At 47.7% G+C, this 104,178-nt stretch overlaps 2 protein-coding genes and 1 pseudogene across 2 annotated transcripts; all 3 read left to right on the forward strand.

Moving 5' to 3' along the window:
- The first annotated feature begins 2,747 nt into the window (after positions 1 to 2,747).
- Rab39 (RAS oncogene family member Rab39) lies at positions 2,748 to 22,711 on the forward strand. The gene is made up of 3 exons (XM_077683553.1): positions 2,748 to 3,125; positions 3,613 to 3,754; positions 22,418 to 22,711. Exons 1-3 carry the CDS (start codon positions 2,908 to 2,910, stop codon positions 22,709 to 22,711), a joined length of 654 nt encoding a protein of 217 aa, XP_077539679.1. The 5' UTR covers positions 2,748 to 2,907.
- Positions 22,712 to 24,178: 1,467 nt separating this feature from the next.
- LOC144152305 (MOB kinase activator-like 1 pseudogene) lies at positions 24,179 to 29,689 on the forward strand (annotated as a pseudogene).
- Positions 29,690 to 36,071: 6,382 nt separating this feature from the next.
- On the forward strand, positions 36,072 to 78,122 carry LOC144152937 (stimulator of interferon genes protein-like). The gene is made up of 9 exons (XM_077684517.1): positions 36,072 to 36,267; positions 56,168 to 56,328; positions 57,971 to 58,164; positions 61,017 to 61,112; positions 66,714 to 66,770; positions 67,150 to 67,294; positions 72,133 to 72,368; positions 75,215 to 75,392; positions 77,292 to 78,122. Exons 2-9 carry the CDS (start codon positions 56,175 to 56,177, stop codon positions 77,369 to 77,371), a joined length of 1,140 nt encoding a protein of 379 aa, XP_077540643.1. The 5' UTR covers positions 36,072 to 36,267; positions 56,168 to 56,174; the 3' UTR covers positions 77,372 to 78,122.
- Positions 78,123 to 104,178: the final 26,056 nt, after the last annotated feature.

The following is a 104,178-nucleotide window of genomic DNA, read 5'->3' on the forward strand; positions in this document are numbered from 1 at the left end:
GCAGCGCAGGTTTTGCACGGAATGATTTTTAGAGGCGAAGCCCCTGAGGGGCTGGGGCTATTGATGTCTCCTGTCGCTGTCGTTGTAATCGTCGTTCGTCTCATGTAGGTCACGGTACTAAAACACTGGGAAACTCGTTTACACCTTGCGCTAAAAGGTAACGCGTACCCGTTACTTTCCCGTTTTACGTCTCGTGCTAGAGTGTTTTGTAACGCGTATTAAAAAACACTGGGACACTGATTTATGCCTTGTACTAGAGAGCTTCGTGCTTCAAAGACAAGAGACCTTTAGAACAAAGTTCTGCCCCACAGCGGTTTCATCTACGCTGGCACAAACGCCAAGGCGCCAAGAATACACTTATACACTGCATGCTTCGCCACTCCCCAGGTTTCAGGAGATGGCCCGGGATTTTCTCTGGGACACAGCAGGTAAGGTATGATTTCATACAATGTGCTAGCCTGCTTCGGTGCTGCTTTTGTGTGTGTGTGTGTGTGTGTGTGTGTGTGTGTGTGTGTGTGTGTGTGTGTGTGTGCATTTAACTTCACAAATGAAATCCACAGCCACCTTTTTCTGTCAAAAGGCTCTCCAGCGAGCTAAATACCGTGCGTGTGCCTACACATTGCCTACAGGGAGAGGTTTTTTTGCACCTGATCTCACCCCCACTGAGCATGCGCTGCGTTGCTATAGCAACGTGGGAGCAGAGAGCAATGCTATAGCAATGTGGGAGCAGAGAGCGGCTGTGGGAGCATCGTCGGCGTCATCTGCTGGGCCAAATTGGCCACACGATGGCGGGCCCAACAAGCCAAACTTAATTGCCGAAAACGCTTGCTGAGCGCATCATTGGTTGAGCATTAGCACGGATAGTACGCATTACAGTGAACTGGTATTGTAGTTCAGTGTAGTACGCGTACAGTGCATAGAGTTTCGTTGGCTTTGTCCTCCATTTTTAGCGCTTTCAGTCTAGGCAATGTTGCGGTGTCACTAAAGGAGGTCGACTAGAAGCACCTGTGTGGGGCAATAGCTTGGGTAATAATGAATTGGTTCCATCTTTTTCAATATTGCGGATCTCATGTTAGATTTCATTTGTTGTGTGGGTCTGGATGCACAAACAAAACTTAATCCTTAGTAGGGTGAGGTATTTTGCAGGGTTTCTTGTTGGCTGTGTGCACAATTAGTCATGTGGATATTGTGAACGTTGGTTGTGCTTCTGTAGAGGTCATGTATACGTTGTAGGTGTGTCTGCGTTGTACTTGTGTGAATGCATGAACTTTTTTTTTCAATAAGTATGCCAGCTAGACGCCTTAATTCTTTCTTTGTCCTGATTTTCCCGATGAGTACAAGTTGATGAACTGGCTTGGAATATTGTTTTTCAAGTTGTTTTAGTAAATAACTGCACCGCAACAAATGAAAACCAAAAAAGAAGTTGTCTATTCTGGTGAAATCGCCTCCGCTGGACATCAATTAAATTGAATGGGCAGTGTTATTTTTCTGCATTTTTTTTCTTGTTTAATATTTTAGGAAACATCAAATAGTCCATCAACTGCAGTCTATGCCGTGTTTTATTTTAGGATACCCTGCACTGTACGTATATATCAAATGAAAAATGAAAGTTTGTAATCACCAATTACTTCATCTCGTATCATTGGAATGCACTAGTCATATACACCGTATTACTAGGTTTGTGCAAATATATACATTTTAAAATAAGTGAATAGTTCATGAACCCTGTGCTAGCCTTCATTCCTTTGTTATAGAAACATATATGGTGTATATTGATTAGCTTAATCAGCTCAGCCAATTGTGAGCGCCTGAACCAGAAAGCAATGATTGTAAGACCCCTCGCTGTTTTGTTTACAGTAACGCCACATGTATATTATCTTCTATGATTGCGGCGATTTTGGCAACTTCACATTCATGAGGTAAACGCGCGTTGTGCAGCGTACGAACACGTATGCACGTAGAACGTTCGCGCTACTGCTGCTGTGCGCTCCTTGGGGGGGAGGGGGGGGGTCATAAATGAGGCGAAAAACAACCCCGTGTAGCATATTAACGACAATCAATTTCTTTCGCTTCCCACAAGCACCTTTACCGGCCCAAAGGAAAAATAATAAGTGCATGGCGAGAAGCGCGCGGAAAGCCTTCAACTTTGCAGTTGCGCGTATAGGCCTTTGCCGCTTTCCATTCGCGTTAATTTTGTTTTTCTACTGCCTGCAGCGGACCCTTGAGTCAGTTTCTGAAACACGTACCTACTGGGATAGGGTTCACAGCCATTGGCGCTGAAAATATCAAGCGACCATCGCGATAAAAGCCAACGCTAGATCTGCTAGTGCTTATTAGCTCAGCCACAGAAATTCGACAAGAATCGTTCGTCACTGATCTGACGATTACTTGGCGCCGAATACCTGGTGCTCCACTTTCGCATTTTTTTGTTCATCGTGATCATATATGTGGCGGCGGCGCGTTTCGACTTGCGGCCTGCTAACCAACATTTATGCTAACCGACCATGTAACCGACGGCCCCACCGCGCCCTTCCGTTTGAATTTGGGGCCGCGGCGGCATGAAAGCAGACGACGCGCCTCTGTTTCTATAGCAACGCAGCGCATGCGCAGAGAGCATTGGGGGGGGGAGAGGGGGAGAGATAAAGAAGAACTCCGCTGCTGGTATCAACGCTTACGTAGAAATAAAAACCGCTTACTAGCGCCCTTGAGCGGGAACCCCGCCAAGCAAAAGTACGCGCGTGCATGTTTGGCCTAGTTTGTTCGGGGCTATCATGTGACTCGACGCAGGCTTTGTTTATGGCGGCTGCGTTGCGTGTTTTCCGCGCCTTTCGGCGTTGTCGTGCGTGGTCGCCGTGTCGCGCCTCCGTGCTTTGAAGGAGCGACGGGCGACGATTCGATGGAGCCAAAATGGTCGAGCCCATCTTCGACTACCAGTTCCGGCTAATTCTCATCGGCGACAGCACGGTGGGCAAGAGCACGCTTCTCAAGTCGTTCACCGACGGAAAGTTTCACGACGTCTGCGACCCGACCGTCGGCGTCGACTTCTTCGCCAGACTCATCGAGGTGAAGAAGGATGTCCGAGTCAAGCTTCAGCTCTGGGACACTGCCGGCCAAGAACGATTTCGGTAATGGTCAGCTGCTACGAGTGCATTTCCATTTAGTGGATTAAGCGGTTTGCACGCAATAAACGATTGATTTGCTCGCGATTGCACGCCTTTTGTCGTCAATGTATGCTGTAAGCTTCGTTAAGCACCGCTCAACACGTTACAAAGTAGTTTCTTCACTTACCTCACAGATGTTAAAATCGCGCAATCACTCTGCTTCATTCTGTGTTGCATGAACGCGCTAGCTAAGCCGACTGCCCCTCAGTGATAGCAACAAACGCATGTGATGTACATTTTGGACGTGTTTCAATTAGGGCGAAAAAAGAATAAAAAAGCTCGCAGCAGGAATTCCTGTCAGCCCTGAGTCGTGCGTATGCGGCGCATGACGTCTATTGCGCAACTTGATCTTTGTAGAACAACAACCCACCTGTGTAGGAGTGTTTGTGTGCGCGGACCGCGTTTCCCCGAGGTGTGGGCCCGCGTGACTGATGATCGCCTGTTGTTCCAGTTCCATCACGCGTTCCTACTACCGCAACTCGGTGGGCGCGCTCCTGTTGTACGACATTACCAAAAGAGCCAGCTTCGAGCACCTGGTCGACTGGCTGTTCGAAGTCAAGCGGCACATCGAGCCGCAAAGGGTCATATACCAGGTTGGTGGAGCGTGGCGTTTCTTGATTGATTGCGCAAGCGTCTTTTTGTTTCCCTTTTTTTGTTGTGACGGGGTTTAAACACCCGTTGCAGGTTGAGGGCGGTGACTAGCCATTGCATCAAAACGTCTGTGGGAGCAATGTCGACATTAAACCGTTGAATAAAAAAAAAAAAAACGAACAAAATTGCCCTGTAATAATCTGCCACATTGGGAATGTGACTGCGCCATTTGCAGCGTGCAAAGCCACCGACAATTTGACAGGCAGTCGGAACAGCATGTATTGTCAGTAATGTTTGCTTCATCATTTGGTACGTAGAGGCCATATAAAGCGTCAAAAGTATTGAGCAGGACGCATTCGGAAAGCATTCTCTATCGATGAATAGTTGCCACCTGAGTCAGAAAAACTAACGGTATGCAATTAGTGTGTACTATCGTGATAAATTGAAATACAAACAGTGGAGTGCGTGGCTTTCAGTACATGCCACGCATCCTGGTTACGGGCCGCGCACACAGTACGAGAGTTTGTGTCCAACCTTCGTAATAAAAGACCATTGTTTGGCATGTGAGCATTTTAATTTGCCTTCCGCCACGTTCGGCGCTTGCTCGTGCGACCGTTATCTTACTTCGTCACCGCACCGTGTGAAAATGGTGGGCGCAGCTGTATTCTTGTTTTTTATTTCGTGCCAAGCGCTCAACAGACGATGCAAGGACTTTCCTTTTGAAAATGGTGCACACAGCTGTATTATTGTTTTTTATTTCGTGCCAAGCGCTCAACAGACGATGCAAGGACTTTCCTTATCAAGGTTGGTCACGAACTCTCATAACTTGTTGTAACATGCACTGAAAGCCACGCGCTCCTCCATTGTTGGTATTTCAATGCGTCATGATAGTACTGTAACACTTGGTTCAGCTCAACATGCCATGTGCAGAAGGATGGTAGGAGTACAGGGATGGGGAGATGATCACAGCTGAAATGGAAGAAGTGGAGTTGGGCTGGGCATGCGATGTGGAGGACCAACTAAGAGTGACAGAGTTGCTATCGGGAAACTGAAGAAGTACTAGGGAAAAACAGGCAACTTGGTGAAAGGATCAGATACAAAAGCTAGGAAGGGGGGGGTAACAAATTCATCGTTTCAAAGGTTTATTCAATTCACACACAAAAAAAATACATTCATGCGTATATACAGACGAGGGTCCCAAAGCCATAAGGCTGAAACTGGACCCTCGGTAGTTCATTACTAAGCTAGCATGTAATGGTGCACTTGAAAGTCTCTGGGACAGTACCTTGCTGTGGATAAGGCATCAGCTAGTGAGTAATAGGCAAGAACGACCATCAAAATGCTGTAATAACTGTGAACAGTTAGTTCAGTCAAAAAAAAAAAAAATCACAGATTTTTTTTGTGGGACGACTTTGGATAACTGAATAGGCTGTAAACTTTTTCCAACAAAGCCCTAAAGATGGTCTGTTTTGGATATGTGGGAAAAAAAGGGTTGTTTGAGCACCATAGCACCTTAATGCTAGTGGCATTACATAGGAATTTTTCAAAGAAATTACTTTTCTTTTTCTTTGGTCTGAAAAGGAGTGATGTTTCATCCAGTCCTTACTTATAGGGAGCTTAATGTGAACTTTTGAATTGGCTTTAAATCCAAACACGATCATTTATTTATAATTATAATTTATTTCATGAACATTTCATTCATGATCAGTTATTTGCATCATAATGCCACTCGTCATGGAGACGGAAGCATTTTGGTTCAGTATGCGCGAAAGGAGGAGGAGCAGAGCTAGTGAATCAAATTTTTTACTAGTGTTACATTCAAGCCTAAGCTGGTTGTCGTGGCTGACGTTGGCAGTTCGGTGAGAGGGACATGCGAGGGAAACTGCACTTTTTGCAACCAATTCTGCACTTTATTCTGGTGAAGTTTTTAGCTAACGTTTGTGACTCGTTAATGATAGATAGCACAGGCTGGCTGGCCTTGGTGGGTTAGGATCATTGCTACCCTTACTTGGTAAGGCTAGTGCTGAATGTATTTGCTTTTTCTCCTGGTGGTAACTTTTGGCAGCTTTCATGGATATCACTCAATTTGAAGGCTGAATACACCTTCAACCTTTGATGTGGCTCGGCTTGGCTTCGGGATTGCTTTGATACATGTTCATCTAATGTTGGTGCGAAAAAAGTTTGGATGAACTAGGTGTCTTGCAGCTGGACAGCAGTTGTCATGGTAGGTGGTGTGATCTGCTTTTGGAAAGGTTCTTTAGCTGGAACATGCCCATATAAACTTGCTGCCTCCACCGGTTATACAGAGCTTAGAAGCAATTAGGTAATCTTGGGAGTGGTTTGGTTTTTGCAGAAATACTTACCGTGAGCTTATTTGCAAGTGTACTGGTACAAATCTCTACACTGGTAGTTATGTATCCGCTGCACACGCACCATGTGCAGGATTTTCTATCTAAATTTTCCGACGCACACAGAACAGAAGCTAATTTTAGTGGCCGCTTTGTGGAGAAAAGGGAACACGCAGTAAAATCGTCTCATTCGGTATCATTCGTGCGCATGGTTCTTCATTTGGGGGAGCCAAGTTTCATTGCAGCACCTCCTCCTAAGTTTATATACAGTCTAGTCCACTTATAACAATATCCAAGTGCCAAGGAATTCCCATCGTTAAAACCGATAATTGTTATAAGCGGGTTGCGAAATTAAATGACAGAACAGAGCTCAAAACATTTTATTCGCATTCCAGCAAGCTCGTACTACTATTATTTGCGGAAAAGAAGCCACAGTCAGTCACCTTTGTTTGCTGCGTGTGAAGCTAGCGCAAATCTTTTCCAAGAGCATCTACAGGTGCTTCACCTAGGTGAGGTAAATGTCCTTGGCGGAAACAAAGTCCCCGAGAGACTGTGTCACACATTGGGCCTCCTACGAAGACACTACCTGAGTAGGCTGCGCAACCGCGTCATTAGAGTCGTCACTGTTGCACTTTTGGTGCACTATATCACCAGGTTCAATTGTTACATCCGATATCGTGGCACTGGAGCATTGTAATAAGCGGTTTATTTTACCATAGAAAGGATGCAAAAGTTGACGGGGCCATGGCTGTGAATATCGTTATATCCGATATATTGTTATAAACGGTATCGTTATAAGTGGACTCGACTGTATTACGAAATAACTGAACATATGAATGTATTATTCAGTAATTATTTCTTTTGTTATTTCTAAAGATTCTTTAATTGTCACAATTTCTTTGGTTGTGTGAGTCAAAAACAGGAAATGGCATGTTTTATCATGAGCAAGTTTCCGTTAATAGGGATCACTAATTCAATGATATTCGCCACATTTCTGGATGCCTCTGATTGGAATACAGTGCTTTTCACATTCCCCATCCTTAGCAGATATGCGGCTGCAAAATGGCCTTTGTATTAGGCATTCTTTAAGTTTGAGTTTGAAAATAAGTTTTGTCAATTTTCTAGTGGAAAACTGCAAATGGAGCGATGATGTGCTTCTGACAACAGCCTGCCTTCCAGGGGAAATTGGTGAAAGCGAACCTCTAAAAGTTCTGCAAGCCACCCTTTAATTGCTCACTCTGCCACGAGTCTGTGACATTCAGCTAGATGCAGAGCTCTTGTGCGTTGTATTACGGGTGTATCACAACTGAAAGCAGCCCAGTTATAGGCTGATAAGTTCCTGCACTGGAAAGTAGTGCAGGCTGATTAGTTCCTTTCACGAGCTGAGTGACCCAGCTGCATTGTTCTCTTATCTGGATGCAGATATGCACTGTGCGTAATGCTGCATCTCGCACAGCTGTTGCTCTCTTTTAAGGCAGGGACTTTCCACTTTGCATTCTGCAAACTTGGGCCCACAGAAATTTAAGTCCCAATGGCTGCGATCGTCGTAATCAAAAGCACAATGTATTCAGGGTTGTGGGGTGGTGCTAGTAGAATGTGCGCAGTTTCAGGGGATGCATTGAACTAGGATGTTATAATTTCAAGTCCACCCTTGTTGACCTCTTCTATAAGATATACCTAGCTTTTCACTGTTGGCCAAAAATTGTTTAAGGTTAGAGTATGTCACAAACTGCAGGCCAGGCCCTCCATTTTTTACATTCGGGCGGCCGACATGACGGCCTCCCGGATGAGGGTCGGCCATTTTGCGTCGCGCTGCGGGATCCGGGCACCCCCCCTTCGGCTTTGTGCTCGATTCCTTTCTTTCGCGGGACCTGCTGCGAGGAACAAAAGCGGGCTGCGACATTCCAGCGGACGTGTGCAGGTGCGAGGGGTGACGTCACGATGGCTAGCTCGGACGCGCGCGTGCGATTGTGGTGAGTGGCCGGTGGCCCATGAGGGGGGAACAGAGGAACAATGGGGAAGACGTTGGAGAAGGTCTACGGGATGGCCGACGGAGGTTATTTAAGCGAGCGGTCGCTGGGAGCAGTCGGCTTGAGATTTCACCAGGTGCAAGATGCTGGGAAGGGTCCGGGGGTGACGCGCTTTTTAGCTGAAGTACGGAGGCGGCTCACGACGTAGCGACCAATGCCTCGGCTTCGCGCTCGAGTTCGCCCGTCGCCGACCAGCTTCCGCACCCGGGAGCCCCGAAACACGTATGCGGCTGCCCGGCGAGGCCGGCTCAACCTCGCCGTGACTTTCCGTCGTTGAACCTGCGGGTTCTCCTTGTCTCGTAGAGACTTTCTTTTGCCACGCCCCTCCCGTCGTAATTTGTTTGTTTCCTCGGGTTAAGTTATCTGCCTCCTCCTGGTTTTTCTGGCGTCACTTGTAGCTAACGAGTTGAGAGTTTTTTTATTTTGTTTTGTTTTGTGTGTTGTAATTGTCGTTGTCGAGGGTAACGATGCTTGAGGGCATTTCACGTGTAGCGTACAGCTTGCAGAGCTGCTAGAGTTTTATAGTAGTTGCTGTTGTCGGGGGTAACGATGTTTGTCCCCTAGAGTGTTTTGCGTGTTGCGTAGTTGTATTATTATTTTTTGTAGTTGCTATGTTTTTGTGGTCGAAGGTCAAGGCATAGGCCACGGCGGATAGTGTCTCCGTATGGGCCACAATGTGTATTTGGGTTTGTTTTTTTTTTTTGGTCGTTACGTATTTAGTTAGCGCCGTGCATTAGCCGCCCAGCGCGCGTGCGCTTATTGTACGGCAGATTAGTGCCTGCGCGCACAAGGCCGATGTCAGTGTGAAGGTTTCTTATTCTTTTTCTTGTGTCGGGCGTTGCCTTGTAATCTCTTGTTCCTGTAGTAAACATGTATAGTTAAAAACGTAGTCTGGCATCTCCGCTATGATTTCATTCACTCCAGCAATCTCGGCACACGTGAAAACTCATGGGCCGGCCACCGTGCTAAAATATAAATAACTGTTGTCTCGCGCCCTTCTTCATTGGTTTGTGCTAGCGGACATCATTCTCGAGGGAGGGGGGGGTTTGTGACAGAGTGCTTGCAATGTGCGTGACTTATTTCCAATTCTTTTCCTCCCTAGGCCAATTTTCCGGACACTGTTCCACCAACACTTTGGAATGACGTTGCCTTCTTCCTTTTATGCCAGCTATCAAATTGCTTCCTAACATGGTACATTTATTCATCACCTCAGACTCATCTGTGGCCCAGCCAATGTGGCATCGATCTTCCATTCACGACACCCGGGCTTGATTCCCACTGTTTGCTATTAACCTTTTTGAGGGTTCTTGTTTTTCCTGTTGCACTGTCCTGTCTGCCTTCTTCCAAGCACAGTGAACGCAACTGGCACGCTTTGTCTAGTTGGGGAAATATCCTCCTGTCATGTGAGGGTTCCGGGTTTTATTTCCACTACTCGCTGGAGTTTTATTTTTGTGTGGGTTTACTTTGGCCAATTGATTTCTTTGTATTTCTGGACTCGACCAAAAGATCGACACTCAGGTGCCCCCCCCCCCCGTTTAGAGCACATGTGTCAGTCATGTAAGAGAGTAGTGTTCAGTTCTCACTGCTGATGGTATTGCTTTTTTTTCTTCTGCAAAATTTGAAAGCAGCCGTAGGGGCCAATGCGCCAGTGACGAAAAACAAACTGCCGAAGTACGCACAAATGCTTTGCATTTAAAGGGCTGAAATATTTGAAGCAGGCATAGGGGACCACATGCCCCAACGATGAAAGCCATTCTTGAAATGCACCTACAAATGTTGTACATTTGTTGGGTACCGGGCATTTGGGTGTCAGAATTGTTAGATTTTGTAAAATCCTTACAATCCATAAGTGAGTTTGTCATTTATTTATTTATTTATTTATTGTTTATTTTCCCTTCAGGGCTTGCAGGAAGTATTATAAATGGGGGGGGGGGGCTATATTCATAATGTAACGCAAAGTATAGAACAAAGATTGTTGAAATCAAAAACGAAAGGAAGAAAATTACACATGCAATGTTGATAAAACTTTGGTATATGGCACTAAGGTAAGGCAAGGCTACAAGACTGTGTGAAACTGGTAACACAAGCAACCACAAGCGCATAGAATGGTAAACATGGTACAGTAGAACCCCGCTGCTACGTTCCTCACTGTTGCGTTTTCCTGGCTGTTACGTTGTGTGCCATCAGTCGCGGCATAGCTCCCCTAGGATATAATGTATTGCTAACCCCGCTGTAACGCTGCAACTGTGGGCCCGTTCCCGTATAATGTGTCTCTACCTGACACTCCGAAGGGGCTTGGGCACTGCCATTGTGGCTTTTGATGAGTCTTGGCCAGGTTTTGTTACAAGAAGCCGCAAGCAAGTTGGGGAGGCCGTTACTAGATGGCCATCCATCGAAAGTGCTATCATGATCATCACTGATCTTACAAACAGAAGTTTCACTTCGGAACGCCGGAAGTGCGTGTGATGTTAGCGCCGCCGCACTGTTGTAATGGTGCCATGTAGCGTTTTTAGATTAGGTCAGTTGGAAAAGAGTGCGGCCTTCCAGTACAGCAGCGCGGGCCGGTGCTGCCGCCAACCAGGCGGTGGCGCTGCGGTAGCGTTGAGATCGGTCTCGGCACGTCGTCTGGTGCTCCTTCCTTGCTACTTTTGGTGCTTTCTACACCACCTATACCGTCACTTGCACCAGTCCTTCTACACTGCCCTTCTACACACTGTGCTTTCTCACCACCCACACAAACGTTCGGAATGGCGAGCGAGTGCTACGGTGATTTCACGACGACGACTAACATGACTTGACGCCCGTCCTAATTGCTCTTGGTAACACTAAATGTGCACATAAAAAAATGCAAGAAAGACCGCTACATTTCGCAGAATGGGCAGAAACCAAGTGGGCAACAATGGAGCTCTAGATAGGGGGGTGATTTAACGACGCCACTTAGACGCCGGCCCATTTTCGTGGCTTTCCTCAATCTTACGTTTTCCCGGCTGTTACGTTTTCTTTTCCTGTCCGGTAAAAAATGTATTAACGGGGTTTCACTATACTATATTGGACACAGGGCAGGCTTTGCCTTGGTAAGATCAGGGGGGAAAAAAGTCGGCTGATTGTTAATTGGTGTTGATAATGGTTGTAAGTGCAACATGAGAATTACGGCTGTCTGCGATACTGACAAACAAGGCAGGCAGGTGGTTCCAGTCATTGCATGCCTTGAGAAGAAATGGGTTACTCCGTGTCATGTACTGAAGCAATCGCCTTTATGATGGGGGTCTAAAAGTTTCTAAAAAAAAAAACGCGAACGTTGCGGATGGTTATGATAACACATTTCACGAAAAAGACTGATCTGAGGACATATTTCTGCGACAGGTGGTGGGTTTGTGGTGACAGTTCTGTTAGTTATGCTTGCCATGCAATCAGTGTTAGAATTAATGGGATGGACTGAGCTGTCCAAGTTATCCTTAATACTGGTGTCACCAGGCTCTTGTATAAAGAAGGACCCGCCGCGGTGGCTCAGTGGCTAAGGCGTTGCGCTGCTGAGCACGAGGTCACGGGTTCGATTCCCGGCCGCGGCGGCCGCTTTTCTGATAGAGGCGAAAAGCAAAAACGCCCTTGTGTGCGAGATTTCGGCGCACGTTAAAGATCCCCAGGTGGTCGATATTAACCCGGAGCCCTCCACTACGACGCGCCTCATCGCCTGCATTGCGTCGGCGCGTTAAACCCTACAATCAATCAATCAATTGTATAAAGAAGGCATATTTCAAGTGAGACTGAACTACGGTTCTTTTTGTATTGAATGTGAGGCAAGGTGAAAAAAAAGTTCCTTGGTATGATGCGCAATGAAAACCGCGGAGGGCGAACCCAAACTAGACAGGACAGGTGCTGTCCTGTCCTATCTACGTTGTGCTCACTGTCCGTGTTCTTAGTTGCATATCACACCATGGGAGCAGGAAGTTCTACTTGCAAAGTTTTGCGTTTTTTATATCTATGCATCAGTCTTGGGCAGTAACTAGTTACTAGTAACGCGTTACCGGTAACTAGTTACTTTTTTCAGTAACTTGTAACTGTAACTAGTTACATTTAAGTTAGAGGAACTTGTAACTGTAACACTGTTACTTTTTTGTGGAGTAACTGTAACTATAAATATCATTACAGTTACTTTATTTCTATAAAAAAAATTTGCAACAGCTACACTCATTAACGACCGTTGTACAGTTTGCGCGTTTCACTTTTTCGGCCTTTCCTCCGCAGAACCTTTGTCTACTTCATCTATGCCAGCTCACTCCCTTTGCATGGGTGAAAAAGATCTGGACTAGAAATTTTTAGGCGTGCACGTGTGCATGGTGTTCCACGCGGTCCACTAAGGGCTCGAAGTTTCTAAGCTGCAGTATTTTCCTCAGCAGCGCGACATCGCTCTCACCCATACCCTGTGACACGCGCCTAAGCGCACGTGGATGCATGTTGACGCGCCAGAACCTATAGTCCGATGCGCGGCTGCACTATTTTCGCCACATCTGGAGTGCAGTGAACAGGAAAAGAAAGGCGGAACAGGAAAACAAACACCCACAAATGCCGCACAACGCACTGAAACCTCTGCACTTTCGCGGAAGCCTGGAAAACTCCTGTCAGGGCGTCTCTTTCTCATTAGCGACGTGCAGCCCCGTTTACAGGGTCATAAAACGCCGCGGGGAGTCTCTCGGCGGCCTCGCGCTCGTCCAGCCCTAAGTGCACTCTAGAGTGTTTGATTCACAAGTCGCAGTTGCTTGCGACTATTGTGCGAGACCCCTGGCCGTATTTGGGACCACGCGTTTGGGACTCCTGGTCTAGAGGCTTCATAGAGCTGTCAACAGAGCTCGAACGAGGTCGAGGAAGTAATAAATTTCACGCCCCTCCACACATACGACGACCTCAACAATGGTGGCGCCCGGCTGCCCTCACACCAGCCAGCATCTTGGCCAGCAGACGTCTGACCACACTGCCACTGCACGAAGAAATGTTCTTGGAAAGCCTCGGGACTTCGTTTTGAGGCCTGTGGCCGAAACGAAAACAGTAGCTACATCTGCTCCTGAAGGTTGGGTGCAAGGAATACTTGGGCGAGCTTTGTTCGGCCTACGCCTCAAAGCAAACGAAGGGAGGGGTTCCTGGGATTGACGACGTGATTGCTGAGGAAGGCTGGGATTGTGAAAGCAGTGTTTTCCGGTCGAGACGGCAAAATCCGCCTTTGTGAGGATAGGGGTGAGCAGGAGGAGGGGGAAAACAGGCGTTCATTTCAGTTTCTATTCCCTTTGGAAATATCTTGTCTCATTCCGGGGATGGGGGTGGCTGGGGGTTGGGGCGGGAGAACGACTCCGAGGGCCCACGGACAAACGTCGCTTCGGCAAAGGCTCAAATTGGTCCCCGTCTCCGACCAAAAGTACGAAATAAAAAGTTAACGAAGCGCTTTCAAAAACACCTCGACAACCGATGTACTTCCACGTCCGTTTCTCCTTTCCTCCAAGGGCCTTCCGTCGATCCGCCACCTCCGCCTCCTTTTTCCCATTCTCTCTCACTACGTGGGGTGGTCAAGTGATGGCATTGTAGGCGAAAATAAATTAAGTTGACATTGGAAGATTGTTTCGGCTGGGTCGTCCTCCAGCTCTGTATAGTATAAGTTCGGCCTCTCTGATTCCACCTTTAAAAAACAACTACTTATGCTACAATGATGTTTGCAAAGTAATTTTTTTGCAGCGAGAGTGTAGCAACAAAAAAAAATGAAGTCCCTTATGATGGATGGCATAACTTCCGTAATAAAAATAATGAGGCGTACACGACGATTGTTGGTTTGGGCATGAGAGTGCATAACTTTAGGTTCCCCTCGTGTAGGCTTTACTAGGTGTAATTTTTACTACCTTCATGCCTTCGCACGTTTTTATTAAATAAGCCAAATCTTGTTAGCTATTACTTAGTTTTATACAGTAACGGAAAAGTAACGACATTACTTTTTTGCAGTAACTGTAACTAGTTACTGTTGGAAAAATCGTAACTGTAACTGTAACACTGTTACTTTTTTTCGGTAACGTGCCCATGACTGCTATGCATATGATGTGCTTTTAATACTGCATACAGTAAAATCTCGTTACTACGAACATCAAATTAACGAATTTTTCAGATTTACGAATTTTTTGAAAATCCCCGCCAAAACGTCTATGCTCTATATGTAAAAAAATTTCAGTACTACGAATTTCAGAATACCGAATATTTCAGAATAACGTAGGTAATTTTTACTCGCGATCGTTATTACGCTTCGTTATTACGAACTTCCACTGAACTTTCGGTGTCAAATCTTTGAAGCTTTCACCTATTATCATCAGCAGCAGAAGGTAAGAGCTGGGGAAACCCGTTTCAACGGATACAGTCCAAGCAGCATCGGCATCATCGCGAGCGGCGTCACTACCGGCCTGATGAGTGCGTACACTACGTCGTACGCCTAGTGTGAGCACGTTTGTAGATGTCAGCTGGAGCTGCAAAGTATCTGCGTCGTGATTGTGTTGTGCATTCTGTTGGCTGACAATGAGTTCTTCTGGACCCCGTGTTAAACAGAAGTGGCGCCAGTTTTCGCTCAAAGAAAAAGTGGACATTCTGACAGAGCTGAGCAATGGAAAAAAGCAAGTCAACTTGTGCAGGGAGCGTGATATCACGCCGTCAACAGTCGCGACAAGATCATGAAGCTGCATCGAGAGTCTCAGCTGGCGCCTTCAAGAGTCTCAGCTGGCGCCTGCGGCTGGGCGACTTCCAGGAGGTTGACGACGCCGTCCTCACGTGGTTTAAGGACGCTAGGCAACACGATGTGCCTTTGTCAGGCCCTATAATTCAGGAGAAGGCCTGACAGTTTGCATTCGCCTTGGACATCTCCGGCTTTGATGCAAGTGCCGGATGGCTTTATCGCTTCCGTCAGAGGAATGGCATTGCGTGGCAAGTTGCTTGTGGCGAAGAGAAGGCAGCAGACACCGAGAGTGCAGTAACCTGGCGGAACGACAACTTCCAAGAAATTGTCGAGGCTTTCTCTCCAGACGACGTCTTTAACGCCGACGAAACGGCGTGCTTTTATCAGCTATTGCCTGATAAAACTATGAACTTTAAAGGGGAGAAGTGCAAGGGCGGAAAAAAATCGCGTCTCCGCGTATCAGTTCTGTTTTCTGCAATTCCACGGGCACAGAAAAGCTCAAGCCGCTAGTGATTGGCAAGTCCGCTAAGCCACGCTGCTTGAAAAACGTCTCGTTGCCTTGCGACTACAGAGCCAACAAGAAAGCGTGGATGGCGCGGGAATTGTTCACCCAGTGGCTGCTGCAACTCGACGACGCAATGAAGAAGAAAGGGAGAAAAATCATTCTCATCGTTGATAATTGTTTGGCGCATGTGGTGAACGTGCGATTGAGCAATGTGAAACTTGAATTTCTGCCTCCCAATTGCACTTCTTTGCTCCAACCTTTGGACCAGGGTATCATCAGATGTGTCAAAGCCGAATTTCGGAAGCGTCTTGTGCAGCGCCTCCTGATTAACATTCGACTCTAGCTGCCCACAGAGGTCAACATTCGTCAAGCGGCAGAAATGCTCACGGGGTCGTGGTGGAGCGTGAAAGCAAGCAGCATCAGCAACTGCTGGCGAAGGGCTGGCCTTTTCAAGACTTCACCTGTGCCACCAGAGAGCGAGGACAGAGAGGAGCTCAACCCAGAACTTCAGAACTTTGGGATGAGCTTACGGAGAAGCTCCCCTTTGACACCGCGGTGACCTTCGACGATTACGTTGACTGCGACAGCGCGGCGGCTACATCCGCGGAGCTCACCACCGAAGATATCGTCAACCAAGTGCGTGGGCAAGAACAGTGCGATGATGAAGATGATGCGGAAGATGCCGACACCGTATCAACACACGAAGAGGAAGCGACTGTTTCTAGCTCTGATGCTCTTGTTTCGATCGAGAAGATCCGTTTATTCCTCGGGCACTGCGAAGATGTTCCCGATGACGTTCACAAGAAGGTCGAGGATGTGGAGTCGTTCGTCCTTCAGCGTCTGTCGTCTACTCGCCAGAAGAAGATAACAGATTTCTTTAAGCAATCAATGGTAATCAGACTGTGCCCAGCGCTTTTGCTTGTTATTTGCGTATCAACACTCGCACCTGCAGCAAAGGTACATAATTTTTGTTGTTGTGTTAGATTGCCGACATGGAAATAATGGTTTTTCAGTACTGCGATATTTCAAAATAACGAATTAAATCCTGCGGTCCCGCGAAGTTCGTTGTAACGAGATTCTACTGTACTTCATTTGCCATTTCCGTGAAAGGTTATTAGTCACATGTGCACCAAGATATTAATATGAAGCTGCTGAGTCGAGGGAAGCATTGTTGGAGCTGTAGTTCACACAGGATAATTGGTTGCGTAAAATTCTTGCTGATTTGCATTTAGGAATGTGAAGATCTTTATGTCAGTGTTCGCCAATGCTCAGTATGCAATGCTGCAACATCAGATTTAGTGGTTATTTAACTGTAGTAGCAGTGTGTTTTACCAATAGGATTTGCCAATTCTATTTCGTACTTTCTGGCACCACAATTAGCAAAATGTTTGATTGGGAGAGACGGATTGATATGTGCATTTGTTCTCTTTTTTTAATTTTTTTTTCTCATTGCTTGAGTTCTTCGAAGAGATATAGCTGTGTATTGTATTTATGAACTGCGAATGGGAAATATAAGATACAAGTGTGGATTCCGGTTACTCAAGTGGACGATCTCTGAACTTTGTTGGATGATCAGCTGATACAGGGGTGGATTTTTATTACCCCAGCGGGTGTTTTATGAACTAGGCACAATTATATCTGTGTGCATTACGATTGATTGGGTAAGACTGCTGCGTGAGGTGATTTTGAGCCCTGTTCTGATTGTTACGAGGATAAGATGGCCTTCGCAATGTTGCAAGGTGCCTTGTTGTCGACCTTAGAAATGCCAATTATGTGTTATGTGGTTCAGCGAACAAATGACAGTGTTTCTACTGACAACCTCTCCTTCACCTTACAAAAAAAAAAAGGAAATGATTTTGGTTACTTTTGGTCAATAGTGCCGCCTAGTTTATTTGTCTTTTGCAAAACTTAGGCACGCACTGACGACGTGTAGGCCAGGGAGCTTTCGGCGGCCTTGTACCAACTCTCGGTGCATTGTCATCTCTCTAGGCTGCTTGCCAACCTCTCTACAAAGCTGTCTGCAACTTTAATTCGCCGTAACTTGTATATTAAAAGTGGCATCTCTGTAGTGCTTTTGTCGCTTATTGGTAAACAATACAAAGTCATAGCAGGAATCTTAAAGGAGTACTGGCACGAAATTTCAGAGCTGAGATAGCTATGTCAAAAGCTTCCTTTGTATATGGAGATATCTCTCAGGAAGTTTCAAAAGTTACCATTCAGCATAACATCTTTTAAATGAATTTTAATCTTTAAATGCACCAGAAAGCTCAGAACAGATAGGAAGTAGGAATACGAAATAGGAATTGCCTGCATGGTTGGGGGATGAAGTTTCTTGCAAAAAAAGAAAGTATGTGCCATATGCTAACAGCTTTCTCTGCTATACTTGTCATCATTATATGGATCCGTTAAAAAACGCGAAGTTGTCCGCTCTACGCTTCCTGGAGAAGTGACTGTTATACCAGGCACCACGGCGCTCACTGCATTTGCCATGACACATCTGGATGTCTTAAAGGCTGGACTAAGGAAGGGATGTCTAGAGAAAAGTGTACCTTTTGGTGTTTCGTTTATTTGATGGCTAAACGCAGCACAAAAGAGCATAAATTATTCGTGTTGGAATTCAGTGTGGAATAATTTAAGAATCACGAGATGGGCCCGTGGAAACACACTTGTCAGATAATATTGGCATGTTTAATCTCGCAAGGTACTCGAGTTCTACGAGGCACGCACCGTATGCATTGAAGGCTGGCAGAGCAATTTAGACCATCTGGGGATATTTACATGTGTCGAAATCACCACACGTGGAAGCTGTTTTTTTTATTTAGATCAGAAAAACAGCAGCTGGGTGCAGTGATAAGCCCGCATCCTCGTAGTCAGCAGCAAATGGCTCACCCAACGTGCGGCAGCTTTTGAGGGCCACATTTCTCATATATTTAGACTCTCCGCATGTGCGACCTTGTTTTTCTCATACTTTTTAAAGAAAAGTATGCTGTGCAGTTGTGCTGTGCAACAGCCTTGTGGTCTGATTGTCATTGCGAAGTTGCAGAGAGGGAAGGGCAAAGTATACGTTTCATATCGCCTGCAGGCTGCTGGCATTGTGACATTTTTTTTGTTTAGCCTTGCTCTCTGCTCGCGCTACCAGCAGTAGCGTACATTTGCAACATAGGTGCACACACTTTTCCTCGTGTTGTGACGACGAAGAGAGCATCGATAGTGTTGTGATTGACTTGAAGGGGAACGTGCGCGAGAAGTCGCGAAGTTGGTGGTGCGTGGAAGACACAAGCCCCGAATGACGTTTATCGCGAATTGCCAACTGTGGATTGCTGAACCGTTTCATCGTGAACCAGTAACCGTTATTTATGTTTTCAGTTCAGTTCCAGTTCTGGTTTTAGCGTGCTCAAAAAATAAAGGTTCAGGTTCAGGTTCAGTTCCGGCAAAAATACTGGTTCGGTTCCGGTTTTCGGTTCGGTTCAGTTCCAGTTCGACACCCTGGAAAAAAAAAGAATATAGACCTTCTTTTTTTCGTTTTTGAGAAATAAAAATGTTGCCCCTCCTTAATTTTAGCTGAGAGGGTAAGCATGGAATGGAGAGTCATAAGTATTGCTGTCCAACATTGTGAAGGAAAACAAGTGCGCCAAAAGCTGCTGCTTAGGCTAAAGGGGCTTGCAGACTTTAGGGAGCATGCCTGCTCGCTCAAACCAAACCTAGAGAGAACCCTTGTTGCTCATGTTCCTGCCTGCAGAATGAAAGGCGGGTGTGCAACAAAGACAGTGTGCGATTTCCAATGCCTGTCGGTTGTACAGGGGAGGATCCCATGGCGCGAAGTGCTGCTTTCGGTGCACTGTTGGGCAGAGGCGTAGCGTGCATGTTTGGGCAATGCACTGTTGCTTGTTGTTTTGTGAGTTTGTACTCTGCACCCCAGCAGGCCCCTTTCAGCTTATCATATCTTCCCCTCCCTGTTTATCTATCCTACATAGGGTCCTGGGCACAATAAAACTCCTGGCAATAAAGATTGACAATCGCAATCGCTGATCAGCCTTAGCCTATGTGCTCCTTGCTTCACCCTGTCTTTGGTGCTGTTTGCTATATTAGATGTGGTCGCTGTATAGTGCCATTACTTCTAAGGCTCGCAGAGAATGGTCGACTGCATTTTTTTTTTTTGTACCACTAAGGTATTTTATTTACGTAATACCAAGTGAATGCAGACCAAGACCAAGTGAATGGTCCAAGTGGGACGGGCAGAACATAAAAAAAATGTGCATGCACATACAATGCAATAAAGACGGTGGAGAAACATCAACGTAAAACTCGCTTGGAGGCATACAAAATAAACATGCCACGGTGAAATTTAAATTTCAGCACATGCATAACAGGGTTTCCAGTCCAAAAAATAAAAAGCGTGGTTGTTCACAGCTTTTGAAGCTTCCGAACCTTCGAGAAAAAAAAGTTAAAATTCATCTTTTGGTGAATGTGAATTACAGCTCCAGCACGCCAAGAAAGGCATTGGGAAAAAAATTGGGGAACAAGGAAAGGTGTTAAGGGGAGAGCCTAGTCTTCAGAGTATGTAGTATAAAAAATTTAAAAAGACCAGTTTTTGTGTCTTACTTTTATTCATTATCTACAAGTTGTAAACCAGGCCCTTGCCAAATATGGCAGTCCTATTGTGAATAATTATTAATTGCAAACTTTTTACACTCCCAAGGCACTTAAATTACCACTGTTTTGCCTGCATTTTTGTCTTGCTTACCTACGGTTGCACATGATATATATGGGGTGGTATTCCGTTCCAAGATAGTTACAAGCCACACTATTCCGGTGCAATGCAGAATGTTAATTAAACATTAATTAAGCGCTCCACCCCAAAACCAATGTGAAAGATGCCGACCCACCCTTATTTGCGAAAAGAATGTGTAGAATTGAGCCAAGAGAGATTCTTCTGTGAAAAAATTCCCGCGCCTTCCCGCGAGGGGAACACGAGTAAATGCAGATCATTGGGGCCTCAGTACTGATTGAAGGCAGTGTTGCTTCCATAGCTTCTTCCGTGATGCTGGAGTAGCAGACACGAGTAAACGTGGGCACGAGCGTCAACCAAGGAAGGAAGGAGCAACGCAGTGACTGAAACACGAGCGACCGCTAGCCGCTATATTTGCAGCGCGCGCAGTAGAGGGAGAGCAGTACAGGGGGAGAGCGCGCATGCGCAAGCAGCGCGCGAACGGGCTGCTGCTGTTTAGAGAGAGGAGGGAAGGAGAGGCGCACCTGCTGCGGGCGCGGAACTGTTGACACCGTCCGACGCAGGAACAGGCGAGGCTAAGAAATGCTCTGCATTTAAAAAATCACGGGTATTTGCAAGAATTTCGGCACACTTTTGGGTCTCGAACACAGGTGAGGCCAAGCAGCAGGATTCCTATAGCAGTGGCTCAGAGCAATAGACAGAGTGCTCAAAGCGAATGATTAGATGTTGCTGGGTGTGTATTGGTAGTGTTGAGCTTGTACCCCCTGGGAAATGCAATCTCGCTGACTAGGTATGTACAGTATGGGTCACGTTTGCATAATTTATGCTGCATCTGAACGCTTATGAATCGGATAGTGCACGAGGAGTCAATGGTAGTCGCAGAGTTCAAAGTTGGTCCTCAAAACTTGGCGAGCCAGCTTTGCAACAAACACTGCACACATTGTTATGTCTGTCGTGTTGCCTCACAAGCTACAGGTTAGAGCTTTTAACGAATACAGATGGGACATCCGGAGCACTTTGTAAGACAAGTTCTGACTACTATTAAAGATCCCTGAATGCATTTTAGCATAACATACAGTAAAAGCTCATTCATTTGACTCTTGGTAATTTAAGAATGGAAATAGTCCATGCTTCCAACTTGGTCCGGGGCAACATGTGTTATCCTGTCGTGCCAAGTGTTTGTTATAATAGGTTCAGATGTGTTTGAAGTGCACTGGTTGATTGATTTGACGAAATCTCCAACTGACTTACTGTAATTTCTAGCTTCTCAGCTACAGAATTATTTTGTACATTGTAACTGCTGCTAGCACCATAAGATGTGGAAGAAAGGAGTCCGAATCCGCCGTAAAGAAATAATAGCTGTATTTACATTAGACTGAATCGCTTTATACCTGCATGGCGCCCGAAGGTTCCTCGTCTTCCTTCTCGTTCTTCGGTCGGCTCATAGCTTCCCCGTAATTCGTCCTTTTCTTCATAAAAATGCAGCATCCTAGCCTTTGAGCTTGTCTGGAAGTCTGCCTGCATTCCTCTGGAACAGTTTGGAAGCTTTTACGGTTCTGGAGGGCTTTTGTGCCATCTCTTCCATCAGGAAGCGTGTACTTCACCGTGTTACGAACATGAGAAGTACTTTGTCCGCACAGACAACGGCCAAGAAACAAACGAAAATTGCCTAGAATAAATGATGCGGGGGAACATTTCTTTGTTATTTGCATTGTCCACTCTACAATACAGAATATGCCTGATTCGGTCATATTTGGTGGTTTTATGCGATCCCAATTAGGCTTTTACTGTGAGCAGTACTTGTGATGCCAATTTCAAGTGAATCTTAATAGGTAAGCTCTAATGCGACCTTTTTATTATTTTGGTTCATTTAAGCAGCCTTATAGATGAACTCTAATCCAGTTCTGGTAATTATTTTTGTTCATTTGGGTCACGGCATAGGCCACTTTAAGCGTTTTTGTTTAAAGGTTGCCAGTTTAATCCAGATTGGATGGCTGGTTACGGGTAGTGCTTCCTGGCTTCTCTTTATGTGCTTCTTAAGGAGCAAGGGAAGTTGTTGTACTTAATGAAAACACATTGTACATTGCAGCGGTAGCCGGTTCATAAACCATAAGGCTGTCTCGCTGCTGACTTCTCTGTATCCCCAGAGCTCAGCTGAACAGTCACTCCCTTCTTGTATGACGGGAGAAAGAGATAGCTCGGTTTTGAGAGAATGACATCTGTTGGCAGTATGTGTTTTTGATCCTGCTGTGGTCTGTTGGAGTATCCGTGGACAGATTGCAGATTTTTTTTGTCTCTCTGTGTGACTGCTGGCGTGGTGATGTTCTTGGCGTCTCTCCCCCTCCTTTCTGCTCAGGTGGTAGCGTGCAAGGCGGACATGGAGGTGTCGCGGGAAGTGAGCACGGAGGAGGGCCAGGCCTTTGCCGAGTTCTACGGGGTCAAGTTTGTCGAGACGTCGGCCAAGACGGGCCTCAACGTGGAGCTGGCCTTCGAGACCATCGCGCGCGACATCTACGCCAAGGTCGAGTCGGGAGAGTTCCAGCTCGAGGACGGCTGGGACGGAGTCAAGACCGGCTTCCTGCGGCCGGGACTGCCTGGCTGCTACGTCGACCTCCTCGAGGCCAAGCCTGAGTCTGCTGGATGCTGCTAGGGGTGAACACGTCGGAAGGTCCCGGCTGGGAGTCTGTGCGAAGTCGCTCACTGCCGATGACTGCACGTTGCTTGCCTCGGTTGGCTGGCTGTGGTTCGGTGAGCAGAAGGTTTGGTAAGAAGCAGGCCTGCATTTAGCCTCGGACGGAAGTTCTGTGGAGTCGGTGGGAAGTCTACCGAGGTCCTTCTGGCAGCTGATCGAAGCAGTTGCAGCCGCTTCCTGCTGCTGTTCAAGGCCACCAACACCGTTGCATTGATTGGTAGACCGGAGTGGCTGTGATTGCTTGAAGTGTTATGTTTTGTGCGCGTATGCTTGGTACGGAGCCATTGTTCGGCAGCGGGTACCTAGCTGTGCTGAGATGAGAAGGCAGCTGAAGTGTGAGCTTGGTGTCGACATTGGGACCATAAGACAGAATGGAAAGGTCATGGGCCACTAATTGGCGGTGCTAAGCATATGGGTCAGGGAAGTTGGACGGACCCAGTGTGGTGACGACCTACGTCTGTGCAAAGAAAAACAAATTGCCTATTTGTTTTCTAGTTTAGTGCTGATCATTGTTTAGTTGTTTTGATGAAGTACAACCATTGAGCTCTCTCACGTTTACATCTGCCTGCTGTGCGATCCAGACCTATGTATTTGCAAGGACATTTTGTGAGTTGCTCGCTGGCTTTGTGTTATTGTTCGGATGCGTCGACTAAGTCGTACTGTGGTGTCTCTTCAACGAAGGCGTAACTTATGTTATTCTGCGTGAGGCAGGCTTGTGAATGGTTTACAGGAATGTAAGCAATGGTAAATTATTCGCAAGGTTAAGTGATGTTTGTCTGAGTGCGTAAAAGGAAACTGGGTGGTTTAGGGTCAGAATTTATGTGGAAGGCAGGAACAGGCAAACTAGTCCATGTATTTGTCATTTTGAAAAAAAAATGTACAGTGCTGCTTTGGCATTGCCAGGTGAAATGTTTGCGGCAACTTTTTTTTACGAATGATGTAGCCTCTTCATTTCTGTAGCATACCGAGCAAGTTCTGATTACAAGTTCTAATAGTGTACACCTACAGTAGCTGTATAGGCTTTGACACCTCTATATAAGCTTGGAGCACCTGTATAGTGGCTGGAAGTGTAATTTTCTGGCCCAGTGCATGATCTATATTTGCGATTTCATCGAAGATTTGTGCACCTTGTTTCGCTTGCTGTTACTTTAGTGATTTGATAGGCTTGTTGGAGACGCATTCTGAAAGACTCAATTGGACATGTAGAGTGTCCACTAACTTACCAGCCTGCTTCGGTGTTCAGTGTCCTTTGATGCTTGTTCTTGTATGCGCTTATATGTTTCGCTGATTTCGTGCTTTTATGCTTGAGGCAGTTCGCGTAGGGCACCAATTTGCTTAGCCAAAGTGTGCGTCCTACGCACGGTATATCTACCTGCGAGACTGAATGCAGCTCTTACTTATCGCTCGGTGTTAGCCAGTGTCGCAATGAGTTTCTCAAGGAAGCTGAAGCCGCGGAGGCTGAACAGCCCTCGCCGAGGCGCGCACTGCGACAACCTCTCGGAGCAGCAGGCCGTGTCTTGCACCCTGGGCAGCGGCAGCCTGCGGCACGCCGTCGCGCTGCCGGAGGGTGAAGACCTCAACGAGTGGCTGGCCATCAACACGGTGGACTTCTTCAACCAGGTCAGCATGCTCTACGGCACGGTCACCGACTTCTGCACGGAGCACAGCTGCGCCGTCATGTCGGCGGGGCCCCGGTACGAGTACCGCTGGGCCGACGGCCGGGCGGTCACGACGCCGGTGCAGTGCTCGGCGCCCCGGTACATCGACTACCTCATGACCTGGGTGCAGGACCAGCTGGACGACGAGCGGCTGTTCCCGTCGCGCGTCGGCGTCCCCTTCCCCGAGAACTTTGAGTCGGTGGCCAAGACGATCGTGCGGCGCCTGTTTCGGGTGTATGCGCACATCTACCACCACCACTTTCCGGAGGTCTTGCGCTTGGGGGAGGAGGCGCACATCAACACCAGCTTCAAGCACTTCATGTTCTTCGTGCAGGAGTTTCAGCTCATCAAGCGCCGGGAGCTGGAGCCCCTGCAGGAGGTCATCGACAGGCTCACCGGCGGAGCGGATGCCCGCACTGTCGAAATGTCCGCTCACCGCTCGCGGTTCGGGGCGCACTCGAGCGTCCCCTCGCGAAATATTGGGTTTCCCGATGCCGACTGAGCTTGCATTTTGATATATTTTTTTCCCCTTCGTTTTTCCTATCGACGTACGTTGACGAAAGGGTGCTGCGTCTCACGCATGACTTCTATGAAAGGGAACGGGTCCCGAGCTTGTTGCGGGCTTGCGTATCCTATAGTGGCTGCCGGAAGGGAGAGAAAAGTGCCGTCTTCAGTCACTCCTTGTGCAGCCAGCTTAGAACCCTGTCCTGCCCATTTAGCCGCTGACTAGCGATTGTGGCCGATATACCATGACCTTTCCTATTGCGTAACTTGTGCGAGACCCAGACGTCATCAAGAACGTTGCTGGGGGAAAAAAATAAGTAAACAAATAAATAAATTCTGCATTGGCACTCTGCGAAGAAGTCTAGAGTTGCTGGGAGTTGAGGAATTTGGCGATCTCTTTAGAGCACTCAGGTGGAAGGTGCAGCTGTCACCCTTGTCGCTGCTGGCTCAAACGACATGGCCTCTTTTGTGTGCAGCTCTTGGGTGATGCTTGTAGCGGCTTTGCTTGCAACGCAGTCCAGCTCATGATGATAGGATTCATGGGAGGGGATAGCCATGGCTGGAGAACATCGCACGGCCAAGAAACGGCACCATTTCATCACTGCCTTTGGGCACCAGGACCAGTGCAGCACTTGCTGGCATTCCCATGTTCCTCTTTGATCAGTTGAGGTCATTTCGGTAAAAAAAAATGTTCTGGAAGGATAGAAGCACGCTGAGTTGTCTCCACCACTGTCAAATAAGCTGCGTGGTGTGCTTTTATTCGAGCTCTGCGCTATATTATCGAGAAATGTTAGCTCTAAACAGAGCTTGTGCACAGTTGGCACTGCTGCAGAATTATGCGGCAAATGTACAGACAAGCGCTCTATATTTTTAGTGCGACGTAGCGTTGCTCAGGACAAGTCTTGTGGGAGAGCGAGCGGCTTAGTCATAGATGTTGTATTTAATGCTTTTTTCTTTTGCGTGCGTGTTTGTGTGCCTTGTGGTTGCCAAAGGGACTGCAACCAGTCTGCTGGTCTTCATCCTCATGAAACCGGCGGACCTCTCTCTCTCTCTCTCTCAGATCTGTGCATACCTGCGGATCTCTGTATTAGAGCCATGCTTTCACATTTATGCCCGTCCAGATAAAACAACTAAAAAAATGAATTTCTGTTGGTGTTTAAGCTCTTGTAAGGTTCGTCACGACATCCTGAAAAACAGATGCCTCTATAAAATACCTGTGCTTTATTTAGCCAAGAATACAGGGGTTGTTGTTTGTCACTATAGTGCACTTGCATAACTTGTGACTGCCTTAGTTACTGTTTGAAGTTGGCTTTGTTCTTGCTCTATACAAAAAAAAAACTTTCCAGTAGTCGTTTGATCATGGCTTTGGCAAACTCCCACCCCGTCTACTGCCTGGTAGCTGGTGTGGCTATTTTTAAACTATTAGTTTGATAGCGAGCAAAAAATTTGATTTTTAATACGCATTAATATGTTCTAAAACTGGGCGTCGGATGTAATACCGCATCTGACATTGCTCAACTAAAATGGATCTTTGCACCGTATTAGGGGGGGGGGGGGGAATAATTGGAAAGAATAGACAAAAACTTTCAGTCTCAAGTACTAATGTCTCTGGAACTTTCTTCAGTTTTAATATTTCACATCTACTCAGCAAGGACTGAGTTTAACATGCATCAGTGCTGGGGACGTCATAGCTGAGTTCTTGTCCCAGTCTGTGTTTTTTTCCTCGCTGCCTCGAAATGTGTTTCAGGAGAAAAAATAACATTCCACAATGGAGGCGTGTTTAATGACGAGATCTTCAGGCCCTGCATTTAGAGATGTGAACATGTGGTGTACATCACTCGTCTTGTGTCACGTAGTGATGTTTTATTTTGTTGCTCAGTGATTTTGTTGTTGACTGTTTGGCAGTGACAAAGGCAGTTTCTTGTCTGCTTTTAGCCATCGACGTTGTGACCGTATAATTAACTGTCGTTGACTGTACTTTGAGTGCAACAGGCCATTTACAAATCGTTGTTAGGCTGGCAAGCAGTTTGATTGTATGGTTTCGTGCAGCGCAACATTAAGTTCTGAAGTAGGAGTGACTAGACTGTTGGCTGACATGTCCTCATGTTGTGCTGCACGAAACATGATTCAGCACACCATGTAATCGTCTGCCTGCTTTTTCTTTTGTGAGTGCTTGTAACCTGTGTTTTCCTTGTCATGAATTTGTACCATGCATCATTCTGCATCTTTCTTGTGCAGTTTCTCTTAGATGTGCTTTTTTAAACTCCTCAATTGCCGATCTTCTAGTTGCTTGCTGAATACGCATTGCCGAATAAATTTTGGCATACCCAGCAAGGTTGGCTTGGTTGATGAAGGGTCATTAAAAAAAAAAAGACGTAAAATTACCCCTTAATATGAAAGCATTAGTAAGCAGATGTTGTTTTGTAGTGTGCAGGCAAATGCCCTTTGTTTACTGTGAGGAAGACTAAAGGTACATTTCTTGTCTTCTGACTGTCCAGAGCTTATATCATCCTGATCTTGCCATGGTTTTAGACGATTTTCACATTTTAAGAACACTTATTGCAGTGAAATTTAGTTGATTCACAGCCGCAGCTTTGCACAACGGTGTTTGTGCAAAATGTTCCTTTTGTCTACTCTGCAGTGTGTTGCAAAATGGTGTCACCAAATGAATCTGGCAGGCTTTGGTGGGCAAGTGCATGGTACTTTGAAGGGAGGGCATTGTTTTCTAATCTCAAAGCTATTATTTATTTGATTGCAAGATCTTCGTATAGTGTTGATGACTGCAGACTTCTGTGGCAAACTTTCTTTTTTTTTTTTTTTTTTTGGAGGTGTAGGCGGTTGCAGCCTGTCCAGACGTAGTTTGTACAAGTACAATGTTATGCATTTTATTTTTGTTTTTAAATGGCGTCTTGTGTAGCTGTTGTCAAATTTTTGTCACTTTGAGGTCTCAAAAATATATTTTAGTGGTCGGGGGCTAAATTAAGACTACCCTGAGGTTTTTTGTTGTAGCATGGTTGGTAGCATTGGGTAGAAAGCATCATAGGATTCACCAGTTTTCGCTGTGTGTGCATATAGCCAGCAACCTGAAACAGAACATTATAAAGGCACCTTTTATAGTCCTTCTTGCATTTGTTAAAACAAAGGGTGCCTTCAATTCAGAAATTACAGAAATAAAGCAGCAGTTTGCCTCGCATTTCTTTCTTACCCTTTGTAAAGTAGCACAAGGCAGGAAAAATTGTGATGCAAAAGGGTGGCTCAGGGCTTTGGCACTTGCGTTGAATTTCTTGTGATATTGCAAGCCTATACAAAGGCCGTGTTTTGTGTACGTTTACTAAGTGCATAACTTAATTGATGGAGACTTAGGGTGTGCAGATATTGAAATCTAGAAGTACTCGTACCCAAGATCGCCGAGTTCAAATATTTTGAACGCTTAATGGTGTGCTTTTTTTTTTTTTAAGGGCAACAACAAACAGCTAAGGGGGAATTGGGAGTCATCCTGTTTACTTTGTACATGCAACAACCAATGAAAGGTTTCCCTAGTTCTGTTTCCTTTCAGTGTTTGTTGCACATTACTTCCCGTTCGGGCACATATTTGTCTGCGGGGACATCTACAATGCATTGAAATTGAACCCACTTGGCTATAAGGCATGCTGCAGAGGAGAGTTTGGGGTTAATTGAGATCTCCCGGGTATCTTTGACATGTGCTGCAATGCTGGCACGCAGGCATTTTCATTTGCTGCCTCTGTCAGAAAAGCCACCATTGCAACTGTCAGTCAAGCATGCAATTTCGTGTTTGACTCCTTCAGAGCTTCGGGAACTTAGAGGTGCTAATCCCTCTGTGCTAGATTACTGGTGCCACATTTTGCCATTGCCCGTTCACAAGGCCATTTCAAATAGGCACCAAAAAGTGTTGAGAGAGCTGTGCTCCAACACTTGGTCCTGGAGGAAAACACTGTGGTGTCCCACATAGGTAGCTTTTTCGAGCACAACTCCAGATGAAGGTGAATGGAAGATTTTTTCAGAGTTGCTGCAAGTCCTTGAAAAATCTTAGCTTGTGAGACAGCTTTTAGTGGAGAACTCCATTATATCTGGCTACTAGAGATCAAATTCATGCTTAACCACAAAATTGCATAACAACGATCTTCGTCGTCATCATCATGTTTTATGTTCTTGCAGGATGAAGTCCTCTTTCATTGACTTAACTGCCCTTTTCTTGCACTGTCCGTATCTGTTATTTGCCCCTTGATTTCCTTATCTCGCAACTCTTATCAGGTTGTCAATCTTCCCCTACAACTGGTTTTATCTTCTATTAGCCTTATTGTCATCCTAGTTATCAGTTATCCACATATTACATGCCTTGACCAGTTCTTCTTTGTGAAGCTGGGATAGCTGTTTGCTTGGAAAGTGAAGTATCAAATATTCACACACTCTTCAGCGATGCTAATGCATGCATGGCGGGCCTGTTGGGCATTCCTTTTGTTTAAAAAGATTGTAGAAATGTGTGGCATCCCTATTCTTTATTTAGCACGCATATCTAAATGCCCTCCCAACCCGCTTCCTCGGGCGTAATTTTTTTGCCCCCATGAAAAGGAAAGTTCTACTGACTCCCACGGCCCGAATCGCTGTCGCCACCTTCGTTCCTTTTTTCCTTGCTGCCTGTTACTACCTTTGTCTCGCAGGAGTGTTTGAGAGAGCAGCTGTAGTTTGCACGCCTCTCTGGTGCTGCATCATGAAATGTGTATTTTTTTGCCAATAAAGCTTGTACAAAAAGTACTGAGCCGATGATTTTGTTCGCAAAGTTTCATTCCCCGTGGTGTTCTTTCCTTCACAGATTCGAGGGTTTCTGACCTGGACGTGCAGGCTGTTTTGTTTTTTAAGAAGGTACTCCTGGTGTGATCTGTGCAAGAAGAAAAGATGCGCCTAATTTAATAAGAAGTCTCGTGTTGTCTGGAGATTTCCTGCTTCAGTTCCATCAAAATGAGTAGTGGGTGTTAGCTAGGGTAATTGAAAGAGTGAAGAAAAAGAGTAGTGAGTAGTGCACTTGTGAGAGTTTTGAACTGGAGTAGAGCTTTTCCTAACCGTGTGCGCAAGGGTAGCCCCCCCACGTAGATAACGTGTTGCAAGGGGCTGACAAAAGTACAGGCCACCTGCCCTTGTTTTGGGACTGACCACGGTGGGAGGTGTCTATGTTTTACTAGAAAAAGGTCTTAATTCTTAATCAGTAAAGTTGCTAGATTCCGTGATGGCCTTTAAGTGGTCGGATGAGAAATTGCAGGCCAGGCAAATGACCACGTCACCCGCAAAGCTTCGCATTAGGGGTGTGCGAATATTCGAAACTTCGAATATTCGATTCGAATTTTTTGGTATTCGATTCGATTCGAACGACACTTTTATGGTTCGAAATATTCGAACCACCCAAAACTAAAAAAAATAATAAATTCAGAGACTGTATCGGTGTTTATTCGTAGTTACAGTGGACTCTCGATGATACGATTCTGGGGTTGCGAATTTCGGGATGATACGAATTTCCGAAAAGTCCCGGCGAAATTGCATTGTTTGCAATGGGAAAAATTTCGGCTGTTACGAACGGATCTGGGCGGCCCGGCGGGAGATAAGAACGAGCCGGCGGAGCACCCGACTGACTGCCGAACGAGCAAGTGACGGCTCTCGCTCCCCTGTTTGTCACTTTTTCTCCAGAAACGGCCGGGATGTTGTTTTCTGCTCGCGAAAACGCTCGCACGCCAAAGGCGCGCTGACACCGCCGGGAAACCACCCCCACGCTGCGCGCGGCGCGGCCGGCGGCATCAACATGGCGTCAGCTCCAGCCGCGAAGTGGGGCGGGCGCTCGAGCGACCGTTTCTAACCGCTCTTTAAAATGCGGCTCAAGGGGGACACGAAGTTGCTTGTGCGGTAAAGGAGCTGATAATGCATGCGAAAACGGTACTATAAAACATCATCCGCGCCGCTAGAAAGCGCCTGTAAAATATTTGCCGGGGTGCTAAGCCTAACCATTTCCGGCGGAGCCAAGCCGGCTGTCTCGATCTCATCGCAAGTAGTCAGGCTCCTCCATTCTGCAGCGCGCGTCGTGCGTCATTTTCTGACCGAGGTAGGCGCTACCGCGGGCGCGAAATCGTCGATGCGGGCGTGAAAATACAGCGCTCGCAGAGCCGAGACGAGCGAATCGCGTGCAAAAACGCACCGTGCGGTTCACGCTTGACTGTTGCGGCGTGTAGCGAGCTTGGGCACAGCGGGTGAGGAGACGAGCGCGAAGCTTTACGTGCTCCAGAAAGGACTGCTTTGCGACATGGGGGTTAAAAAAAGCAGAAAAAATCACGAATTTCTTCACGCGAAAGTAAGAGAAGAAATAAACGAAAACTTTTTTTAGAGCTCAATTTTTTGGTCTGTGTTGGTTCATACGAATTTCGAATGATATGAATATTTTTCGCGGTCCCGCGAGATTAGTATCATCGAAATTTTACTGTATCAGTGCGCGGCAATGTGCACGGGCTCGGGCATGCCAGCCACTAGTGTCTCAAGTGAGGGGCTTCTTTCGGTATCTGGTGGAGTCTTGACGAGCAGGAGGTTGTCACTGCTCCCCGAACATGTCGAGCAGTTAACCTTTCTGCAGTGCAGACCTTAACCTGCTGAGTGCAATGGTATTGTGTAATTTCTAATTTTACTTTGTATGATTTGTTGTGCAATAAAGTGGCAGTTTTTGTGTCTCTAGATGGTGAAAACTTCGATTTTACAAAAAACAATAAGTATTCGTATTCGAAAAATATTCGATTCGATTCGAACTTTGTTTTTATTATTCGAATTCGCTTCGAAATTACAAAATTGATATTCGCACACCCCTACTTCGCATACATGGAGGTTATGTTTGACAGCTCTCGACTGCTCATTCTGTACACTGGGGGCTGATGGTTTTAGTGGTAGCAGCCCTTGTACCATACCAAGCCAATAATCACTAACTCTGGGTAGAAAAAGGTAAAGCTCTGTGGACGCCTGAGCATTTACGAGTTGTGAATGCGAGGGAATGCCCAGTGGAACAGATGATTGATTGTACGGTTCAACGCGCCGACGCAACGCAATGAGGCGTGCCGTAGTGGAGGGCTCCGGATTAATTTTGACCACCTGGGGATCTTCATGGTGCGCCGAAATCTCGTACACGGGCATTTTTGCTTTTTGCCTCTATCAGAAAAGCAGCCTCAGCAACCGGGGATCGAACCCGCGACCTCGTGCTCAGCAGTGCAACGCCTTAGCCACTGAGCCACCGCGGTGGGTCGCCCGGTGGAATAGAACTGAGTGCTCCTAGAGTTTTGCGCTGCGGGTAGTTTTCCATAGCTTTGCGATGAAGTTTGCACTATGGCTTTGGCGTGATAACTGCTAGGCCGCTGGGCGACAACGCTTTCCGTTTTCCCCTCCTCTCCCCCTCCCGTTTCGCTCAGCAGGCCCCTTAGCAGCAGCGACCCGTTCAGGTGGTGTTCCATTTCCTTGGTTGCCTTCTGGATTTAAACTTTGACTAGTTGAGCATTGAATCTGACCAGCACGCAGTTTGGTCTTTTTATCGCAGGGTCTTTGACTTTGACCATTTCCCATTTGATTTTGCACGAAGAAAGCTTTGCGTTCAACCATCGCAATCGTTAGGCGGAGGGCTAGATGATTTTGCTGTTTAATTTTGAACTTGCATGCACCCCTCTCCGAATACAAAACGCTTCCAGCGTGTCGGAAATGTGTCTGTGCTGGAGGGCTCGGGCTGATGCTGTGAAATAACGCGAGAAGGAGACAAGGGCCGGGTGTTCTCTAATAGCGCCACACCTACTTCTTCCTCTTTATTCTCTACTGATCGGAAGCCGTTACTCAGTGACCTCTTCTTTCTCAACATCCTCCCCCGGGAACGTTAACTGCTCCGAGCAAGGAATTGTTGAGCGTTCGGTTTTGTCGTCCACGTAAAGTTCTTTCACTTGCTTATCTGTTAGGCTAAGGTTGATGCACTAACCACTACGGTCCGTAATTGCGTATCTGGTCAGCGCATAGAGTTCTCATTTTCGTCGATGGTTGTCTCTGATTGCACCTGGTTTGACGTAAGTGTTCTCTGTCTCTTCTCCCGTGACCATAAATTAACTCTTGCTTGTGAACTGTCCGAGTAACGATACCTTCAGGTCGCTTCGTGCTGACAGGAATCGGCCGCTGTTGAGCTGATGTGTGCGGGAGAAAAGTGACTTGACGGCCTCGGGAAACATTCCGCATGAAGGCGTCAGGTTGAGACAATTTGTACTCGTTAGGAAACTTTAGACGCAATATTTCCGGTTGACGAGGAAATCTATACCGGTTTCCTTTCAGTGGACAAGCCAGCGTACACTTTTGTGAAACGCTAACGTGGTACTGTTCGTCGTGCCTGGGCAAGTTATTTTCGAAGTCTTGAAACACTGTACGGCCAATGTTTTTGGCCCCATGAGTTCGTTCTATTGCCATGCTTTCCATTTCAGAGTACTTGAATCGCTTCTGTTTAATGTGGAAATCTCTTTGAGGGGCCATCACAGAGGGAAAAACACAGACCATACATTTAGAACTCACGTTATCTGATTTTGTCATTGTGGCTCCTTGAAAGGTCCATCCAAATATCGTTTTTATCGCTGCCAGGCTCGAGCAGGTGCTTCGGCAGACTTCTGGGGCCATGACCAGCCACATTTGGTCAGCTCCTATCAACACACTGATGCCAGGTGTCTCGTTGCCCTGCCCGAACTTGTTCAGATCTGCGATCTCTCTTCCCAAGATGTGAAATAACGCGAGAAGGAGACAAGGGCCGGGTGTTCTCTAATAGCGCCACACCTACTTCTTCCTCTTTATTCTCTACTGATCGGAAGCCGTTACTCAGTGACCTCTTCTTTCTCAACAGATGCATCCATATTTGAGGCAACTAATCGCACATTTTTGGTGTCTTCACAAGGTAATACACGATTTTTTTTGGTATTCTCTAAAGAGTACCTTAAACATTAAAAAACCCGGGCTGACGTTAACACTGCCACATTTTTTAACTATCGGTGCTAGCTTTTATTCCACGCAAATGGTAAAATGGGAAGGGGAGGAGGGATAGTTTGTAGCTTGGGTGGTTGAATAACTTTGGCTCCTGATAAAATGACCACTACAAACGTGGGAGTTCCACTTAGGCTCCCATGCTGTCAGTGTCGTTCACCAAGTCCGAAGGCACAAAGCTCGCGCGGTTACAGAAAGTGTAAACTCCGCGACATTTCCACGGCTGTACGGTAATCAATCTCGTACGCAAGGGCCCTTCTCTTCAAAGCACACGTCTCGAAGTATCCCAGCGTTAAGGCTGGCATGGAAACCGCAGTAATTGAAACCAGTGAAGAAAATTTAAAGTGGTAGAAATGTCTACTAATAATAGTTTCATGCAGAGCCATGCGCAGAGCGCTCGAAAAAGCGCCATTCCCAAACTTAGAAGCGGCAAATAAGTTTACGTAGCCGTTAGTGCATTTAAGAAGAAATGAATACTTATAAGTGTAGTTTTATTCATACTCAGAATGAGTGGAGCCAAGCATAGATCGCTGCAAAAAGCACTCGTGTCTAAAAAGAAATCAATACTAATAATTGTAGTATTATTCATACTCAGAATGGGTGTAGCCAAGCGTAGATCGCTGCAAAAAGCACTCATGTCATTGTGGCGGATACCCAACTTTAGAAGCGTCCGACAAGTTTACGTAGCCGTTACTGCATCTAAGAACCCAACGCATCTCTCTAGACTTCGTTTCACCGCACATACCCGCTCACAACACCACCAAAACATTCAAAGCACCGAAGCAAACACGGCAAAAACAACTGGAGGCGTAGTCCAATGCACCGGATCATTCCATTACAGTGGCTATTCTAGCCACTGTAATTCCATTAACGAGTGGAGTGCCGAGTGGTGGCGCCACCCGTCCGGTCCCTATGGCTACAACTTGCATCTAAGCACAGGGTGAAGTCACTGGCTTTTACAGGTGCCCCAGACTTAAAAAACGAGTTTCCTTGGTGTCGTAATTTTAATATTTTGCAAGAATCTTTTCGTTAGGTTTAGTCGTGTGTTCATAGGGTGTTGCGACGGTAATTGGAACACGTTAAAAATTCCCCGCATTTCCCCGAGGGGAAGAATGTGAAAGTGCGAATGCACGAGTTGAATTTGCGCGGTTCGGTAATGTTCGCGAAAGAGAGATCACACACACACACACAACTACAAAGAAAGAAAGATGCATTTATTCACAGACACCTATTTGTGTTGTCGTTGTACTTGATTGCTAGAGCGGATCTCAGCTTTGAAATTTCGTGTCAGTACTCCTTTAAGCAGGTGCATTAGCCCTTCTCACGCCCGATTCTTGGCCAATCCCCCACGTGGGTATGTGCCATGTCAGCGGCCAGGCAGCGCGCGCCCATCTCCCCCTGCTGCCAAGGAAGACGAGGAGATTCCTGGCCAATCCCCCACGTGGGTATGCTATGCGGACATTGCCGGTGGACGCAGGTTCAGGGTCGCTTAAGAAGTGCATTCGCACTTAAAAATTTTCCTGCGCAAACCGCCGCTCTTTTTGCACTCAAACTTGCCAGGAAGGTCGCATTTGTGGTCTATTTTGTTAGATACCGGGAACAACGACGGTACTTACCTGTGTACTCTGAAAATACATAAAAACGATTTTCGCGTATGGGAAAATGGCGGCTGATTTGGACGTGCGAGCCAGCGCAAGTTGATGTTGGAATGACAGAACCACCTGGGGTATGCAGAGCGAAACGCTCGTTTGGGATTCACGATAGGAAGGAGCCAAATGGTGCAGCAGACGATCAGAAAATGCACCGAGGAATGAACTAGCAGCCGATTAGAAAACCCAGTTTTGGGGTTCGCACGTCGAAATCAGCCGCCATTTTCCCATAGGCAAAAATCGTTTTTATTTATTTTCAGGATAAACAGGTACGCAACGTCGTTGTTCCCGGTGTTAAACAAAATAGACCACAAAATACGACCTTCGTGTGAAGTTTGAGTGCGAACAGAGCGCCGGTTCGCTCAGGAAAATTTTGGAAGTGTTCCAATTATCGTCAACTTATGCAGGTTTGGCTGGTGGCGCCGCGGCGTGGCAAATGGTTTAACCAACCAAACGCTCGAATGAGGCACATCTGCCAAGGTCTACGGGTATACCGCAGGCGCCTGATCGAAACGAAAGCAACGGAAGCAGCGTGTCCGCGTCCCGGCGTCCATGAAAACAAACGCAAAGCAAGGAAGAGGCAGCCAAGCGCGGGCAAGCAAAACCTGTTCGAGGATGGCGCTCACCAGTGCTTTGACGTGATCGCACCATCTCTACCGCAAAGTACGTGAGTTTCGAAACTTTTCTGCTGATTACGGAACGCGTGCGTAAGTTGGTCTAGTGCGCAAACTTCCGCATTACTAAATTATGAGAACAGTATCGCTCTCATTTAAATACGTGCAAGAACTGAACGTAGAACGCGGGCGCAAATTTTAGAAAGCGGCATGACAAACTTTTTTGTTATCTCTTTAAGGACGCAATGCTCTACGCCCGCTTCGTTAGCCCGTGCCGTCTAACCGGGCTGTACCCATGGAGGAAAGAAAAGTTGCTGTACCTGGCTGTACTGCGATCGATGTTGGTTGTGAACTATCAGTCAAGGTTCAAACAGACCCCGTAGCCACGGACCGTCTGCATGCTGCCCGGGCCGCGATCCTGCGCACGATTGGGCAGTTCGTGTAGAGTGAACTAGAACACAGAATGGTCGAAACTATGGTTTCTACCACAATAATATTAAACTGTATGGTCAAACGAGCTGCCAAAAAAATGAAGCAAGAACGGGGTAACGAAAGTGGAATCCCCGAAGTCTCGCGAATCGCCTCGCCGCCACGCGGAGCTGCTGCCAAAAAAAAAAAAAAAAGAAGCAAAAAGGGCATAACGAAAGGGGAATCCCCTGAAGTCTTGCGAATCGCATCGCCGCCACGCGGTGATAGGTGGCAACTTGAGCTTCTACCGTGGATAATTTTAAAACATAATTAAAAAAATATAAATTATGAACACAAAAATAGTTCTTTGAGCAAATGGGCGCACTTCATTGCTATCGCTGAGAACCCGAGGGGAATGCCCTGAACTCTTGAGCTCTGCACTTGAGGAGGCGGCGGCGCCGATCTGCGGCAGCAAAACCTCTCTCGCGTCGTCTGCTACATGAACTTCCGCAGCGCGGTGCCCTTGCATGCATGCATGTAAGATAACGGACCCCATTGCCAAATGTGCATCGGTAAGCAGCATGCAGTTCGCCAACTATTTGTTTCTTCCCCTAATCTGCACGCGATTTTTCACGTTTTTGGAAAGCGCTGGCAAGTTTTGGATTCGCCGAACCTTGCTGCATGAACACGCGCTTATGAGGCTGCGATTCAGTCAATGTGACGTTGTCGCGTAGCACAGAAGCATGTACAAGTATGTGTTTCTGTGTATATGGCGTATTCGGTGCTGCGAATATTACTGTTTTTTTGTGTGTGATCGTAAACTACAAATTTACTCGTTATTGGCTGTTCCATAGAAGCATGTATATTGAGTTTACTGTCCGTGAGAGTATGAGTACTGCACGTAGTGCAAAAAATGAATACCAAAAGTCAACATAGTAACTATTAAGCGCGGTAACCAAAGTTTTCGCGGACATTATAAAAGGAAAACTAAAAAAGAAGATGTAACAGTACCGGACTGGTAGGATTCGAACGTCGTTCTTTTTTCTTTTTTTCTTTTTTTGAGCTTGAAGCGGATATTCTACCGCTGCCCCACATTCTGAAGTCTTGCGATCGCAGCGCCGCCAACAAATTTCACCCGTTTTTTTTTTTTTCCTTCAGTTTTGATGTATCAAAATCATAGGCGCTTCGACCATTCTGTGTTCTTGTTACTTTGGGGATCCCATGGTAGAAAGGTTAAATTTGAAAAAGCTCAGAAAGGAGTTCAGAAATGTAAGCAAAATTCGTCCTGTAGAGGAATTTGTGGTAGCAACTAGAATTTTCTTCATAACTTGTAGTTTACAATTATAAATAGTATGACTGATTTTTTTTTGTCTCCGTATCGCTGCACCTCTCTATTATCGAGACCTGCAAAAAATACCAATACACATGTACTTAAACATTCTGTGCTTACCATCGCCATGCACATAAATACCAAGTACGGTACGTGTTTGTGCCGTTCCTTTTTAGATCGGTTGCTGCTGCACGGTTTTTCAAAATCACGCATCCCTTTTCGACTTCATTGCGCTTTGAAGGAGCGCGTTTTACGTTCCTTATCTTTGAGGAGGGCGGATGCCAGAGCGGCAGAAGGCCGTCCGATACAACCGCAAGACTCCGTTGCAAAATGAGAACACAAGACTCTTTTACAAGATAAGAACGCAAGGCTCGCTGCAAGATGAGAACGCAAGACTTCGTTAGATGCTCAGGCACTTCCGTGTAGATTCAGCAAGAAAATCCGTCTGCCCGTCTTTTACGCTTCATTTCTGCCACACTTTCGTTGAATACGAATATGCTACAAACAAAATGCACCATATTTTCACGGAAGACGTTATTTTGTATTACAGTGGGACCTCGTTATGACGAAGTAGTATATCGGGGCAGTAATTTAGTTCGTTATACCCGGTATTCGTTGCAATAGTAGGGTTAAAAATCGGCTCAAACCATTCGGCAGTCGGGTTCCCGCAAATATCGTGGATACAAACGCGAACTATTTTCAGCTTCGAACCCACTGTAACAAGGTAGCCATTATTTCAAGCTCAGTACACCAGAGCATGAAACGACCTGCCACGGTGGCTCAGTGGCTAAGGCGTTGTGCTGTGAAAAGCAAAAAAATCCCGCGTGTACGAGATTTCGGCGCTCGTTAATTACGACGCCCATGGGGTCAATATTATTCCGGAGCTCTCCACTACGGCGCGCCTCATCGCCTGCGCTGCGTCGGTGCGTTAAAAACGACAATCAATGATCAAATCAGAACATGAAACGGGAAATTACAACAGAACAGAATTCATTGAACAAAACAGGCCTGCGTTATTATTTATTATTATTACTGTTATTATTATTATTATTATTATTATTATTATTATTATTATTATTATTATTATTATTATTATTATTATTATTTTATTTTATTTTTTTTGCTCACTGAGTGTTTATTGATGTACTACAGTGCTGCATTTTCCCCTCTGAGTGCTCCAGCACGAAGGCCTCCGCTGTTCCTGGGCACTATAATAAACATTGATTGATTGATTGATTGATTGATTATTATTATTATTGGCAGTATTTTTGTACCTGTTCTAACTTATATATTCAATAATTGTCTAAAAACAAACGTCTTCCCTCGCACGTGGAAGATCTCTCGAGTGCGTCCAATTTTAAAGACAGACCCGACGTCTGACGCAACAAATTATAGGGCTGTCTCTCTCCTTTGTGCCTGCTCCAAGCTGTTTGAGACAGCGCTTCACAAAGTCTTATCAAGTTCTGTACAAAACGTCCTTATACCTAACCAGCATGGTTTTATATCGGGAAAGTCCACAACAACAAACCTCGCCTGCTTCATGGAGCAGGCCTCCGCAGCAGTTTCAGAGAGGGGCCAGTTGGACGTTGTATACTGCGACCTGAGCAAGGCAGTCGATGTTGTCTGCCACTCGTTGTTACTTAATAAGCTTTTACTGTCTGGCATTGATGCACCACTCGTGGCATTGTTGTGGAGTTATCTACACAATCGGTTTTGTTATGTGAGTGTTCACGGCAAGAAGTCCGCTATGTACAGGACAACAAGTGGTGTGCCCCAAGGCTCTGTGTTGGGCCCTCTGTTGTTTTCTATTTTTATAAACGATGTGTCAGCTGCAATCAAGAAGTCTTCGTTCCTAATCTATGCGGACGACATCAAAATATTCAAACGTATTGAGTCTGCTGAGGACTGTGTTTCCCTAAACAAAGATGTGTCCTCGTTCTCTAAATGGTGTTCAGAGAATAGATTAAATCTTAATCCAAAGAAAACAAAGGTCATCTCTTATAGCCGAAAAACAAACACCCTTTACTTTCCTTACACCATTGACGGCGGCCCCCTGTCTAGAGTTGATGGTATCAGAGACCTTGGAGTGCTCTTTGACAGCGCCTTAACTTTCTCGCCCCATGTCGATCAACTTACTCGGCGGGCTCTTCGCTCTCTTGGTGCTGTATGCAGATTTTCACGGAACTTTCGGTCTCCTAATTCATTCCTGAAACTATTCAAAACACTTTGTATTCCTCAACTAGAATATGCCTCTGTCGTGTGGAATGGGACCTGTCATTCTAACAGCAAACGTATAGAGCGTGTTCAGACCAAATTTCTATCAATATACAGGCATCGTTTTTCCTCTGGGCCTCCCGAGACTGCCTTAGCGGTATCCAGATTCCCATTACCTGTCTCTCTGAGTTGTCGGCGAACCCGCCTAGATCTTCTTTTAGGGGCGAAGCTCCTAAAGCCATGGGTCTGTCCATCCCTTGTGTCTCGTGGTACGTGACCGCCGCATGCTTTCGGAGATGTCGCAAAGTGGGCCGCGTTGCACGCGCAAGAACCGGCTGCAACCGGCAGCGCAAACTCGGCACCGGGAGCGCGAGCTTGTCTGTGTTCGCCAACGGAGGCGCGAGCGCACGTGCACTGCGAGGGGGAGATCGCGCAAGAGATCACGCCACGAATGCAGGCGCAGTCAGTCGTTCTCGGAGATCGAACGAGACGCAAGGACCTTTGCTCGTTTCCTCTCGTCTTGTTCGGGCACAGGTTCGCCCTAAATAAAAGTTTTTTTCTTTACCGTTGTGTCCCATCCTACGTGACAAATTGTGGTGGAGGTGCGGGGTAGTCCTCGATGGCGCGGGGTCTTTCACCAGGTCTGGGCCTGGGAGCATTGACTCCGAAAATTTGTACAATGTACGCACACAGTCTTACGTCTTTCTTAATGATGTAATGGGCGAACTTTCACGGGAGAGTTGGTTACCGATGATCTCCCCCTCTCGAGCTTCGCCCCACTTATCATCATTCATTCCGTGGATATGGCGCGATTTTTTTTTTCTATATAAACTGCTTCATGGTATTATCACATGCCAGGAACTACTTGCACAAGTCAGCCTTCGTGTTTCGCAAAAAAAAATTGGGCCCATCTCCCCACGAGGGGGGACTCGAGTAAATGCGTCGCGTAGGGGGTGGGTGTATTGCGTTAACGTTAGTGTTTTGGGGGTGGTGGTGGGCTGGTAGTGAATGTGTTAACTATTATTGCTTATTACTATTAATTATTATTATTTCTTTCATATATTAATTATTACTTTCGTGATTTTGCGACTCGAGTCCCCCCTCGTGGAGAGATGGGCCCAATTTTTCTTTTTTTTTTGTGACGCAAGGAGTGTAGGCAAGGAGTAGGTTGTTGTAAGTCGTTATTTATTTATTTGTTGCTGTTGTCGTTGTATTGGACGCTGAGAACGACGGCTTCGTGGTCCCTAAGTGTACTGTTAAGGGGTCTTTAAGCAGTGGTCGTGCGTTGCAGCAACTGGTGAAGACGAGATCGATGCAACTGCTGCCGTGTATCAGCAGCTTCTTGACGTAGTTTGAATGAGTCAAGGATATAAGGCGCGTTCGTACCCTTTGATTCTGTGTCGTTTTTGTGGCGCAGTGGGAAGAGCACCATGTACCTCGCGTTCCGCCCACAGGGTCGTGGGATCGAAACCAGGCGCCGATAACTATTATTTTTTTTATATAGTGTAGGGGGAGGGGTGCGGACCTGTGGTTGGGAGCGAGGAGGGTAGCGTGATGCGGGAGAGAAGGAGTGGGGGAGAGGGCGCACCTGCGCGCTGAGCTGTTGCGGACGGACGGCGGACGCTACATGTGAGTTAAAGAAATGATCTGCATTTAAAACAACAAGGTTTACCCCCCCCCCCCTTTCCATAATGCTACAGCACTCAACACCCATTCGCCCCTCCAAAGAGTGCAGCGTCTCTATAACTGTCACTCAGGGAAACTTGATATATTTCAACGTTCCCTTCGGGAGTTTTAAAGACGATAGTCTTTCTTGGGCTACTTAAACCCAGAAATTTTGGTCTGTCTGTATGTCTGTCTGTCCGTCTGTCAGTCTGTAACTCGATTCAGCCACCTGGCCAAAATTAACTGCTTACCGCGCAATAGTCTTATATACTCACAACCAAATGTAAACGTCTAAGCCTGGTTTATATGTTCATACTTGTCAACTTTGTTGAACAAGAACAAGACATTACACAAATATAAGACAGGAAATTAGTACACAAGGGATATTTACAGTGTTCCTTTATTTAAAAATTCATCGATGCTTAGATTTTCGATAAAAAATGATATTCTACATCTACTGAAGAAAACCGCCGCCTCCTGCCGGCATATTAAAAATCACGCGGCAACAGCAACGAAAGGGTCCACAAGCTAGGTTCCACGTTCTGCTTGGAACGCACGTGGAGCACGGCCACACGGTTCTATAAACCTTCTAGTCGGCCGCCTCCATTCACGCACGTCTCTACCGTACTGCAGCTGTGGCATCGATTAACCCGGCCTGTAGCAGTGGAACGCGGTAAATTCAAATCGCCTTGCGCAAACCTTTAGTGTGTTTACCTTGTAATGAGCGCGACGGTGCAGAAACAGCATGAAAGGTGAGCGGGAAAGCAAGGGGGGGGGGACATTTCCTTGGCAAATGTCTACAAAGACTATCGTCTTTTGACGACATTTGCAACGAAAGGAGCAGATACGCGGCCAATTTTTTTGACTGGGTTGTTAGCTGTGATACAATAATTACTCTTCTTTTCGGCACAATTTTTTTTTAGTTTTTTTTAGTTTTTTTTATGTCGTTTTTATGTGTCCAATGTCTTCATAGTTCTTGTTTCTTGTTTGTAAGTCCTATATATTCGTGACTTTGTGGCTGTAATTGCTTCATTGACTTGTCATACATTACGATATGCTACTCGCCTTCCATCGCACCCGATTTATTGTGCCGCGAGGAGCCACAGTGATGTGTCTGGTACTTTCCATCTTCTGTTGCTGTAATTTCATAAATCAGTTCCTGTATTTTGTTTCATACATTCATGTTTAATTGAAGCTTTGTGTTTTCGCCTATATCTGCGAATATGTTTTTATGTCTGCTTGCTTCACCCAACTGCTGTGACCATTGTTCCACATACTTTTGCCATTGATCCACCATTAGAGTTTCTTAATCGTCTAATTTTGGTTGGAATACCTTTTTATTATCCTTAGGGTTTTATTGCTCTTTTTTTTTTTCGCTCGTTCTTCTCGTTGACTGTTTATATTGTGAGTTTCTACTGTATATTAGTGCCGCATTTGGTCTTCCTCAGTGCGCCAGAACCAAGGCCTCGGCTGTTCCTGGACGCTCTAATAAACATTGATTGATTGATTGATTGATTATAATTATTATTATTATTATTTGAAAAAGGATGTGATCTTCGTCTGTTGGCTATTCACAGCCATGAGCAGAATGAAACTTTTCTGTGTCCACAATCAAAATTTCCATTTCCACTTCTGCAGTTTCGGACGCCGGGAATTTCCCAAGTAGCTTCTCAGTACTGGCCAATATTTCTTCCTTATATCTGATATCGCGTGCGGATCTCACGGTTTCAGTTTCGTTATAAAATGATAAGTGTCATTGGAATAAAGCATGACCAATCAAAGTCCGTATTTAGTTCGCTATAGCCAGTAATTCGCGATATCAGTGTTTATTGTAGCAATGTTCAGCTGTACTCTAAAAATCTCTTCTCAGCAATGTATTTCTGTGTCATAGGGAACTTAATTCTGTAGAAGTGCCTGGCTCAGTTTTGTTTTGTTCATTTTGAACGAGCAACTTTCTTCAGTTTGAACGAACTATTCTAGCCACGAAAGACTTTTTTAAACAAAAAAAAAATGCAAGAAATATCGAAAAACTCAAATATCGCGCTCCCGTGATGTACTACGGGCCGGAGTGACGTCATATGGAGCCACCAGCGAACTAGCTCCATTCGAGCCACGAAAGAAATTTTACAGCAAAGCTGTATGCCTATACCCCCAACGGATCCATCTCCGTGGGCAGAAACGCGTACTAAAACGCCGGGACACTCGCTTTCCAACGTTTCGCGCTAGAACGTTTCGTCTCCGCGGGCAAGAATGCGTACTGAAAGAACACACCGGGACACTAGTTTTCCGCCTAGCGCAAGAACGCTTCGGGCTACAGATACGATACTCTTACAGAAAAGCTGTATACCTCTATCCCCCAGCGGTTTCATCTCCGTGGGCAAGAACGCTAAGGCCTTAGACGCCGAGCGCGTGCGTCGGGCTAATCAGGCATACAGCGTACAGCTAAGAATTCGTTTAAGGAAACCACAAAACGAGCATCGAAACCGCATTATCGATAGGGTGACCAGACTTCCCGTTTAGGGAGGGACAGTCCCGTTTTTTAAGGTCCGCTTCTGTCGTCCCGTCTTTTCGTACAAATAACCACGCCCCGTTTTCGCAGGACTGCAAAGTTTCGAAATTGGCGCCAAGCAAGTTGATCACCTCCAAAATGTGCCGACTCGCTACAAGTAAATTTTACAAGTATGACCTTAACTACTTTAAAATATTTGCAAAGACAGTGCAATCCATATCTATTCTTATAGAGGAACACTTTGGAGTTTCTTGCCGGAGACGGCTTCGAAGGGGCATTATTTCACCAGTGGACCATCGTCAAGCAAAACATTGAAAAGGAACTAGAAGATTGGAAATGTTCAGGTATTTCGGTCTCCGAGAGATGGGTGCAAGCGATGAAAAGAGGGGTGCACGCTGCTCTGAGAGAGAGAGAGAGAGAGAGAGAGAGAGAGAGAGAGAGAGAGAGAGAGAGAGAGAGAGAAAACTTTATTCTTTAAACAGCCCTAGTCCGGGCCGTCGTGCCACAGGATATCTCGCGTCGCCGAAATGGCCCTGTGTTTTCCTGGACCCGCGGCTCTAGTCGAGCGCGTCTTTTTTTTTTTTTTTTTTTTTCATTGGGAACTCAACGTGGACATCAACTTGCTGTCAACACTGCGTGTAATTTTACTTGTGCGGCTGAACTCTCCGTATACGCGCGCAGAATTTTACAACCGAGTGTTGCGGGATAACGTCTCGCATAAAAAATTCGATCGTCGTCATTATACACCAGCGAAGGACCCGAATGGGGACCTTCGAAGGGAATGCACGTAATGGAACTGTGAGTGGGATGGTTCCCTCGGCCTGAGTAATGCAAAATGCACTTTCCAGCTGCTATTTCCTGCAACGAGCCTCCTCTATACAGAAGTGAATTGGTGGGACGACATTTTACCGAGAGTAATGCAAGCGGTTTTATACGGCAGTGTGAAAGCACCATGTACCCCTTTCTATCCCCAGGAATTTCCAAATGCGACAAGTAGGCACTTTTACGCTATGGGTCGCTGTTTCGCGGTCCGCAGCAGTCTGGTGGCTTTTTTTTTTAATTACGTGGGATTTTTTGTCAACTGGGGTGTGGGGGACTTCACCCTCGGATCGGCCAGGAAACTCATGAAAACGTGCCATCATATAGTTATGCTCTACCGCCTAGACACATATAAACAGTGCTCGCGCGCCCTGCCTAAAAGTGCGCCAGCGGGAGTTCTGTCCTTTTTGTGCTTGCTCTAATTTCGTATGCTGGAGCTGTTTTGCGTCATTTCGAACGCATAATTTTTTTCTTGCGCGGCTGGAGCCTTTCTGCGTCATTTTGAACGCGTCATTTTTTTCTTGCGCGGCTGGAGCCTATCTGCGTCATTTCGAACGCATAATTATTTTCTTGCGTGGCTGGAGCCTTTCTGCGTCATTTCAAATTCATAATTTTTTTCTTGCGTGGCTGGAGCCCTTCTGCGTCATTTCGAACGCGCCATTTTTTTCTTGCGCGGCTGGAGCATATCTGCGTCATTTCGAACGCATAATTATTTTCTTGCGTGGCTGGAGCCTTTCTGCGTCATTTCAAATTCATAATTTTTTTCTTGCGTGGCTGGAGCCCTTCTGCGTCATTTCGAACGCTCCATTTTTTTCTTGCGCGGCTGGAGCCTATCTGCGTCATTTTGAACGCATAATTATTTTCTTGCGTGGCTGGAGCCTTTCTGCGTCATTTCAAATTCATAATTTTTTTCTTGCGTGGCTGGAGCCCTTCTGCGTCATTTCGAACGCGCCATTTTTTTCTTGCGCGGCTGGAGCCTCCCTGCGTCATTTCGAACAAATAATTATTTTCTTGCGTGGCTGGAGCCTTTCTGCGTCATTTCAAATTCATAATTTTTTTCTTGCGTGGCTGGAGCCCTTCTGCGTCATTTCGAACGCGCCATTTTTTTCTTGCGCGGCTGGAGCCTATCTGCGTCATTTCGAACGCATAATTATTTTCTTGCGTGGCTGGAGCCTTTCTGCGTCATTTCAAATTCATAATTTTTTTCTTGCGTGGCTGGAGCCCTTCTGCGTCATTTCGAACGCGCCATTTTTTTCTTGTGCGGCCGCTTTTTTCGCTTACTGTCGTAAAAACCAACCCAACGAGCATTCCTAACTAATGAACGCGGGGGCTCACGGTTATATGCACATATTTTGCCTGAAACGTAACGGCAGTTTTCTTATGGGCTAAATAACGGGGAAATGTATTGCAAGCGCCAGCGGTTCGCGAGCTTTGAACGGTTATGAATATTTAAACGGCGTGGTTTTCAAAGCCTCAGCGTGACCCCCTGACGACGGTACATCAGGCTCTTCTTGGGAGGAGTTTGGCCTCTGTCGTCGTGGGTTGCGGACGTGCGCGACTCATCGCAGCGCAGGCCTCGCCTCTACGCTTCACCGCTCCCGTCGAGAACTTCTCCCGGACGCAGCATGACGCCAGGACTTCTTTTTCTGACAGCCTCGCCTCTACGCTTCACCGCTCCCGCCGAGAACTTCTGCCGGGCGCAGCATGACGCCAGGACCTGTGTTTGTGGTGTGTTCTGTGCTCGGTGGCCTGAGTGACTGTGGCAACTCTTCTCTTTCCTTCGCGGCGCTCTAACTTTTTTCTCTTTTCTCTCTTTACCTATCTCCTTTTTCTCTACCCTATTCTATTCACCCCCCTTCTACATTCCCTACCCCCCGAACTGGGTTGTATGCCGGTGAGCCCCCAGATGGGCTCAAAATTATCCCCAGTCCATTTATTTTCCTTTTCAAACCGAACCACGCCTACCTACCTCTTCTTGGGTCCGTTGTCTGGCTGCGCCTCCTGATTCTGGCAGTCGCATAGACCGTTAGCGAGCTACGACGACAAGGCGAGCCCATAAAGTTTTCTGCACTTAATATCCTCCCCCTCATAAATCCCTAAGCAATATTCAGCAAGCCACTACCTGGAGGCAGCTATAAATTAATATAGTCTATGCCACATGCAAATTGCCATTGATTTACCCCGGAGCTTACCGGCCCTGATGCTCTCTATGTAAAGCCGAAAGACGAGATTTAGTTCACCCCCTTCCTGACGATCTGCAATTGGCTAATTCAAAGAAGTTGGAGGGCGCTATGCTAAGAAAAGGAAAAAGTTTATGGAAAATTGGATCTTAAAATTTCCGTTTCATTGTGTTATGCATAAAAGTAAAATATTAAGCAAGATAATAGTTAAAGCCCTATTCTTTCGTCGTTGTAGCGTTCTTTCCATGTTGATGTACAATGCTTGTATAGTCTCAGGGAGACGTGTTCCTAAAAGTGGAAAGAATATGCTTTATATTCTTTCCGCTTATATATGTTTTGCACCGTATATGTTTTACACAACACGCGCTCTTCTTTTTCTTTATTTTTTTTCTTTTTTCTACAGCTTAACACTTTGTGACCACCTGCATTTTTGTACTGTATAATGTCCTTATACGGACGAGATAAAACTCTGTTATCGCCCTTTACAATCCCGAGTTTTCAAAACAGGAACAACTTGCTTTCTGCGCTTTGTTGAAGATAATTTTTGGCTACGTGTGCACAAGATATTTTCTACTAAGTTGTACTGCGCATGTCTGTATTTCTTCCCACCAGCAATGTTCCCATGTGCAACTTCTAATGCCCTTTTTTTGTACGTTCTCGTCTTTTTCTCTTTACTGACATATAACCAGAGTCCTTCAATGCTTTTCCGGTCATGAAACTCGAGGCCATGTTTCGTACGGGGACAAAGGCTACCGCGTGTGGCGCTACCGCAGATCGGAGGGCATCGGGCAGCCGCCGCTGCTCTGTAGCCAGACCGGCAGGCAGGAACGCAGTAGCAAAACGGGGCGGCCTCTCTAGCATCCACCGTGGTCCCGCGTAATTCGCGCCAACAGCGCCAAATCCTCCCCTAGTGGTACGTGGTGTCTGAAAAAAGTTTTTGAGCATAATGAGACGGTGGAGGTAACGCGCGTGTAAGGCTAAGAAAGAAAAAAAAGACATCCCCCTCGCGAGGGGCACGATCAAATGCACAGCATTTCCGAGGGGGTGCGCCGGCAAGTCGTATCTCTTGATCGCGGGACCCGTGTCGCCATCTTTTGGAAGCGCGGGACAACTTGTGGCGCTTTCGAAACAAACGAGAAATGAGTGAAGGATATAAGGCGCGTTCGGTGCATCGAAATCTGTGTCGGTTTCGTGGCTCGGTCGGTTGTGCGCCGGGCACCTTGCGTTCCGCCCGCGGCGTCATGGGTTCGAAACCGGGCGCCGGAAACTGTTATTTCTTCCTGGCTGCGGACGCGGACTACGACAAGGCGCGCATGCGGACTACGACAGCGCACGCCAACGCCGCGTGACATTGTGAGTTACTAAAATGCTATGCATTTAAAACGTTGCATTTATCGTCATGGCAACGAGTGGCGAGGGGGAAAGGAGGTTGGTGACGTCGCGGACGCTGATGACGTCATTTTTTCCGCGGCAGCCGGTCCGGGCCGCCGCGCGCCGGCCGCAGCAACCGACGCTCGCCCAACTTCCGCGCCTGCCGCCGGTCGCTGCTCATGGGCCGCTCGGCAATGGCACCAGGCGCGAAAGTTGGACGAGCGGTGGCGATGCCTCGGAATGGCCGCCGCCCGTCGTTTGGTATGTGTGTGCAGTAACGTGTTTAACAATTGAACGAAGAAAACATTTTCGTAATAGTATGTTTTCTGGTGTCGAATTGTTGTCTTTGTGGCGATATTAATTGGAGCGTTACACAACCATTCTTTTCGCTTTTCTTTTATTCACAATTCATATGAAGACATCTTCGATTCGAAGTCATGAAAAACATGCACTACACAAAATATAATGCACATACATTTTATGTACACTCTGTTGGACTCTAAGCAAAAATATGACATGCAAATTTGGGCATGCAACATTGCAGAATAGGAAAAAAAAAACGTGCAAGATGCACATTTAGGTACACAATAATTGATTACGCAAGAATAACTTCGAAAGTTCTAATCACCATACATATTTTTTTCGCGCACACCTCGGCGGTAGAAGGAAAGAACTTGAAAGTTCCACTCAATTTATACTTATTTCTTGGGCTCGCCTCGAGACGGGAATGTTCTTTAGACATTCAAAAAATTCGTTTCAGTTCAGAGACACAGTAAACGGGAACCTATAATTTAAAAGAAAACACGCACAGGTATGCTTCAACGCCTGCCTTTTGGGCCAGTTAACGCAAACTCTGAAAGGAAGCGTTGACCCGACCATACACTTCCGAGAAATCTTGTTCACACCAACAAAATGCAGCGAGAAAAAAACTGTTGCAACACAATAACCGCACTATTGACCACTCATTGCTATATTATATCTGCGTACAAAAATAATGCGCAACCACGTCGTATAATACAGAACACAATCGCAACACAAATCGAGCGCACCCGTCTTTTCTTTTAATGGCGCGTGAACAGTCTGATTATGAAAAGGGGGGGGGGACGCGCAGAAAAAAAGTTTTCCTGTATTGTAAGCCGCATGTACCGAGCTCATTACTTGCAGATATCGGCTAGGTTGTCACACGCTACTGCCTAGCTCGTGTCTGGGCAGCGCCTCTTATCTCATCCTGTCCGATATCGATTCTATCTTTAGAACTATGGAACAGCAAACCCACTCGCGATAAGATGACCCGGCGTGGGCGCGCAGGTTAGATTGAACAGCAAAGCCGGCAATGCTACCCTTTTTTTTTTTTTTTATGAGCGAAACGCTTGCAATGGCAGCTGCAGACAACGCATGTATTTCGGCTTGGCCTTCCACTGCTCCCTGTGCAAATTGACTGGCATTGAACACCGCGGTTTTACGTCAGATTTTTCGGAGCACTGAAGCAACGTTTGGCAGCAGTTTTGCCGCAAATATCCGTTTTGGAGCAAGATGGCACCGGAAAAATTGGTTAGGGCACGCCACCCCGCGCCAACAATCGCCGTGGTAATAGGCACGCAGTCAATGACAAGAAGCGCGTACAGTTGAGCTTGCCTTCTTTGTGAGCAGGTGCAGCGTGATAGCTTTGGAGGGGTTGAGGTGATTCACCACAGGAAACGTCCAATGAAGTCTCGAAGCGTCCTCGACTTGGGACCCCACCCAAGACTCAAACCCACTGCACGAAACAACAACAAAAAATACATCGATAAGAATCCTGAATCGACGTTCAAGCAGTTACTAAGGCAATCGCAAAACGGCAATGCCGCCTCAAATTCACCTTACGAGCAAGAGTCTGCGCGCCGAATGCGCGTTTACTTCTATTAAAACTTTGTGTACCTGCAAGGCTGGGATATATTTGCACATTAGTTTCCACTCCAAGACGACTGACATGTCTCATTAACTTCACGTTACATGTGCGAAGTGAAAATAGAAGAGTGCAATCGGTCGGCTTCTAAGGAATTCACTATAACTCGTACAAAGCTAATTTGCTTACCTGTCATTTTTGGAGAAGACGAGAAACTTGGCCGAACTGTTTCGCCCTGTGTTGCTGCACCACAGAGCTGCGCAGGACTGGTGACGCTCCTTCCCCTACGGTCCCATATTTAGAACACATCCGTATATATTTTATAATGCAGCGAAACTTTCAGCCCGTGGAGGCGTTTAGGCAACCCGCGCAGCCCTTCGCACGCCGGCTCGCTTACGCACGCACCGAACTGGCCCGCCGTGCGCGCCCAGAGAAAGAAAGAAAAAAAAAATATTGGCGCCGGTGAGCTGTTGCGCATGCGTGAGGAGGCGCGGAAGCATGCGTAGTGTGGAAAGAAAGAAACGATGAGGGAAAGAGAAGGGCCACGCCGCAGCACCCTGCCGCTAGGATCGCCCCAATTTTGAAACCGAAACTAGCCAGAGTCGCCGACCAGTGGTAGCAGCATGCCCGTTCGCACCAAATTTTTTCGCCACTCACAAAATGATAAGTCCATTTGAGCGGCCCTCGACACGTAAAGCGAAAGCGCACTGCTGATAAGGCAGCGAGCGTCCGTTCCCTGCCAAACGCGCTCTGACCACGCCCCCGGCTGCCCTCCAATCAACACCAGCCCCGCGGCGCGGCAGCGTACGAAGCTCTCCCATAGCGTGATGGCGAAGTTTCATGACCAGAAAGGCATTGAAGGACTCTGATATAACGTATTATTTGTTGTTCCGCTTTTTGTTTATTCGAAGTTTGATGTTCCCTTACAATTCTGTCGCTACACTCACTCTTTGTTACCCCCCTTACACAATGCCCTGCAATAAGGGCCTGTAAGGTATTTTTAAATAAATATCGCCTGCATGCAGCCAATAGTGAGATATTGTGCGGGCGGCCAGCAGCAACATACGGACGATTTCAATATTGGTGCGCATTTCTTTTCCCAGAATTGCGACCACGAATAGGGAGGGCGTTGATAATGTTGTAATTGATCTGAGGGGTGAAATCCCGTGTATGATCACTAAGATGATGGCGCGTAAAGAAGAAAAATCCCCGAATATGACACTGACCACGCTACATCAATAACGGATGGTCGAACCGTTTTGTCGTGAACCGGTAACCGTTTATTTCTTTCCGTTCAGTTCCGGTTCGAGTTCAGCGTGCTAAAAAAAATAACGGTTCAGTTCCGGTTCGACACCCTGGGAAAGCGGAAATAAATAGTGTTAGGGGCAAATACAGTTGAACCTAGATATTACGAATTTGGCGAAAATTCGGAATTTTTCGTTACATGCACGTTTCGAGTTAAGGCGCACGTGAATAAAGGAAACACGAAACCAAAATGCTAGACATCAGTGAAGGTGAAGTCACTCTTCAAGGATTTATTCTACAGTGAAAAAAAAACTGCGTGATTTGTGCCTGCTGCTTTCACACGAGCTTAGTCACTACACGGCAATCCGAACAAGCAAGGTCACTGACCCCCGTTTTTACAAACGCAGATGAAGTATCACATTTGCCGTTTGACACTTTTCGGTACCTTCACGCTATCAAGGACCAAACTTCCGCTGAAAGAAAGTCTTTTCGTGAACTTCATGTTCTTTTACGCACTCACAATTGGGGAGAGGGTGCTATATGGGGTACTCTGCCGGGTGGCGTCGACGTTGTTCTTTCTCGCCTGCAGAAGCGGCATTTAAAATTGCGAGCTTGTCTTGGGGTAGCAGAACTTATCACCGACGAACCGACACCACAGATGCCAGTAGAGACACGCGACTACCCGCCGACAGGCAGGCCTAGCCCGTAACGGACACCACACTCACACGTAGAAACGCACGGTAGTTTGCGGTGCGGAATTAATTAGCTAAATTAGTGCGTATCTCTAGCCGATTTTTCAGAAAAAGTGCAAAAAACGACGGCTCATCAGCGTAGAGAATTCGTTATATCAAAGTTAACCACCGTAGCGCCTTCGTTACATAGCGGTCGCAAACACATGGGTTTCAATGGGGCTTCCAATGGGGAATTGAAAAACTTCGTTAAATACAGGAATTCGTTACATAGAGGTTCGTTACATCCAGATTTAACTGTAGAGTAGTGATTGGGAGGCGAATTGGCAGTGGTTTGGATCGGAGGAAAGGTAGATATGATGAGAAGGATTGGAAGGAAGGGAAGGCAGAAGAGGCTGGGAGGAAAAGGAGGAGTGGAAACAAAAACAATACGTTGAGGGAAATATGGGGGAGGAGGAGCGGAGCACACGGGGAAGGGAAGAAAAGGGAAAGGGTGCAAGGAAAAGGAAAGGTGGATGGGATAGAGGGTAGGCGGAGGAACGGGGGAGGGAAAGGTAGAAGTGAGATATGGTTAGTGAAAGGAAAAGGTACAGAGAGTAGGCAGTGCAAATTAGAAAGAGAGAGGATCGAAGGGGAGTAGGCCGCGTGGGGAGAAATATTGAAGGGGGAGTGTGTGAGGGTACGGTGAGAGGGAAGAAGAGCGGACGGGAATGGTTGGACACAACGAAAATAAATTTAGGCTTCCTACAGGACCTTAGAAATCTAGCCTTCCGAGTTATAGGGAATGTTCAACTCAGTGACTCAATGAGGACATTACACCGTACCCCACCAAATGTAGAATTCTAAATAGAAAAACAAAGAAACAGACGTATAAATTATTCCTCCAATTTTTGCGGCAATATAATACGGACAGAAACTTAAGGCAGAAACTTGGAGGCCCACTAAGAGGATTCAACTTAAATTGAGAACGACTCAGCGGGCAATGGAGCGGAAGATGATAGGTGTAACATTAAGGGACAAGAAGAGAGCGGAGTGGGTCAGGGAACAAACGCGTGTTAAGGACATACTAGTAGAAATTAAGAAGAAGAAATTGACGTGGGCAGGGCATGTATTGCGAAGGCAAGATAACCGTTGGTCGTTAAGGGTAACAGAGTGGATCCCTAGAGAAGGCAAGCGTGGCAGGGGGTGGCAGAAAGTTAGATGGGCAGATGAGATCAAGAAGTTTGCGGGGATAAATTGGTCGCAGTTAGCACAGGACCGGGGTAATTGGAGAATAATGGGAGAGGCCTTTGCCCTGCAGTGGGCGTAGATACGCTGGTGATGATGATGATGATGATGTCAATACGGACAGCTTATTTCTGTTTAAATACCAAACAGAGGGAGCCTCTATGAGTTACCAACAAATTATTAACCAAGCCAAAATTCCCGAACGAGTTATGGCGAGCAAAAATTGTCTTCAAACATATCTGATGTCTTGAACGAACACCCCGTGGAATTGGAAATATTTATTTTAGGAACAACGCAGTCAAAATTCAAAAAATCTATTAAATATCTCCTTTTTTCTATCGGCCTGACGTAAAACTTTTGTTGAAACTACACGCACGAAGTCGTTATTTCGTTGTAATGGAACAGTCTGTTAAAGGGTTGTATGTGAATTTCCTTTTGTACTTTCGCAGTTTTTTTCTCCATGGTGTCTTATGATTGTAAACAGCTTTCTAAAAAAATGTACTTATGACCAGTCGCAGGAATGCGTCCTAATGCGTATGCCTTTTTTCCTTGTTCTTTTTTTATCGTACTTTCACTGCTTTGCTGAAACCGTCTGCTGCTAAGGGTGCATAGCCTTCGTAAGAAAACTGGTTTGCTTTAGCCGTGCCCCCAAAGCAATGTTTGTAACGGACTGGAATTATTATTATAATTCTTTATTCGGAAGGGGGGACTCAAGGTCTAGTCAGGGATGGTGAAGGCGGTAAAGGAGGTGAGAGCGTCTCATTCTCTTGTGTATCCCCGTGGTATACAAGCGAAAGTCCACAGGGACATAATAGTCTCTTTTGGGTGAGCCCAGCCCAGAGGAGGCGATGCCCACTCCTGGAGGTTCTTGATGTACGGCAGAAGATGGGCTCTTCTCTCCGCCGCGATACCTGAGAACTCCCACAGCATGTGCTGCATTGTGGGCCTTGTTGGCGCGTGACACGAGGAGTAGGTCACGACCCTGGAGTTCTCAGGGGGTTCTGTCAGGTGTCTTGAGCGTCGGGGAACGTATGCCCACCACTTTGCGAGCACGTCCTCCGTAAGAGCAGCCCCTGCTCTTATTTTGTGTACCAGGACTTGGGCCCCCCTGGGAAGTCCTCCTGGCAGTGGTCGTGGGTCATGGGGTGTAGCGGCAGGGAGCTTCGCCCTGCTTTCTTGCTTGGCAGCGGCTCTGTGGTCCGCAGGGTCTGGGTAGTTCCGTTGTGGGGGAACAGGGTGTGATGGGTCGGAGCGGATACTTGCTTCGTCGCTCGCCCACGCGTGGGCGGCCTCGTTCCAGGCGCCACCCACGTGTCCCGGCAGCCAGTCCACCCGCACGGTAATGGATTTTGTTGTGCGAAGTCTCTTCGCAATCGTCTTGATGAAATGGCTTGTGGATCCGATGACTAGGGTGCCACCGAGTCTTGCCACCGCCTCTGTACTGTCAGTGTATATGGTAAACGTCCGCCCCCGGTGCTCCTCCGCATGGTAGCGCTCTTCGATGTGGTTCACCGCCAGCAGTACCGCCTCCAGCTCGCATGGCACTGTGCTGGGCGTGGTGTCAAACTGAAACGTCCTCCTCGCCCCCGCTGGCCCATTTGCACAAGCAACGATAACGCCGTTGGTGGTTTCATCGACGGCGGCGTCCACGAACATGGCACCTTCGTGCAGGTCGGCTCGCGCCGCCGCGGCGGCGCGCTCCTCTACGTGGTGGTCCTTCATGCAGACCCTCGACATGGGTTTGGGGGTGCGGATAAGCTCGTATTCCCGAGGGGGGATTGGATTCGGCGTTACCAAATCGGCGACTCGAGCTACCACCAATGCCGGGGCATACATCCAGCGTCTCATCAACGACACTGTCTGGAATAAACGTGGAGGAAGGGGAAGAACAAGAAGGAGGTGGTTGATTAGAAGAAGTAGTAGAAGAAGAAGGAGAAGGAGGAGGAGGAGGAGGAGGAGGAGGAGGAGGAGGAGGAGGAGGAGGAGGAATATAACGGGGAGACACGGTAGCAAGGGCAAATGAGAGGGACCAAAGCGGAGGGGATTTGGGGAGGAGAGGGATATATTAGGTGCAGGAGGGGGAGAGAACGAACTAATGCGTTGTAGAAGTGACGGAAATGCCATCGTCATTCGGCGCCATTTGCCGTGGGGCAAATATATTGTTTTGTGGCGGCAGAACAGAAGAAACGAACCATTGTTGGTGGTGAAGTGATTTATTTCATAAAGAGATGCTGCCGACGTATTACCGTATGTGCATGGCTGCCATGACTGAGACCTCGGAAGCTGCGCGGCTGCCACTCCCTTGTCTTCGGTGGCAGGTCATGGCACGTACGCCTCGTGACAATATACGTGGCCCATTCCTTTCACAAGGCCTCAGATATCGAACTGACTTCTCGCTTTTTACCTTACAGTGTGGACATGGCTGTGGGAGTGGATGCAAGGCTCGTTCACTGCCATGACCTTGGAATTGTTCCTGCTCGGCGGAATAGCCGCTGGCCGCTGTGGCTCTTCACTGCGTTATCCATTGGTTTTGTAGTGATGCTACTTTTGTGCAAGCCAGCCAAAGAGATCGGTAAGTGTTGGTGGATTCATGCGTGCTAGTGGTTCCCTTGGTGCTCTGCAGGCGTGGCATGCCGTAGGAAACTTGCCCGATGAAGGGCTACTTCAGTTAGTACTTTAGTCGTAAGTTGTATTACATACTACACCCCACCAGAGACAATTGTACCGCTGTAAGTTTGTCTGCTGAAACCTAGAACGCAAGGAAAGTTTTCCGTCATGTTTCGCATTGCACAGACAGGCCATAAAGCTATGTTAAGCCCTTCTACATGGTGCGAATTTCGTGCAGCTGCGCCGCCGCTCGTGCGGCAGAACAGTTTTTTTTCCCTATTTCCACTGTTGCGAAAAATTGCCAAATGCCAAGAGGCGTTCACAGGAGAAGTTCGATCGCTCCAAACATTTGGCAGTTTGCCAGAAAAACGAGAATAGACCGTTTTTTTTTTTGCTCGTGCGGCGACGCAGCTGCGAATTCGCCGGCGAAATTCGCACCATGTGGAAAGGGCTTCCTACGCAGGAATGACCGAATTTGATCCTTCCGGTGCTGCTCTGCAGGTAAATGCGAGATAGTTGAAAGCGTTGTCCATGATCTTTCCTCCTTTTCAGCCAGTAATCTTTTCGTATCTTTATCACCACATTTTTATTTTGGTGGTTCGTGTATGTAGCACGCCAGGTTATAAAAGTGTACCTTTGGATCCTGCTGCAGATATCAGACCTGTATTCGCTGTAATCTGTTTTGCGTGCAGTAGTGTTGGCTGTTGAAACGTATATGCGCAAATGTGGCGCAAAATCGCGCAAAGGCAGAGGAAGAAAGACAGTGATGAGTGCACTGGTATTTTTTTTTGTTTTGGTGTAACTGTGTGCTATATGCAGCTATTTTGCTTGGTAAACGATATCTTGTCTAGGCGCTAAAATTGACGTCACATGAACGTTTCCCGTAGACTGGTTGCCCTGTGGATAATGAAGGCGGACCTGAGATAATGTCTACGTGTCTAACTCTTTAATTACTAACCCTTTATGCGGTACGCATGAGTGTGGTCCGTCGAGGGCATTCATGCAAAAGTTGTAACAGAGGGATCTGACCCTTCCGGGGATGCCAGTCTAATGGCTGCCATTTTTATGAGCGCAGTTGTCTCTCTGGGTCGCAGTGGTGCAGTACGTCCTTATACAATAGCATGATTCGTGCTGGAAACGTTTAGGTGGGAAATCAAAAGTGCAACTAGGTGCCAAACAAAATCGTGCAGTAGCGGAGCTCTTGGTAAATGAAGCGCTTGCATCACGAGCCCATCGCTACGCGCGTTGTTATCACGTACCGTTTTGTTTTAAAAAGAAATTTTGAAATAAATATCAACAATAAATAAAATGAGTGCTCATCCCTACTGAAGCTATAATTAAGCGGCTAAAGCTATGCAAGCCTTGAAGTAAAAAAAATAATTTTGTTAAATCACGCGCATAAACTCAAACACGATGCCAACATCACAGAACAAAAGAATTTTCTCTCATTGACCAAATTAACCTAATTTTGGGGGAGATTATTGTTTTTTCTCTTGTAAAAAGTTAAGACAATGTGTACTAATGAGTTGGAGGCTTGTTTGACACCTCTGCAAACAGGCACCCTTTTCTTTTCTAAGTTGTTGCCGCACGCCGTTTTTTTCCCGCAGGAGTCCAAGTAGCAGTGGGTGCGTTGAGCGTTGCAGTTGTAGTCGTAGTCCGGCAGGGCTGCTACCTGGCATGCGAGCTGTACTGGCTGCCGGTAAAGTCTGCCAAAAACTTGTCGAAGATGCTGGGGCAGTGCTCGAAGCTCCCTTATAGCACGATCATTGTGTTTGGCGCCTGTGTCATCATGTCCTTTCTGGTAAGTACTTGTCAAGTACAGTGCATACCGTAGTGGTGTCGACAGGACGAGGCGGTGATGACGCATTACTCGGTTCATGGCTGAGGGAACAAGAACCAACCTCCTTTATTGCAGTGTGCTCCTCCTTTCGATAACCTCTGTATTAGTGCCACCCTCAGTGAAAAGCGGAGCAAACCCTGTCATGGTCTGTGCTGCCACCTGGAGTGATGGTATGCACTGACGACTTAGCGTGCAAAATAGGAACTAGTACTATAATACCTATAAAACCACCCAACGCTATGCATACAACCCCTCTTAGTTGTACCATTGCTTGGAAACAGAAGTTGGAAGCAAATTCTTCGATGATGCGAGTACTGGTCTATAGTTCTGTGTTCGCGTTGTATTTGTCCATGACTGGGCATGTTTTCAGAAGGTCTGCTTCATTCTTCGGCGAACATGCTTCTTTTTCATTTCTTTCCCTGTCATATCGCAGGCCTAGTGCGTGGCTGCCAAGTACATGTCTTTTCTGCACATCACAATCCATGAGTCGGTCTTTTTTATGAAGTGCTTAGGATTTGCGAAAAAGCCGAGTACCTCAAAAGGAACACCCCCCTCTCCGCGACCCGTCGCGTCCGCGAACACCTATGTGCTATTATCTAACACGTGACTTATCCGATCATTGTGTAAGGAATGTAAAATATGGGAGGTTGGATGTCCTCATTGAGTTGGGAGTGAGCTCAACAGGATGTCTATGTCGTTTGACCGGGTCCGTCACTCGGCGATACTCGAGCAAGTGTCCCGCCTGAACATGGGACGACGAACGTTCGCCTACATCAAGGACTTTCTCACGGACCGCACGACGACGATCGTAGCCGGTGACATGGAGCTCCCTAGCAAGACGCTGGGTAGCGTCGGCACGCCGCAGGGGTCGGTGATCTCACCCATACTCTTCAGCATGGTGATGATCGGTGTGGCCGACCGGCTAGCCGGCCTCCCGGACGTCAAGCACACCATTTGCGCGGACGACATAACGCTCTGGACAACGGGTGGCAGCGACGGCCACATCGAGGCGGTGTTGCAGCAAGCGATTGACGAAATCGAGAGTCAGCTGCAGGGGACGGGGCTGGTGTGCTCGCCGGCGAAGTCGGAGCTCCTGATCATCCCGCCGCGCGGGCGGAGCAGGAGCGACGCGACCTAACCGAACATTAACTTGAGGACGAGGGACGGGACCGCCATCCCGCACGTCAAGACGTTGCGAGTGCTGGGCTGGCACATCGATGCGCTCAGGCACAATGGATTTACGATCAACAAACTGGACGCGAAGGTGGCGACGGCCATCCGGCTCATCAGGAAGGTGTCCACCAGAAAAGCGGGGATGAAGGAGGCGAGCCTCCTCCCGCTCGTACAGTCGTTTGCAGTCAGCCACGTGGCGTACGTTGCGGCGTTCCACGAGTGGAAGGTGGCGGAGCGTCAAAAGCTGAACGCCATCATACGCAAAGAGTACAAGGCGGCGCTAGGGCTCTATACGCACACCAGTACGGAGAAGCTTTTGGAGCTAGGGGTGCACAACACGCTCGATGAGATAGCCGAGGCACAGCATACGGCGCAGATGGCGAGGCTAGCGCAGACGAGGACAGGGCGCTCGATTTTGCAGAGGTTAGGATACCGCGAAAGGGGGTTGCACGGGGACGGGGGCCGGGCGTCGCTGCCGCGTAGGCTGCTCTGCCAGTTGCAGGTGCCGCCGATCCCGAAGCACATGCATCCCGAAGTCAACCAAGAGCGGAGGATCGCGAGGGCGAAGGCTCTCACGGCAACACACGCATCGGACAACGGTGCTTACTACGTCGATGTGGCCAAGTACCCGGACAGGCCGGGCACGTATGCGGCGGCCGTAGTTGCGGCTACCTCTGGGGAGCTGTACACGGCCGGCAGCGTCCGGGCGCGGAGTTCGGAAGAGGCCGAGGAGCTAGCCATAGCGTTGGCGCTCACGAACCCGAGGTGTTCAACGGTGATCAGCGACTCGCGGTCGGCGATCATGAACTACGCTACGGACAGTGTCCCCGTGCGCAGTAAGGGTGTGCGGGGCCCTACAACCACGACAGACGCCGGCGACGCTGAAATGGTTCCCGGCACACGTCGGCCCGGTCAGCACGGGCGAGAAACGCAACGAAGGGGCAGACCGAGCTGCGCGCGCGCTCACCAGTCGCGGCGCGAGCCCGGACCCCCCGCCGATGGAAACGGGAGGCGACGAGGCGACGCCGCTCACCTCGTATAAGGACACTCTGGAGTGGTACAGGGGCAACAAACAGGTGTTCCCGCCGCCCCACCACAAGCTTACGAGGAGGGAAGCGGTGACGCTGCGACAACTACAAACGTGCGCGATGTGAACTCCGGTGATAGCCAAGCACGTGTGCCCGGACGTGTATCCGAGCGATGTGTGCGCGGTGTGTAGGAAGGACAGGGCCACGATGGCTCATATCCTGTGGAACTGTAAAGTGAACGACGGTGCTACAGAGACGTTACCGCCGCACCTAGCGGATGCGGTGGCAAGCAAGGACTACGACGTGCAATACAGGGCGTCCAGCAAGTGTTGGAGGCTCTCGAGCGCCAGCGGCCGAAAGCACTGTCCCCTCGGGGGCTGGGTGCGTGTAGGTAGCCGATGCCGAGGGACCGACTGACACGACGTTAGGCAGCGTCAATTTTGCCGGACAATAAAGATGTTTTATCTCTCTCTCTCTCTATGTCATAAAAAGGAGTTTGTGGCTGCGAAGCCTTTAATTTTTGTGCTGGCTTCCGTGAGCCGCTGCGCACAGTTGTCTACTGGAGGCGTTGACAAAAGATGACCCAATGTGTATTGTTCTGCCACCTTACAGAGCGTCATTGAAAACCTGAGTCTTCTGTGGGACGTCATTTCTACGGCCTGGCATGTTCATTTTGTGGTGGCCGTTATCAACATGCTGTGCGTGTGGGTGAGTTGCCCCTCTCAAATTACAGACACCCTATGTGCTTTTTCCATTATTTGCTTCCAGTGCCATGCGCCTCTTGAGAATCCTGTCGCTGTTTCACGGTAGCAGTGCAGGATGTCGATTGTACTGTCACAGTCGGATTATTTCTATCGAAAGGTACTAGGATCAAGTGCTATAATGGCTGCTATGAGGGCTTTGTTTGAGTAGTTAACAGCATGACAAAGAACACGACCAAGAAAGACGGCAGGGCAAGCGCTGTGCCATCGTTTTTTTCTTGTCCTTGTTCCTTGTACCGCTGTTAATTAATTGAACATGAACATAATTAATTGAACATAATGAACATGAACATGATTTACAAACTGTGCCTATAGCGCACCTTGTTAAGTTCGACTTCTGTTGCTTCAGAAGTTATGCAAGCTTGAAGTTCATAGTAGAAAATCCGGGAGGACGATCCTTGGGCAGTAACCCAGCGAATGTGCGCGTAAAACCTGGGACTGCATTCCTAGGACCTCTAAAACTGCTTCCTTCGTTCGGTAAGGCACTGGAAAGAAATTAAATTCTGCATTATGTGTTGGCATCCTTTGTGGAAATTTACTTGAGAAAGCATTATGAAAGTCTGCCGCAATATATGGAGGGTATCTCGTTTTCAAATAAACTTTATATCTGCAGCCTCAATGGTGCTTTAACAAAAAACGGTTAAGCCTGAGCTCTTTCTAAAAGTTTGTCCCCGAAAAAATATGTGCATCCAGAAATGTAAATTTTCTTACGGAGCCAAAAAATACGCTGAACACAATCGTGAGAATGCCAAAAATTTGAACATATTTTATGGTTTACTTAAAAAATCAGACATTTGACATTATTGGCACGCTATGCAGGTCAAGAGCCCTATTTAAATACACTGCAAGACGAAGGCCTCTCCCACTGGCCTCCTACCACTCCTGTCCTGCGGTGCTCAAATCCATTATTTGCCTCCGAAGTTCATTTCATCCCTTCATCAAATTAACTTTTTTCCCTTACTTCTAGTTCCGTCACTTGTTAGTCACTCGGATATCTTGGTGGTCAACTGGTTGTCAATTATCTGCATTCAATATTCTCCGCCTACAAAAATTTGCTTTAAATTGGGTTCTGCATGTTCACGCTGAAGAATTGCCAGAAGTAGATCTCAGAGTAAATCCGTGGGTGCCTTCATGCCTAACAGCAAATGCACCACTCTCATTGTTTTCATTACCCATACTGTTCCAAACTTTGAATTGCGGTTTTAAAGGAGCCATGAAGACAAAATACAAGTTCGGTTCATTAGAAAGGTTGCTTTGTCCTGATAAAAATGATACCGATTTTATCGCAAACTTCCAAAAAATAACAGAGATATTATTATAACGGGGATAAAATAACGCAGATAAAATAACGGAGATAAAATAACGGAGATATAAAGAAAACGTGTGGAGCTGTGGCGACTCGCTAGCCAGTTTTCGGCATCTTTTCTATGACGTCACAAAATCGTGTTTGGGCGGTTGACGGCGGTCGAACTAATCAATCGCCAGGACACATGACTGGACGATTGTAGTGGGGCTGCTAGTTCTGTTTGATCGAGTCACTTGAATGCTAACGTGCACCTAACCCACTGAAAATTATGCTTTTAGTGCTGGTCCATATGACGTCACTCGCACCGATAACACGTCACTGTGGCGCCAAATTTTAAAGTCCTTAAGTATTTCTTGCGTTTTCATCGGTTAAAAAATGTCTTTCGTGGACGGAATGAAGGTGAGTGAGGTACTAAAGTCTGACTCTTTAAAGTTAAACAAAGTTGTATTTTCTCTTCATGGTCCCTTTAAGCACCAAAAAACTACACGTGGGATACCAGGCATTCCGTAGTGAATACTCGGGAGGTGCGGCTGCATTTTCAGCCCCTGGTTGTTTTCAACATGTGCTGGGTGTTGTCGGGACTGTGCCCGCAACCGGTCGGTGCTTACGGCAACACCACGACGAGAACTCGCTAGCGCGCCAGTATCAGTACGCACGCGGCCTGCCAAGCCGCTGCTGGAGCAAAGAAGGTTGCGTCGCGAAATGGTGAATTCAGTACAAACAACATTACCTAAGTACAAGAACTCATCAGAAAAACAAAACAAAACAAAAAAAAATCCCTGGTCATCTCCACTTACGTGAAACCTGGTGAGGGACTAAGCCTGCAGTGTATAAGTATATTCTTGGCGATTTAAAGACGATAGTCTTTCTTAAGCTTGTTATATTAAGAAATTTTGTGTCTGCATGTATATCTGTATGTCTGTGACTCGATTCAGCCACCCGGCCAAAGTGAAACAAATTCTGCGCAATAGTCTTATATACTCACAGCCGAATCTACGTTTTTATCGGCAAGACTCCAGCGTGAAGTTTGTAAAAGAAATTCTTTACCCATGGTAGCACCTTCGTCTCGCACGCTTTAAGACATCCTGTCCTGGCCCTGCCCGGTACATTACTCTGTACAATGAAATGGGTAGTACTGTATCAACCAGATCATTATACAATCTCTCCCGCACTCGGTCATCGTCCCAGCGCTGTCGAGGGTGGTGATATGAAGTACATATCGTATATCATGTTTTTTTTAGTTTCACCCTTACCAGCAGCTTAGATGACTATTTCCTGAACAACGTTCGTGCAGTAAGCGTCCCCTGAATTCCCACGAATATCTTACCTCTAGCGACTGCATTCCATAGGCAATAAAGCGATCACAAATACGTGGTCGTGCTGCTGACCACTGTGCTAGTTCACCCAGTGCAAAATGTGCTTCCTGCACCTTGTTTTTACGCTTTACAATAAATGTTTCGGTAGATATTATTCCTTGTTACCGTTACTCACTTCCCTGACTCTTCTCCCGCCTTTAATTGGCGTTAGACGTTCTACTAGCGTACCTGTCAGCGAAGTGTCGCCTGTGCGCCTGTGTGGATCTACTGTGACTTTATAGACTTTACTAAGCTTTATAGAATCTACAAAATAACAAACTACAGGCGCATTCTTACAGCCACAGATCGTGTCGTGGCTTAGTTTCAACGGAACGAACGAATAGCAATGACCCGCCGGAAGCCGGCCGCCCTGTCGGAGGGTCGGCGAACTGCGCAGTAGCGCAGTCAAACCAAGCGTTCTCGAGTAAGTGTCATACGAAATGTCATAGGAAATCGGCAACGGCGATGTAAAGAGGAGGGTAGCGGTTAAACGCACGGAGATAAGTCGAAACATGGCTTAGGTACTCCAGTCTACAATTTCGCAAGTAATCCCATAATACTTACAACTCACTTCAGTGTCCGTTTAAAGCAATGTAGGGATGAAAATGTGTTCACAACCATCGAAAACCTAAATATGTTAAAGTGGGTTGTTTGTGTCTTGACTGAAAAATCCTTATTTTTTTGTGAAGCAGTGGCACCACCTGGGGACCAGACAAAACTTAATGCTACACGTGGCTTGTTTTTGGATTTTTTTAAGGCTTACTACGAAACCATCTTGGTGGAAAGGACCATGGACTCTCCTATTAGCAAGATTTTTTAAGTTCCGACAGCAGCTGGTCTTCAGATGGGAAAAAATTTTACATGTCAAAGCTACGCCTGTGCTATAAGGGGCACCGCAGCAGAGGGCTACGAGATAATTTTGACCACCTAGTGTATTGGTCGTGTGCCAAAATCTCGGCACATGGGCGTTTTCGCCTTGGACTGCCATCAGTAAAACATTCACCATGGCTGGGATTGAAGTTGCATTCTTTAGCTCAGCAGCGCAATGCCTTAGCCTCTGAGATAGCACGGCATGTGGTCCTGAGATTACAGGGTGGTTTTTGATTATTTCATGTAGTCTGCAATGCTCCATTCGTGATCACTCGCGTGTGAAGCATTTGGTTTGTTAATTTCATATTTTCTACTGGTGGCTCTCCTTCAGGTCTCCCTGTCAATGGTGATGATTTTATAGTTAATACAGCGCATACGTAGCACCCGAAGCAAAATGGTAAATTATGACAAAGCAATGTATTGAAAAACGGGAAACAGCAGAAGAAGCAACTTTCACAGCTTGTTTATTGTACCAGCCAGCCACTTAGCAGTAGGTCTTTATGCCAGGTGCAAGGGACCTTGCATTGAGTCAAGCGCGAAATGTGTTCCAGCGAGCTTTTTTCTAGCTTTTGGCTTTTACGCGTCTGCAGCTGCTTTGTTGGCTGATATTTTTTTTGATAGGTAGCATTCTTTGCCGGTACTCCCACAGCCTGGCCCGTGTAACGCCCACAATTTCCACAAAAAAAGCATAAGGGGGAAAGTAACACATGTAATGATTACAAGAGGGTATTTGGAAACAATTGGTTGAAAAGAATTTCAAGTGCCAAAAAAATATACAGAAAATACAAAAAATAACAAGTTCACAGAGAGGAACTGAAGAAATCAAGAATTTGCATGTTATGCATCTCCCAAAAACAGACTAAACTAGTTAGGCGCGGAAAATAACGGTACAATACGAATAAACGTAGCAAACATCGACCAATCCTGCATTACGGCTCGCATACATATGCGGAATACATGTTATAAGTGGCGAAGTAAATGCACTTAATTGCTTTAAGGGCACAAATTTGCATCATTGTATTGTCAAAAGGAAACAAAATAAAACCTAAAAAGAAACAGAAACTATGCGGCACATAGTGTTAGAATGTGAGGGTATCCATCCAAATCTACATGAAGGGAATATTGGGCTTCCAGAAGCCCTAGGATTTAAGGGTATCAGAGAGGAAGTTAACTTCAAGGCTGTCGAGGGGACGAAAAGAAGATTAGAATGCTGGTGGACGAAAAGCAGAGAGGGGAATATTGCCTAAGACAGTTACCACCTGTAACAGGGAAAAGAAAGTATTTCGGGCCTAATAAGCTTTAGTGCCTCCCCTAAGCAGCGCTAGTATTAAACCAAGAGTGTAAAACATGATTATATTAGTCCTTTTTGGTAAGATGACATGTCATCACCCCGCTTCAAAGGGGAAACCAATAGGAATCATCATCATCATCATCAACCAAACGTCTTTGCTACTTATAAAAAATATGGCTATAAATAACTCACAAGACAGACAAGGGGCATAACAAAGTGTATTGTTGGGCGAGTTAGTAGTTCATAATAAAAATAGGTACAGCACGAATCGAAACAAGGACACAAAGACTACGGGACGAGCGCTCGTCCCGTCGTATTTTTGTGTCCTTGTTTCGATTCGCGCTGTAGCAATTTTTACAAGGGGCATAAGAATGGTGCACATTAGCAGACAATTCTCTGAAGTTCTGTAGACTTTTCTAAGTGTATTTGGGCTGTTTTTTAAATACAATAACTTTGTCAGGCCAGCATTTGTACTGCTACGTTTGTTACAAAAGTGGCACTTCAATGGTGTTGCTATGCGAGCTTTAGCATGTTTTTTGGCCATGTTTCTGGGCGCCTCAACTAAACGAAATGGGGCAAACTTATCATGCTAGTATAAGTTTTTCAAAAACAATACGCGTTCAGCTCTACATTTTAGATGAAATTAATGCGTCAGTTACCAGGAAGCATCGTTTCGTCATCCGGTGTGATCATACCAAATGAACAGTCATGCTCACATTGACACAGTACTGCACGCAGCGTGGGAATAGTGGCTGGAAGTCTCTTCCATTGGACGTCGTACTGGTGAGTAATGATATTAAAAGCTAAATGTAAAGCATTCTGCTATCCGAGTGGGCTATATCGAATCTCTACTGGCCTTTAGCACACAAAAACTTGCGCCCGAAATGGTTTGCTACTGTCCGCATACAAGGTTAAGGATATTTCCTGTGAAGTGTACCTTATGTTAAATCTGAGAAGCCGGAGATGCGGGAAGGTGCTCAAGTTTATTGAATTGACCCGATTCATCCCATTTTGTTTTAAAGTGCACTACATACCTATATCTGTCTGTGGGCGATTGCCTGCAGCGCTACCACCAGTGTTTGAGTGCGACTGTTCACTGGGTACGGTGCGAAGCTGGTTGGGGACGGAAGTTGCCCTAGGTTTTTTTTTCTGGGCCGTCTAGGAACCGTCAGAAATGGAAGTCCGATACCACCGCCACTCCTGGGGTCTGATCCACACCGGAGTCAATCTCGCCCTGACCTATGGGCAGAACTACCTCTATGTGCTTGTGGACCCTTCCAGCCGCCTGCACAGACGCAAACTATGGTGTGAGTGCCGACACGGAAGAGGCCTCGTTCCTCGGTGTTGCTGCCCTCATTATGCCGATGTAACAGCCACTCTAGACGTCTGCTGTGGGTAATGTGCCCTCTGAAACTGGTTAATGAATTCCTGGCTGTTGAGTGCTCGATTTTACATGCTACATGATTCCCAGGCTGTGAGAGGCGCTGGTAGGGCTACTCCAGGCTATTTCAGTAAGATCTGTATGAGATACACTTGGCAGGGTTTATGGTGCGCTTTGTACGGTTGGAGTCTAGTCGTAGAAAGCATCTGCAACTTTGCATGTAGCTGAAGTAATCAAGTACACTTGCTGCCTAAAAAACTGTGGCAGTGTCACGTCTTTCTGATTAATCACCTCGCTAAGGCTGTCGAAGCGTTAGTCAGCAGTGCGTCGAAGAGTAGCACAGCCAGTGTGCTGGTGGCCCACTTCTGCCCGCGCCTGTACGACTTGTCTATTTCCGGAAACCTTGCTGCTTGTGCCTGACTCGCTCATCCTCGACTGCCTCTCACTCGGTGCCTACTGGACAGCTCCACTGGTCTACCACTTTTATCTGCTCTTGGGCGTTATTCCATAGGTCGAAAAATTCTAGCGGGGAAAACTCTGATTGGTGTGGCGTGGTGCTCTACGGTGCTTTTTTGACGCTTTTCTTCCTCTTGTTTGCTGCTCACCTTTCATTTATGGGCTCCATATTGACTTCGTCTTCTTCCTATTCTTCGGTGACGCACACCTATTCTGGAGGGGGGGGGGGGGGCTTGCGTTCTCTTGCATTACGTACATTCTTTGTGCACGTAAAAATTTGTAAGCCCCATTGGTCTCTTTGCATACAAGAAGGAGGGGTAGCAAGCAGTTGTCACCTGTTGCAATTTTCACTGTACAGACTGCGCTGCGAAGTGTCGTGTTAAAGCACTATTAGCGAACAATAATGCGCACGACGTGTGCGTGTTGTTCTCACATTGGTCACCTTTCAGTAAGAGCACAATAAATGTGGCGCATAACAACCAGTCTACCGCAATGGTTCCAACGTTCCCCGCTTCCTGGCTTGTGTGCGCAGAATCGAGCCCAGCACGGCTGGACCACGATAGCCAGGAATGAGTCGGTGTCCGGAGAAGGCATGGCGCTTTATCTCTTCCACAGTTACCACAAGCACATGAGCCTCAGTGAGTCGCTCTGAACTTCGGCTTATTATGCTCAGCTCAGCTGTGCTTCAAAGCCAAACCTTCCTGTTAGTTTCCTGCAGCTCCGGGTGTAGCTAGCCAGCGCGCCTCCATGTCTCAGCACTTTAGATCTGCCGTTGCATATGCATTTAGTATGCAGCTTTGAGCACTGCTGTGTTTGTTGTATTTATGGTAGAATCCGCAATAGTGACCTCGTTCAGCAGGCAATGGTAAGCGCTAGATGCAAGCAAAAAGCGAAATGCAGGGGTTAGTTGCACTGTAAGATGATTTACACCTTTGCACTCTTGAGAGGAATTTTCCCTGTCTTTAACCAACACGCATACACCCAAGCAAAACACGAACACAAAACCCTTTTAATGAGCGTATCGTTTACCCAACACCCTTACACCCTATCAAAAACACGAGAAAAAAACCTTTTACAGGGTGTTTTGGCGTTTATAAACTCTTTTATAAGGGTGTGTTCGTGTATTTTTGTTAAGTGTGCCAGTTGTTCACAAAAAGAGGTAAATCATCAAGTTACAGTGTAGAATGCCTTGACTTCAGTGCCTCTCATGGCCTGGGCTGCTTCTAAAAGTGATGTGCTAGGCGTTGTGGCTTTTTGATTGAAGGTTTCGGCCTGAGCAAAGGTGGTATACAAATGCAGGCCAGATAGGGCCGAAAATGGTGGCGCGCAAGTTGGAAGTTTGGGTGGTTGCTTTATTAATTTGTCCCTTTATTTATTGCGCTCTGTTTTGCAAGTCGAACAGGACTGGGGCGCAATCCAGTGTTTTATTAGCAGGGGATTTACCGGTTGAGCCCCGCTTAATTTTGATGCGTAGCATGCTTTTCCGAGTACACCCACGGCAAGGATCTTGTAGCGGTCGGCGTTTGCACAAAAACGCATGAGTGGCGGAAGTAACGCATTTAGGGTAACGTAAACGAAGATAAATGGTCAAAAAGAATTTCGATAAAACAAAAAGGAGTAAAACTAAGAAAAATAAAAATTTCACGAAAATGAACTCACGAAATGAAAAAAAATATGCATCGTACACATGGCCTGCTAAAGACGAAGATTAAACTTGAACAGCACGGGAAAAAACGTTGAAAACGCAAATAACAAATAGCGAAAACGGATCTGCGCCTGAGAAAAATATATATAACTGGCTAAGTAAAGGCACTGAATCGTTAGTGTGGTGTAAATTTACATTATCGGCGAAAATAAAAGAAAACTAAAAGTAATAGAACCACCCAACGTATTTGGCTACGCATACCCAAATATGGCTACAAAAAATTCATAATGTAATCAAGTGATATAATAATGCTACGGATTAGCAGACAAATCTATGAATTACCGCTGATTTTTTTTCTTGTAATTTTTTTATAAAAGAGAACCACGAAACCCTCAATTGATGGTTACACTGTAGAAGCTTGTTACTTTAATGCTTATTATATGGTTAGACTGTAGAAGCTTGTTACTTTAATGCTTATTATAAAAAAATTCGGATAATTGAAACTACTGCTGTGTTCAACACAAACTTGACATGCTGTTGGTCAGCTCGAGGTACAGGCAATTCACATATTCTTTGTCAGTCCTGTCTTGCCAAACCTAAAAGCTTTTAGGGAGGAACACCTAAACATGTTTTATAGTATATGATATAGCCACTGTGGTATATTTCAAATATTCATTGTATATAAAAATAAAGTTTATAAAGTTAACTTAAAAAACTTTTCACTAAGCCTTGTGAAGTGGTGACTTCAGGTGAAAGAAATCTTTACCGAGTAAAGTGCAGGGTAATAATTATGGAGTGCAGTCACAAATCAGAGCGTGACAGATTTATTTTAGTGCCTCTTTAAACCTATGCTTGTATTTGTGCTGGCAGACAGGAGCGTCTGTTGGCGCTTACATTGTGAGGTGAGAAGGAATGGCTTTCGCGAGTTACGTATTTTCTGGTCTATAAGTTGCACCATTGTACGGGGTGTATCTTTTAAAACATCCGTTTGCATAAAATAAGGGAAAGTTTTCGCACCTGTGTGGAAGCAGTGCACATTTTCTGTGACAATTAACGCAGCAAATTAAACTTAATAGTCTTTAGGCATATTTGTCCTCATGGTGTATATGCACCGGAGAAAGTCAAAGCCCGTTTAGTATTTCGCACCAATGAAGTGAGCAAGCACTGCCATATGTGTTTAATTTAAACGGGGTGGGTAAACAAGCGGCTTGCTCTGAGTGCAGTATAACTCATCAATACACATATGAAGGAAGAGGTCGTTGAGAAGGTCACAGGAATTCAGTTCGGAGCTCTGTTGGCACTGAGCTTCAGGGGAGCATTGTAAATAATGTTTCACTGAAGTTTCATATTCAACCTAGAGCAGTAGCACTCGCAGGGTCGGCGAAACCTTTGTGATGTACCTAACCGTGTGCACCCCGGCACACGCCATCCCGAAAAAATGGGGAATCACAGCAGCCTGATGTCAATTCACGCAGCAATGAAGAAAGCCATGGCGGTTCCGATGACTGTGTCTGTAAGCAAGTTCCTGGATATGGGCCTACATAAAAAAGGTGTTGAGGTTATTGAGTGTTACCTCGCTGTTCATTAGTGAAAACATGGTCAGGCAAAAATGGGCGGACGCACCCTTGACATATTCGTTTGGAAAGCAGTAAATCAGCGTACAGAGACCAACAGGGGGATTGGATGAATGCCCAGAAGTCATCACTACCAATGCAGTACCAAAGAGCATGGACACAGTGCACCAATGCAACAAATGTGAGGCTGGAGCACGGTCCCTCAGTGGCAGATGGCGAAAAAGGGAGGGGTCATTTTCACGGACACCTTCCCAAAAAAAGGAATGACCCAGACGACCGTAACGGTGACAGCCACGCAGAAGCTGTAGTGACGTGTGCACCGGCAGATGTCGATGGTGTTGAGGAGGCACAGAAGCTGGTGATTGCCTTCGTCCTCATTCTAGCGGGCAAGACCAAAGTGGTCACAAATATTCATCAAACATACAGGGTTTTACAGTCTAGCTGAGTGTCCTAGTTTGTGCTCCGGGTGCTAAATGACGAAGCGCTGCTAAAGGAACAAATTAAATAGTGTGGATCCTGGCCCATTCTGTGGTGGAAGACAACAAGCTTGCTTGCCTGCAAGTCTAAGCACTGACCTATCCAGCTAGGTAAAAAGTCACCCGAGATTCACCCATAGCTACATAGTTGCTTATTACATGGAGGGCAAGTAGAGACTACCGACCCCACAGACTAAGCTTACGAGGGAGAAGACAACAATACAGAGGCAAAAACAGTCCGGGGCTTTTCCGCATATCGATGCTCAATAGCACGTTTCCAAAGCACATCGAAAAAGCTTGCCAGTGCGTGAAAGACTAGGCACGCTCCAGCATATGGTAGGAGAGTGTGGGTTTAGCGAAGAACACCCGCCACACCTTTCTGCCCTAAAAGGCTATTTATTGTCTGTGCGCTTATAAAGCCCCATGTAAGTATCCCCCTTTTTTATAATCAAAGTGCGCACATGGAAATATTAGAAAAAGAAACTCACTTATATGTCATATGCGGGCGCTTTGATAGCATGCCTACCTTTCGAGTGATCCTGGGTTGCTATCATTGAGATGAGTTTGTCCTTCAAGCCACAATATCGTGTGACACTACCGTCTTCGCGTGCAGCGCTGCGCGAACGCATGCTCCAGTACGAGCAGGACAACGAGGTGAGGCTGGCCGTGCGGAAGCTGTTCATCCTCATGCCCATGTCGTGCTACATCGAGCCCGTGCTGGGGTCCAGCGGCGACGAGGACATAGAGGTGGCCAACCCCATGGATGACCTGGTCCTCTCCCGGGGAGGCACGCAGGCGCGGACTTACAACAACACCGTCTACAAGATCAGGAACGGCGACGACAGGCCCGTGCGTATACTTTCTCAAGTTCTAATGGCTGCTAAACTTCGTAGCCGCAATTCAGTAGAAGTTTGCCGACGCGGTTAGAAACGGCTTGAGGAGTAATGCACCACCGCCACGATATGAGAATATATTGCTGGGTTAATTAGTTTCATTGTGTTAGTTGCTGTGTTATGGTGGTAGCCGTGAATAGTTTAGAGCAGAGTGGGGTAATCACTGCAGGTGCGAGCTGGGAAATGGAAGAGATCATGCAGCAAAGTGGCAACTCGACAAGCTCTGAAAGGTGGCCGTCACAGCTACGTATCTATAGTTTATTTCACAAGCTAAGTAAAGCACAGCGGATGCTACAATGTTATCCCAACACAGTTGCATCAGCGCGTTCAACACACCGTGGAATTATATGGTGACTGGTTGAAGAAAAGCGACAATAAGCGCTTTGGGTCCATATGCCAAGCGTGGGGACAAAGACAAGTTCTTCCAAAGCCGCAGCGCCTATTGTAACTTTTATTCAACCGGGCACTGTAGGATTACACGCGTAAGTGGCTGGACTGCTGATAACGAGCATCCACTGTTCTTCACGCAGCTGGTAAACGTTAAAAAACGCAATCGGTCCCCTCAAGATATGAAGGTTGCATAAAAGTTGTCACTGTCGTTCAGCTATGCAACAGGTTGGCGTAACCCTAAAATTTTCAATTTTCTCTCTTTCTCTGGTTGCTGTTGTGCATTATTTCACAGACTGAATCACCAGCTAGCTTTTATTGCTGCATTACAAATAGTTCAGGTGTTGGTGTCGGTGTAGTGGGTGGTGGGTGGTGGTATCGGTTGCGGTGGCGATGGTTTGAAGGAGTAAGAGAAAAAATGGAAAGCCCTTCTGCAAATCGCTTCAGTTCAACATAGTGGCAATATGGGGTGTTCGGTACATTTCGAATTGTGTAAAAACAGCGCACAAACAAAAAGAAGGGAACGGCAACACGATGAAGCAATGCCCGTTGCCCTTTCAAAATGTGGGCTTAATTTTCGGTTTTAGGAAACGTTTGAGGCATTTTTTCTTCCATTTCTCTGTTATTACCATGCATACAGCTACTTTAAAGTAGTACTGACACCATCATCATCAGCGTAATTTATTGTACCCTTAAGCGGGTATTACGTAAGGAGGGGCAACGTACTACAAAACTCCGCAATGGGTGATGGTCGAAGGTGCAGGCATAAGCGTGAGGCAGGTTCATAACGATGTACATATATATATATGTACGATAGAGAAGTCACATTGAAAAACATAACAATATTCATTGTAACGTTTCGACCGGGGGCCGGTCTTTTTCAAAAAAACCGGCCCCCGGTCGAAACGTTAGAATAAATATTGTTATGTTTTTCAATGTGACTTCTCTATCGTACAGTCAACCGAACCTTTTCTCTTAACTATATATATATATATATATATATATATATATATATATATATATATATATATATATATATATATATATATATATATATATATATATATATATATATATATATATATATATATAAGAGAAGAAAAACTTCGAACAAGGTAAAAGCACGATTGTGGCCTACGTTTCAGCAAAGAGAACTTGCTTTCCTCAGGGCCCTGAGGAAAGCAAGTTCTCTTTGCTGAAACGTAGGCCACAATCGTGCTTTTACCTTGTTCGAAGTTTTTCTTCTCTTGTGTTCTCTACCATCTTCAAAGTTCTACTACTCCCTGGATTATATATATATGTATATATATATATATATATATACATATATACAAAGGTTTTCGTGGACGCCGGCTGAAAGATACAAAATGACATTTTCGACCACGCTGAAAAAAGAACGGGTTTAATAACGTTTCAGCCGAGGGACCGGTCTTCGTTAGATTACAGTGGTGGCTTTTGTCGTGCAGCTTTTATATGTTTCGAAACTACAAATTATCAGCAAAAAGTAAAAGCAGTTACAGCAGTTGAATGGATGGGGAAAGGGGTAAGAAAGAGGCAAACACGAGATACAGGCGCTTGTCTAAAACATTACATAGACGCTATGGTGCCCAGCATTATCAATAAAGGTTTTGAGCACGATATCTGTGCTTATACAAAAGCAAGGCTTTATTTACAAGGTTGGCTATAAAAGCACCAATAAAATGAGAAAGGACCCTAAACAGCGATAACGCGAACAATTGTCTATAAATATCCAGTGCAACAGCAGAACAGAGTTGAATCAGATTACTACATATTCAGGCAGCTTAACTTCCCCGTACTTTCGTATAAACCAGATGCTAAGGTGTTAAATTTGTAAATTAGGAATGACTCACGAACTCCTCTGTCATAATGGGTACGAACTTCTCTATCAGTACCTACCATGGGTGCCCGCTTTCATGGGTATCATGGGTGCCCGCTCTCAAGGGAAAAAGTGCCTAGCGCAGCGAGGAATTGGGCGTCATGGTATGGGGGATTATCTGGTGAAGAACCATTGGAGAGTGCACTTTCGAGAATGTATCGATGGTCTGAGAATGCAGCGCAGTGCCAGATTAAATGCTTTAGGTCCGCGATAGAGGTCGCTGAACAGTGCAGACAACGTGGTGGTGGTGACTTCCCAGGGTGAATCCCTTTCGATATGACGTGAGGAGTGAAAGCAGCGTTGGGAATAGTCGGAAGCTTCGAGTTCAACCATCGTCGTAGTTATACCGAGGGGCGAATGATTTTTGTTGGTGCATGGGAATGCGGCATTCACATTGATTCCAGGCTGTTGTTTCAGATAAAGGGTTGTTTCCTCAAGCGTCATTTCACTAACTATGAACGTTTAACAATGGGAATGGTGTTTGCAGTCCGTGCAGTTTCTTTTCACTCGCCTTGCAGTACTACGTCGTGGCGGAGGGTGCGACACCCCTGCTGACGCTGAACGAGATGCGGGAGTGCGGTGAGCTGACGGCCGAGCAACTGCAGGAGCAGATTATCAACTTCCTCGAGAAGATCCACGAACTGGTCTATGCCAACGCAGCCTGCCGGTCAAGCATTCTGTTGCTCCCGTACCGAGGTGCGACCACCTTTCTACTAGCGAGAGCTGTGTATGGCTGGTTGCCAAGGTTTGACACCATCGCGAGTACACGAATTTACGGCAGCACAAGTCGTACAAGACTGACGGGTCCTGGGATCGTTTGCAGACGTACTATTGGGGCACACATGGAAAACCCTTTGTGTACTGATGCATACATAACCTAGATGTGTGTACACACAGAGTTAGTTGCTCGGCCCATTTCGCTACGAAGCTTTTGGTTTTGTTCTACTAATCATCCCCCTCTAAGTCATAGAGTCCTCAAAATGCCCGAGATATTTTTCTGTGCTTCTGAGAGGGCTGGTGACTGGCAATAAACAAATAACGGGGCTGTTACCACTTGAAGTAGGTCGACGGTTTCTACAGTTCATGAAAATAACTTCAGATCGGGTCACGCTCCTGGTCAACCGTGAACTCTTATAGCTGGCAAATTAGCTGGAAGTGTATTTGTCTTACTGTAGGTCTTCGTTAGGCATCTAGCCTGCAGGTCAGCTACATAGCTTGTAAATGTGGTGTCTACAGTGATCACCATTCATTGTGCCTCCGCTGGATAAAGACTGGGTACATGCTAGCTTCCATAATGCTCTGCTACGGGTGCATAACGTTCAGCGCGTAACTATAGTCGAGGACTTTCTATTCATAAGCCTAATGTTTTTTTTTCGACAAAGATTTGAAGTTTCGAGATATTTCATGGGGATAATTTTTGAGAATTGATCTACAAAAAAGACGAAAGTGCCCCAGAAAAATTGCTTTGCTTGGGTTTGCTATATCTCCGTATGGGCTTTTTATAAGACAGAGTATGCTATGAGAGGCAGTATAACCTTTAAAAATTCAGAAACACTTGAAACTGCTTACATGTGTTATGTGATAAAGCATAAGTGTAGGTGGGTATGTTGGCATCGTAACTAAATGAAAATGGGTCAATTGGCGGTCAGCTTCTCACGCTCGAAGGAAAACTCAAGGAAAGTGACCAAAGGTTAAAAACACTTTCGCTCCCCATGTTATAAGAAATTAGATACCACGTCTTGTTTCAGTGTCGTATTCATACCGAAAAATAGTTTAGATTGCTTGGGAGATGCTATATATCACCACGAGATATCCCTTGAAAATTTCACGTTTTGTTACCAGCGCGTGGCCATGCCCATATATCTTATCCTGTGGTTCAAGCACAATGCTTGTTGGCTCTATCTGTCGTATGCTGCACTGGGAAATCTTTCACCTCTTACCTAGAGTGTTCTTGTTCAATTGACAACGTTCTCGATCTAAAGGATGGCTCAGGAAAGGAGAGTGTTATGATATAAGTGAATACAGAGAGAAGCCACAGCATTGGATTTGCCGATGCTAAAGTTTGCACGCCACTTTGTTGACTGTTTGTTCGACGTTTGCGTCTTCTTAGTCTATCGCAGAGTACACGTTCGCTGTACTAAATATTAGTTTCTGTAAGAACCTTGCTTCGTTCTTTGCTGCGTGGCAATATACAGGTACACCATAGTAACGTACACAGCCACGCATGCGAAGAGCCAGAAAAAATGGGTATTTGAGATATTCCCATGCTAGCAAGCCTTGTCCCTAGCAGGGCTGACCTCACCAGTTTACATTAAAGAGCCTTCTCTCTCTCTCTCTCTCTCTCTCTAAACTAAACTATGTGTGAGAGGCGTACATATCTGACTAATTGAAATGCAAGAATTTGGTGAAAACCATGCGTTCTGAACCGTTTCCTTCAATGCTGGGAGGATTTTTCTTATAGCAAGGAAATGTGGGCTCCCTTAGCCTTCCAAGATTTTGCTAGTTAAAATGTCATTGTTTGTTGGAGTTCTAGATTCTATCTTTTTAATCTTGAATAAAGGGACTTGTAATTTTTACCCTTCTCTCTGCTTCCAGATACGATGGAAGACGGAACTCCAGTACCTGTTTCATCAGTTCTGAGGAATGCTATCAGGAAAGAGCTTGGGTTGGCATAGCCGGCACGTTGCATTTACTGGAGTCCCGAGCCAACGGCCACGGAAGAAAATTGAAGACTTGGCAAATGGTTGCGCGGGCCCACACTAACACGCATATCTGCACAATACCATTGTGTATACCAGTAAAGGTATGCTTGTGCAATCACTGCGCGGCCACACTCACAGCCCAGAAATTTTAAATCTTCGGCTCTAGTTTAGTCTGTGAAGGTGGTTGGACACAAAATTGTTCGTTTCACCTGCAACAATTGGGCCAATGCGCTATACCAAGTACAAGCAAATCCAGACTACCAAAACTTCAGTATTATTGCCGCTTCAGTGCCCCTGGTTGCTCACTAAATGACGTTGATATTCAGAAGTCCTCACTATTCAGTGCCTTCCCTTAACAATATGAGTGAAAATGAAACAGCTTACTGTGCAGGTCCTTTTTAGAAATGAAAGTGCACTGAAGTCACTTGCTTTGTGTACTGCACTACTACAAAATGCAATTTTGTTACATATTCTGAATATGTACTGTAGCGAGAGTAATGGGCACACACTGAAGTACGATGAGACCACCAGGGTGTGTCCGTGCGGGAGGCATCAGCCATATGGATAAGTAGTCCAATCTAGCCGTGAGGGTATGCACCCACGCCGGTTTCAACGGTCAACGGAAGAGGAAGCGCCGCAGGAGGCGCTGTTGCGTGTGAGATCGCCCATGGTCTTGACGGCGCTCGTCTCACATCGCCTGTAAATAAATCCCCTGAACCATCTATGCGAGCCTCGACTACCTCCCTTACAGTGTTTTATATATGTGTATTGAAACAAATAGCTTATACATGTGTTTAATATACGCACAGGTATTGACATTGCTTTTGTGTGTTAACCTACGCAATCCCTATGGGCGTCCAATTGTTAATGAGTGCTCTAGTATCCATCACATATGTGTGAGGCGCGTTTGTGCACTTATTCTTTATTGAAAGGAACATTATGGTATATGCTTTACGCGCGATTTATAGCGCGCGCTGCACGTGCTGAAATTTCGTGCCCCGTTGCGACGCTCTCTTCTCACTGTTATAATTTCAAGCAAACCTTTGATAACCTCGTCGAACGGCTTCATCGTCGCGGTAAATTTGACCTTCATTTGACCGCAGCTGCACCGTACCCGTGGAAATGTATCACGTGGCTCTCCGGGCCCAGCTCCGCCGATGGCAGCGTTCGCCGCTGCCGGCTTGGCACATGCGCTCTCCGCAACTGGTTTGCATCTGACCACGTGACTTGCCGCCTGCATGTGAGCTTGGGCATGAATGAGAGCAAGGCCGGGTCGTCTTTTAAATGCGAATGCATTTATTAGCCGGGGGTTGTCTTGCTCCGTTGGCCGGCGTGCGCCTGCATTCCTCCAGCGTGAGCGCACGTGAGCGCGCGCCTCGTAGTTCTGCCTTCGTCGTCGTCGTCGTCGTAAATGCGAATGCATTTATTAGTCGGGGGTTGTCGTGCTCCGTCGGCGTGCGCCCGCAGGTGTTATCTCTCCGCGCTCCTCCTCGCCCCTAGCAACAGCTGTGGCGCGCCTAGCAACCGGAACAGGTGGTAGCTCGGGCGGGAGTAGCGGAGGGCAAGGGGAGGGGAGGAGCGCGCTCGGGCGTGTGAGGGCGCTCGCATCGCGGAGCTCGGGCGGAGTAGCGGAGAGTGAGTGGAGAGGAGGAGCGCGCTCGGGCGTGTGAGGGCGCTCGCATCGCGGAGCTCGGCGGGAGAGAGAGCTCGCGCGCGGGGCGGGCGTGTTGCGCGGGTCTCTCTCTCCTCTCCGCGTACCCTCTCTCCGCTCGCTGCGCTCGGAAAATGTATATAAATGCAGTGGAGCGCACGCCTCTCTCCGTTACTGCTTGCCGCAGCGCACTCATCGGCGCACCCAATGCATTCGCATTTCCGCACGATCCCCTTTGGGGAGGTGGGGGGAGTTTTTTTTTGGCAGCGTCTGGAACCCCGCGCGGGGCACGAGATCTAGCCCCCTCGCAACGGCTCCTGCCCCGCGTGACGTCATAAATACGTCATAGTGACGTCATACCAAAAGCAATTGCTATTATATTGCGTAGTAGAATACAAAAAGCACATTTTTTTACATTTTAATAAAACATTAGGAAGCAACTCATATGTTAGAAGTTTTATAAAATAATTTTTTTTTGTTCGTTCTTGCGGAAGCCGCCGATGCTGCCGCTGCTGGCGGTATGGCGTATCCGAAAGTGCCGAAAGCCCTGAATGCCTGAATTTCTTGGGTCAGCAACGTAGATGAAGCAGAGTTGATAGAGTTAGAAGCACTATCAGAATGTGCGAGAACGTTGCCGTATGCGGGGACCAAGCCAGCCTTTCCACACGGTAGCGAAATCCGCTCTCGAGTAATGCTGACCTGTGACCGCCTGCTGTATGCCGATGGTACCCGTGGTACCTGCGTTAGATCTACGACATCGCGCAGCCGAGTGGCCCCGTTCGAAAAACCCACGTCCCACGCAAGAAAAGACACCGTCCGAGCGTGATTATGTGAGCCTGCTGCGGCATGTCCGCGCGGCGGCATCTGCTATCAACAGTTTGCACCACGGCAAGTTCAGAATGCCTAAATGGGTGGCCTGAAATCGCGGTGTGTTTTCAAAATGACAGCAGCGCGGAACTTACAGTGCTCAGGACGTAGGCTAGACGCGGCCACTGATATTTGACTGGTCGCACGTGCACATTACAAGTGCAAACCAGGGATAGCTAGAAAAGGTAATCATTGGTGTTCCCACACATGTACCGCGTACAACCCAGCACAGTAGTTTCCCCTTTAAGGAGATTAGCAAAAAAGACCCGAAAATCGGCAGTTTGTCGCGTTTTTTGTATATATTTTCGAGTGGATTGAATTGTGGCTTAAAATTGTTTACCCGAAATACGTTTTGTGCGCGGAAAAGTCTGGTGATCATGAGCTTCTTGCATCATAAATGCATGGTATTCAGCGCTTGAAAAGATTTTTCAGAAGAAATTATTGCAGCTGTAGTGGTGAGCCATTACACTACAGTAAAATGTAGCAGAAATACATCTGCGATACAAAGGAAGTGAAATAGTGAGAACATTGGCAGTCTCGTATCCCGTGGCCTAGATTGTGGCTGGGTAGTTTCCATCATGCATTCAGCTCCTCACATTGGCACGCACATGATGCTACGACAAATTAGGAACTGGGTCCTCCAAAAGGTACACTAGCTAGGCGCTTCATGCTATAGCTGCTGCATTGGCATAACCTTCACGTCTCTGTATATGTGGCTATGTTGGCCAGATTTTACCGATTCCCCTCATGCAAAGGGACTTAATTCAGGACACCCAGCCGACAGGGTCAGAGAAGAAGCTGTACAGACGGTAACAGGAAGGGTATACACTTGGCCGACCATCATGTCTCCAGCATATGAAAACCCATGGGTTCTACGCAGGCTCAATAGTCAACGTCAAAGAGAATCTGAAGATGTGCCTGGAACGTGAAAACCTCAGCGGATGGTTTGTGTTCATGGGTATGAGCAGCGAGCACACTGCAAATGTAATTGATAGGCAAAGGTCAAGGCTGTAATGGTGCGAGTTTAACCAAAAGAAATGGTGAAAAACATCCCAATTTCAAACTGCATTGATGTAATATGGGCACGAGTGACGTCATATGGACGTGCACTGTAAATGCAGTTATCTGTGTGTTAACTTTACGTTAGCACTCAAGTGATACGATCAAACGGAATGGAGGCCCCACTGAAATTGCCCAGTTATGCTTTTTTTGCGGTGGGTTAGGTTGGTGGCTGTCAATTGCACAAACAAGATTCTGTGATGTCATAGAGAAATAGCTGGAAAGTGTGTATGGAACTTCCACTGCTCTGCACATTTTCTGTACTATCTTATTTGTTTGAAGTTTACAATAAAATTGATGTCATTCGTTTTTTGGGCAAAGAAGTCTTTTTAATGAACGAACCTTGTATTTTTTCTTCGTAGCCTCTGTAACAGCCTGCCTACTGTGCCCCTAAACAGTGGTCGCTAAACAAATGCCCACTTGCCAGCCAGCTGCAGGGGCTTGTAACAATTTACTAGGATTTCTTATGGCCAACATAAATTCCAAGGAATCCACAGTGGTACACTCCAGGGCAGTGCAAGTCTCAAAAGAAGTTTGACAGCAGGACTGGACACTAACACAACTAACAGGCTTCATAGGTGGAAACCAGAAGCCCACCCACACAATGCCATGCAATAAGCCAATGCAGTGAGTCTCTTAATTTTTATGCGAGGCATTCAACGTGTGGGTCGACTAGAGAGGTTAGCTGGCCAGTTTAGGCACATAATACTCACTTTTGTGACTTCAGACCGCTCTCAAAGGCCTATCTAGATGTCCTTGTTTTTTTCGCAAAAAAAAAAGTGCAAGCTCACAGTTGGGAATCTTGAAAACATTGTTTAGCCGCTCCAGCAATTGTGCGAGCCTGAGGTAATCCTGCCTATAGGTGGTCCTCATGTTCGCTAGCTCCCACAGCAAGCACATGAATGCAGTTAATGAGAAAGATGGTGGCCAAAGGAAGAAAAGGGGGCGGTTCCTGAACAAACAGCCCTTGATCATCAAAACAGCAGAAAAGAGCGCTGATGACTCGGAGTCCTCGGCTGGTGTGTCAAAATACCTTCTGGCCTACGTGTACAGTGCATTCACAAACTTTTCTATAAAAATTCTTGCGATTACACACACTCCCTCCATGGAAGGGGTTTGTTTCCGGCAAGGTGGTTGAGTTGAAATTTGTGATTAGTAACAACATCAACTCGCCATTCGTCCCTTTCATTTAGCATGCTTCCGAGCTTCACTGCAAAAACCCTACTTTTTCTAATTTACGCATAAATGGATTGATTATGGAATATTCTCTTATTTACCTCTGCTCAAGTAAAACTGTGTTATACCTTAAACGCTGCTGTGTCCATGCAGGCGTAACATTCTTCAATGATGTTGTGTGGGGTACATTAAGCTCAGTACTAATAAACTTAAAACCAGGGCAAGTGAAGTTTCCCCTATTGTTTCAGGGTATCCAAACTATTTATAAATTTTTGTAAGCATTCTAACTGTTTACCAATACTTTGGGGGTAACTCAACTCAGCTCACCCTTTTTTTCCATACCTTTATTATTGTTGTGCTCTACAAACACATTCCCAGCTGGAACATGCCTGCTGAATTTAGGGCCCAAACCGTTCTTTTGCTATTTCACACGATTGCAGCTGTATGAAACATTGCTTCTGTGTAGTTTTAGCCTATGATTTCCAACAGGTCACTTAACTACTGTTGAAACCATATTAAAACATTAATTGCTATTTATAACAAACAGTATTCTAACATTTTACATAAAACATTTGGTTGTTACCTCACTTGACGTTTTTGCTACACAGCCAGCCTGGTTCATATTGATCTAGGTATGAAGGACATGTACACAACAAATGCCTTACTGCAATACATTCACATGCCCGTCTTAGAGCAAATCAGCAGTGACAGAAGCCACACGTTTTGGCTTTCCAGCAGCGCTTTGGTGTCAACAAAAAAGGAATCTTTCTTGGCTTCTCTGCAGAGCTTTGCACTCAAGCAAAAAGATCACTTGGTTGTTTTGCTTTCCTGCAGGACTGTAGTGTAGTGCTAGAAGGCATCACTTGCTTATTTGGCATTTTTTTCTGTGTATTGTGTCAAGAAACCCTTGCGTTTTGTTTGGAAAAGCAACTTCATACCACAGACTGTGCAGAGAAAGTAGAGCTACTCACTGACTTTTTTCACAGCCACGGAATTTTGGTAGAATCACTTGTCATTGACAAACACCATGTTTGCTTTCTGTCTGAAGGTGTGAATCTGGGAGAGTTGGTTTATATTTTGGGGAAAAATACAGCGACAATAACAGTACTGAAGTACAAGGAAAGATGCTGTGATGAACAGTGTCCATGTGTTCGCAGCTTTTTTGTCCAGTTTCTTTCCTGTGTTTTTTCATGAAGACTTGCTACAGTGCCTGATCAAGCCTGTTTTTGTCTAACAAAAATGTCAACAGCGAAGCACTTATCAATGCTCACATGCTGCCCATTGACACCAAAGCAGAAGTACGTTCACTGGAGTCGTTTTATTGTTGAAGCCTTCCAGGATACATACAGCTTTCAGCTGTACTGCAATATTCACAAACACCAATAAAGACATTCACGTCCACATAGGTGTCCTCGGCTCCAGTTCCTGCACAAGGTATTAAGTACTCTCGGGAGAGGATAATGCCAAGCTGTACAAGAACCATTCCCTCGTAGATGTGCTCCATAACCTGTTTTTTAGGCTTGTTAGCTTAAAAAATAGTTTCAGTGCCCTGTTTTTAAGTGCGAATGCACTTTATAAGCGACCCCAAACCATCCACCGCCGGCGGCGGCGTCGGCGGCGGCGGCGTCCGCAGTGCTCCTCTATATTTAAAAAAGAAACAGCATCCGGCGCCAGGTTTCGATCCGAGGACTTTGCGGCCGCAGCGCGACGCGCTACCGACTAAGCCACGGACGCCACGCTGATATAAGTGTGAGTAACGCGCCTTATATCTTTAACGCATTCAAACTACGTCGTCAGCGGCGTGCGTTGGCGACTCAGCGGCGTTATAGCGGCTTGATAACTGCGTGGTGTACACGTGATACTACAAACCCGATGGAAGAGATGGAAGAGAAGGCGGCGAGGCGGTGGGCTGCGGGGACCGAGCGCAAGCGCCGCAAGCGGGCCGACAACCGTGCATTCGCACTTTCACATTCTCCCCCTCGGGGAAATGCGGGGGAATTTTTTTTCAAGCTAATCACCACCACCAGAGAATGTGCTTTCTATGTAGTCAAGAGTTCGACGAAAGTTCATCTGGTCAGGTATCATGATGAGGACAAAATGCGGTCACTGACCAAGTCAAGGTGAAAAACACAAGAGACATTTCAGAACCCGTACGAGTTCCTTGATCACACTCTAGTGATCAAGGAACCCGTAAAGTGTGATCAAGGAGCCCGTACGGCTCTGCTGGGTATGCATCGTTGCAAACAAAATATGGGACACTGCATTATGGCCCTTACGACTAAGCATAGTCACTTAAGCAATTAGCCGAAACAGTTTTTTACACAGCACAGAGTTAAAAAGCAAAAGAACATGAAATATCTCCTTGCAATTAGAAACTTTTACTGTTCACCCCCCTCCCCCAAACACAGAGCAGACAATTACCAGCTGTCAACACAAGTATTAACGTCAAGTTGAATTCCACAGGGTGCTCCGGATGGGTACATTGATGTCACAGTCAATCAGAATTCGTGAATCCTCTGTAAGCCTTCGAGAGAAGCTCTCACCATTACTGGCCATCCAACTGAGTGGGCATGAAAGTATTGTTGTTGGTTATGTTGACTTCCAAGCCAAACACGAGTAAACTAGCGTACCAAAATACATAATCAGAACCCCGATTTCATGCAGGTGCTGTCGTGTGTGCAGAGATCTTATCAGAGCTTTTCAGTCAACCAAACAGATGCAGGATGAAGTTTGTTGACTAACCGGGTTGAAGAAGGCAGAATGCAGTAAGGCAAAGGTTAGGGAAATAAAATCCATGCGGTAATTGTGAACGAAGTTATGAGACGCTGCCAGACGATCAGCTGGTGAGGAGGGAGGGCTATCCTATCTATCCCTTGCTACCTCTTTACTAAAATTGAGCAGATAACAACCTTTCATTAAACTTGCTAGCTTGCAGTTCCACGTACCCTATGTAGAAAATTTCAAGGTAGACAAAACGTTGTTTCCTGTGCATTCAATAATGGCTGCCTACAGATTGCTTAGAATTCGCAGCTCATTTGAAGTCTTGCATATCATGAAAGCACAATACTATTATTCGAAGCAACAAATTCGAAAAACATAGATGAACAACAAGAGCCACTTGTTTACCTTGAGCACACCAAACTTGAAAGCACTATTTAACACAAGTGTCAAGCTTGGCACAAACGGCGATCTTATCGGCTTGACTTCTCCCAAACTTGCACATTTAGAGCTTGAGCCTCCTTGCACAGGAAGCCAGCCAGTGAGCGGCTGGTTTCAGCGATAGCTAAGTACCTATGCTGCCCATGGACGGGCGGCTGCTGGGCTCTCCCATTTACCAGGCCACCCACTAAAGTGGAGCTGCGCTCCCTGCATGCAGCGTGCACGGATCGTTTCGCGGGGTAGTAACGTTTCTTGCAGTGCCCCGCGAGAAAAATTGCAGAACAGGCTACATGCGAGGACGGATTGCGTTCGACGATGCCCTGGCTACCTGACGATACTTGATTCGTGCACACTGACGCCGCTGACACTGCGTTGCTCGCGTTATCACGTCATTAAAGTCAGCTACCTCGTTAGCCACGGCGCAAAGCGCTGGAAAACTGATCCGCACGTAACACGTTTCACGCCAGAATCAAAATACAAGGCTTGGAATGTAAGTAGCGATCGGAACAAGTAGACAACGAATGCAGGAGCATAAAGCCGATGGCACGCGAACTGCAAGACAATATGAAGCTAGCAACATATTTAACGGCAACAAAAGGAGCACGGAAAAAAGCGGGGCGAAGCAGCTTGCCAAAATAGGATGCGTTAGGCTTACCAAGACTAGCAGCAGCAAGTTCACGAAAAATACTCAGTAAATAACTGCAAACAATCCTCCCAACAAGAAAAAAGCGCCGCGAGGCAGCCGCTGTGCAAGGCGATAAGGACGTAACGTTGCGCAGGCTTGCGGTTGGAGCCAAGGCCAGAATCCCACATGGAGCAACACATCGAAGAGCTCTGGCCGTCAATGCTTTTAAATGTGCAAAAAAAATGGTGACGTCACAGGAAGTCACGTGACTAGTTTAGTTTGACGTCACTTCTGCGGGGCAGGAGCCACCGCGAGGGGGCTAGATCTCGTACCCCGCGCGGGGCACGAGACTTACCCTTTTTTTTTTAACGTAGCGGGAGCCAAAGTCTTTGAGCCGTCTTCGGCAAGGGGCTTCTGACCACCCCGCGGATATCGCCGGGCGAGCCTTTCGACTCGGGAAACGGCGGAAACGGCATCACAACCGTAGACAAAGGCCTGTTTTGGGCAAATAGCACAATAATCACTGTTAAATCAAAGATTAACTAAGTGAAACGAAGACTTAACCAGGCTAAGATAAGCTTTCGCTTTTCATATACAGGAATAGCTGAGCTAATCCGCAGCCATTTTTTCACTGTACGTGGAGGGGCGCTCGTGCTTTCAGCGCTCACGCTACAGGCTTTCTGCCCACGGCCACAAAAGATCTTGGGATGTGAGCCATATACAGCTTTGCTGTAGAAAGATGCAGCGCTGTGGACTGCTTCAGCGCTGCATATACAGGAACGACAATTCACAGCGCTACTACAGCTACAGCACTGCATATACAAGGACAAGAAACAGTGCTGAAGTCGAAGGCGAACAGCGAACGTCAGGCCCACCTGATCGTCCTTCCCTCTTCAATTTTTGTCTTCACAGGCTCTCGTATAACCAGAAGTCCACGTCCAAAAAATAGATGTTGCCTAAAATGAAAGCAAAATACATAAAAAAAATTGGGCGCATCTCCCCACGAGGGGGGACTCGAGTAAATGCGTCGCGTAGGGGGTGGGTGTATTGCGTTAACGTTAGTGTTTGGGGGGTGGTGGTGGGCTGGTAGTGAATGTGTTAACTATTATTGCTTATTACTATTAATTATTATTATTTATTTCATATATTAATTATTACTTTCGTGATTTTGCGACTCGAGTCCCCCCTCGTGGAGAGATGGGCCCAATTTTTCTTTTTTTTTGTGACGCAAGAAGTGATGGCAAGGAGTAGGTTGTTGTAAGTCATTATTTATTTATTTGTTACTGTTGTCGTTGTATTGGACGCTGGGAACGACGGCTTCGTGGTCGCTAAAGTGTACTGTTAAGGGGTCTTTAAGCAGTGGTCGTGCGTTGCAGCAACTGGTGAAGACGAGATCGATGCAACTGCTGCCGTGTATCAGCAGCTTCTTGACGTAGTTTGAATGAGTCAAGGATATACGGCGCGTTCGTACCGTTTGATTCTGTGTCGTTTTTGTGGCGCAGTGGGAAGAGCCATGTACCTCGCGTTCCGCCCACAGGGTCGTGGGATCGGAACCAGGCGCCGATAACTATTATTTTTTTTATATAGTATAGGGGGAGGGATGCGGGCCTGTTGTTGAGAGCGAGGAGGGTAGCGTGATGCGGGAGAGGAGGAGTGGGGGAGAGGGCGCACCTGCGCGCTGAGCTGTTGCGGACGGACGGCGGACGCTACATGTGAGTTAAAGAAATGCTCTGCATTTAAAATGGGAACAAACCTGTACCAGCAAAGCTATTGGTGACTCCGTGTTTGTGCTCGCCACCTAGCGGCCGTCGCGAGAATCGCCCTAATCAGGTCCGTTTGCGGACTTCCCCATGGCGCAGCATGCTTGTTTAGCGTCGTTACTGCGTAGTTGTCGCGTTACCGCCGAAAGACCCAAAGACGATAAAGTGGAAGTGCAAGGAGCTTTATTGCGTCTCCTTCGGTGTTACGGCGCAATTGAAGTACAGCAGTGCATACTTTTACCGCTTCCCGCGAGAAGCAGACGACGCTCCCCGTAAAGCGCTGTGGACACGGAACCTACGGATTGGAAAAAAAGTCACGCCCACCATGCAAGTTTGCTCAAAGCTCTTCGCTCAAAACGACGACTACTTGCAAGGTCAGCAGCTACTTGATTTTTTATTGTGATGAAACCGTATTGCATGCGCGCGGCGTACTTTATGTCGTCGCGCTTCCCCCGTGTGCTCTGCTCGAACATGTACCTGCCCTTTTCATATGTCGTCAGGTTCTAAAAATATCTATTGGGTGATAATATTGTCAAGATACATGTTTGAAATGAAGCCTTGATTTCAATTGGCTTGGAACATCGTTTTTTACTTCGCGCTTGAAGAAGTGCTTCAAATGGGCATCTGCGCGGCCGCTCTGCGCGCATCGACGTAATTGACCCTCAAGTCGGTGAATAGCAGAACTCCCGCAGCTTCGACAGCTCCAACCAGCGAGCGCACGACAGTATCTTATCGGCGCGCGTTGCGTCGCCTTTTTAAATGCAGAGCATTTCTTAGCCTCGCCTGTTCCTGCGTCGGACGGTGTCAACAGTTTCGCGTCCGCAGCAGGTGCGCCTCTCCTTCCCTCCTCTCTCTCAACAGCAGCTGGCGCGCGCATGCGTCGTAGTCAGCCCGTTCGCTCCGTCGCGGTCTCGGCCTAACAGGTGCGTGATAGCAGCGCGGTGGGTCGTGGAAGGGCTCGCGCTGCTTGCGTATGCGCGCTCTCCCCCCCGTACTGCTCTCCCTCTACTGCGCGCGCTGCAAATATAGCGGCTAGCGGTCGCTCGTGTTTCAGTCACTGCGTTGCTCCTTCCTTCCTTGGTTGACGCTCGTGCCCACGTTTACTCGTGTCTGCTACTCCAGCATCACGGAAGAAGCGATGGAAGCAACACTGCTTTCAATCAGTACTGAGGCCCCAATGCTCTGCATTTACTCGTGTTCCCCTCGCGGGAAGGCGCGGGAATTTTTTTTGTTTACTGTTATCGCATGTCAGATTCTAGTTTAGTCGTTGCCCGGAAGCAAGTTCAGCATGTTGCAAGCGCCCGCATTGATCCGCGCGCCTTCTAACCAACCAGAACGGCTTCGTACGTATTATTAATTAGCGAATGTCGCGGGCGGCTGCAAATGAAAATAGTGAAACTTGGGTCTCAAAGCGGAGGATCACGACATTCCGAGAAAAAAAATGCACCTGAAATCTAACGTGCACCTCGAATGTAGAGCAATTTAAAAGACAGCCCGATTGCATAGAACTTGACTTCACCCGCAGCTGTCCAGCGCCCTAAACATTACACTACACCACGGTGTAAGGTGTTCGCTTTGTAAGTTTATCCAGCACCCGTAAGTTGCATGCTGTCATCGCTGTCATGAGAAGCCAAATACTTTCTGCAAAGCGTTTACAGCAATTTGATATAAATCAAGGTTGTTCTAAACAGTCCTTTTTTCCGTACTGCTGATATGTGCAATGGTTTGCATTAAATCTGTGTTGTCGTGGCCTCATAACGATATTCTGATCTGGGTTTTCAGGCTACAAATCGAAGAGGAAGGTATCAAAGAAAAAGCAGAAAAAGCGGGCAAAGATTAAAATGGATTCAGAATATGTTATCTTGAACGGTTACCATTGAAACTTGCTGGGAGATGTGGCCCGTTTGCCCGTACGCATAAGTTCTCGATTAAGTTCCCGCTTACGAATCAGACGCCAATAAGTTGAAGTCGGCCACGGCAAATAAGCCGGTTGCCAAAAAACCCGATGGAAACGCTACCTTAACCGAGCGTTTGTATCACTTTCGGGCAAACGACTTATTACCTACACATCGCTAAAGTCGTAGTTAAGAACTTATTCCCGCACTTATCGCGTTCGGGCGTATGTACCACGACCGAGCAATTGCGGAGTGGGCGTGATCAGGGAGCAGCTCTCTGACCCTCAGATGCTTTCCTCGTTACGTCTCAGAGCGCCTGTAAAGTCCTCCCGCAGCCTCTGGGGAAATCTTCAGAGAGCGCGCAAATTGCGTTCGCCACAGAAACAGTACCGGAGAATATCGCCATAGGTTGCACGTGCTATCGCGTGTGTGATTACGTAGAGACACCGATAGAATGCAAAAAAAAAAAAAAATTCCAGCGGCCCGGGCACGAGGCTAACATGTGCAAACTCTCGCTCTGACGTTCCCCGTGCGGTGGTACTGATGACCGAGAGTCCTGTTCAGCTGAAAACCCCAAATGCCTTAATTGCAGTAAAAGCATGAATTGATATTTGTTCACATATCCCTTCGCCGATACGGGAAGGCAATTTTCAAAAGAAAGTCTGTCAATATTGCAGAGTACAAGTCAGCGAAATCCACCCTACTGGAACGGCGTAAGGGTTGGCACGAGGAACATTGGAGAAAGCCAGAGGAGACATCAGCGAATCTCGTATCCTTTAACGATGAGGATTTCCCAGCTTTGCCGGTTCTCGCGCCACCCCGGCGGACAATGTCCGCCGGGGCTAGCCGCAGCGGCAGCATCCTGCTACAGCAGCTGTGCCAATACGAACTGCAGCAGCGACGCACGAGCCCCCCTCAAAAGATGCCCACAGGTATAAATCGACAGCTGGGTGATTCCACGAGAGAGTGAACATGCGTGTATACGCGCATTTTTAAGTTTATTTCGTATTTTTATGAGTTATGCGCAAGCCAGAGAACAGCGTAAGACTGCAATCTGTTTTCTTCTAGCGCGCATATTTCGCCAGGAAACAATTTGCAAAGGTGGCGCGGGTGACGCACGATTCTCGGCGGTTGCAGCTTTTTCCAACTTTGGGGCTCTGCGCACGGCAAGGTTTGATTGGTATCAGTAAAACATGTTTGAAAACATAATTTACACCAAAGATACAAGCAGGTGAAGACAACTTTTGCGTTCTGCTGTGAACAAAAAAAATTTCAAAAATGTAAAGTCGGGCCAGACGCTTAATTGTAACTTATTTGACGCCGCCATCTCCGTATCTGCAATTTTCACCAACTCGTAATTAAAGGGACACTGAAGTGATTTGTAAACATTGCGGGATTACTAGCGCAAATTGTAGTCCTTAGTCCACAGGCCATGCTTCGACGACTCTGAGTGCGTTTACGCTTTACGCGAATTTATTTAATAGAAAAGTAAATTCGAAAATGCTGTCCTCCTCTCTGCATCCTCGCCCATTTTCAGTGGCGTTTCCGTGTGACGTCAGGAGGAGAAGTCTTGGCTTGACTGCGCTACTGCACGGCGGCCGGGATCCTCATTGATGCCATGGGTGAATGGGTGAAATCAAACAAATCCTGGACATCAAAATACCGACGAGACCAGCACTTAGATATGTATGTAGGGGCTGTACAGAAGGATGTTGAACGGGCATATGTACAGCACCAACCCGTGCGCAACAATCTGTCAGTAGAAGAGCGAGCAGCTTTAAATTCCCTTCAAGCGGACACCTGCATAATTATCAAACCAGCGGACAAGGGGGAGCCATTGTTATACTTGACAGGTCTGAATACTTGGAAGAGGGATTGCGGCAACTGAGCGACAGACAATTCTATAATGAGCTACCAAATGACCCCACAAAGTTCTATGAAAGTGAAATTCACAACACCCTCAAATCTCTTGTCACGGAAGGTAATATAACTGCCGCGATGGTTAAAATTATGTCACCGGAACATCCTGTCCCTGGTCGATTTTACTTGCTACCCAAAATACATAAGAACAACCACCCGGGCAGACCCATTGTATCCAGTAACGGGACGGTGACAGAAAAAATTTCAAGCTTCATTAATCACATAATTAAGGACATCCCCCCTACGTTCCCGTCCTACATCAAAGATACTAGCCATTTTCTACAGGAAATTGCTGGTATCGTCATCTCCCCAGGGTGTTTTCTGGTGACGCTGGACGTGTCTTCATTGTATACAAATATTCCCCACTTGGAAGGCATCGTCGCGACCGTGGTGGCATTTACTGGCTTAAACAACCCACCAATAGACATAGCGAGCGAAACTCTCGCAACGCTTCTAACCATTGTACTAAATTATAATCACTTCGAATTGAACGAAAAGCACTTTCTTCAGATTAGTGGCACGGCAGTGGGAACCAAGATGGCTCCAAATTACGCCAATATTTTTATGGCATCATTGAAACTCCCTTCACTGAGAAGCAACAAAAGAAACCACTGTTTTACAGGCGTTTCCTAGATGATATATTCATGATATGGAACCCCGACAAAGCGAGCATTCTCGACTTCATTTCAACATTTATCTGCCTCTATCAATCAATCACGTTCACCCACGACATATCACAAGATACTATCAACTTTTTGGATGTAACCCTTCAGGTATATGGCAACTCCCTCGCGACCACCGTCTACAAAAAAAAAAAAAAAAAAAAAAACAACCCACGGATCGCCAACAGTACCTGCATTTTGACAGCAACCACCCACGACATTGCAAAGTTGGAATGCCATACTCGCACTGGCATACAGATACCGCCCAATCTGTTCGCCCAAGAATTCGACAGAAATTCGCAAAATCTAAAGAACCTTCTGGAACAAAATTACCCAGAAAATATAATTGATGACACAATCAACCGGGCCCGCCGAACAGACCGGCAGTCAGCATTGTCAAAAGCCAATTCACACACAAAAAAAGAAACACCCCAGATTAACCTTGTATTAACATACGGTGCGAACATGCCACGAGTAAACAACATACTGAGCAGGCATTTCAACATGATCAGACAAAGTGAGAACCTGTCAGCTATCTTCCCCGAACAACCCCGTGTAGTGTATCGTAAAGACAAGAACTTAAAGGGACCCTGCAACACTCTTTGAACAGTGCAAGTAAACCTGCGCGACGTTTAGATTACACTGCCAGGAATACCTGAGCCAAATATTACACGTGCACGTGAAGCGGTGAGCGCGCAAATCGATGTGAAAGACGCGGAAAAACCAACCGCTCTCTCTTCAGTTGTCCTCATTATGCAACCCCTGGCATGGCCTAAGGGACGTCACATAGGCCATGGCTGCCCGATCGGCTGTCACTGGTCAACTTCGCGGCTAGATTCTCCCATTTCCGTCGTCGTCATCGCTGTGTACGAACCTCTTCTATGCCTGAACCTGTAGGCACAGTTTTGCCGTTTCTTTTGTGTTTTGAGTGCGCGCGGAGTTCGAGTGATGAGCTCAATACTTCCCTTTCAACGGGACCACTCGACTACAAACGTTTATTGCCTCAAAAACGCCCTACCAGCCCGAGCGCGCACTTGCGAGCAGGCACCCATGACTGCTTTTTTGTGGCACCAGACCGGAAATAGGCCCCTCCGCGTTGCGGAGAAAAGGAGAAAACTACCCGGCATGTGATATATCGAAGGCCACCGAAAAAAACGCCGCGAGCCGCCCCCCTCTCCGGGAGAGAGCCCGCAGCTTTCGTCGCGTTGTCCGCGGTCGAGTTGAGAGGGAACGATTATGCGCGATTTCTCATCGCGCGTAGGTGGCGCTGCGGTCGCCGAAACGAGCGAACGTGTGTCGCGTTGGCTCCGTAGATTATGCTTAATTGCGCAGTGCTAATTAGCCTCGCCGATGGAATTCCTTCATTAGTCGACGCAGCTCAGTGAGGGGCATCGACCGGTACCAAAATTTGTGAGGTGCAGCTTATTGTCACCGGATTTTCTGAGTGTGAAAGTTTCCCAGCGTGGTTGTCCGGCTAAGCCTAACCGAGTCACCTCTCGGGCTCGGGGCCGGGTGGGCCGGAGTCGGCGGCCAGCGGCGGGAAATGGCTTCTACGGATGGCGAAGCGGCAGCGATGGACACCGGTGTAGGACCGGTGAACGGAGACGATTTTCTACCCACGACAACGAAGGTGAGCTACGACGATGGAAGGACAACGGTGGCAGTCCACGGCACCGAGTTGCTCTCCACGGACACGGAGGGATGGCAGGCGGCCGGCAAGCGACTTCGGCAGCGAGCGGCCAGCGCGGCAATCGGTGAGTCGGTTCCCGCTTCCCATGCAGCCCCTAATGTTAACAACGCGCAATTCGCAAAGAGAGTATCGGCTAGGATAGGCAGGGCAGCGCGCATGCCGAGGACGTTGCCCCGCGAGGAGATTAAGGTTGTACTTCGGCCGCGCGGTGGGCTCAACGTGGGCCGCACCGAAGTGTCCCGGTTGATGACCGCGATTTTCGCGGCGGCGGGGACTACGATGCAGGAGTCGAAAGAGGACACCATGTGTACGAACGTGGCGCAGAATATTATAGTCATCAGCACCCCGCACGAGGGAAGGGCAACCAAATATGCAGGGATCCGGTCGCTCCGGGTCGGGGACAACGACCACGATGTTAACGCTTACTTGTCCGCGCCAAACGGCACGGCGAAGGGGGTCATTCGGGGGATATCCCTGGCTGATTCGAGCCAAGAGCTCCAGGGTAACATAGTGAACGACGCTAACCCACTCGCGTTAGACGCGCACAGGATCGGGAACACCACGACGGTGATTGTGGTGTTTGAGGGCAAGAAGGTGCCGAATTATGTGAAGTATGGTGCTATGCTCGTAAAGTGTAGTCTGTACAGGCAGCACTTTGAGGTGTGCCGCTGCTGCGGCAAAGTCGGTCACAGGACGGACGTGTGCCCCTTTCCGGACACGAAAGTATGCTTTGCGTGTAACGCGCCAAACCCTGGCCCAGAACACGAGCGGGAATGCAAGCCTCGATGTAAGCTATGTAACGGAACGCATCCCACCGGGGCGGCGGGGTGCAAAAATCGCTACAAGGTTCCCTACGTGGTCACTCGCCGCCGGTGGGAGCGTAAGCACGTGGAGGCCCAGCAGCCTCGATTAGGCTTAGAAGAGTTCCCGCAGCTGCAGCCGCGTGCCCAGGTGACGGCACAGGCGCAGGTGGCGAGCGAGCGCGGGCGCCTACGTCAGCGCAGCAGCAGCCGGCGGCGCTCGGGCAACTGCGGCTCGAGCCGCAGCGCCAGTCGCAAGCGAGAGTCGAAGTCGAGAGAGCGTGTGGCGTGGGCCGACATGGTTAGACCGCAAACTCCAGAGCAAAAGGCCGTATCCCCGACAAGTTCACCGCAGCCAAGCCCCGAATTGCTCAAGCTACACCACGAGAACGAACGCCTAAAGAAGCGCATCGCCGATCAAGACATGCGCATGCTGGAATTGAATCGAAAATTGGACTTGCTGCTGGCCAGCCAACGCCAGGAGCAGGCACGAGTCGCGGAGCGAGAACGGGAGCAGGAGAAGGTGCAAGCGCAAGCGCAAGTCCAGGCGCAAGTGCAAGCGATGGAAACGCAGGTCGAAGAGGCCGAAACGACGGCGGGAGAGGAACCCACGACCGAACCCGAACCCCACGCCAAGCGCCGGGCGGTGGAAACGAGAACGACGTACCGAACACTAGAGAAGCGCATCCAACGCCTAGAAGAGCGATTCGACAGGTTCGAAGAATCGGCGAACAGGAGGCTGGCGGCGCTGGAGGCGACGACGGCCGACATCGTCGTACGACTAACGAAGCTGGAGCAGATGTTCCAGGCGGTCCAAGAGACCCTGGTGCAAATGCAAGAGGCCATAGCAAGACTAAGCGCGGGATTCCAACAAATGTGCCCAGACCAGCGCCCAATATGGCCAGCACAGCAATAAGACACGAACTCGTAGTGTGGCAGTGGAACGCGAACGGCCTGCGCGGCAAGAAGGCGTCGCTACAACAATACATTGAAAAGGCGAGCCGGCGGCCGGACGTGATTCTACTGCAGGAAACACACAGCGAGACGCCCCCGAGCATGCCGGGGTACCGCTCGTACGCAAGCCCCCCCAGCGCGTGAACGCTCGGGAGGGGCGCCGGACAAGGGGTGTGCACGCTGATCAAGAAGGGACACACGTACGTGGAGCACGAGCTGCTGCGCAACAGCGCGGTGGAGCACCGAGCGATCGAAATCGTGGTGGGCCGCAAGAAAGAGAGCGTCTTCGTGATAAATGTGTATAGTAACCCGAAGCAGTTCCAGCAGAAGTTTCGAACATTGGTGCACAAGGTGGATCAGCTAGCGGGGGCCGACGTCGCACTGCTGTGCGGGGACTTTAATGCGCCGCACGCGGCGTGGGGCTACCCGAAGACAACAGCGAAGGGGCGCAGCCTGTTTGAAGAAACGACGGACGCCGGTTACGAACTGCTGAACGACCCGACGGCACACACGCGACACGGGACGTCGGTGCAACGCGACACGAACCCGGACCTGGCTTTCAGCAATAGGGCCGGTGTGCGGTGGAGGAACACGGGAGAGACGTTGGGTAGTGACCACTGTGTGTTGGAGATGGTGGTGCCGCTGCGTGGGAGGGCCCCGCAGCCACGAAAACAGCAGTTTACGGACTGGAGTGCGTACAGGGAAGCTCTGAGCGAAGTGCCGGGGGAGATTGGCGACATCGACGAGTGGGCAAGCGCGATCAACGAGGCGACGCGCAAAGCGACGACGGAGATCGAGGCAGACGACGAGACCCCACAGGTGGACAGCCGACTTGCGCACCTGATGGAGGCGCGGAACTCGCTGAGGGAAAGATGGAAACGGCAACGACACAACCGGGCGCTGCGCAAGCGGGTGGCCCAGCTGAACCGTGAGATAGAGCGGCACAGCGCGGCTCTCTGCAGGCAGCAGTGGCACGCGTTCTGCCAGGAGGCCGATGGTCAAATTCATAAAAGTCGTACCTGGCAGCTGCTGCGCCACTTGCTGGACGAAAGTAAGACGAAGGGAACGCACCACCACATCTTGGCGCGCATGTTGCACAAGGCGAAGCGGGAGCTCGGCGAGGCCGAGGTCCGGAGGCGATTGAACAAGTACCTGCCGGCCACCCCACCGGACCCCCTCCCGAGCTACACGGGCACGGCCAACAGCCAGCTAGACGCAGACATCGAGGAGTGGGAGGTCCGCGCGGTGATCCAAACAATCAACGGCAGATCGGCGGCGGGGCCGGACAAGGTGTCGAACAAAGCGCTGCGGAACCTCGGCGACGCGGCGGTGACTGCACTGACGTGCTACTACAATAAGTGCTGGCGCGCAGGCAAGCTGCCCAAGAGTTGGAAGGACGCGCGGACGGTGCTGATCCCGAAACCGGGCAAGCCGCCGTACATTGACAACCTGCGACCGATCTCGCTGACGTCGTGCGTCGGGAAGGTCTTTGAACACGTGCTACTGAACCGCTGGCAGAGGTACCTGGAAGAAGAAGGGCTCTACCCCGACACAATGTTGGGCTTTCGGGCCAAGTTGAGCACGCAAGACGCGATGCTGTTGATCAAGCACGAGGTCCTGGATCAGCACACCCGTTCCTTAGACAACACGGCGGTGCTGGGCCTGGACTTGCAAAGCGCGTTTGACAAGGTCCATCACTCGGCAATCCTGAAGCAGGTGTCTCGACTGAACATGGGAGAGCGCACGTTTTCCTACATCAAAGACTTCCTGACCGACCGCACGACGACGATCGTGGCGGGCGACATCGAACTACCGAGCAAAACGCTGGGGAGCGTGGGCACGCCGCAGGGCGCCGTGATCTCGCCGGTGCTGTTTAATCTGGTAATGATCGGGGTGGCCGAGCGTCTGCAGAGCCTCCCGGGAGTCAGCCACACGATATACGCCGATGACATAACGATATGGATGACGGGCGGTAGCGACGGCGAGATCGAGGCGTCACTGCAGCGGGCAGTCGACGAGATCGAGGACCAGCTACGGGGCACGGGACTTGTGTGCTCGCCGACAAAGTCGGAGCTGCTGATCGTGCCGCCGCGAGGAGTAAGAAGGAGCAGGACGGCGGAGCCGGACATCACACTACGAACGAGCGACGGAACGACCATCCCGAGGGTGAAAACGCTGCGAGTGCTCGGGCTACACATGGACGCCGGGCGCAGCAACGGACTAACGATTGCAAAGCTGGACGCGAAGGTGTCGGCGGCGATCCGACTCATCCGCAGAGTGTCGACGAGATATGCGGGCATGAAGGAAGCCAGTCTGCTGAAGTTGGTACAATCGTTTGCGGTCAGCCACGTGGCCTACGTCGCAGCTTTCCACGACTGGAAGGCGGCGGAGCGCCAGAAGGTGGACGCGCTTATACGCAGGGCATACAAGGCAGCGTTGGGGCTTTACACGTACACTAGTACGGAGCGACTCTTGGAGCTTGGGGTCCATAACACGCTGGACGAGGTGGCCGAGGCGCAGTGGACGGCGCAGCGGGTCATGTTAGCGAGTACCAAGACTTGGCGCTACATACTGAAAAGAGTGGGATATCGCGGAGGGCTGCAGGGAAGTGCGGGCCGATCGCCGTTGCCGCGCGGGTTGCTCAGCTCGTTGCAGGTGCCGCCGATCCCGCGCCACATGCACCCAGAGGTGGATCGAGGGCGACGGCTGGCGAGGGCGAAGGCCCTTACGGCCACGCATGCGACGGACAACGGAGCACGATACGTCGACGTGGCGCGAGGTACCCGGACAAGCCGGGAGCCTACGCCGTGGCGGTGTGTGCGGCGACTACCGGAGAGCTACTAGCGTCATGCAGCGTGCGGGCGCGAAGCCCGGGACAAGCGGAGGAGCTGGCTATCGCGTTAGCCCTGACGGACCCACACTGTACCACGGTGCTGAGTGATTCGAGGAGCGCGATCATGAACTTTGCAACGGACAATGTGTCCCCGCGCGCGGCCAGGGTGTGCGGGGCCCTAAGACACAGAACGATGCCGGTCACCGTGAAGTGGTTCCCGGCCCACATGGGGCCGGTGAGCACCGGAGAGAACCGCAATGAGGGAGCGGACCGGGCGGCGCGTGCGCTCACAAGTCGCGACGCGTGCCCGAGCGCCCGACATGCAGAAGACGAAGACCACGACGAGGTGCTGCCGATCACCTCCTACCGGGAGGTGTTGGAGTGGTACCGGGAGGGCAGGCGAGTGTACCCGCCGCCCCACCGAAAACTCACCAGGCAGGAGGCGACGACGCTACGTCAACTACAGACCCGAGCGGTGTGGACACCGGTTGTCGCAAAACACGTGTGCCCTGAGGTGTACGCGAGTGATGTGTGCGCGGTGTGCGGCAAGGGCCGGGCGACCATGGCGCACATACTGTGGAACTGCAAAGTGAGCGAAGGGACTACGGACGCGTTGCCACCGAGCCTGGAAAAGGCGGTGGCAAAGGTTGACTACGACGCCCAGCGCGAGGCCGTCCAGCAGACGTTGGTGGCCCTCGAGCGACAGAGGCCGAAAGCGCAGCCCTGCGAAGGGGCGGTGCGAGTAGGCAGCTGAAGCCGAGCGGCCCGCCAACGTGACGTTTAGGCCGCGTCACAACTTGCCGGAAATAAAGATGTTGTTTCTCTCTCTCTCTCTCATCGCGCGTAGTTTCGTTAATTGTAAACGGATTTTCATAATTCTTGCGGGAGGAGATTTCTGGGACAATAGACTTTATCCCAAAATACATTACTAGTAGTCGATGGAAAGTGTTGCAGGGTCCCTTTAAAGGGGTCCTGAAATACCTCCCGCCGATGCATGGATGTACATGTAACCAAATAAAGCAATGTATTAGCAATCTCCTCCCGCAAGAATTTTGTTAAAGCGATGACTATTAGCTGAGAAATTGTAAATCAAAAACCGCGCATTATCGTCGCGCCGCGTTTCCTCCTCCTTTCAACTTGCTCTCCGCTGTTGACGGCGGCGAGCCTTCCCTCCCATGATGCTGCGCTCCGCAGCGGTGACGTACTTTCGCTATTGCGTTGCTCAGACTGCTGTCTGCTACGGGCAAGCTTTGTTGACACCATGAATCCCGCACTCCGCTCAATGCTGGAAAAGCGAACGAGAAATCTGACCGCATGTGTGCGGCCGCCTGGCCTTTGCCCTTTCGCGGTGTACGTTGCTGGAATTGCTATAGCCGGCAGGTGACTTTTTATCGGCGGTGAACTCGCAGCCGCACGGCGGGGATCGTGCGCTCGTTCTCTTTGATGCACCGCGCACTGTTTATCCAAAAAGCGCCGTATCAGATGTGGCCCCGCTGGTGCCGGGTCTTATTTTGCGGCGGTCGTAATTCCTGCCGGCGGCATGTGAAAAAGACGTTTCAAACCGATACAGAACCCGTGCACAAAACGCTTCAATCATGTGACCAGTTCAGCTTGGGGAGACGCGTGGTGGAGAGCGGCAACGTTGGCAAAACATGCTCCGGCGCGGCTCTGAGCTTTCTAGCGCTGGAGCGAGCGCCATTTCTTTGACAATCTCAAACATCGGTTGCCTTGGCAACAAAGCACAAACCGCTCTAGAAGTCAGTTACAGTTCCGTGATCCCGGTTCAGCTCGGGGCCCCACCTTGCGACATGTGGGCACTGTAAGCGTACCACTCACTCCCATTGGGAAGTGCGAGATGCGTTTGGCATTACAGGAGGCGATGGTGTGTGTGTTGTGGACGCCTTTGTTTCGCGATGAAATGCGACGCTGTGCTTCTGCGGGTGAATAGTGCTTCCCATAGTCTGGATTATCTTTCTAGAGCGACGTAGGACTCAACCTCGCATGGGGTATGTGCAGTGTGCGTGGCTAAAATCCATCTCGGCTTGTGCGCCAGAGTTAAGTGACTTGCTGTTCGTCCTCGCAAACCGCGAGGTGAGTGCCGAATTTACGACGGGCAGGAGGAGGCAACCCATCGCCTGTCAATCGCGGTTCAGACTTGCAACGCATGTTGTGACGTTGTGTTCGTTCGAAACGCATCTCTGGATTGTTTTGAAGTTGAATAAAGTGTGTGCGTCAAACCCGGGAATTCGGCTCAGGGCGTTCTCTGCGATTGCACGAAAAAAGTGCCACGGCGTTTCAACGCTTTCTTTATGGAACGTACTCAGGTAAGAGAATATGCATGTCGTGTTATGGCCGTGTTGCATTCAATACAAACGGTTAAGCGTTTGTTTACACTTGTTTCGTTTGTCGTAAAATGTCCAAGCACACCGGCACTACGCTGTCAGTCAGCCGGCGAGCCGACGCTGAGCAGACGACTCATCTCTTTGGCGGAAGTGCGTGAAAAAGTCGCCCAATAGCAGGATGTCTAGCTCATGACGAACATCTGGGAATCGATGACGTAAACATGTGAAGATGGCGGCGTCCAAAAACACGAAGGGAAGGGTGAGGAAAAAGCGACAAACTTTGCAACAAAAGTGTGAGCTTTCCGCTGCGCGTAAAAGAGTAATACTTGGCATAGATGACGTTGACAACCCAATCTAACGATTGCGCTAGTTCATTTAGTGTGCTCAAAACGCCTTTCAGGGCCCCTTTAAGAGATATGCTTGTTAAGGCTAAAATTGGAGTCACGAAACAACACTCAGGCTGCCTCCCATGCGGGAAAACGCGGTGCAAAATTTGTCTCCTCATCACCCCAACCGACACGGCAAAATCTAACTTTTCCAAATATTTCTTCCGAATAAAAGAAAGCCTCGCCTGTGATTCCAGTAACGTCGTATACTGACTGCACTGCGAAATGTGTGGCAAGGACTATATTGGCCAGACCGAGAAGGCATTCCGGCTCAGATTCAACAACCACAAATCCCACGTCACCTCACAGCCGGATCTACCATTTTCCAAACATATGCACCTGCCGGACCATTCTATTGAGCATATCAGAATTACCCTCCCGCAGTTCGGCTTCCGCTCTTCCCTCGAACGCGAGCAGAGTGAGTCCTACTTTATACATAAATTCTAGTCATTAACCCATGGCATCAATGAGGATCCGGGCCGCCTCTCATTCTTGCGGCAAAAAGCTGCTCCATATAGGTGGAAATATCGGGGTCTTGCGGCCGGTGGATTGTGTGAGCGCGGAACCGGGATCATGCATACCACTAAAAAAAAGAAGGCAAGAAAGAAAAAAATTACGCCCACCTCCCCTCGCGGGAACCCTGGGCCCGTTTGCCCGAACACGATAAGCGTGGAAATAAGTTCTCAACTACTACTTTAGCGCTGTCTAGGTAATATGTCGTTTGGCCGAAACTGATACAAACCCTCGGTTAAGGTAGAGTTTCCGTCGGGTTTTCTGGCAGCTGCTTATTTGCCGTGACCGACTTCGACTTATCGGCGTCTTATTCGCAAGTGGGAACTTAATCGGGAACTTAAGCGTACGGGCAAACGGGCCGTGGTGTGATGCGACGCTGAGGGGGGTTCAAGCGCACGCGGAGAGCAACCGTCGACCGAAAGGCCGCTGGAGAGCGGCACACCGGTTATATGCGCAGCGCGCCCGAAGGAGAAGAAACCGCAGAGAGAGAGAGTACTGCACATGCGCAGCACCGCGCGCAGCGCCGCCCACCGGCGGATTGAGAGCGCGCTGGGTCGCACACCCGCAGATGTTGAGAGAGAGTGTTCGCTCTCACCTGGGCACGCGCCGGCGCCAGTGCGTCTGCCGCGGCTATGACGCAACACAATCCAACACAATCCACTTTAATCCAATCCAATCCAAATCCAAGTCAAGCCAATCCAATCGAATCCAATCCAATGCCCCTCGCAAGAGTGTTCGCTATCGGAGAGGAGAGGGGGTGAGCGGAGGAGAGTGCGGACGCCGACGGCGACGGACGCACGCAGGAAGGACAGGGCCGCCGACAAGAGATGCTCCCAGCGTCGCATCTGAAAAGGAAACCCCGTTTCAGGGACTAAGTCAAGCAAAACAAACGGAATAGAACCCCCTCCCCCATCTCCCCCGCCTGTTCGGCAACCATCACCTGTCTCATCAGTGACCTTGAACAGCTGTGAGCGCGTCCCGCGGACCCGCCGACGCAGAGTGGCCTGAATTATGACCGCCGCACCGCTGACAGACAAACGGCCGAAGAATGCGCTGCAAGCGAAACCAAATCCTAGTGTTACTTGCCCCGCGGCTCGCTGGCCGCGCGGCATAGCTTCGCTACACCACTCGGTTTCGTCGACGTGGAGTCAAGACGAGAGCTGCTGTAGTCTTAACCGGGAGTAAAACAAAACCGAAAATGGGACAGGAAATTCCGAGTATGGCGTGGGGCCCATGCGTCGACTGGGTGGGCCGTGCGTGCATGCCGCCGTGCAGTTTGACCGAATCGAAGATGTATGGCTGCGTCGCCAGTTTGTGTCCGTCTCCCTTCACCCCCCCCCTTCTTTTCCCCCTCTTCCCTTCCCGCTGACTATTTTTACACCATTTACGGAGCACGCAGGACTCACTCTTGTTTTTGATTTTGTGTCTGCTTGTGTGCTTCTTGTTATAGTGTTTTTGTGCTGCCTTTTCGTCCGTGTTCTTTCCCCTTCCCTCACCTTCCACCTTTCTAGCCACTCGGAATGCAACTGTTAACACCCCTCACCCGCCACCTCTCCTGGAGGGATGAGGGAAGTGACCCTCCCTCACAGAAGTTTTAGATGCGACTGCATCTCATTCACTCGCCTTGTCCCTCCATACGGCGTTGTTGTTGTCCGTCCACACCCCTCCCCCATTCTCCTCGCCGCGCGAGCTGCGCTCTCCGCGGCTCACCCCCTTTCCTCTCCGATAGCGAACACTATCGCGAGGGGAATTGGATTGGATTCGATTGGCTTAGCTTGGCTTGGATTGTATTGTATTGGATTAACGTGGATTGTGTTGGATTGTATTGCGTCATAGCCGCGCCACGTTGCGTCATAGCCGCGGCATGGGGTTCACGGCACGTCTCACGCGATGGGAGAATCAACCTAACGGAAACAACGGAACCCTTTATGCGTCGCATCTACACAGGGGTTCCCGCGAGGGGAGGTGGGAGAAACTTTTGAATAAAGGCGAAATATGAGATATTAAAATACAGCCCTGAAGAAGGAGTTTCTAACTCCGAAACTGTTGACAACAAAAAACGGGAAACGTGTCAGTCTACTTCTTTCACTCTCTCTCTCTCTCTCTCTCTCTCTCTCTCTATATATATATATATATATATATATATATATATATATATATGTGTGTGTTTATGTCGGTATATATGTAAGTATATAGAAGAAGATAAAACTTTGAACTAGGGAGAAAAGAGATTTGCCTTCGTCAGGGTCTTGACGACGGCAAGTCTCTTTGCTGAAACTACAATATATATATATATATATATATATATATATATATATATATATATATATATATATATTGTAGTCATTTGTTAGTACGTAGCCCATGTACCTCTCATGGAACAATTTATAGTTGTATCAAAATATTATTGGAATACCTGCTATGCGTACGCCTTCTGTTTATTACCGATCCGTATATAAGACCATGATTTTCTGTAGGTATGGCCATG

This window comes from Haemaphysalis longicornis, unplaced genomic scaffold, assembly GCF_048455015.1.
Source record: "Haemaphysalis longicornis isolate Haplotype H1 unplaced genomic scaffold, Haemaphysalis longicornis Haplotype H1 scaffold_9, whole genome shotgun sequence".
Lineage (NCBI taxonomy): Eukaryota > Metazoa > Arthropoda > Arachnida > Ixodida > Ixodidae > Haemaphysalis > Haemaphysalis longicornis.

What these genes read in the sequence shown, in the direction of transcription:
- LOC144152937 (XM_077684517.1), top strand. Translation starts at nt 56,175, where the DNA reads ATGGCTGTGGGAGTGGATGCAAGGCTCGTTCACTGCCATGACCTTGGA. An exon ending in GTGTCATCATGTCCTTTCTG is followed by an intron (nt 58,165 to 61,016) that starts GTAAGTACTTGT and finishes GCCACCTTACAG; the next exon opens with AGCGTCATTGAAAACCTGAG. An exon ending in TCTGTTGCTCCCGTACCGAG is followed by an intron (nt 75,393 to 77,291) that starts GTGCGACCACCT and finishes CTCTGCTTCCAG; the next exon opens with ATACGATGGAAGACGGAACT.
- Rab39 (XM_077683553.1), top strand. Translation starts at nt 2,908, where the DNA reads ATGGTCGAGCCCATCTTCGACTACCAGTTCCGGCTAATTCTCATCGGC. An exon ending in GCCGGCCAAGAACGATTTCG is followed by an intron (nt 3,126 to 3,612) that starts GTAATGGTCAGC and finishes CTGTTGTTCCAG; the next exon opens with TTCCATCACGCGTTCCTACT. An exon ending in CGCAAAGGGTCATATACCAG is followed by an intron (nt 3,755 to 22,417) that starts GTTGGTGGAGCG and finishes CTTTCTGCTCAG; the next exon opens with GTGGTAGCGTGCAAGGCGGA.